Genomic DNA, 144,179 nt, shown 5'->3' on the forward strand with positions numbered 1-144,179 from the left:
GTAGAGTGTCTTCAACGCTATTCTCTAATAGTTTATCTTATAGACATCAACAACATTAACTATACACCTGTTAGTCATCGGCCAATAAGATAAGATACGATAAGATAAGATATGATAATAGTCCCCATAGGGATATTACATAGTTATTAGAAGTTCAAAGTAACAAAAAATAAAATAAATAGAAGCTAAATAAAAATAAACAAAAATTCTACTGTATATTTTACAGATAATATAAAACTATAAAAACACTGTCTAGAAGCAAAAACTACGTATATAAATTGTAAAATTGTTCTTACACTAAAACTAAAGAACTATATAATGTATTTTAAATAAATACAGAACAAGACCATTACTAGTATTGTTATTACCACCACTACAACTAATAATAATAATACATTATTATATTATAATCAATCACGTCGCTTTTTAATAAAGTTTTAAAGGCAGAAGCTGTGACGTCACTTCCGAATATACACGGATCGTAGTAAAAGAATATCTGGTTGTCATGAATTGTAGCTAGCTAGCCACCGACATCTGTCAGCTCACTGTGGTACGAACATCCATGTCAAGACACAAGAAAGGTTCTGGAAGTCGTGTACTACTCGTGTGTACATACCGGCTAACTCCAGCCCGCCTGCCGTCACTGTGACTCGGTGAGTAGCTGCCATATTAGCCAGCTAGCCGCTTTGCTAACGATAGCTGGGGATTTTTCTGCCTGTTAGCTGGTATGAACCTGTACCGCGGCTAGTGACCGTAAACAGAAACACTATCACATCTAACCACGTATTCTTCAACTGTAACGATTAACAACACGTGGCCCACGTTTAACACACGAACCTTAATGTGTAACATTTAAGGTTAACATCGATGGAAAGCGTGTAGCCGCCACTAGCGTACCAGTGTGTACACACACAGCTGTCGGGGTGTGGAATAGGCAGGTGACAGATATACAATGTAAGCAAATAATAACAAACATGGAAAATGATTAGTTAGTTTGCTATGACAAGATGTACTCCCAACAAGATGGACCCAAAACAAATCTACATCAAGGGAAACATAGTCAGGAAGCAGGAAATTGGGATATTAAAACATTCTCTGTATCTCATTATCTGTATCTGTATTTCAACAATTCCCCTCAGGATAATAAAGTTTTATCTTATCTTATCTTTCTAAATTTCACATCTGGTAAGTGGGCAGCTGATGCAGATGTTATCACAACGAACAACAGATTACTATAGAATGAGACCAATTTAACAGTACTTTATCAGGTGGAAATTGTTATGCCACGTTGCCCAAGCAAATCACTCCAGGCCGCGGCACATTAAAAGCATTTAGCAATGAATAAAAATCAAATATGTATTCATAGATATTAACAAAGCAGATGCCAGATACAACATATGAACAAGGTGCGAAAGTGCTGATAAGTACCGACTGGTGAAGTAGAACTTCAGTTAAAGCAGAAGTAAACTTTGTAATACAGCAAATAGAACATGATGAAGAACCAGCTGGTGCAGTATTGAAAAAATATCAATTAATATATTTCTTAAGAATATTGAAGACGTGGTGTGATGTAGATAGCCTTGTACAATGAATTTACGATCACATGCTGATAATATGTTGACGAATAATTTACTCCTCACAGTGGTTCTGATATTGTCAGTAAGGGGCTAATCATGACATCATTGTCACATGACACACGTCATTGATTTCACCTTGTTCATTTAATATGTATGATGTAATTTCTTTGTCTTAAAGGTCCAGCTGTGGCTCGGGGAATAGAGCAGAACCCCTCGGCGCTGTTGGGTACCATTCAAGTCCCAGGGATCTCTGAAACAAGGTACAAAGACCCGAAGTGTCTCCCTCCCCAAACCGAACCTCAGGGTGCTCCTTTTCTATGATAAACACGTCTAACATTTGGACGTGCTGCCTCTCTTCACCATAACCAGGAAATATAAGAAATACTAAAAAAGTATTCACAAGCCGTGTACAGTATTATGTGCTGTGTACTTGCAGAAACAAACTATGAAAATAAAGTATGTTGGTGAACGTGTCTATGAAGTCTTGCTTGCTCTTTGTTCATGTTCTTCTTGTGTCCCGTGTTCCTTCTCTAACAGAAGATGAACGGGCTCTCCATACGTGAGCTATGCTGCCTGTTCTGTTGCCCTCCTTGCCCCAGCCGCATTGCAGCCAAACTGGCCTTCCTCCCGCCAGAGCCCACCTACGCCCTCCTGCCCGACCCAGACGCAGCATCTGGTGGAGCCGTAGCGGCCACTGGGTCCGGCACCGGGGCCAATGCGCCGCCCCTTGGAGCGCCTGGACTTCGCTCAAGGCTGAGCGGCGGTAGTGGAACAGAAAGAGCGAGCGCAGGAGGAGGGGGTGGAGGAGGAGTAGGAGGAGGAGGGGGGGTTGGAGGAGGAGGTGGCAGTGGCGGTAGCGGTAGCGGCGGCAGCGGCGGCAGCGGCAGTAGCAGCAGCGAGGGAAGGTGGAAGCTCCACCTGACGGAGAGGGCTGAGTTCCAATATTCGCAGAGAGAGTTGGACGTGACGGATGTGTTTCTGACCAGGTCTAGCCGAGGGAACCGGGTCGGATGCATGTACATTCGCTGTGCCCCAAATGCCAGGTCTCTCTCTCTCTCGCACGCGCGCGCACGCACACACACACACACACACACACACACACACACACACACACACACACACACACACACACACACACACACACACACACACACACACACACACACACACACACACACACACACACACTGTCCTTTTCTAACATCCTTATTTTGTGGTCTCTCAGGTTCACCGTGTTGTTTTCTCACGGTAACGCAGTGGACCTGGGCCAGATGAGCAGCTTCTACATCGGCTTAGGGACTCGCATCAACTGCAACATCTTCTCCTACGACTACTCAGGTTATGGCGTCAGCACTGGCAAACCCTCTGAGAAGAACCTTTACGCCGACATCGACGCTGCCTGGCACGCCCTACGCTCTCGGTAAACACACACACACACACACACACACACACACACACACACACACACACACACACACACACACACACGGGCCATTATGGCCCCTCTCATACATTTGTATCTGTAGTTATACTATAGATACAAAGGGATTGGAATTTTTTATTCAAAATAAATAAATATTTATGTTTTAAATCACTTGTCCATCTCCTTTTTCTGTTGAGTACTGCTGGAATCAGGTATTGGCTTCCAATTTTATTTGTAAATGCTTTGTAAGGCATAGATAGTCCTCACTTTAGATGAGTAGTAGTATTTTTTAGTATCTGGACTAGTAACTACCTGAGTTGATCATGAATTGCAATATTAGTAAGTGTTAGTAAACATCTATCAACACACTCAATAACCATTACTGCATGTCAACGTCATTACATGTATAAATGCCTGCATATCTAAATAGTCTTTTAATTATTTACTTACACTTTCTAAATGGTCTTACGAACCATTGACAACTCCGCAATAAATGGTCAATCCATAATCTATTAAGTATGAAAATACAATCATTCAACACATTGTAGATTATTTTATTAATCAAGAATCAAACATTTATAGATGTGTTAATGAATTATAAACTAATGAGTATTGTAGGAACAATGCTTAACAAATACTACTACTAAAACTAATGCTTCATAGCGTGTAGTTATTATAAAGTGTTACCGTTATAACAAAGGGAAAACTTCAAACTCTTGTGAAGAGGAGGAAAAACACTGGCATATGTAGACCTACTTTGAAATAAAACACAGAACCATGCAGGTCTATTTGAGTCCTTCACTTATTTCTGGAAAAATAATAAAATAAAACATATAGCTGCAGCCTAATAGCTTTAAAAAGGGTAAACATAGAAATATTCCAGTTTGTATAGAATTATGAGCCTGAACATAAACCACAACTACATCAGCTCAGGCTCTAAAATAAATATTTGTGCTAAATAATAGCTTATTAAATGATAGTGTTCTCACCTGTTTAATGTGATTTCTGTTTCTGAACATCACTGCTAAACTTCTCTATATCGGGGCTGTAAGACGTGACTTTGATCTTCACACAGGACTGCAGGCTGTCATCTGTGAGGCACGAGTGATATTTGGATTTTATATAGTTTCTGCTTGAGAAAACCTGCTCACATAAGTATGTGGATCCAAAGATGGACAAGACTCCAAATGCATACTTCTTCATGTTCATATAAGTGTCAGGAATGTCATTCCATGTTTCAAACACTAAGTTTGACGGGTTTGGGGAGGTTTTCAATATCGCTCCATTTGTGCTCCCGAGTGAGAATAGCCTTCTGATGGGAGACATCTTCAAGATCAGCTGTCTAAACTTGGACACCCATAACTCTTTATCAGCTATGTCGGCCAGTTCAATTTCAAGATGCCATGTTCAGCAGGGTGAGCTGCAGGTGAGCTGCAGGTGAGCTGCAGGTGAGCTGCAGGTGAGCTGCAGGTGAGCTGCAGGTGAGCTGCAGGTGAGCTGCAGGCGGCAGGGAGAGGCCGGTGTGTGACACATATTTTAGTTGACGAAATATTAAACACTTTTTTTTATTCCAGTGTCGCAGTATCACCTCAATCTCCAAAATAAGAGATGTTCCCTTTGAAAGAAAAAAGTAAAATAAAATAAAAAAATAGCCGTTATTTATTTCCATATTATTTTTTTTCAAATCTACAGGGAGCCACTGCAGAGGGGCTGAAGAGCCGCATGGGCTCCAGAGCCGCGGGTTGCCGAGCCCTGGCCTAGAGCAACGTGTGTTTGTTTGTTTGTGTTTGCATCTCACCTTGCAGAATACAAGGTGTTGTGTTGTTTCTGTACTGAGATGTGTGTGTTGCAGGTATGGCATCAGCCCTGAGAACATCATCCTGTATGGACAGAGCATCGGCACAGTGCCAACAGTAGACTTGGCGTCGCGTTTCGAGTGTGCGGCCGTGGTCCTGCACTCCCCTCTCACCTCAGGCATGAGAGTGGCCTTCCCCGACACCAAGAAGACGTACTGTTTCGACGCTTTCCCCAAGTAAGTCTTCTCCCCTGACAGCACACACACACATTTACACATCTATGCGTGAAGCAAACACCAAATTGTTCACCATCCTTGCTTTAATTGTTCGCACCGTTTCCCCCTGCAGCATTGAGAAGGTGTCCAAGATCCCGTCTCCCGTGCTCATTATTCATGGCACAGAGGACGAGGTCATCGACTTCTCCCACGGCCTGGCCCTGTTCGAGCGCTGCCCCAAGGCCGTGGAGCCCCTCTGGGTGGAGGGTGCCGGCCACAACGACATTGAGCTTTACAGCCAGTACCTGGAGAGGCTACGCCGCTTCATCAACCAGGACCTGGCTGCACAGCACGCCTGAAGGAAACAGCCTCCCTCATTACACGAGCCTGCGTGTGTCTGTGTGTGTGTGTGAGTGAGTGTGTGTGAGGACATCTGCATGTTTGCAAAGTATGGATGAGGAATGCACCTAAAAAGGATCTGAGGTGTCAGGTGTGTGTGTCTCGTTTGGGGACAGCAGACATTCGTGTTACTTTTTCAACACTACATACAATCACCCACCCACCACATCATTATTCTGAAAATGAACGTGTTTTTTCAAAATATAGTTTCCTCCCTCCGGATGGTGGAGGCAGATTCACCATCGTCTCTGCTTTAAGTCTTAATATTTTGGAAAGTCACCGATCCCTGCTTAAAATCAGGCGTTTTGGACGTTTTGTCTCTCCAAACAGGACACACAGATTTGACAGAAAAAATGTTTTAAGTGCAACATGTCAGTGAATGTAAGCAAGCCTGGATTTTATCATGGAGTGTGTATTCACATCTCCATGGACCTGTGACACCGGGATTTTGTGTGTGTGTGTGTGTGTGTGTGTGTGTGTGTGTGTGTGTGTGTGTGTGTGTGTGTGTGTGTGTGTGTGTGTGTGTGTGTGTGTGTGTGTGTGTGTGTGTGTGTGTGTGTGTGTGTGTGTGTGTGTGTGTGTGTGTGTGTGTGTGTGTGTGTTGAGATGGACTAAATTGAAGAAATGAAGGACACCCTGACGACTTGGAGGACCTGCGGCGTGGTGGAGGTGTATGGAGCCTAGCAGTCCACCCTCCTGTGGTGTTTTGATGTGTACATATGAAGAATACCTCCGTGACTCGACCACTTCTCTCCCCATAGGACACAGGCTTTTGGTCAAGCATGTGCATACGCTGTTTACCTACAAACAACATCCATCTGACTGCCAGGGCATTTCCTTGTCGTCCAGCCAACACTAACCTACTCGGCGTGGTTTGGGGGTCCAGCTCCTTCAGAGGATCATTTGAAGCGAGCAAAACTGTGTGTGTGTGTGTGTGTGTGTGTGTGTGTGTGTGTGTGTGTGTGTGTGTGTGTGTGTGTGTGTGTGTGTGTGTGTGTGTGTGTGTGTGTGTGTGTGTGTGTGTGTGTGTGTGTGTGTGTGTGTGTGTGTGTGTGTGTGTGTGTGTGTGTGTGTGTGTGTGTGTCCGTCCTGTTTTCCCCTTCCCACGTTGGAAGGACCAAGAAGTGGCCAACGTCCAGGGAATGATTTTGAGTCATTTGTCTTGCTGTCCCTCCTCATCCAGCCTCTTGTTTTCCTGAACGACAGAGCTGACAGGAAGCTTGGATAAATCAGTGACAGTTCATTACTTGATGAAAGGGTTTTGCGTGGGTTGTTTCCGAAAGATGATTTCACGAGTGACATTTCCACGTCACATCTGATCGGCTCTGAATACGGAGCCACAGCCCTTTCTGTTGTTTACTGGTGTATGAAGTTGAAGGCTCGGGGCCCGACTGCACTATTTATTTAAAACAGGTCTTGGAATATGGCGTTGCTTCTGATGAATATCCCCGTCTGATGCTCAATTCTGCGGTTGGATTTAGACGTTCTCGAAGTAGAACTTGGACAAAACAAGTGCTGCCCATGTGTCCAAACCATTCAAGCTGGCATCCGATTGGTTAGGAATCAGATCCGGCCCGCGAGCCAAGCTCTCCGTCCTACAGCACGAGTCGCTCTCCGAGTTTATGTTGTACCATCACCCTGGATGGACAGCCTCCTGTGTAACGCCCACCCTTCCTCTGTTTGATCATTCTTGAGATGAAAACTCCAAATGTGTTTGTTGTTGTGTATGGCCATGGTGTTAGTTCGTTTCAAACCTTGCCGTTGTCGTTATAACCTTATGTGATGTAGATTGGGTGCTAGGAAGAGGACGTAGTAATGCGTAGTAGATGATGTTTAACCTCTGGCCCTCACGTACAGGAGCTCTCTTATGGGTGGCAGCACACTTCATGTCTGACCCAAGCCATACTTGAGCCTCTCACTGTTGGTGTGGTGCAGGTTCCACCACACGCACCTTTGCACATCATATCACACACATACACACACTTTTCAAACACGACATACATAACGCATACATTCGACAACATGCATATGATACATGTACTGTAGTACAGTATATTTACACATTTATATATATCAGATCAAGCATGACAAAAGCAGGTCTTAAGTTCAGCACTATTGTACAAAGCATCCAAAGTGTAATAAGGGTATAAAATGCAAGTTTGTGTGTGTGTTTATAATTATTGACTGTCTTCTACAGGCCAGCATCAATGATACGAGCAACAATCTAAAAGATGACTCACTGTCATCACACTGTGTAGACCCGATCACAAAGTACGAGCGAGCGGTTCTCTGGTCATCAGTAAGCACCACGTTTTCCAGCCCGGCATATAGGAAGCTCCTCAGTTTCAGTGATAGTCGCCGCGTCTCTTTAAAGGGAAAGATGTTATGGAACTGGGACTGATCTGATTGCTCCATTCTGGGAGCACATGTGGGTCTTATTAATCCGCGGTGGGAAGGTAGCCAGAGCCCACTTTCCTCCTGTCTCTCCCACTCTCATCCTGTGCTTTGTGTCTCTGATGTTTAGATAAATGAAAATCCTTCACCATCTTGAACCGGGGATCTGTGTCGTAGCGCTGCCGATGGGAGCGTTATCCCATCTCTCCCTATAAAGACAACGCAGGGCTCAGATTTTCCAAGGCAAGGTGGTGTTATCAGGGAAACCACTGGACCCACCTTTCATGGGGTTTGCTTACAGAAACAAGGTGGAACTTTGCAGTTTTATTGATTCGCCACTAGGGTTAAAATATAGTGTATCCTCTGGTTCTGAATGTGTAATGGGAATTGGGTGGGAATTGGGTGGGAAGGGCGGGAAGGGTGTGAGGGCGGGGCAGGGAGGGGATCAGACCCTTATGCATGTCTATTGTGTTTGCAGAGCAAGTGATGGGGTGAAGTAATCTCTACTATATATTCTATGTGAGGGTGAAGCTGAACTCATGGCATTGGAACAGTGAAGCGCTTTTTAAAAAGAAAACGGGATCCCGCATTTTTTTTATCGCTGATACTAACTGAAGTATCGTCATGAGTTTTTGTGCTATAGAGTTGGAGCGGGTGGGGGGTTGGGTGGGCCTTGAGGGTGGGGTGGGGTGGGGGGGAGGTGATATTAGCGGACTGTTTATATGGTTACTGTACTTACCTATTCTATTCTTTGTATTATGATTTGTAATTTTATGTTGCTTTTTTTGAACTGAGAATATGATGTAATGAAATTAATTCATGGGACTCAATCTTGACCTTTTTATGGACAACAAAATAAAAATCACTTATGTACAAAAATGTGATAGAGATGTTGACGTTTCGTAATTGTGGGTTGGTTGAGTTTGACAAATTCACACACTCTGGACATATCACTGCAAAAAGATGCACAAGATAAACCAAACCTGGACTTGAGCCACACATTTTGCTGACTTGGATATTATCTTAGACTTGCAACTTGACTTTGATACACTGCACAAACCACTGTTGAAATACTTAACAATGAAACAAATATTAATATGGAGGCAGTATCAACAAACCCAATTATGACTAATCAGTAGTAACAATGACCCTGATAAAGACTAATCAGGAGTATCTGACCACTACTCCAGAGAGGTTAAAACCTGGGAATCCCCACCAGTCAGCCAGAACTAAAGCCTTTGGGATGAGATATGAAAGGTCTTCAAGCTTTCAACAACAAGTCCAGTTGCCTAAGATTTACTTTCCTTGTATACCAGGACCTGGATGACTGAGAACCTTCACAGATACATACTGTGGCATTCTAGTAGCTATAGAGATTTTTATGACTCCTAACTTAGATTTGAGACTTGGTGACTTCCAGCACAATGACTTGTTCCTACGTGTACAAAGTAACAAACCGTCTCCTGCAAATCAGTTTAGTGGGGGACACTGCCCTCTGCTGGCTTCTTCCTGCCACTGACATGTAATTAAAAAAGGAAATTTCACAACAATTATTATTTATTTAAAATGAAGTATATATACAAGTGTTTTATATATATATATTTAACAGCTTTTTGACACCAGTTCCATGTTTACACTGGATGTTGTGGTGTGGGTTCAGCAGAAATAAATAGCAGGCTGCCTCCATCTGGTCCAGGGAATCCCATCCAGACATATTGTCCTGATGCTTCTCTGCAAACAGACTCAATGATCCATGTAGCTCACATATGACCCAGGCTAAACATCCCAAAATCAGTGCAGTGCCATTCCGCACCTGCAACCTTCCCCCCAAACAAATTACAGGTTTAATGTTGGGAAGAGTTTTGCCAAAAAATCCTCTATCTGTCTAATGGACTTATGGAATTGGAGTCTTAGTGCTGAGATGCTTTCGGGAGACTGTTTAGATGGGGATCAGGATCATCAGAGAGAGGTGCTTTGCATGGGGTCCTCAGTATTTCTCCATCCCGGTTCCCTGCCACAGGCTACGTTTCTTGGAATCTGCAGAAGAGAAATTAGTGTCAATAGAATCACGGTACACACATTAGATGTTCCTTTAACCTTTATGGGATTTGAGTTGACATTGAATTCACGAAAGGGGGAAAAACTGGCACAAAACATGTTAACATGTTCATGTTACAGGGATTGACTCAAGTGGGAGTGGCTGGGATGTGGTGTGTTGGAATGTAAATCAGATAACAGTTTTAAGTCACATTATTGTTTGCCCACAGTGGGACCAGTAAGACTTCCTTCTATGACTTGATGTCTATTTCTCTGTTGAATGTCTGAGATGTGAGAATGTGTGTGCCACTCACTCTTTGTTTTGAAAGGACAACTCAGACACCCCTCCCAAAGAATTCAACTGCTCCTCTAACGCAATGATCCTCAATCCAATGTATCCAGAGGTCAACAGGAGTAACACCAGCCTACACACACACACACACACACATGATCGATTACTTCTTTGACGCCTTGGCAGTGGCTTTACAGTTCATGAGAATTACATACAACTTAAGAGTTGAACAGACGGTTTGAGATGGAACAACCAGATAGTACAGTTTATCTCTATGGGAACACAATACGCCTGTGAAATCACCCACATAACATGCTTTTTGTTTTCCTGAAAAGCATCCAGCCAATCCAGAAAGACAACATTCCAAAAAGGTATGCAAGGTCCGGACTCAGCGGACACTTTATCAGAAACACCTGTACATCTGCTCATTAATGCACTTCAGTCAACCATGTGGCAGCAGTATTATGCAAATAATGATGCAGACACAGGTCAAGAGCTTCACTCAATGTTGTACATCAAAAGTCAGATTGGGTAAAAATCAGTGGCTTTGGGAGAGTCAAATGCTCCCAGAAAGAAGAAGAAGAAGAAGAGAAGAAAATTATTCATCCAAATGAATGACAGAATAAGTTATTAGTCTAAATAACTGCTGATCTTCTGGGATTTTCCACATACAACAGTCTTTGGACTTCACACAGAATCTTGCGTAAAACAGAATGCATCCAGTGAGCTGCACTCCTGTGGGAGTGGAAAGGAGAAGAGGAGAGCAGCCAGACTGGATGGAGCCGACACGCTACACATATCTAAGAATCCTCAACACGTTGGAATACAGCAGCCACGTCAGGTTCCACTCCTGTCAGCTAAGTTGAACGATCTGTGTATTGCTGCTGACCAAGAGTGTTAAGGCCACAATCAAACCATCTTATAAAGTGGTTCAGAATCAATGTTGAATGTGGGGCTGCCCAGTATTACTGTGGTGTTCCTCATAAAGTCGCTGGCTTAGCACATATTTCATCAACACTTTGGCTTTAACACTTATTCTACTTAAAAGAGCCAAAGGATGTTTTAGTTGAATCAGTCTGGAGAGTCTGTTGGACCTCTCAGACAAGCACTTCTGTCCCAGACTGGCCTCAGCAAGCTTAAGGTTATCAATGCTTAATGAAATGGTTCTCAAACCTGCGCCTCATGACCCACAGCACTGCCTATCTCCCACCCCTGTTCTCCCTGCGGGGTGATGTGGGTCACAAGAAGCATGAATGAAAATCAGCAGGTTAATTAAAGTGTGAGGGCCATGGCTCCTCTTTGGCTCCTCTTGATCCATTCGCATCATCAGGTTTACAAAATAATATCACGTCTGTGTGAACCAAATCAGCTGTGACTAAGAGGATGAGGAGCAACTCACAGTATCACATAGACGTAGAAGAGCATGCTGAGATTCCTGACTTCTCTGAGGAAGAAGAAGGCCATTATCGTCTCAGTCATCCTCCAAATCCACGATACAGCTGATCGACAGAATATCAAATGATTATTATGCAGCAGATTTTGCATAATGACATTTCCCTGTGCATTATGGGTAATATACTTACCTCGCTCTGCCTCGCTGTGATCTTCCTCTATTGTGCTACTTTCAGGTAAGAAATCACTTCCAGGAACTGAAAAGGCACAAATATACATGCTGTAGTAATTTTCCGAAGTTTGTATTTTTTTCCAGCCAATCCAATTATAACTTTTACACTTTTAATGTATATTCACAAAGTTTAAACAGCACCGGTTCTGTTTTACGCTGCAATCAACACATGATACATGTGATTACAGCGTAGCACCAAATTATGCGATAAATACGCGGTAAACTGGGAAATGATGCAGCATCGCAGAAAATTGCGGCATGTTTTTGACTTTGCATAACACCTGCTGGAGGGACTGATTGTTGCGTTCAATGTCAAGCCGTTACACCTCAGCAATAAAAGACTCAATATCATTTTAGAGCCATCTTGTACTGAATGGTGCAATTGAGACAACTGAAGCTGACGCTGGCTGAGTAACTGCAGGTATAAGACACAAACAAAAACAATATAATTCTTTCTTTATAAGCATTCATCTCTATCTATCTTGATCAGAATTCCTCTCACCATCATTTGACAGAGGTGGTAAGCTGACAATGCTGTTCTGTCTGCTGGAACCCAGATCCACACTATCCTCCTGACTGGAATAACTGGAGATCTGTAGAGGACAGGGACGCTCTGTGGTTAAGGTCTGTACATCACAACCGCTGAACTATTACGAGTTTGTAGTGATTTCTCGTCTCTTGGTGGCAGATGAAGCAAGTGGGCCTACCGGTTCATGATCGGACACGTGGGGGCTACTCCTAAAGCTCTTCCCCTTTTTTTCACACAAACACAAGAACATGATTAATATTCCAAATAAAAAATGGCCAGTGGGAAATTATGCAAACACAGATTTACAGCAGCACCTACCTGTGCCTGTGAATAGACCATGAGCAGGACGTTGTAGCACTTCTCACGGTTCCCCAAAGACACAAATGAATACTGTAGGAAGAGGAGGAGAGGAGCAAGAGGATTAGTTCTATACCTGACAAACATGCAATGACTTCCCGTCTGGCACTCCAGTTTGGGGTCTGACCTTCTCTCCATCATTTGTGTGGATGGACAGCATGGACAAAGCCGAGCTGTGCGTCTTCACCGTCCTCACGTTGAACACAGGGACCACCACCTACATGCAGAATTTAATGAACGGTGGAAGTGATGTCATCTCATTCTACATCTAAAATGATTTACCTCTAATGTGAGCTTGGAGAAAAGAGTTCCAGAGTTATTCTGTGTAATGCAACTTGACCTTTTCTAATTGAATTTGGCCTTTATTAGTCATCAAAAAATCTGCACTGGACTGGATGGACACATTTTAAACAGACTCACAGCAAAGACATTTCTGCTAAAAACCTAATTGACTTAACATTCTCACATAATAAAAATTATGGTTAAAAAAATTAATATATATATATTTATATTTCTGGTAAAAGATGTTATAGAAATACATTTATAAATGTCAAAGATTTCCAAAATGTGTCTTCCTCATTAGTAAAGTGCCACAGCTTCACCAAGTGGTGAATTAAATAAATATAAGCAGCGAGACGAGCGACTGGCTGGTCTCATCAGGTTGACTAATGTGAAACAAACTTCAGGCCGATGCAGCTGGTCTGCAGGTTTACCTTGGTGTCTTTGAGGAGAACAGATGAGTGGAAACAAAAATGGTTCTCCGAAACAAACAGTTTTCCATGGTACAGCACTTCCTTCTGCAAGGCACAGGTGAATGCTGGCCACACACATTCACACACAGACACACAATTTAAGGGTGACAGGCATTTCTCTAAAATAATTACAATGAAAATGCCTGAAGTGGCATTTAAACTCCAGATGCCTGTTTGCTGAATCATTTACTAAGATTCTCTCATATTCACTGCAAACTGCAAAACTATAGTAGCAAATTATAGAAGTGAATGCAATGTGCAATCTCCATATCAAACAATCAGTAACAGACTTGTGACTTGAGCTGAACTCACTGTGCAAGAGTTTCTCCTCCTTGGGAATCTCTTCAAACAGTCTGTGGTAGGTTCTGTTGTGCTTCTGTTGGCTCTGCGGGGGGAAGATGGCTGACAGATAAGCAGGAGTCTGATATGAGCAAGTTCATTTTGTCAAAACTGAGGAAAGGTGATGATGTATGTGTGCGGCAGGGAACAGGCAGAAGCAGGTGATGCGTTGGATTTATGAGGAGCACGTACATTTTTAGTGGTAAGGTCATCTGATACGTGGTTCACCTCTGTGATGGTGCTTTCCCTGAGAACACAAGGAGGAAAAATACACCAAGGAAGCAGAAATGGCTTATGGATGTTATCAGGAGTGATGTTTCATTTCCCGACTCTACCTCAGGGTTGTGTCCAGACTGTGACTCAGCTCCTGGATCTCCAGCTGGGCCTCGTTCAGGGTCTGGCTGGGTTTGGATTTCTTGTTGAACCTGCTGCCCCTTCGAGTCCCGACAGATCCTCCTCCCACCGGAGAGCTGTACCCCGCAAACCAGAGGAAGAGATGATACACTTTCATCTAACACACATACACAAACATGCACGCGCGCATACACACACGCCTACACACACACACACACACACACACACACACACACACACACACACACACACACACACAGGGCTCAGTGCGGAAAATGATACAAAATGCAAATGCACACATGAACATCTGCCTTCACAGTCAATGGGATGACAGTAAACATTCTATTATCACCACTCAGATTGTGTCTGTTCAAGCAGGACGGAGACATTAAAACACAAGATGTGAGAAGATCTGTTAAATAACTGCATCAGTGTAGATATAAGCCCTTTTAAAAGCAGTAAATAAAAGTCTTGTTTACCTGTGAATCAGCTTTTCTGATCAATATCAATCTAACAGAGCGCAAACATTGGAAATCTACACTTTGTGAATATCGGCTGTATCGACTCTGGCTGTGCTCGGACTGGCAGCCTATTAGTCCTGTGGTTAGTCTGCAGTTTCTGGGCAACAGTATAGATCTCTGGAGGAATGGTTTCACTTTTATCAACCACCAGCTTAACACAGAAGCACACCGGCGGCACAGCACAGCACAGCACAGCACAGCACAGCACAGCACAGCACAGCACAGCACAGCACAGCACAGCACACACACACACGCAAACAAGCACACACACGCACACACACAGAAAGAGGAAAAAGTGCTGCATACTCACACAGAGCTGTCCAGTGAGAATCTCCTGTTGTTCAAACTCATGCTGGAAAATACACTTAGAAATCAAACATACATGCTCTCACACACCACACACACTTTCAGAGATCCAGTGTATGTCTATGTTATCTGGTGAATGGATCATGTAACACCAGCCGTCATTCAAAGAGTATGTGTATCTTTGCTTTGGCGATCCTGAAAGTAACCCTGGAACAACAAGCGGCTGGAATAGAACAAAAGGTGAGATGGCCTCCTTTTCTTCCGAACCAATCGACATGAAGGATCGGCCTGTTATTGTTTGATGGACCAATAGGATTCCAGAGGCCTCGTAACAATCAATGAGCACAGCAGCAAACACAATGAAGGCAACTTTAGCACCAAATCACTGCTTGGCTACACATGCCAGCAGTTGCTGTGGGTGGCACCCTTGTTTGCCACACACACACACCTAGATATTCACACTGTGTCACACACACATACAGGTATGCAGAGGTGTGACTGCCACAAACGTCTGCTGATACACAACCTGCTCAGCCTGCACAGATACACATCATACAAAGCTGCAGCTGCATGACACAACACGACAGAGAAATGCAGAGTCATCATTTACACATTAAACATACATAACAAACTTTCTGACATTTTGTAAAAGTATCCCTATATATAAATAGCATACAAGGCTCAATAGTTCCTTAAACATTAATTTAAATAACATACACTATACATGTAAATACAAATTTTCCTTAGTTTCTTGAGAGAAGTTGGACATAAACATCGAACAAAAAGTTTAGAAATTTGTGTTTGGTAGATTATTTCTCTGTTGTAACAATGCTTCCTTGCAATACATTTTATACCGTTGGAAAGCCTGCTTAGTTCCCTTTTACAAATGGTTCCCCATTTGTAAGGAACATGCATTTGTGGGATGAGCAGTACAGCTGAGTATGTGGGTTGAGCTCATGAAAAATTTGCCAACTCTTCTCTGCCATTGCCAAACAGCTTATTCTGCTGGTGCTATTCACTAGTTTGGTGTTGTTTGGTGGATTGGATGATTGAAGTCTATCTGTAACAAGGACGAAACAAGACATATTGGCAATAAACCTGAACCCATGAACCTTACCTGGCGTCCAGCTGGTCCTTCTGAGAGCCCAGATAGAGGGAGGGTGGGTCACAGTTCTGTGGGTCTTAAAACCATTTAAACCTTTAACCTTTTAAACCTTGTAAACCTTGTAAACCTTGTAAACCTTAAAACCTTAAAACCTTTTAAACCCTAAAACCATATAAACCTTAAAATCATTTAAACCTTAAAACCTTTGAAACCTTTGAAACCTTTGAAACCTTTGAAACCTTTGTACCTTAAAAAAAAAAACCTTTTGAAACCAAGTCAAGGCTGGTGACCAGCATGAGGAGGAGGTGCCAGGCTGTTCTGGCTGTGTATGGTTCCTCCACACGCTACTGAGGCTCCTGACTGTTTGTTAAATGAAGAAATTGTAAAATTGCCAATATGTCTCGTTTCTTCCTTGTTACTGATAGACTTCAATCATCCAATCCACCTAACAACACCAAACTAGAGTCAATAGCAACAGCAGAATAAGCTGTTTGGCATTGGCATAGAAGATTTGGCAAATTTTTTATGAACGCAACCCACATACTCAGCTGTGCTGCTCATCCCACAAATGCATGTTCCTTACAAATGGGGCACCATTTAAAAGGGGACTAAACAGGCTTTCCAACGGTATAAAATGTATTGCCAAGAAGCAACAGAGAAATAATCTACCAAACACAAATTTCTGAACTTTTTGTTCGATGTTTATTTGTAGCTTACAAATGTATTCTAAAGTTAAAGTATTAAAAGTCTCTCTCTATGCATCTGTAGCTGCCTTTTGACGCTCTCATCTGATTGAAATGGAATAATTGATCATCTTACAAGTTGTCAAATAAGCCCAGTGGGTGAAATTAGTGACAGTTTTTGAAATAGAAGCCCTTTTCTGAGTTTGAATTCACCAAAACTGTAAATGACCTCAAATTAACCTCTTAAAAGAATTCCCATGTTGCCTTTGTTTTCTACACATTTTATAGCGCTGATGGCCCATTTGGAGGATTACTGCCCCACTGGGTCATCTGTCTTGCGTGTATTGTGTTTGTGTGGCCGTCCAACAACCGTTCTTGAGCGTTTGTTGTGAGTAGATTTTCACACTCAAAGCAGATCAAGTGAGTTTGGAGGTAACTGCTGTTACTAAATATATAGCACGTGACACCAGATTTGTAGGATCTATTGTGTGCTGTAGGTGATGTTGGTGTTGGTGAAGTTCAGGGTCACGATCACCTTTCTTTGTCTTTATATCTTGCATGAATTGTGAGAGGTTTTGAGTTACTACACAAACAGGGACAAGCGCTTAGAATCTTCTCTCTACTGAAGGTGTTCAGTTACAGGTGTGTCCCAACGAAGATTGACAAGGAAACAGGAAGGTCACGGAAGAGTTTATTTCCATGTAAACATTAATTCTCTGACGATGGACGACATTTACAACATCCTCATGTCTCCCTCTCCTTCCTGTTCTTACTGGCCTTATACGACTGTGTTAAAACATACACAGTATTTTTCCCCTTGCTGTGAAGCTGTTGCTACCAGGAGAAAGGTCACAGTGAGAAACTATGAGGTTGGAAGAGTTGCGCTGAAAACTCAAACGTGGGCTGACAAGTGACCAAATGCTATGTGGAGCCAAGGAGCCCTGCCCAGTCTCATGTGTACGATTAGATTTTCTGACTCCTGACTTCATGGGTGTGTGCTGCAATGTAACGCAGGGGGGAACATTCCTGGCATCTCTATCTCGTAATCACGAGCACACGTTTCTAAAGATTATCACTGATGCAGGGAGAAGGTGAGAAATACTACAGCTGACAAAACTGCAGATCCTATAATATAACCTACAGCCTGTTGATCTAGTTAAAGGTTTGAACTGATTGCATTTGATTGCTTCGAATGTGATATAAAAATAACCTAAAAGAAATCAGAACATTTCTTGACAAAAAAACAAAGCCTTCCCAGTCACTTTAGCCCCATTCAGTGGCCAAAGAGTGAATAGCACATTTGATAAAGAGGAGACTCAGGCAGCTCATTGTGCTGTATATCCAATCATCCTGCTTTTAATACAAAGTCAAGATACAATATCTACATCCATGGTTTGAAAGAAAGAACAGGTACATAGGTGAGGGGGGGTGGGCGTCATCACAGCTGGCCCTCCTTATATTTCACATGTTTCATGTGTGTGCCGTGTATCTCTCTTGACACGATAATAATTACAAATCCAAGGAATAACATATTTTCATATATGTCACACATTGTCAAGACTTTTATGGACCACAGATACATTTTTATATCAGAATAATTTTAGATTTAAACAATAACTTTGCGTGGAGGAACATGTGTCAAAAATACACACTCGCTACCATGTGCTCTTCTTTGCTGCAAACTAAACCAGTGGTTCCCTATGGGCGGCGCAGAGCTACTGCAGGGGGGGCGCGGCGCGGGATCGGAAGAGGAGCGAAATGAATAAGTACAACCTCAGGTAAATGAATGAGGCTGTACTTCTTCATTTCACTGCAGAAGAATGAGCGTCCAGAGCGCACCCCAGACCGATCAGCCGTCCCGTATTGTTTATATCGTATCTCCCCCCGTCAGACCGATCAGCCATGTTGTTTTGTATCCCCCCTTCCCGCTGATTGGACGGAGGGCGCACGACACACTCTAGAAAAGGGGGGCGTGAAAGAAAAAGTTTGGGAACCACTAAACTAAACATTAACACCTCGCAAGGGATTTTACACCGACTAATCTGCTCTACATAGCTAATTTTCATCATCAGTGTCATCCCTGCGTTACTCTGATCACCACTGCTGTTGCTATGGAGATGGGAGGGGGTACGGGTGGGGGTGGGGCTTGGAGGGGCAGGGCAGGACAGGGCATCACTGTAAACGTAAACTAGATCTGGCTCTAATGTACATGTCTAGCTAGGTAGTCGGACATCAGTAATCAGTATCAAATGGCGCCCGACACAGAGGGCGCGTCGTATAATAAAGCAAATAAAAAAAGCACCAAAAACTGACCATAAAAAATAAACGGTAACAATAGCATAATTTTACATTGGCTTGCCAAATAAACAAGTAAACAACATCTTTATTGGTTATAATTGCTAGATATTGCAAATAAATAAAAACAAAAGTAAAAAGTAACAAAATAGAATAATAAATATCTTATAAAATCATATGAAATAAATATGACAAAGTGAACAATAAGGCTTTCTTTTTGGACGATAAGAACTACATCACATCCACTCCCACGTTATATCTTGTGCTCAGCCGTATAGAACTGTACTGCTTAGGACTCCAATGATAAGACTGTTATGTACAAAATCAGTGAAAATCGCCAAAGATGTCAGCCGACCCTGGAACATTACTGTGCTCTTCAATCACGACACGGGACCAATTTACATCTATATATGTCAAATTGAGAGATATATATATATCGATATTAAGGTGTTGTGCTGTTGTACAGGAGCGGACAGAGGAGGGGGGGGATCCATTGGGTTCAGTTCTGTACGGTATGGTTTAGAATGTTGCAGCTCAGTTTAGATTCGGGGTTGGGTTGTTCAGTGCTGTTATTCTCTTCCATTGTCAGTACGCTTTAGCCTTCACTAATAAAATAAAGTAGCGCAATTCAAGTAGGCAAGCTTGGGAGGAGAATGATGACGAGGGGGTGGAGCTCAAGCACACGATGCAGAAAACTGCACAGGCGGGTGAAAACACAGCGTAAGGCAAAAACAGAAAAGAACACAAACATAGCCCCACATACACACAACAAACAAAAATCGTTTCAGATGTTGCAGAGATGGCCTGTAAATTACGATGGAGAATAAATCAAAGGCTCCATTCCTGTCTTTCAGTGAGCAACAGGTGATATGCGGAGGGGACTGAGATGAAGAGGAGCAGAGCTGGGGGACGAATAAGGCAAGCAAGCTCACGGGTCGAAACGAACGACGCGTTTAACGACAAATCTCGATCTGCCTGGTGGGGGAGGGGGAGTGTGTGACCCTGGTCCTTAAGAAGGCGAAGAAGAGCAACCTCTGCCTCTGCTTCTAGGCCACAGTTTGTGCATGGTGTCTCTTGGCACTGTGCGTGGGGGGGGAGGAGGGAATGAGCGTCCAACATGCATCGCCCGGCGCAGTCCACAGGGCGATGCGTCCACTGACCTTCCAGTGACCTTTGAGTGAACTTGGAGTCGTGTGCTTCAAACTATGAGCTGAAACTACCTGTGGCAGCGGTAGCGACACCTTTGAGATAGACACATAGAAATGTTCACATTTGCACTTTGTAACCCCTTAGGTACACCAAACCAATAGATACAAAGTTGAGGATAAAAAGCCCATTTAGGGTGCAGCAAATATCCAGGCTCTTTGTGTCTTTGTGTTTTTTTTTCTCATTTTGTTTTGTTATTTTATACACATATAGTATCATAATTCCTGTTCAGAAGAACAGATTCATATTGGAGATAGCTGACCACAACACACATGTATTATACGTCCGTCACACTGGAACACTGAGGTAAGTATATGGATTACACATGGAGAGTCTCGGCACCCGGCAGCTCTGATGAGTGCGGGGGGAGGGAGGGGGGAGTGGTGATCTTAGACATAGAGTTCTGTTGTTGTTGTTGTTGTTGTTGTTGTTGCTGTTGTTGCTGTCGCTGTCGCTTTTTGTCCTTGTCTGTGTGGGAGTTCGTCTTTTGAGTGTGTCGCTCCCGGAAATCCTTTGTTTTGTTTGTGGCCTCAGAGCCGAGTTGGATGGAAGGATGGGTTCTCTCTCTCTTCACTTACGTTGCATAGTGGTCAAAGCTACCCAGGTACTCCAGAGCCGCCTGGTAGCAGAACTGGTACTCATCCTGGTGAGAGAAGGAAAATGCATTTACATATTACAAAGAAAACAAACATGTAACATAAAACTCCAGTGTTAAATCTACAATGAATTTCTTTTTAACCTCTGCCTTATCTGTGATAAATACATCTTCCACAATATACACATTTACTATATTATTCCAAAATGATACCAAATATTTGATCCACAGGTATCTGCTACATGTGAAGATACAAACAGCAGTGCAAAGACTTCTATCACATTTTAAACACGCAGTTCATGCTTTTATTCTTGTAAATAACTTATATAGCTGAAAAGGGGGCGGGGCTCTCTGGAAAAGCAAACTTAAACTGTACCAACAACATAAGAGGGAGAGCGGTCACGGTCGGGCGTCAGAGCGACACACACGGGGGCTTTCAGGGTCACTGCTCGTTATCTATTTAAAGCCAGCTCTTAAATCTCTGACCTTATTTTACTGTGCCACACCGTAGCCATGGAAACACTCCCATCTGACTGGTTGTGAAGCAACAACTCAAACATAGCATACATCACAAAGGTAACAAGTGTCGAAGGGTGTGCAGGTAACCACGGCAACAACATATCTGCTTCACTCTCCCTCAGCAGTTATTTAGTGGAAGGTTGATTACACACTGATCAGTGAGTGATACATGACAGACACACAAGTCTGTGTATTACTGAGTACTGTGGTGTCTCATCCAAACTTCTGCTCTTAATGTTTTTATGTTTGAATGTGATACCATTTGGCAAATTTGGCAAAAGATGAAAAATGTTATTATTGTAATCATTATTATTGTTAGTCCATACTGCAGAAGTAAACAGGGTTACTGTGTTATAAATGAATAAATTATGGATTTCAAATATTATTTGAATTTACAATCAATCAATAAAGGTTTAACTTTAGGCAGGAAAAAAGTTAATATGGTAAAACAGCAAGTGAACTATAATAAAATAAAATGCAGTTTTAATTATTTTTGTTTTTGTATTTTCTAGTCTTTATAGACCAGCATGTTACACAATGTTCTGAATTTCCTGCTTGTATGTAAAACATTTTTTTTTAACAGTCTCTATTAGCTAAAAAAATAAATAATTGATTTGCATGTGCATAGCAGCATTGAGCAGCAGCCTAAAGCTACAATGGTCAGCAGGAACACTGGACATTGTGTTTGCGTCTCCTGCTTGTGTTTCCTCCCCTGCATGTTTACCTCAGTCTGCACCATGGCGGGTCTCTGTGTCCGCAGCATTTTGACAGTCTGGAAGATGTCCACCGCTCCTTCATAACGCATCCTCTCCAGAACAATACTCAGAGTGATGAAGACACCTGTCCGTCCCACGCCAGCACTACACGCACGCACGCACGCACGCACCACACACACACACACACACACACACACACACACACACCACAGTTACACACTACAGTTACCGTGTGCACAAGCGCATTAAACTACAGCCAATCTGGCTGCTGACAGCAAGTGCTCACCTGCAGTGAACGCTGATTGGTCCATCCTGGCCAAACTGCTCCTTGGTTTTATGTACTTGGCCTATGAAGTCGATGAAGCCCTCCCCAGACTTGGGCACGCCCTGCTCTGGCCAATCGGTGAACTGGAACTGACGCACTGTCCGAGACTGACCGTCCTGAAGGAGTGAGAACAGCGCAAAAACTACATCAGTGTTCACTAAGAACCTGATGAAAGTCTGACACACATGGAGGCTTTGAGCGCTTGTCATGTGAAATTTCCTCAAGCTGTATGGAGTGAAGACTGAGACACTGCCAGTCCAATATCTTTCCGCCTCCTAATGATTGCTGTTATCTGACTCTGGATCAGCGGCTGTGGTTAACTCCGCGCTGGAACGTCAGTGTGTCTGCCACTGTCAGACACATTGCGAGCAATTATATCTTTTCTCTTCTGCTCAGCCTCTCTGACTCCCCTTTAATGGAGATCAATAGAGCATCTGTCAACGTGGCGTCAGTGCTGGACAGGCTGAACTGGAATTATCTGTGACGGGCACGCACGCACGCACGCACGCACGCACGCACGCACGCACGCACGCACGCACGCACGCACGCACGCACGCACGCACGCACGCACGCGCGCGCGCGCGCACGCACGCACGCGCGCACGCACGCACGCACGCACGCACGCACGCACGCACGCACGCACGCACGCACGCACGCACGCACGCACGCACACCACACTGTCAAAGAAGGCAGGGGGAGACAGCTTGGTTGAATGGAGTAATCTAGGGCAGCGTCAGCGTGTTAGAAGAGGTAACCTGCTTTATAACACACAACCACACATGAACACACACAATTCAATAGGACATGCTTTGCCATCTAACAGCTGATGGATCAGGAATAGAAGACACATATCAGAGAGTGTGATGTTACACCGTCTTCATTACACACATGGACACCACCCACCCTGGCATCTGTGACTTTAAACTCCCTCAGGATGTACTGGGGCATGTTGTACTCGGCCATGGGGTCCACCACAAAGTACTGGTACCTGGCAGAGCGCTCGGCCGGCCAGTACTGGTGACACTTCTCCTGAGGGGACAAAACAGAGACAAGCAGCCGGGCAATGGTGTGTGAATTCATGAACAGAGACAAAAGATTTAATTCATGATGAAGAAGAAGAAGAGGAAGGTGATGAAGTGTGTTTTATTCCTACCCGTCCCATTTCTCTCAGTCTGGTGAGCATGACGACTATAGTGGAGTTGTGCTCCCACAGCATCCTCCAGAAGTCCTCCGTAGTCTCAGCCAATGGACCCTGGGTGGCAATGTAGCCTCTCTGCTGCCTGCACACACACACACACACACACACACACACACACACACACACACACACACACACACACACACACACACACACACACACACACACACACAGTTCCAATTTTCCATCTTTTTCTCTCTCCCTCCCTCTTTTCCATTTTTTTTCCAAGCATTGGACTAAAAAGGTCTCGCGTCAGACTCGAGACATGAAGAAGAGTGACAACATGGGTGGACAAACTCTGTGAATGGCTGAAGCAGCAGAGGAGCATAGAGACAACCAGTGGGGACACGATAAAAATGACATGACCGTCATTGTCAGAGAGACATGACAGGACTTGACAGCTGGAGGCGTTGTAGCGAAAACCTATCAGATACTTTTACTCATCAAGTGACCATAAAAGCGCGAGGTGGGGTCTGGTCAGATGAGTGTATTCAGGATGTAAAGAAACACAGACAGACAGACAGACAGACAGACAGACAGACAGACAGGCGCGCGCGCACACACACACACACACACACACACACACACACACACACACACACACACACACACCTGTATCCATCTATGTAACTGGCATTGATGTAGTCGGAGCCTTCCAGGCCTCTGATTGGCTGCAGACAAACACGCGTGGTCTCATACGGCATGATGTTGACCAGTCGGTTCTTGAATTTGTTGCAAGGCAGGTTGGCCGTGACGAAGCGGGACGTGTGGGCTTTGGTGTTAGCCAGTCGCTGCACAGAGAGAGAGAGAGAGAGAGAGACCGAGAGAGAGAGAGAGAGAGAGAGAGAGAAAGAGAGAGAGACCGAGAGAGAGAGAGAGAGAGGAGAGAGAGGGAGAAGAGAGGGAGGGAGAAGAGAGGGAGAGAGGAGAGAGGAGAGAGAGAGCGAGAGCGAGAGATGATGATGTTACATGCAAGAGAGCAGATTTGGTCTTAACATTTAGTCTTGCATTTTAACATAATGTGACAAAGTGACATAAACCCCCCAAAAACATTGAGACATAAAATTGCTCTGCATGGTACATTTTTTTTTCTATTTTCAAATTACAAGAAAGAAAATACAAATCTTTTGTGGAATTGAAGAATTAATGATTGACGCTCTTTCCAATCTTTACTTTTACTTGGATTACATTTGTCTACTAGTACTTAATAACTTTTCCTGAGGTGCATTTTTTTTATTTTTCTATCAATACATTTATTGAAATAAATGTTTTCCTTCCACAGCTCAGTCTTTGTCTCCGTCTGGTACCTTAAACTCCAGCTCCATGCCGGTGACGTGCTCTCCGCTTTCCACCTTGGACAGCTTTTGCATGTAGGAGTAGAGGCTCCGGGCGGCCACCTCTGTGTTGCCGCAGGCGACAGCCTCCAGCAGGGCCTCGTGGATGAAGCTGTACTGATCCTCTGTCTGCACCATGTAGTTCCTCTGCGAGCGCATCAGGGTCACGTGGCCGTAGATGTCCACGGTGCGCTCGTGTCGAATCCGCTCCAGCATGGCGTCGATGACGATGAAACAGCCAGTTCGACCGACGCCGGCGCTGAGGGATGGAGGAGAAGAAGAAGAAGTGAAGCGTCAGGAGGGATTTTGCATTTGATGTTTGGTTTCAGATAAACACATGTGCACTCGTACCTGCAGTGGGCGATGATAGGTCCGGCATCTGGAGGGTTGCAGGATTTGACCCTGCGGAGGAAGTTGAGGAAGGGGGTGGGATACTCTGGAACGCCGTGATCAGGCCAAGCCGTGAACTGGAACTGACGCACTTCTCGTCGCTCACTGCTGCCGCTCTGGAATCATGGATACAATCATGGAAAAGTTGGAATTCTGCATCCTTACCTAATTAAAGGGATGTTTGACACCAACAGTTTCTGCATATTCATACTGTATATATACACAGTACACGTATACATTCATTCATTTTTATATGATTTGAATACAAATAAGTCAAATTATACCAAACTCCACAGACTTTCATGAATCTACATAATCTGCTGTTTCTGTTTAATGCACCTCTCATCCTGAGAAACGTACTGTTACATTTGGGAGTTACAACTGCCCTAGTTTCTGTAGTTAGTTTGTGTGTGTGTGTGTGTGTGTAAGTAGGCCACGCCGTGATGTTCCTCCACCAGACTTCAGCTAAAGAAACTCTTCTGCTTCCTACAGCGATCAAATCAGCACCTGACACGGGGACTTGGCCTGGTTTAAACACTCCATGAAATCCGGTCTAATCTACTCCGCTCTGTGTGCGACACATGAGCCCCCTCTCTCTCTCTCTCTCTCTCTCTCTCTCTCTCAGAGTAGACACCGTTTTACTCCCGTTAACTTCCAGATATGGCATACAGGCAAAAATCTACCTTATGCAGGGAAAAGGTGCGAACGCAGAAGGTGGCCAACTCCATGGTGTCCAGCAGGGTGACTTGGATCATCCCATACGTCTCGGTGCCGCGGCTCGGCCAGTACTGGTCACACTTTATCTGCAAGGATGAAACATCATCATCACCACTCCAGCCACTGTTTCCATAGTGGACTGTATGACAAGAAGAATACTCTATATCCTCCGTATTTCTTGCCGAGCACAGTGCGACCTCTGCCCCGCTGCTACACTGGGCCGCTCTGTATTTCTGTATACTGGTAACGACACACCAGTGGCTCCACCAGCTGACACAGTGATAAAAACATTTGACAGCGTTGATGTCGGGTCAGCTGTTATAAGGTCATGTTTCCTCACCCGCGACTTCTCCTCCAGGCGTGTCATCATCACGACAGAGGCTGCACGCTGCTCCCACACCATCCGCCAGAAGTCGCCGAACGTTTCCGACAGCGGTCCCTGGGTGGCGATGTAGGCGTTCTGCTTCCTGTAGCCGTCGATGTAGTTGGCGTTGATGTAGTCGGCACCCAGTATACCTGCTTGCAGAGGAAGAGGCCGTAAGGATCTTGTTACATCCTTATCTGCGCAAGTGATGTAACAAATAAACCTTTACATGTGACCTCAAGGGACCTGACGAGCCGCTCTGACAGACAGTGGCGAGGAGACGACACACAAGCAGTTGTTTGTTTGTGCGATTCAGATCCTTTCCAATCTGTCTTGCGTGTCTCGTAGCACTGCCGACTGCGCTCGAACGCGCTCACGCTGTTTGTCACTCTCATGCCACCGCAACCAAATCTATTTGCAATTTCACATTCCATCTTTCGCGCAGATCTCGCTCTCTGCCTCCCACACCTCAAATATACTTAAGGCCCCGGCAAGCTTTAAAAAGATGTAAAAGGAAGGCAAGTGGTGAGAGACGCGCACAGAGAGGAGGTCGGAGATAGTTTATTTAGAGAAAGAAACTGAAAAGATTACACCTCATCCTTTAAAGCAGAATAGAGAGACAAGGCTGTCTGTCTTTCTGTTTTATCCACTGATGCAGTTGAGTGTCAGATGTGTTTCCTCCAGCAGCAGCAGCAGCGAATGAAGCAAAACAAAGGTGAAGCTCTGTACTCTGGCCCCTCGCTGCTGATGGAGGGAGAGGGAGGTAACAGCAGAGGTAGCAGATACAAAGGGAGGAATGTTTGTACACGAACGCCCTGGATCTGTGTGTGTGTGTGTGTTTGTGCCTTGGCTGCTTTATGTGAAGTTTCCTTGAGCATATTACTCACACACATCCCCCCAAAATTCAAAACATTTGCAGCAAGGGAACATTTTCCTCATTGGTTGGAGTTGAACCCAGAACACACACATTCATTATGACGGTAGGTCTTTGTTTTGCTGAACACATTATACAGCTTATTCATGTGCTCTTATAAAATTAAAAAATTAAAACATCCTCATGCATCATCTCTGTGGTATAGCTGATTAACCTATGTGTAGGTGTATGTGTGTGTATCCTAACCTTCTATTGGAGCCAGGATGACTCTGGTGTGGTCGTACGCGATGACATTAGCATAACGATTCTTGGGCTTGTTGACCTCCAGGTTGGAATGTTCCCATGTGAATTGCTGACTGGGGTCGATGGACTGGGAAGAGGCAAGACACCCACCCACCCAACACACACACACACACACACACACACACACACACACACACACACACACACACACACACACACACACACACACACACACACACACACACACACACACACACACACACACACACACATTAACACTGTGTTGCAGAACATTCAGTGGTGCATCTGAGGATAATGGACAAAGAGAGTGCACTGCTGAGCTGTAATATGGACGAGTTATACTGCAATAAATTACAGCGCTGAATTAATAATGAACATATAATGTGTGCAGAGTGGCAGACATGTAAGTAACTCGAGCTTAATGATGCGAAGGTTTAACAGGCTTAACTTCCACAAACAACGGGCACGCTCTTGTGTTGTTTCTCACCTCGTACTCCTGAGAGAGTCTCAGGTTGTCGTTGGCTTTCAGCAGCTCAATGTGCTCGGCCAGCTCGCTGATGGGGATGGGAGGGTGGCTCATCATGCCTAAAATGGCAGGAAAGAGGAAAGAAGAAACTACGGGTCAGGTCAGGGAGGGAGGAAGGTCATGAACCGCCTAGACGTGAGATGGATGAGTGAAATAACTGCTGATCAACGCCACTCATATGCAGAGATGTGAGGATAATTATACAATCAGAGACCATCACATATCGTTAAGGAAGACGGCAAGGCAGAAAATCAATTTTGATCCATGGGTGCAAGGACAAAGTCAGGCTAGTGTTGTTTGTTTGTACATTGTTTTTTTTCCTCTGATAAATTGCTTTCTTTGTAATCAGAGGAGCAACGACTCAGAGAAAACAAACACAGAAAGAAGACTAATTAGGAGGGTTGTACACACATGCCCATGTACACACACGCACACACACTCTTCCTACAATTCTTTCTTCCCCACAGCTGGAGGCAGACAATATAAGCAGCCATTCAAAAGGCAAACTGCTACATCACCAAAGGAAGGAACAAAGCTACGTATATACAATCTAACCTAAACACGATCCATCCAGTCATGCTTGTTTGTGGGGGGGGATTGTTGGTGCAGCATAAAATCCATTTCCTTTGCAAAAGTCATTCTGAACTTATAGAATCCCAAAGAACATCTATCAAATGCAGATTCTGTGGTATTTGGGGGGTTACGGTTTCTACTACAGCCTCTGGGCACTGCGGCTCCCGCTGGTAATCAGGACAGATGCGATCCTGTCACCAGCCAAAACGGGCCTCAGATAGGATCAGCTGGTTTGCCGGAGACAAATTTCATCTTTCCCCGGCATCTCAAGAGCACAAATCTCAGGGGAGGACGAGGAGGCAGAGGAGGGAGCTGCAGGGTCACTGCCATGGCAGAGCGAATAACGCCGCTGATGGAGGAGGAAAGATGAGGAGATATTTTCTTTACTTTTTACTGGGCCTGTTTACAAACAGGCAGCAATCTCGACACTGTTCCACATTGTGAGCCCCCCATTAAGATCCGGCGGGAAAAATGTGTTTGTGATTGCCAGTAAGTGAGTGGAAAAATGAAAAATGGAAGCACAATAGCTCCTTTGTCACGACCCAACCAGCTTTGTCGTTGGCTGTCACTCACTGTAGATGTTACAGAGGGGCGTTTCTTCACTCGGTGAGCTTTTAACGCTGGCAGGCGCAGAGTCAGTTTCCTTTACAGCTGATCACAACCCACAGCTTCCATTTTGATGAGTCCCTTACTTTCCCATCAAACCTGAATCGGAAATTGTAAAGACCTTTCATTTCTGTGTGTGCCTTCAATTCTATCTGTTCCTAGGTGCCACTTCGAGCCAGCATGTGGCACGGGGCAGGAGGAGATGATCAGATTCTGTCACAGCGTTAAGAACAATGACTAAGATTGTACTACCTGGGCAGTTTCTGAGAAAGGCTTGCCGTCTCAGGTACATGCTGGCTTACTGAGCTGTTGGTTGTAATGCAGAGTGTGTTTTAATCTTACCTAGAAATAATATTAGAATTATGAATATTTAATTATCAAGCAATGATTTAGTATAATTTATTATGGGAGTGCAAAGTGTGTGCTTGTGTGTAATTTAGACTACATGCTTCTGTACCGGGAGTCTGGAAATTGATGCGCCTCATCTCCACAGGGTCTGTGGGGTGGTGGGCCATCATCTCTGCATTACTCAAAAGGCTCTTGGTTCCTGGTTCAGAGTCCTTACGCTTGCTGCACAGAAACCAATGAGGTAAATTGGCACATAAATGGAGAGAGAAGCAGAGAGAAGCAGGCTCAGTGCAGGAACATCACTGATGGGGAAGCACCATTCAAGTATATAGAGCATTAAGAGATCTGCTGTTCTAAGGCTTTGTAGAAGTTCTTTGTAGAGTGTTGGGTAATTGTCGTGGGTTAAAACGACCAAAGAGCTTGACATTGGTTTAATCTTACCTGTCAGGCTTGCTGCTTTCAGTGAAACAGGAGCAAGGGAGGAATAATTAGAGGGAGAAAGGGAAGGAAACAGACAGATTGTTAGAGACAAAAATCAATATTGTGCATTAGTATTCAAAAGCCTGATGGCCTGAGCAGATATCACAAGCCTACAGCAGGGACAGACTGTTTGATAGCTGTCTGAGGGAAGAACAACCTTCCAAAGTGGATCAAATCTGATGATTTTAGCATTTTGTGATGAATGTGAAGCAATTCTGATAGCAGAAGCAGATAACACAAACCCAAATGTATTTTATATTTCAATGACAGAACCTGTATCTGGATTCATATCCAAAGCGTCATATTGCTGATTGGCTAAAAGCAGGTGGGACTTTAGCAGCATTTTTCATGCAAGTGAATATCAAAGACTTTCAAGCCAAAATTGAAGGTGAGTCGTGCTTGTACGCACTGACTTATGGGAATTCAGATTTATTACTCCGAGTTGATGTGTCACGATAGCTGTGGCAGATACTGATGGATGCATCTTGATCCAATGAATCAACGAAAAATGGGTTTTGCTTCTACACTTTTAACTGAGGATTTATGAAGCAAGAAGTAAAATGCTTGATAAATGGTCACATGGTGGCGCTATCAGCAACAAATACTAATCACTTGTGTCTTGGCTCATTACTGTACCTAATATTCCTGCAAATTTGACAGAAATATGTTTTGCAGTTGTTCTTTTAAGGCATATCATGCTCACACACAGAAGTGAAGCGAAGGCAAATATCCGCAGTGGCTCCGGCTTTTATCAGCAAAAGCAAACAGGATGATGGACAGGAATTCATTCAATCTCAGTCAAATCTGCTTTGGCATTTACTTTTACTGGCCCCACTGTTTTCTCATGCTTGTAATTTTGCCATTTATTTATTTGATGGATTTCCTCTGTACAACTCACTTTTTGTAAAGGAGGATAGCAATGACGATACAGATGATGAAGACCACAGCCAGGACAGGTCCCACCACCCAGATCAGACCATCACCCGCATCCAGGGGCTGTGGGTCTGAATCCGGGGCAACCACTGGGTCAGTGTACAGGCTGGCCACATACATCTTCTGTAAACAACGCACACATTCAGTACAAAGTGTGCAAACAGCTGCTGATCAGTGTGTGTGACCAAATTCAAATTCATATTCATCTCAAAAGAAGGTTTTACAATGAATGTACTGTATCAAATTAATTTCTTCTTCTTATCTTATATAGAAGATGTATAAGTGCACAAGTGTTTCATTTTTATTATAAGGTGGATAAGGTGTGTTTTATGTGCTGGGAGAATATCCTCTGGGCTAAAACAGTTCTTTATAAAACAATCTAATCAAAAATAACATTGATCCTAATTCAAGTTGTTTATCTACTTCCACTCTCATTCAAATGCACATATAGCGCAGCGCACAAGGCAATATCTCTTCCACTGCCACAGCGGGCACGACCGACTCTTCATTAGCACCGGTGATGGAAATACATGAACATTATTGCCTTTTTGCTTGCACCGCTTTGACTGACGGGGATTTTATTGTTTCAGCCATAAGGTCCATATAGATTACAATGTAAAGTGACAGCCTGAGGCAAGGAAACACAGGCGCTGGCAGAGCAGAGGGTTATAAACATGGAGGGAGGGGCGCAAGGTGACGCGGTAACTGTCGTACCCCGCTTGTGGAGTTGAGCTCAGCCAGGATGAAGAAGACGTACTCCTGCCCCGGCTCCAGAGCTCGGTTCTCAAAGCCCCCGTAGTCCAGCTGGTCTCCCAGGGTGAAGAAGGCGGGCAGGGTGGCTGGTGTGAAACGGGCGGTGATGTACGCCCGACGCAGGTCCACCTGCTTCTGCTGCCGAGAGTCCCGCTGCTTCTGACTGATGTCCTTCAACAGCTGAGGGATGGAGTGATGAAAGAAAGAAAGAAAGAAAGAAAGAAAGAGAGGGAGGAAGGATAGAGGCAGAAACAAGAGAAGTGAGATGTCCCAGCGTCTATGACTAATGCTTAAACACTGATATTTAATGAAAAAAGTTAAGTGTTGCTGGAGGTTCTTAGTGCTGGCAACTGTGTTTATAGGTCTTTTCCTGCTTCAGGTAGAAAAGCTGGCAAGCTCTGGTCATTATTGTGGCTCTCACCTCCTCTAGGTCCATTTCATCCGGGCTCTTAAGGTGTCTAACGCCACCACGGGTTCTCCTCAGTGGAACCACCACCACATAGACGTTCCTGTGGGAGTTGAGGAGGATAAACAACATATTACCGTTAAGAAAAGGTTTCCCTGCTCCAGAATGGCAAGATACAAGATGAAAACATTTGTATCAACATCCCAGACCCTCCAGGTGTTTACTTGATGGGATTCCGAGTCTCTAGCGACGGCAGGATTAGTGTGACGGTGGTCTCTGTCTCGCGCGTGTGGTCAATCTCAGGGCGGTGGATGGTGATTGGCGGGGAGGTCTTGGCGTTGATGCGGTGGCGAAGGCCTCCCATGTTGCCCTCGGGAACGGTGATCTTGAAGTCGTAGTTGGTGTCGGCCTGAAGGTTGGGGATAACTGCCTTCCTCAGACGAGCATCCAACTCCATCTTTTGCCGATTATACTCCACCTGGATGATGGAACCGGGGTCATTGATCATTGATCTAATAATGTGCTATCACTGCACATGTACATGCAACAAGTGAAGGACGTACTGTAAAGCGATAGGGGTTGGTGCTCTCTGGAAACTCCCAAGTCAGAAGAACGCTGGTCTTTGTCGCCAGATTAACTGAAAAATTCCTCGGCACATCTGGGGAACAAACCAAAACAGACAGCGTCAGTGGTAATGAAGCGTTTTGATTCAAATTAAACGTTCCTCTGCTTTCCAATCGCGAAACCTAGAAGTTAGAGAGAAGGACGTGTGAATCAGATATTTTATTGAGAGTGGAGATCTCGATGGTTAGGTAGGATGGGAAAGTGACAAGGAGAGTGGATGTCCACAGGGAGACGTACATAAAACAGACCAGGACAAACAGCAGTAACGTGACGTGCCGTATCTCAGGCGTTCAGTGTGAGCTTGTGTTTGAGTAATAATCCAGCATGTCAGTAAAGGCATCAGAAAGGGTGTCAGGAGGTCTGTCAGATAAGAGGAGCTTACCTGTAGATACAGCACCCGACTGTGTTTTCACTTGCAGACTGAGCACTTACCTCCTCCATTACAGCCTGTGACTTTTACCTGAGGGTTTAGTGAAAAGCAGTGCTCTCGCAGCAAACATCCACTAACAATCATCCTGCTTCCACTGGTGGTGAAGGGAAGGTGATGGAGGTTTTGGTGAGTGAGTAAGTGGAGAACATTGGTGGGGAGTAGTCAGGTTCCCCCCAGAACTAAGCAATTTGCAGCCTGGCCTAAGTGCACCAGTGGTGGTGAAGCTGAACCAGTGCGTAGGAGGTGAAGGCCTGAGGCGAGCCCTACCTGTCTCTAAGGTCAGGGTTGGCAGGGGGGTCTGGCACTGCCTTGGTGAGCTGCACCCTGTAGGCTGTGCTGCGATTGAGGTCCAGGGAGGTGCAGCTGGACTCGCTCGCTGCTGGTACTGTGACCTGGCACTGTGCAGTGGGCAAAGTGGTGAAGCGGGGGGGGGGGGGGGAGGGGACAAAGACAGCAGATGGTTTGGGACCACCATAGCTTTGAGAGCGATGGTGTACTGTAATGACACAGCTGCACTGCTCTGGTGCAGGGTGAGCCAGAGGAACTGGAGAGAGATGCACGTGACATTAACAAAGTCAGTTATTTTAGGTTATCCCAAGGGCTGGTATTCAGGGATTATTATTTCCTCCTGCGCCGCATCTCCATAGCCAGCTCGGCTCTTAGCGGAGAGGACAAAGACGTAGGAGGAGCCAGGGGAGAGGTGACTGACAGTGAAGTTTTTCTGTCAACTTGTGAGAGCCACGATGGCGTGTGAAGAGATATTCTTCGGGCCAAACTGTAGGCGGTAGCCCAGGATTTCCACTCTTGGTAATATGAGCCTGACTCACAGCACCTAAACAAACACTGCAACACCGCTGACGGACCAGATCCTGGATTCAACCAAAGAGGAAAGGGGCGGGGCTGCCACGGCAAACGACAGTGTGGACAGCAGAAAAATCAATGTTGATGAATAAAAAAAAAAGTCATATCATGGAAATCTTGGAGAAGAATTAAAATTGATTTGGTTGTGTATTTGCTGCTGCCTCTGGGTGCAGTTGACTGTGAGATCAATGCCTGAGTGTGTTTCTTGGTAAATCCAGTCCCCTTTGGTGCTGCACGCTGCAACTGAGAGTACAAAGTCTCTGCTTTCAGACATCCCAAAATCATCTCCTGTGGGGGGGAAACACACAGCACCATCAAACACTGCAAACCCATTATTTTCTATATGACACAACACACACTCTGTAGTACATTCATTACATGAGCTATGTCTCAGCCCAGGATAATAATCTTGCAGAGAACCACAAGCTCCAAATCTCCAAAATAATTGGTCAAAGTAAAGACTTCAGTCCAAATCTAAAAAACAAACTACACCGTTGATATAGTGAAATACTATAACAGTAAGTCTTTTTATAGATGTCAACTCCTAAAATGAGCCAAATTATAAGGCAAAACAACCATTTTAAAACACATCTAACACAAATTTATAGTTTCAATGGTTACAGAAGCTAAAATCAAGGAATTAGTTCGAAGTAGTTTTAAAGTCAAATTTCAGCACATACATGTTATACATGTTATTAGCGTTGAGTCCTCCTCTGTTTTTATAACAAGGCACCAAATACAACAACATATTGGCCTATAATAAATGCATAACAGAGACCAGATGTCAAACTTAATGAGGATTTCATATCCCTCTCTAACATTTTGGATGCATTATATTCCGTCTTTTGATATTGGGTTAATAATACAAAAGCGGGTGGGATGTCTGCACTCGCATATTGAGTCGAGTCATCATTCTCCATCTTATCTCACGGCAGAGACAAGAGACAAGAGACACCCCCCACGTGCAGCAGAGACGGAGGAGAGAAGGGAAGAGGAGGAAATGTTAACAATCCCACCCCTGAGACTAAATCAGTTAAAACAACAGCACATAATCATTTATGTTACTTATTAACTTACTTATGTTAGTTATCCAATCCAATCCAATACGCTACTTGGTACGCACGCACGCACGCACGCACGCACGCACGCACGCACGCACGCACGCACGCACGCACGCACGCACGCACGCACGCACGCACGCACGCACACTCACACACTCACACACACACACACACACACACACACACACACACACACACACAGAATTAAGTCACAGACCGTCTAACCAGCAAATAATCAACTAATCAATACTATTTAGGTCTGATCTACAGCTCTCACACACGGCATAAATAGGTTCATCAGTTCTGCAGTGACGGCTGCCGTGATAACGTTGTACAAGCTTCCATTTATTGTAACCCCTCTGGCAGTGTCTACCCCTGTTGGGTGGGGACAGGAAGCCCATTCACCTCCTGGCCCTGACCTCCAGCTCCTGCCTCATACTCAGCTCAGCTCAGCTCATAACCTGTCAATCAGCTATTCTGTCTTTTGGAAGTTACTCCCAGTGAGATGGAGCTGGCACACTCACAGGACACACCCTCAGGTGCGGCTGAGGGCTCTGATTGGACTAGGGGAGGGTAAATAGTGTAGAAGGGGCGAGAATTGGGCAGAGAAGCAAAACATTTGAGGAAAAACACAAATAATGGGATTAGACATGAGGATAAATCAAGGAAACAGTAAGAGAGGAGCATAAACTAAGATGAGACAGATATGACAGGACAAACATGAGCCAGGCAGAAAAGGTGGGAGTGACCACATAACGTCAAAGCGTAATGTAAGGCAAAGAGCCTAATGAAATAAAGCACAGAGGAGCGTATCGACCTGGAGTGGACAACTTAATTATACCCAGGGAGAATGTGCAGCCAATGATTGTATTTTATCTTTCAGCAGTACCTTGTGGCATAAAAAAGATCCAGATTTATGAATGAAAAGCAGATAAAGTCTCTCTTTAAAAAGCAGGGACACAGAGCTTGCTGCACCGGAGCACAGGCAAATGTATAAATTCCACAACACTAGCAGCCCCGGTGGCATACCCTTGAGTCCTAAGGAAACAGAGTGGCTGGAGATTTTCCACCACCAATTCGAATGAGGCCTAAGGCTACACCGCTGGAAAAAAAACCCAAATAACACAGATCTCATGCAGAGGTGAGGGGATTTAAGAGGCAGGCTGAAAAACAGAGAAGGCACTGGAAGTCAGGGCAGGATGATGAATTGTGGACAAGCGCTGGATTAGAAGCAGCTCTTGTTAGGCCAAGATATTTACCGTAACAAACAGGAACACGTCTACATCACCACAGACTGCTTAAATAACACACAAACTGAGAAGTGTGAGTTTGCGTGCCTGTTTAGGGAGTATACAGTGTGGGTGCGTGTGTGTGGGAGTGTAATAGTCATAGCTGACAGGTTCAAGTATCTATCCACTCAGCCATACAGCCACTGTTCTGTTGGCCTCGGGGGACAATCTAGATGTGCACCAAAGCTTGGCGATAACAAAGCGCATATAACCTCCCTGGGAAATGAATTCTGCTGCATGAAATAGTCTGCTTATCTAGCACCTTCTCTCTCCTGCTCACCACTACCACCTCCTCCTATGCACCACCTCGGTCTTTTGTTCTTTTTGAAAGAAAGTGGAGGTAAAGGAAGAGCAGATGAACATATTTAGCACATTCTGTAGACCTTGTCTGATCACTCCATACACCAAAAGACCTCTTTGTAAATACTCACCGCTGCTCTGGAGTGACGCATGCCGCTCACTGCGGCAGGGGGAGCTCTGTACTGCTACAGTTTTATGTATTCTTTTCCTTGCATCATTCTCTCTGCAATATTTTAGTTTTTTGGTTTGCGTCTTAACAACGGATAGGAAATGACAGTAGCAGGAAATTGCAAGGCGCTAATTGGCTCTTTGTGATTGTACAGAAAAGAGAAAAAATGAAACAAGGGAGAGAATCATCGTGTGGATGAAATAGTGAGCGACCAGTACTTACCTGTCAACATTACAGGGCGACTGCAATCCTTTAATGCTCCTCGCCACTGGCTGTGCGCCAAAGAGTGGCAGACAGTTTCGCCCTTTCAAAGACATTAGACACTGATAGAGTGGAAAAAGTGATAGGATGGTGAAGAAAAGGAAGACTGAGACATTAACCGGTGCTCCATCTCCATCTGTCATGATGTTTTGGCTGCGTGAGAAAGCAAGAAGGCCGAACGAGGGAAAAAACGCACACTCAAATATAGATGGATGGATGCGAGCGAGGTTGGACAGATGGGAGATAAATGAGATAGATGGAGGGATGCAGAGATGGTTCGCAGATTTTACCAGGTCAGGAGCAAAGGACAGTGTAGTGTGTCTTCTCTGTGTGTGTGTCTGTGTAGAGGATTAAGTGTTTTCGTGACATTTGTGTACAAGCCTGAAACACAATACAGATGAAATTTGTAGAATATTCCTCTATACTGCTGCGTATGCGAGTGTGTGTGCGTGTAAAAGCATGTGCAGGGAAAAATGGGACGTACTGGCTTGCAATGTCCTCTGAACCAGCTCGTTGGTGAAAGCACCGATTCCTTTGTTGGAGATGGCGGCCAGGGAGAAGGAGTACTCCGTATTAGCTTTCAGACCCTCCACTGTGTAAGCGTTCCTCGGCCCGAAGGTCAGCTTATCCTGCGCCAGACAGAGAGCAGCAGGGGAGTGAAAAGGGAGTAAGGGAAAAAGAGGGGAGAGGCAGTCACCTGGAGACGGAGGTGCTCTGTTGTTTGAAGGCTATCTTGTTAAAAATCCATTATCCAGACAGAGACACAGAGACAGAGACAGAGTGAGAGGTCTTACCAAACTGCCAAATTTGACAGGTTTGTAGAGCAGTTCATAGTTGACAATCCCCTCCTTGGTGTAAGCAGCTTCCCACGTCAGCTCAATGCTGGTGTCCGTCACTTTACCAACTTTAAACTTGCCTGGTTGGCCAGGGACTGAAGGGAAAGGAACAACACACACACACAAACACACACACACACACACACACACACACAGGTAGGACCTTTGAAGATCTTTGTCTTGTGTATTGTTGCTTTGTTATCTGATCATGCAGAAACCTCCACATCTTATTCTCCATGCTACAATGGACATCTACTGTACAACAAATGCAGACAGTCCGTCCATCAATATTCTCCAGTAATGACCTCCTCACCTAATAGATGAGGCGGGCAGCCTGTTGGACTCCTCTTTGACTCCTCTGAGTCAGCATCTTTGCCAGGCTAAATCATTTTACAAGCAAACCATTCTGCCAAGGGTCCCTGTGGTATTTCTCACTTGGCTCAGTAAAAATGATCTTCTTTATGATGGTAGTACTTCCAGGAACACGTACAGTATATGTGCAATATACTTTAGATACCTTAGTTTAAATAGTATATATGTATAATAATAGTATAACATGTATAAACCTGCTGAATAAGGATCATCTTAGCTACACACTGGTGATAGTTATTGATCAAGTACAGAATGTGTAGTCCTTACTGATGCATAATTATTCTTTAGACTTGCACATTCTGCCTTCACATAGGCCTTGCTAAGTTAAGTTTACTGCTGTGTATTGTACGCTATATATTACCTAGATATTGAATACAACAACATTTAGATAATATGTAGGTTTCACAAGCAGCTTAGATAGCTCCTTTATTATTGTATACTGTATGTGACCTTTTGTATTATTAGATCATTTGCCTAGTGTTTGCGTTTTGTCCATCTTAAGGTGCACATGCTTGAACGATGACAAATGTCTTGTCTTGAAAAGATTTTTAAAAGGGAATTAAAGAAAATCCTATATCCTGTATCTCAAAATCCGATTGACTCTACTTTGAAGTCCCACCTATCAACAGAATTCTAAAAAAAAGTCATTACACTGTGAGGCATCCTGCCAATACACAGACAGACACAGTGAAAACACAACCTGCTTCATTATGCTTTCAAGCTCGAGTTAAAGCTCAATATTTTAAGAGCTGCTCACAGTGCACAGACATCCAAATCCAAAAATACCATCACAGACTTCTAAACCATCTTCCCTTTGCTCTGACCATCATAAAAAAAATGTATAGCTGCTGTCAGAGTGACATGAGTAGCGCCATGGGACAGAAAGACATTTTTAGCTATTAATCCATGAAAGCCATGTTTCCTTCTCATAAATCCCCGCGGTTAAGCCCCAGTAGCTGCAGTTTCATTCACTTTGAAGAATTCATATTACTGACAGGTCAAGCTTATTTGCAAAGCATTTCACAGTGGATTGCTTCACACACTTCACTTTAGTCACATACAAACTACTCTGTATTACCCACTCAGAAATGCCACTTTCAGTACAACTACACACATATATTTACTTTCTGTTGCTTTTACTCTCTAACACGAATGCATCAAGTTCATTTGATTGCAACTTTACTCATTATACACACTATATATCCACCACTAACTATGCACACATACTCATTCACCCATGTACGTGTGTACTGACCTCCAGGCATGACTTTGACGTGGACAGGGTCAGAGAAGGGTCCGTCCCCCACAGAGGTGAAGGCTAGGACCTGGATAGTGTAGGTCTCAGAGGTCACCAGGTTCTGAATGGTGGTAATCACGCTGTCCTGTACATTGTGGATCTGCCACTCATTCATAGGCCGGGATGGATCCATGGTGTAATACACACGATAGCCTTTCACCTGCGACGGAAAGGGGGAGGGGAAGAGGAGTTACAGTTGACAAATATAATAACATAATTCAGACAATGGTGATGGGATTGTAAGGTCATCAGTGACCAGGCTGTGTTAAATTCCACTGTACCGCACAGACAGCAATCCATTTTATCTTCTTTCAACACATAACCAACTAGAATTCATCACACGCAAGGTCGCCTTACATGAATTATGATTATTTAAATACTAGTGGGCGGCAGTAGCTCAGTCCATAGGGATTCAGCTTGGGAACCGGAGGGTCGCCGGTTCGAGTCCTGTATAGACTGGTAGCTGGTGAGTTGCCAGTTTGCCTCCAGGGCACTGCCGAGGTGCCCCTGAGCAAGGCGCCGAACCCCCAACTGTGTGTTGGAAGTCGCTTTGGATAAAAGCGTGTGCTAAATGACTTTAGATTAAAAATTTAATTAAAAATTAAATTAGTCCAGATGATCCAGTGATTTGTTGCCTCATTGTTTGTTTGAGGTCATTGTCATAAGGTGAGGTCCTCACATACCTCAAGCTGATACGCATTTGACATTACATTACATTACATTACATTACGATCATTTGGCAGACGCTTTTATCCAAAGCGACTTACATTACATTACAGTACCACCCTTCGCAGAGAGGGGGGAGCAATTGAGGGTTCGGGCCTTGCTCCTCGGCAGGGGCTCGAACCAGCGACCCCCCGGTTCCCAAGCGGAAGCACTACCCACTAAGCCACTGCCTCCCCCCAGTAAACAACCTCTGCTGCCACTTTAACAGTGACAAAACCATTTGCAGCACAATCGTCAGATGTCCCGAGAGTTTAGTGCTTAAGACATAATAACAATATTTACAAATTAATAATTTGTTTATGCTATTGATCCATATGGTCCATATGATCCAACTGCCCCGCCACTGTCCTTAAACACCTCTTCTACAATTCCTGTTATTACTCTATTATTATCTAGTGATGATCATATATCGCCATGCACTTTACAGTGAAGCATGCTTGAGAAAGAAAAGGCCTCCTGAGAGAATGCTTTTAGCTTGGAGAGGACAGGCCAATTACCTTTCCCTCTTTTGAGTAGGAAAATAGCAACACAGTTACAGGAGGGAAATCTCTGCTAAGATACAGTCATTAAAAAGGACATGAACGCCCACACTGCATAAAGCTCCCAGTGTTGAACTTATTTTAGATCTCGCTAATGTTTTGAATAGAAGGAGCAGGATCATTTGCAAATTGCACTTTTTCAAAGCTAACAATCAAAAGTCATAAAGGACAAATGCTCCTTTAAATTTTGAACTTGGGCTGCAAGTGGGACAAAGTTACAGTACAGTATATATCATGACTTTGAACACAATATAAATGTAAAATAGCCCTGCTTGTCCCCACCTGGCCATTCGGCTCCTCTGGTTCCTCCCATCGGACCATCACAGTGTTCTGAGAAATGATGTGGGCCTGGACATTCCGGGGCGGGCTGGCCGGAGCCTGTTCCCCTGTGCGGGCCTCCACACGCATGGACGGGGGGCCCTGGCCGATGCTGTTAAAGGCTGACACTCTGATTTCATATTCAGTATTGGGGTACAGGCCCCCGATGCTGTAGCGGGTGGTGGTGATGCTGTCCACCGTCTCGTACTTGCTGTCTGGGCCTTTGGCGCGATATTGTATTATGTAGTAGGAGACGGGGTCAGGGTTGCCAGAATCCCAGGTGATGGTCACACTGGTGGCAGTGGTTTCTGTGACAATAGGTGTGCCAGGAGGCTTTGGCAAAGCTGGGAGGGTAAGAGGAGATTAGAAAGAAAGAAGAAATGCAAATGAAGAGACACAGTGTTAAAGGGCTTTCACTGCTGGCTGATGGTTCTGGAGGTTCAGTTTGTCTCTTACTCTTGACTAAGACCTGAGCGGTGGCCTCAATGATGCCCAGGCTACTCATGGCCACACAGGTGTAGTTTGCAGACTCCCGAACGCTGTTGAGCTCCAGTACGTTCCTGCCAATCGGCATTTCATCCTCAGGAGTCAGGTCCTCGCTGCCCAATATCCACTTGACATATGGCATGGGCGAACCCACTGCCACACAGGTGATGTTTACGCTCCCTCCTGGCATGATCTCATGGTTGGAGGGGAGGATGGAGAAACGAGGGGGCACGCGGCGCACTGGGAAAGGAGGAGAGTTGGGGTAGAGAGGAGAGGACGGGGGTTTGGGTGGAGGTGGGAAGGAGAAAAGTGGGGAAGAGTGTGAGGAGAAGAAAGGCAGAGGAAGAGAGAGTAGGAGGGGCGAGGAGTAACAAGAGAGAGAGAGAGAGGGAGCAAAGCAGAAAGCAAGACAGAAATTGAGAAAGAAAGTGAAGGCAAGAAAGAGAGGGAGAGTGAGTGAGAGAGATCAGGAGAGAAAGACAGGAGAGGTAACAGGAAGGGGGAGAATGAACTTCAGGGTTTTTACAAAAAATTACAAAGGGATATTTCAGGTTTAGTCCCAATTACTTATGGTACCGAATGATTCCAACAGAAAGACACACATCTTGTGTTGAGAGCTCAACCAATCAGTGAGCTGCCTGTATAAAATAATATAGTGACAAACTCTTGAGTACCACTTCAACCAGGACATGACACCTATAGTCAGTTTCTCTTTTTAATACCAACCTTTGCTGTATTCTGATCCATCTAAGCAGAACAATGTTTTTGTTTGCCTTTGGCCGATTTGCTCCGATTTGCTCCGATTTGCTCCGATTTGCGCTCAATGCTCCAAACACACACTCCAAACTTAAGCGGTAACATCAGTAAGAAACTTTACTTCATTGAGATTTCTCAGTGCCTCCGGGAGTCTCTGGAGTAGATGGTTTCTTTTACAGAGAGTATGCATCATGGATCCAATCAATAGGCTCTGCTATTTGTGTCCCCACAAGAAGAACAAGTAAAGTGGCAAGTTTTATTCAATACTGCATCGGTTGGAGCTCGGCTGACTATATATTAGGCAGCGATGCATCAAGAGACTGAATAGGTCACTTGCATGCCTGGGCGACTCAAGAGGAATAAAATGGTGGAGAAACACAAAGAAGAGAACGGAGAACTAAAGAGTGAGAAGGAGAGAGAGAGAGAGAGAGAGAGAGAGAGAGAGAGGGAGAAGGAGAGTGAGAGAGAGAGTGAGAGAGAAAGCAAGAGAGAGAGCTAGAGAGAGAGAGAGAGAGTGAGAGAGAGAAAGGCAGCTCTGCTTCTCTTCCAGACAATGACAGGCAATGTAGCAAAGGACAGCCACATTGTACAACAAGATACTGTACGATACATAGGATTCATAGCTGATACAGTGTGTAGGCAAATGAATTGGGAATGTCGACAGGAGTGAATCGAGGGTTTAATAGGTGTTGTGGCAATTACGGAGTGATCGTTGGACACACTGAGTAAAGAAACACCAAGACAGCATGAGAGAGACAGGACAGGCGAGAGCAGGTGAGAGGACAAGAGAGAATGTGAGGTAGTATGTGCATGTTAATAAGTTAATAAACTTATGTACATGTGTCTGTCGCTCCTACACATCAGGGTGCAGACAGAATGCAGAGGGAGAAGAGAAAAAAGGTGGGGGGTGGAAGGGAACGGGAGAAGACAGGGAAGTGGGGATAGAGAGAGGATTAGAAGAGGGGTTCGGGGGGGAAGGAGGGAAAAGGGGGGAAGAAGAGAGGAGTGAGGAAGAAGAAAACACATGGATCTATTTAAAAACACAGCTATATCAAGCCCATTCATAAGGTGCTTCAAAACGAAACGGGGGAGAAGGGAGAGAAAATAAGACTATCGGATGTGGAGAGAACAGAGAACAGAAGAGTGGATACCCCAGAGTTACAACATAGGGAACGGAGAGAGAGAGAGAGAGAGAGAGAGAGAGAGAGAGAGACAGAGACAGAGACAGAGACGGAGAGACCGACGCACAAACATCTCTGGATGAAAAGGAGAGAATGTGAGGGAGGGCAGAAACATCATCTATAAACTCAACTAAACACTGTGAGGCTCCTAGGTGTCATAAAATGTCCTTACAAAAGAATGAAGACGTAAAGCATAAAGATGATCTGAGAGTACAGGATTCAAACAGATATAATAAAGTAAAAAGTTACTGGAAATCGATTTTTATTGTAGCATTCAAAACAATGGGATATACAGTGGAAATGGCATGTCTTTTTTGTTATAAAGTACTTTTATTTGAGTAATTATTCTATAATTCTCAAAAAAACCAATGAATAAATAAATGGTGTAGCATAACCTTCACTCCTTAATGAGCAACATCAGAATCTTCATGGGTCACATTCCTCTAATCAAAGAATCTGGAGACAATTGGATATAAGTCAACATGTTTCCATGACTTCAACAAATCCAGTGAATTGGAATACTTGTGTAGAAAACAAAAGAAGCCGAAAGATACCCAGAATTGGATACAGGAACCGAAGACAAGAAAGAGACAAAGAGACAAAAAACAAGTAGATCTGTTAGAACAGACGTGATTAGGCAGGCGTGTCCTCATCTGGGCATGCTGGGGACACACGCGGCATCCATGACAGCGGCATGCACGAGACAAACCACACAGTAGATGCAATGCAACATGACAACAGTCGGTCTTTATATACGTATCAATGCAGCAGAAACAAAGTGAAAAAAAAACAGTTAAGCACATGGATTTGCTTGGTAATATGAACGATGAAGATGAGGATTTAAGATAAGCTCAACAGCACTGCTACAAATGTCTACACCGCAGATAAAAAAGAGTGAACAATCTGCCGGCGAGATGTGGCTGCGTGCTTCACAATAAGGGGGGCGAGCGCCTCACACGGGCTAATCCTTCACACAGAGCCTCCAGCTTTAAAGCTAATCGAGCCGGGCTCTAAGATTCCGTACGTCAGCTTTGGTCTTTATTAGTGCAGCTATCATTAGTCCCCGTCCTCAGCAGGGGGTCTGAAGGCCGCAGGGGCTCGGGAGTCTTTGGCTAAGCGTGACCGGAGTCATTCAGGAGCTGCCGCTGACATTTACACTGCCGCAATCCCGCTGCCCCAAGGACGCAGCCTTCATTAACCACCGCAATAAGAGGAAGTCATTAATACACAGCCTATATCTAAAACTATGGAGGGATGTGATTAATGTAAATGTCAGCTAATAGGGGCATATCGGAGTGTTTGCATGAGATAACAATGGTGGGGAAGGACAACAGATAATACAAGCAAAATGTTATTATGACCAGGATATTAATATTCTGTCTCGCTGCTATGCTTGCAAACACACCGGTGATTGTTTAGTCTGCTGGAAATTGAAGCGGCCTAGAGAGGATGAAGGGAAATGAGGTGAATAAGGTCAAGGTTTTAATTTGAAGGGGCAGAGAAGGCAAAAGGTTACCAGTAGAAGTGTTCATGGGTCTAAAATGTTGACCTAAGACCCTAAGAGTGAACACCAACGCCGAGTCCATCGATTGATGAGCAAAGACTGACAATACATGTAGCAAGAATCAGTGCAAATTCATTTCCACCCTCTCCTCTGGATCCAATAGTCCCATGGACCAAAGCAGCAGCACATGACCCCACCCCGGACCGGGGATTTGGAGGTGGAGCACGACATCATACTAGATGTCACAGCGAGAAGCAAGACGTGACAAGACAGAGAGTTCAACGGGATCACAATCGAAACACGAAGCATATCAATAGGAGAGAACACACACTGTGCCATGCACTTGGTGTCAGTCAGCCTGTTAACACACACACACACACACACACAGACGCACAAAGAGACACACACAAGCAAGGGCGCACACACACACACACACACACACACACATGCTAGACATGCTCCTTTCTCTGTCTCTCTCGCTCCTTCCATGCAAACATCGCCTCTTTTTAATCGTCCAATTCTTGGGTCTCCATGACAACAAGATCATACCATGCAGAAAACATTGATCGAGGGAGTGAAGGCAATACCAAAGGGTTCTGCACACAAGGCCTCACAATGCAGTCAATCCACTCTGACGCGTAGGCAGACCACTTCATTGTAACAGCTTAGTTAAACCACTTCTCTTTATAGTCAAATCGTTCTTTTTTTAAAACTCATCTAGTTGGGTGTCCTGTGATAAGAGATTTGCTCTGCCTCTGTTTCAATAATCGAAGCTTCCTGAAACAAAGGGAGTAACTAAGGAAAAGAAAGAGCACACCAACCTTCTCGAAGCTCTGAGGGATGGAAGGGGGTTGATGCGGAACACAATGACGTGAGGGGGGGAGGGAGAGAGAGAACGGGGAAACACAGAGAGAATAAAAACGGCCAGCGCAAAGCCACACGCTCCACTGCACGACACACGCACACACACACACACACACGCACGCACAACCCCACAGGCACCCTCCCATGCACTCAATCACATCCCACACACACAAACCTCTCTGATATCCCACTTCTTCACATACAAACTAGAACTCAGAATTGTGAACATTGGTGGTGGTCTTTCAACCGTAAGCCAGATACACACACCAGCACCCACAGTCCAGTGGACAGAGTGAATTAACCAGGGAGCATGTGGGTGACACGGTGATCCCTTTAATGTCACTATAATGAGTTTTTTTTTTCTCCATCGTTTAACTTCCAATTCTCTCATTCTTACGCTGCCTCAAGTACAGAAACCACTTATACACAGATCAGTGATGTTTACATGCAGTTAAACCAAGGTGTGTTCCCAATTGTGTATCCAATTAAATTCTGGGAGCTGGCACCCAGGTTTAATTAAGGTGGACTTGTTAAGGGTGATCGTGAACAATACCAAACAACAGGGTAAACATATATCATCGACAATGGATGGGTTAGTAATACTTTTTGCCACAGTAATGGAAAGGAAGTAAATTTGTTCATACCTACACGACTTTGCAGTAGTGAGTTCTTTCTGTGTTTCTGTGTACCCGTTTGTGTGAGGGTGTGTGTGTGTGGGTGTGTGTGTGTTTGTGTTCAGGTCCTACCTCGCACATACAGGTTGGCAGGGGAAGAGTAGCGCACACCTTGAGAGTTGGTGGCCACACACTCATACTTTCCTTGGTCCGTTTCCTCGCTGTTCTCTATCTGCAGCGCTCCTGAAAGAGAGAGAGAGAGCGAGTGAGAGAGAGAGAGAGAGCGAAAGAGCGAGAGGAGAGAGGAGAGAGGAGAGAGAGAGAGAGAGAGAGAGAGAGGTTTACTTAATTTGGTAGACAATGTTTCCGTTCTATCTGCTTTGCCTTTGTCTCTTTGTGCTTCTTTCACATTCTGACCCTGGGGTTTCCTCTCCTCTGTGCTATCATTTCTGAATCCAAGACCTTTTTTTCCTCTTTATTTTTCCCAAGCATTTCCCGAATGAGCCCGGCTCTTATACCACTTGCATTTTTAAAAGAACCTCTGAATTTCCTGCCTAGCTCGACTTCTCCCCGCCTGCTTCTAGCACAAATGGCAGTGCATCCAATATTCAAGAATGAACCTTAAAAGTTTTGGCAGGCAGAAAACAAGTCCCAAAATGACTTCATATAAACTCAGATGGCGCTTTTGTTGTACGGCTTTCCAAGCTCTTCCTCTGCTACAGCTGCCTCCCTGCAAGCCAGTTAATGGATGGCAGATAACTGGCAGCAACTACACACACTCACCCCTACGGCAACAATCTGATGAAGCTCTTAAACTTGTTTCCTTCTTTCACTTGCGTCATTTTTATCCTCCCACCCTGATGAACACTGTGTCCCTTTATGTTCTATACTTACACACACAAGTTGTCACATTTCCTTTTTTAAACTATGGTGTTTTTCCCCGCTAAGGGGCCTTTGAAATACTCGCATTGATTATTTTCTCTGTCGCACACGTCTCGTGCCAAACAGACATTGACACGGAGCCTAAGGAGGAAGCACAAAAGCATGGCTAAGGAAACCAACATGTAACAACTCCAACCCACACACACTGCACACACACACACAGGGTAAGGCACACACACATGCACACGAGTGTAGATAAACACAAGTAGAGTGGATGACAAAAAAACAGCTTCTTTAAATCAAATACAGAGCACATTCATCTGACATGCTGCAGATCTTCTGTGAGTCGACCTGTGTCGAGAGAAAATAACAGGGCTCTGCGTTAAAACAGGAAATAAAGGAATTTCTCTAAATCGTACTTATATTCAGGTTCACACGTTGTAGATGTTGTGTTGTCCTAATAGCTTTCACTGCATTTTCCTCATGAAGGATAAGCCCAAGTAAGGTGTTTGGAGGGACTATAGTGTATAGTGTGTATGTGAGTGTGTTTCTTCTAACAACATCATAGCTATATGTGTATGTATGTACATGTTTATGTGTCCATGTATGAGGCAAAAGCCGTCATCTGCTTGCGTCTGTCTTCTGCAGGAACATGAAAGGCAAAAAGCTTGTGCTTCCTTCTATCTCGCTCTCTTGATCGCGCTCTTTGTTGCCGTCTCTCGGTTCCCCGCGGTAGAGAGCAAAGTTTGGAGATAAACAGGAATAAATTATCTGCTCTGCTAACACAACAACAGGACCATGAGAGAATGATAGAGCAGAGGAGAAATGGAGCTGGACAGGTTGAGCTATGCAAACATGAGCTCCTCTGACATCTGGGAGCAGCTCATATGGCTGACCATCAGCACACCTTTAGAAACCACAACTGAAACCTTATTTTATTCAAAACATGGCATTATCACGCATGGAAGAAGACAGGTTTACATGCACAGATGTTTCTAGAGGTCCTCTTAGCTGCCTAGATGGGCAGCTAAGAGGAGAGGCAGTGGAAAAGCAGGAGGAAAGCAGCAAAAAGGGAAAGTGGAGGACTTGTTAGCAAGTCTGGAAGCTGCTGACAGGCCCAGAACGAGATGTGACTTCAGTAAATCGAGCTGCCGTGAAGCAGGGGATGGTGTATTATGTCTGCTGGGCAAAGAACCGGCTGATCAGATAACAACAGATACTGGTAAGTGGATAGCTTTGCACGAATATTGAAGCAGATCACCTGGAGTCCAGTTGCCAACGTGGTTACAAATGAGCTTTTACTTCGGAGAATATGCACCGACTACCAACCAGCCTCCCCCTAGAGCTAATCAGGCAATGTATGTATTTACCATTACATACCATGGTTCATCCAAATGGCCATGACAAGTATGTAAGAGAGAGATCCAATATATTCCATGAGGAATATAGTCTAAAAGTATATAACATATATACAGTATTAACATTTTTAATTTCTGATTGAAGATATTACAAATGTGGGACGTAGAATGAGGAAGTGATGAGAACCAGCAGTGAAATCAAACACTATAAATATCACAATCGTTAAATCAATGACATTTTTAGTTTACAGTCCCCATTATTACAAAAAAAGAGTTATTATTAGTAATTATTAATTAGTTGATGTTTCAGGGTAGCTTGGGTCACGACTGCTTATGAGGGATGTAATGTAGTCACCGCCACTAAGTTAGGAACTGAACAAATCCAGGAATAAAAACATGTTTATGGTGTGATATCAGCTGTTATGTTAATATTTTTTGTCAGTTTCTTTGCAAAAAACAGCCATATATAGTTTATACCGTCATAGTTTATCAATAGGGTTAGTTAATTTTGTGAAATTTTATGACAAATAAAGCTGTTGTAGTCTTATTACTATTATCATTTCCCGTAGTTTCCCACATTTACTATTAGAACAAATTTTGTTTGGGCTTGGCAGGTGTATGAGCGCTAATGAGATCCTACAACGGTTTCCAATTTAGTCTCATGTATAAGTGGCCTAAACCATGACTACAAGCATAACCCATAACCCTCCATCAGATCACACAGGTCTGAGCTGAGACAGGTCCATTCATTACCCAGCAGTCAACCTGAGGGTCCATATTGTGTGCCATCTGTTAAGGGTGCAGGTCTACCAAGTGCTTAAGGTAAACTTTGCAGATCTTAGTCCCTAACGTCAGAGGGAGATGGATGGCTTGTCTAGACCGGTGCAGCAGATGGGCGTGGAAAAAAACAGAATTACACAGAGGTTGAGGTATACACATGTCCAGGAAAGTTCAGATCTATACTGCACCATATGTTCCTACCCTCAGGAAACCCACGGTGTGCGTAGAGTCGGCGTGCCTTGCCGTGCACGCACGCGTGGGATTCACGGCCTCTGTTTGTACAGTTACCTGCCGTGAGGAGACATCATAGATGATGGATACTTATGTAAGGGCCGTGACATGGTTAGAGTTATCTTTGTGGGAGTTAAATGCAGTGCTCTTCAATCTCATTTCTCACCCTGACCCATAAGAGCCATAAAAATACTTTTTGAGGATTCAACAGAGAGAAAAGGAGAGGTGGGGAGAATACAATATTTGTGGCCCTAAACAGTTCAATGGCCGAGGTCCAAAGACACCTGGCAGCCACCCATAATCAGGAGCACTGCTGGAAAGGTGGCCCCATTACACAGGTCTTAAAGGAGTGTGGAGTGTTTCATCTATAACACATCTAAGTGCTATTCTGTTCATTGCTCAGGTGAAATCAATTTCCTCCAATTTGTTTCATTAGAGTATCTGTTCATTATACATTTTGCTGTAAAGCTTTGCAATGCTTTTAGTAATAGTAGTAATAGCGATAAGAGTGTTGCCTGACTGGTGTTGCTCTGTATCATATCATTCAAAAGTTTAAGACAAGATCTGTTACATAATTTACTTTCTCTTCTCTGACGTGTGTGTATCTGGATACATTTCCATGTGTGTGCGTGGGCAAATATGAATATTAATAATACTGTTTAGAATTTTTTTAAAGCTCAAACAGCAGATGGAAACAGTACTGTTTTACATAAATGGTCTTATTTCACTTCTCCAAGGCAAATGAAATCTTTCCGCAACCAATGACGAGGTGGCAGAAAGCATTTCATTACTACACGGCTCCAGATGGCTTATTGCCAGTGAACATTTATACCTCGAGAACTTTAAACTCCTCCTCCTCTGCTCTACACAATTATAGCCCTGATTTTCTCACTCACCCCTTGGTCTTGGATATCACTGTCAAAAGACGCAGCATGGGAGACACACAGGTGTATCACAAGAGATATCTAGTAGTCTAAATATGTCGACACATCAGAGTCCAAATCCAGCTGTGTTTTGAAGGCTGTCATGACGGCAAAAGACAAGACGCAGAGGACAAACACGGGGAGGTGTCACAACACCTGCAACAAGCAGCTCCATTGTCCACGTTACGTCTCAAATTATGCAAATCTCTGTCATCTCTTATCCACAACACCTCACCTCTGTTTAACAGAGAACACGCTGCCCCAGCAGGTCACACTTCACCCTTTCTGCCCTTTAGTTAATATTTTGCACTTTAACTACTGTGTTTTTATTTATTATTTTATTTACTACTGTGTGTGTTTTTATTACTAGTGTGTTTTACTGTGACCTGTAATGCTGCGACGACAGACCAATTTCTATCTATCTATCTATCTATCTATCTATCTATCTATCTATCTATCTATCTATCTCAGATCTCGTACTCTGTGCCCCCGCCCCCCTAATCAATTAGTCGCTTGTTTTGCAAAAGATAGCAAGGTGAGCCATTACAAAGGCAGAAAGTCGTGCGTGAACAACAGTGCAGTATTTGAATTCATGCAGCAGCAAAGCCCCCACATGCTCACTGCAGAGGATTCTCCACAGGGGCATTTACACGGTGACAAGTCCTTATATCATAACGACTCGTATCCGCTTTCATACAGCAGATTACAGGAACTGATGCCATGAACGGTTGCCGGCTCCTGGACACCAATGAGGCTACTTCAACCTTGTAATGCCACAGTGCTCAATGCTCAAAAAATGTGCTCTTTCCACTCATCCTCTCATCCTTCTTCCTGTAGCGATGACACTCCTCCTCAGTCCGTAAGTACAAGCTTCCCTCCTCCCTCCTCGTCTCAAACTGTCCCTTGCAATGTGATCTCACATTTGCATTAGAAGAGGCTGCCCGCCGCTCATTTCACAAAGTTTCAGATTTAGTCTGGTAACTGAGCGGGAGCAGGGTCGGTTAAATGTCAACAAACTTCCTTCATCTTTTAAAGGTTAGATGACTCTGCGGTCTGTATGATTGTCAAATGGACCTTAAAACAGAATTATAATTATTTCAAGGAATATCTCAGCATACAATCCTAATTGACCTAACTGCAATAAAAAGTATATTAGATCTGACAAGTCTTTGCAATTTATGTGTGTTTTGACATTCATATATTACATTGGAAACAGATCCCTACCTTTAAGCGCCAACCTTTCAGAAGAGCATTTTTGGCTTCAATTGGGTTTCTTTGTGTTTTTTGTGTGACTTTTAAAAGGTTTTACATCCCCAAAAGAGCTGCATCCCTATAAACCTGGATTGTGCCATGTAATCCCTCAATCCTAATTAAAACCTGACAGGCGGGGGGTCAGGGATTTGAACTGATAGTGACGCTAATCTTTGGATTCATTTGTCAACTCATCCAGTCGTACCTGAGCGGAGCTGTTTGATGCGACCCTGGCTCGAGCTGGGGTCAATGGGCAGAAAGTCTTTGAACCAAGAGATCTCCGGGTCGGGGATCCCGCTGGCTGCGCACAACATGGTGGCGGTCCTGGTGCGCTCCACCACCTTCAGCTGGGGGCCCATGTCTATGCTGGGGAAGCCAAATGGCAGCAGATCCTCTGGAGAAAAGGAAAAGGAGAGGAAATAATTGAAACCTGAAATTACACCACAAAAAAAAAGAGGAAGTGAGAGATTGATAGAGTGGTGAGGTGAGGAGAAGAGAGAGGAGGCAGTGAGGCAACCTGGGTAATGCTCATAAAAAAAAATCCATTACATGTTATATTAACAGGTGAGGGGGGTTTGCGGTATTGCAAAGCAGAAACGCTGCTTTATCCGACCTGGCCATGCACCATTTCCTTCATCGGTCGTGCAACTTAGGAAGCGCTTACACACGCTGGGATGTGAGAGCTACTGTTTCCCCCCCATTAACATCTGCAGGCTCGTGAAAGTGGAGATACTGGCAAAGACAGTTGTGGCACTTTATCCTCCTGCGTCTACGCTGTGTGCTCCTTCCCGTGGCTCGCTAATCATCATATGTTCTTGGAGGCGGGAAGGAGCACAGCTAGGTTTAGTGTGCGTCTGACAAACCATTTCTAAAAGGAGTATAAACATACCGCCCAGTCAGCAGGAGTTACACTTAACGACACACACACACACACACACACACACACACACACACACACACACACACACACACACACACACACACACACACACACACACACACACACACACACACACACACACACACACACACACACACACACGTCTAAACACTCCCGCACGGTCCGCTCCAATAACCCCGGAGCAGCACAGGTGTTTGGTGACAGTGGCAGCAAACTGTGTTTTTTTTTTTCCTCAGTGCGTCCTGAGAGTGTTATGTGTTGGTAATGATTCTCGTCTAATAACTATGCAGAAGGCCGCGCAAGCACAGCAGCAGCAATTAGAAGCAGGGATCAAGAGGAGGGGCAGGGCAGAGAGGGTAATAAGGACTTGTTAGCCGTAATTGTTTAAATGTAGCAACGATTAGAGAGGCCGATCTGGGATGTGTCCGCCCGCATCTGGATATGTCCGATTACGTTGGCGGTCGTGGTTGCAGGTGTGTGTCGGTGATGCAGATGTTTGATTCTGAGGCCGGAGGCGAGATTTTGGGGTTTGAGATGCAGGTGTCGACGTCCTTGTTCACAGGGAAACGGAGGCGTGAGTGTACAAGCACAGCTGTCGTCTATTTTGGTCACACGCACACCGGACGCGTGAATGCTTCCACTATTGACTGAGTAGCTCAGTCACAAGAGTCCAGATGGCCAGACATGTAATAAAGCATCCATCAGCCCTCCTCCCTGCTTCCTCCTTTCCTTCCCTTTTTCAACCACCTATCCCTCGCTCACACATACACACAGACACCTCCCACATACCTGGAACTATAATTATATTCCCCCATTCTTATAGAGGAGAAGCAATTACAGAGATGACAACTTACTTAGCTAATAAATCCAACCCACAGGAAGCTCTCATGTGTCAAGAACTACAAGACCCACGAAAACACAGCTATCTGGAGCCCGGCATCACTGACAAATTTCAGAGCGTTTCGTGCCAAACGCAGACACAGACCGTGTCGATGTCAACTGTCTGTGTGTTTTTCCTCTGTTCTCCTCCTCCGGGCTTCCTGCTACCGGACCGCGTGACAGACACGTACCATCTGTTTCCACGCACTCTGCAGCGGGGCAGAGAGCCCAAGCTGCCACAGAATCTATCGCACTCTCTTTTCTGCGGAGATCGGCATCGGAGAGTCTCTGTCAGACGGGGTTGTGAGGCTGATGCAGGAAGCACGGCAGAGAGGAGGAGGAAGAGAGGAAGGGGGTTGAGGAGAGGAGAAATTAAATAAGGGAGGGTGAAGAGTTTGAAAGTAAAGCTCAGCAAACTAAAGCTGGCAGCAATGTGAAGGCCCGGGCTCAGCCAAACCTTAATCCCCGGGCTCAGCTGGTGATCAGGCGGCCGAGCCCCTGCTTTGAGTCAGCTACCTAGGAGACATATAAGGACCACGCTGACCCGCCCAACCTCCAATCCTGCCAGCCTTTCCCCACCGCTCCCGGCTGATCAATACTAATGACCCACCTGAATGGAGGCAGGTGATATGCTCGTTGATGGAACAGAGCGAATAAGAAAGGAGGGAGAGTGGGAGATCGATAGGCGGGTCAGGAGGTGAGCTCCCCCGAGGTTAGGAATATGTTGGAACTACATCTGCTCCCCTCTCCCCTCCCCCAACCCCACGCCTCTCTGGAGAGGGTTCAGATGGTCTTTTTATCACCCCTCTGGCTATCACTACATGGACTCCTTGGCTGTTAATAAGAGTATGCCATTGCGGCAGACTTGAAGCATGTGTGTGTGTGTGTGTGTGTGTGCGCGTGTGTGGGCATTCATAAGAGATGGCTCTATATTCCAGTCAGGTCTTTATCAAAGCTGCAGATATGTATAGTGCAGATGGACCTTGGAATGAATCATTGGAAAGAAGTGAGCAGAGATGACAGACAGACAGGTAAGACAGACAGACAGGTAGATGGATGGAGGTACACTGCAGAAAGGATCACCAAATGAATCATTAATGGAATACAAACACTGGTCTGAAAAAAACTCAACTGCTTATTTTTCATCTCTTGGTTAAATTGATAGGACAGCCTGTGGAAAATGTGCTATGTATGTCAACACTGTCGACAGCATGTGAGGGAACATTGGCATGGACCAGATAGCACTGTTCCCTGGTGTGTGTGTGTGTGTGTGTGTGTGTGTGTGTGTGTGTGTGTGTGTGTGTGTGTGTGTGTGTGTGTGTGTGTGTGTGTGTGTGTGTGTGTGTGTGTGTGTGTGTGTGTGTGTGAGAGGTTGGGTGCGTGCATTTTGGCCAGGATTTGTTTAGAGAAGGGGAACAGGCCTGGTGCTGAAAATCAGGCACAGCCAAGCAGATCTGGGCAAATATGCAACTCAAGTGCACGTGAACACACAAACAAACACACATGCACACATGCACACACACACACACACACACACACACACACACATACACAGTGAGTACATAATACATATGCTGCAAACAAACAAACAATATTTCAGTCAACAGCATTTCCATTTCCCACAAATAGGTTTGAGCACGGTGTGTGTGTGTGTGTGTGTGTGTGTGTGTGTCCCCACACACACACACACTTCCCTACAGGCAATCATCATTTGTCCCGATGCTTATTCATCTCTGGGTCCATTTCAGTGGGGAATGGCTGTTTGTATGAAAGTAGCCCGAATAAAGGCAGATCTCATGGAGGCTGATTCAGAATTAATCTGCGGCTGCTCGGCAACTCTTTAGAGGCTCCAATACGTTCACTCGTATAGACTGTGGGAGACTGAAGGGGGAGCACTTTAAATGCTAATGGCCCTTTATGATAATGGCTCACAATGCGAAGCCGAATCAGACATCATAGATCAATCGCACCAAAATCCACTTGTGCACACCGTTCTGAGCCCACTGAGCCCCACCGACCCGACAGCCAGACGGTGTGCTGATCCCTACACACACACACACACACATACACACACAACTCACACATAATGTAGAAGACAGACAAGCAAAAGCAAAGGGCAAAAGATTGATCTGACACAGAAAGAGAGACATGGTAAAGATAAGGTTGTGTGTGTGTGTTTGTCTGTGTGTGCCTGAGTTGGTTCTCCTCTCTCGGACTGTAATCCTCATGTAACCTCAATTGTTTTTAGACCTAAATGCTGCTTGAGGCTTGCCAGTGCAGCCGCCGCCTGAGGGGAATCACTGATCTGACTCTCCCTCTCGCTTGGATGAAGGCTGTACAACATCTCTCCTCCCATCTTCTCTCTCGTTCCCTCTTTCCCTCCCGTTCCCTTGCATCCCATTCTCCCAAAATGGGGACACGGGGAGGTGGGTATAATCAGGATTACGCTACACAGCACACACACAAAACACACGTGCACGCACATGCGCACAGTCGTAAACAAAGAAACCCATTGGCGTGTATTGGCAGTACACAATAAAGAATGAGACGCGAGCACACATGCGCGCACACACGTGTAGACACTGCTGCAGTCATGAGAATCTCTCGGCCCGAAGAGGTTTTCTAACATGCAGAGCTGCAGATATTCACATCCACAGAAAAAAGCAGTTTGGGTGGAAGGGAGCGGGGGGAGGGTGGGGCGGATGGCGACAGGGTGGGTCTGCAGACAGGCTGTAAAAATGCAAGGGGAGGAGAAACGCGAGAGTGAGGATAGATGGCGAGGGGCAGCCAGGATAGATGGTGGAGAAAATGAAAGAATGAATAAAACAAGAGAGAATAAATTAGAAACGGCTATAGCTACGGGCCAGAGAGGACAGTGGCGGGGGATCAGGGCCAGGGAGGAGGAGAAGGTAACTGGAAAGGTGACGTGTGATAATGATGGTAAAGGCGTAGAACGCAAACCTTTCGCTGGCCATAACCCTACCCTTCCTCTATCCATTAGGCAGCCTCCACAGGAGCAGGCCCACATCCTGTCGCCAGCCACAAGCCCACAACGCCGCTCATAGACGCCATTAGAGTCGGTCAACCATTATGGAAAATTACAAGATGCGGCAAAGAGGGTGGAAGGACTCTTTAGCGGAGGATGTAAATGGGTTCGTTTGGTAATGGAAATCATTTCTTCAACGTTTTCACAACACCGACCCAAAGTCAACTTCTTCAGTCATTGATCCACTTCACTATCCAAAATGCTTTCGGTGATTTTGTTTCTTCCTTTAATCGACACGACAATGAACAAACAATATGCATAGAACCTTTATTTTCTTGTCTCACCCTGCATTCCAATTTGTTATTTCCCATGCTTTGCCTTTAACATGTTTCATATTCATTGGTTGTTCAAATACTTATGTCCCCAGCTTTTAAATGAATTCCACAATCGCAGAAAAACAACAAGCTGGAGGGACTGAATTTAACAGCATTGATGGAGGATAATCTGTCATTAAGATGTGGTGTGATGTGTTTTTTTGGCAACGCAATGTGAAATAGACGGAGGCACTAAATAATAATAGCTCACAAATCGTTTCTGCATCAGCTGATTACAGAGAATCAGAGACTGCGTGATTTGATTGTCACAGAGGACATGGGACGTCATAGTACACAGATCTCTGAAAAGAGAACAAAAACCACACACACACACACACACACACACACACACACACACACACACACACACACACACACACACACACACACACACACACACACACACACACACACACACACACACACACACACACACACACACACACACACACATGCCCTCTAGGTGTAGCTTCAGCGGTAAAGTGCTGCAAGATTGCCGCCATGTGTGCAGAGATGATGGTCTTGTAACAGATGGACAGGAGTCGATTCCCTGGGCTACTCGCCTTCTGCTTACCACACAGCCCCTGCCAACTCAACTTTCATCATCCATCTCCTTCTCCTCTACAACCCCCCCCCCCCACCTCCTTCACCGCTCCTCTTCCCATTTCATCTGTTGTTTCATCCCTGTGTTGTTACTCGGCTTACCTTACACCCCTCTGCCGCTCTGCAGCTCACTGCTCTTCCGTATCTCCTCTCCCTCACCCCCTCTGCCCCTCTGTCCCTCCCCCCTCCTGGCAGAAATGAGTTGTCTGCCAAAGTGAGGCCTAATCCCCTGATTTCTCTCCATGCTGCCATCCTTCTATTCTGTGAGCCTTTCCTGCTGTGCTGGGCAGAAGGCCAGTGCCCAGAACTTCAGTTCTTAGCACTACATTAGATAAGTTTCCCTCCAAGGAGATGGTTTATATTAGATTAACACCCTCGTACATGGCCAAGACGCACTGATTAGAAGATGAGCTGAGGCTCTGTTAGGTTGCACGATAGGTAGCCAAATGGTGTTTTGTCTCACTAAGAAGGACGGTAAAAAAGAAACATTTCATCATGGAGTTTGGGTGTGGCCAGGTTGCTTTGTCACATCCACATCTGACAGCTCAGGGAACGCGGGACAACGGTTGAGGTGTGTGTTTTTGCATTTGTGTCCGTGAGTGGGCAAGGGAGGAGCACCCAAGCGGAAAAGGACAGAGACGGAAAGTGTGCAGCAGTATGGCTCAGGAAGTAAAAGACGTACACACTCTTCTTCTTTGTGTGTCTTACCTCTGATTATGGCCAGTTTTGCCGTGACGGACACTTCTCCCTCGCTGTTGCGGGCCACACACTCGTATATGTTCTCGTCTCTTGGTGCTCTGAGAGGTTGGATCCTCAGCACAGCTCCTGCACCGTCGTCAAACTCGATTGTCTGCAGGGCCACATAACCAAGAATATACAGTTAGATCAGAACACATAGACTCTATGTGTTCTGATCTAACTGTATGATCAGTTTTATTGTAGTGGTTTATTGTAATCCATCTATTACAATAAACCACTACAATCAAACTGAGCATTGTTTGTCAACTTGTTTGCTATGCTTGATTTAACCAAAAACGTAATAGCTTTTACAATGCCATGGTTTTTTCTGTTATCTGAAATAAAGTAGCAATATAGGCTATAGCAGCAGTCAGGGTCTTCCAAAATAAAGCCTTTCCTTGTACTATAAAACAACACACAAACAAACAGATGCACAGATAGAATTCAGATTAATTGATGTCAAAAGTAAATTACCTTTACATAAATAAAACCAATCTTGGCAATAGTAACTCATTTGACTGCTGAGGTTAAATTTCAAGTGCATGCACAGCTGCATTTCAGGAGGTCCATCAAAATCAATTTACGTTTAGATTCTGGACTACTGTAAAAACTACTGTAGTTTAGATCAATTCTGTCGCTATGTTGCATTGCTTTGCTCCTGAGTACTAAGAAAAATGTGCTCTGATTTGCTACAATCATGACAGCTCATCAGTGGTGTTTGGAGCCATTCAAGACACAAACCTGATGGAAAACGTCCTTTCTTAGGAGCAAAGTTGAAATAGTTTCAACTGACAAAGGAACTTTATTGAAAATACTTCCGGAACCAACGGCCATGGCAACAGCATCCCTGTAGGCACGTCTTGCTCATGGGCACTTCTTCAGAGTAGGTATTAACCAGCATTGGGGCTTGAATCTGAACCCTTGAAATGTGGCAACTTTGAGCATTAGGCCACATTACTGCATCAATATACACACAGACCTCCAAAGTAACAGGGATGTAAACATATTAACAGCACTTTGGATTAGCCTGTCTGATGGCATATTGCTCAGGGTGATAACAGTGATATGTGCATTTAATATTAAAGAAAGAATACATGATATCTACAAATATTGGAGATTCTAATCTCATTCTAATGTTGTTTTATTGGGGATAAACGCTGTGGGGTTAGGATAGAAGCATGCACACTGGATACAACACAACTGTACTAATGCATTGACCTAAAAAGAGTAATGTAGAAGTATAGTATATCTTCATTAATTGTATTTCTCATGCAGCCACAAAAGCACACTGGACATTGAGCACTGTGACAACCACCTCGATACGTTGAGAGTTGACCTTCTTGCCCTTCTTGTTCCAGTACACGACAGGTTTAGGGATGCCAGTGGCCTGGCACACGAACGACGCCACGCCCCCCGACACACCGATCTGGTCGGTGGGAATCTTGGTGAACTTTGGAGGAGCTGTGGGAGAAAGCAGGGAGGGGGAGGGGGGATGTCAAACGCCGGAATGAAAACTGACACCCCAGAAGGCTCAGAGGACGTCAAACCAATCCATCAATCACATCGACCCGACATCGATTCCAACGCAAACAACCCAAGAACCAGTAATAAGTAAGCCCCGCCCTCTCCTGACCACATCCTCTTGTGTCAGTGATTAGTCTGGCTGACTCGTTGTGATGGCTGCGTGTTGTGCTTACTTCCTGGGTATCATCTAGAGGACACACTGAAGGACTTCCTGTGGGTCATAAATAAAAGATGGGGCTGGCCCTCAGAGGAACACACACACACACACACACACACACACACACACACACACACACACACACACACACACACACACACACACACACACACACACACACACACACACACACACACACACACACACACACACACACACACACACACACACACAGGGCAGACTACCGTAGTAGTAATGCATGCAGCAGAGCTATCATGACACCCAAAGGTTTCACAGAACTGTTGGCTGCTATCTCACAGCACATTATTTCTTTATTAAAAGCATTAATAGCAGAGTGGCCATTTTGTGACTCTATACCCTTTTTCCACTTTAAACACAATTCCACTAACACAAAAACAGTAATCATCCAGTATTTCCCTGTTTCTATACCTATACTCAGTGGGCACTTAATTAGATATCCTATATAATCGTATGTAACAGCCTGGCTATACATCCCATCCCTGTGAAGCTGATAACCTTCAGTTTTTGGTGCCAGAGAGGCGTTTCATGCAACCCACTTCTCATTGTTGGAGTCAAAGTTAAAGGTGCTGTCATATGAAACTGCATTGTACTGAAATAATATGCCCCTCACATGCATGTGATTGGATTGAGCGCACGTGGGATGAGGGCATGCAGCATTTACCCTCTACAGCGGAATAAAAAATGAGCTGGCAGGACTGAGTCTATAGTTTTCACAGTGGCTGAGTCTGATCAATCTTGTGGCTTCATGCACCACCTCCATTGCTAGTCTGTGGCTTGTTGCCATGGTGCCCATCTTAACTCTTCCTCATCTACACTTCCATCCATCAGGATGACCCTCACCATAGCAACCTAGATCCCTCCTCCCACTCCCCTCTGTGTTTAGGTGGGCGAGGTCCTGCTGTGTTGGTTCGAAGACCGAACAGGAACCACGAAAAACACACATCATGCACTCGCTGGGGTATTTGCACATCTTCCTACTCGTGCGCAGGACACACAGACGAGTCCTCACCTCTGCAGCTATGGCTTCACAAAAATGTGAATAGCACGATGTAAAGATTTCACTTCTGTGTCTGCTGCACTGAATTGTGCATCTAAACTTTAAACGACGCTGATAGGAATAGAGTAGTTTCATTTTATGCCGGTCATAATCCTCCAGATGAAAGAAGCCAAAAGCTGGAGATGGTGCATTAGATTACATTCAGTCATATCCCAGCCTTTTTGATGAAGACTACTATATTTCTTGTAGTATTATAGTGTACAAAGTATTAGGTAATGTGCTCTTTACTTATTTTACTATTTAACTAATACTATACCTTTCATAGCTTACATTTCTGTCTTTCCACATATCACTCACAATTTCCCTTCACATTCCCTGTAATTCTTGGAGTTCCCTGTAGTTCCCATATCAGCTGTACTACCGATGCATTCAGTCTTTCCTGATCTTAGTGAGATGAGAGAGTGCGAGTGTCTGGTGTCTGTTGGACTGAATCCTCTTTAAGTTCACTTTTACAGAGCTCCTTTACTTTCTCTGTTCGTAACCTGCTAGCAGCCGGAAAGTCCCGTGAAAAGTAGCCGTGTGCAAGACAGACGCAAACGAGACAAACACACACTTCATCATGAAAATAGTAAATTTGGTGCCTTTTCTTTGGGCTATTTTCCGCGGTCATTGTCAAATCCTGCGTGCACTTGCTTGCCTGCAAACATCGCCTCATGTTACGGTGTCACCGACGTAAACAAACTTGACAGCAGCGTCTTTTGTTGGACTGACAGCTAATTGGCTTGTAATAATTTTGTGACGGCAAGGGGACGGGATGTCTGTGAATTTGATTGGATGGAAAAACAGGTGTACCAAGTGAGGTTGTGTTGTCAAATGTATGTATTCTTTGAATCTTTAGCGAGCTACTCAGGAACGGATGGCGAGCTACTGATAGCTCGCGAGCGACGTGTTGGAGACCACTGCTATAGGTTAATGAACGAGTTCCTTCCAAAATAAGCTCCAAGCCCACGAGCTGCAACACCGATCACAGCGCTGTTCTGTCCCTGGATGGACGCAAATACAAAACAGACTAATGAGGAGCTCCGTCTCTTTAATTGTAGGTTTGACTACTTCTGCCTTCTCTAAATGAATCACCTGTAGGCTGTAATCATGAGAAAAGTGCTGAGAAGCTACCGTGACAGGGAGCAGCAGGTGGTGTAATAGTAGAGTCAGCATCTCCATGTGAGCTCACAACCATGTGTACCTGTTTGCCACACAGCGCTTTGTTGTAATTCGTCGTGTTTGGAAAAGCTCTACATGCGAAAAATTGAATTATTCATTCTCAAAGGAAAGAATATATCATCTAAAGTCATAGATGCCAAAGAGACATTATGCTTGCATTCATCTTTTTCAGTATAATGGTGGTGACCTGATGCTGCCCAAACAGGTGATGACTGACCCACTTGAGAGTCAATATACACTGAAAGAAATTCATTTTTACTGTCTTTTGGCCCGAATAACCTGTGTCAGATTTTCTCTCTTTACAAGCTCTGAGGTCCAGACTGAATTAAGGCAGAAACAAATAAGAACACAACTCTGCCTTGAAAATCTGTGTGAAATGTGTCTTTGTTTATTGTTCTGTCATTATAGTTTATATCTGGGCAGTTAGTTTTTGTTAAAATGACTATTTTTTTTTCTTTATCGAGACAGCTGGGGAGACATGGGAGATAAGACTTTCTTTATGGCTGGATCTGCTCTGCGGGGATATACAGTAGGTGGCTCCTGAGGCAGAGATCATAAATCCAACTAGCTACTGAGTCGAGTCGTCGACCTCTTCACTGAATATAAAAATATTTCAGGTATGACATCAGTTGTAAAAATGAACACAAGAAGGCTAAAAAAATTTCAAAAATAGACTTTTCCATTTGCAAGAGCAATCATCACCAACATGTGTACACTGACAAAAACACATCTAGGAGAATGTTTTCAATGACTGTGTGCCTTTCTTTATGTGTGTGAGTGTGTGTGTGTGTGTGTGTGTGTGTGTGTGTGTGTTTAGTGACTACTGAGGCAGGAAATCTCTGGAATTGTTGTAATCGAGGAGATGATGAGGCACATGCTGATGGGCCCTCCCAACATTTCAGACCACTTTAAGGCCACAGCCCAGACGTGTACAGACGTGCATCCACACATACACGTATATATTCTCACACAAACTGTAATTTCACACTAATGTATGGAAATACAAACCACCTGTTGGTCAATAAGGAGACAGAAAGGAACAGACAGAGGAGACGTACCTGGGGCTCCGCAGATGACGCTCAAAGGTCCGGATAGCAGGAGAATCAGAGGAAGCAGCAGACAGAGGGGAGAGGTGCTGAAGCAGCACCCCAGAAAAGGCCTCCTGGACTGGGCTTCGACTCCACCCGGCCTGGGCAGAGGCATGGTGCCGCCGCGGATTGGTCAAAGACGATAGACACGGGTATGGCGTCACTTAACAGAGGTAGGCACTCTGCAGGACACAAGAAAAACATGGAGGTCAGTTGGAAACTTCAGTGAATCATACAGTGAAGAAAGTTAAAAGAAAGTCACGCTAATGCAGGATTAGGTCTTTTTATTTCTCTAGTCCACTTCTGATTTAGGATTAGCGGCTCATACCAACCGCCTCTGACTGGTACTAATACCAGAACAATGGAACTGATGCTCAACAACTATGACAAGAAACAGACTGAAATGATTTTTTGGCGAGCTGCTTCTGCGTTAATAAGTCTCCTTCTCCAAAGAAGCGTGAAATGAGTCGCAATGATACATTTTGAAGGGTTTTTGTTTCATTCCAATAATTCCATTCCACTTTATGTTTGGCCTAATTCCCTCTTAGTGTTCTGGTGCCATGTGAAGTGTTGAAATATTACAGACGGTGAGCTACAAAAATGGAAAACACTCCGAAACCATTATTTTATAAGATGTTCTCTTAGTGTTGATCCCTCCCTCTCTCTTTCTTTTGCTCTTCTTGATCGCCCAGACACAAACACACACTCATATCTGAAGGTCTGAGCATAATCCAGCACTGTCTGCTCGCAGAGATTTAGACAAGCCTCGCAGAAGCTCCCTGTCTGGGAGTCAATAACGTCTCAGTCCCCATCAAGCTGACCCACACGCTCCCACCACCCTACAGCCCACGTGTCAGATGCAGACACAGGTGGGGAGGCGAAGGAGAGGGGAGTCTTTATCAAGCTGTCGACTATCACACACATTGCACAGGATAACATATGGTCTCGAGGGGGGAGGACTTGAAGCTTAAGGATGCACAGACGAACGCAAAGTCAGAAACATTTGTGCTGATGCTTTACTAAATGAAACAGGCATTTCCAGTGACTTCCATTTTAATAGAATCCACTAAAGACTTATTGAGCTAATGACCTGCTCATACACATTACCGTCTGCCAGTTCCAACACTAAAAATAGATAATCTCAAAACATGGCTGCCTATCTGATATCGGCTCTTTCTCTCGCTGCGCTCTGCCCGCACCTTATCTAACGCTGTGTAATAGGCGGCGAATAGAAAAGCTTTCAGCGCCCTCCTTTTCAATTCAACAACGTGATAAGAAAAATCAGATCAGTGCTCATTCAGGCACCATTGGCAGCATGTTAAGTAAATTCTCCTCTTACTGAAACTCAATTTGTGATGGTTAATCTAACTAGGGATGCTGCTCTGCATGGAGCCACACGGCCACTGAAACATTAGGCACTCCTCCCATGTTCCACTGTCTGCCTCCTCTGTGCTCTGCTGGGATTATTTATAAACTTCTGTGACATGACTCTAACTCTCTCCGTCATTCTCAGTTCATCCCTTCCTCCCCCGTCACCTTTCACCTGGTGACAAAGCCCTCTCTCTCCCTTCTCATCTTCTCCCTAATCCTTAATCTTACCCTCGTCTCACGGCTGTCGCCATATTTCTAAAATCTCCCCTTCTCAAATCTCCTTTGCCTCCTTCACCCCTTGTGGATGTCACCTCCTCTGTGGCACCCTTATCATTAGTTGTTCCCTTGCTCGATCCTCTCTGACTCCTGCTCGTATCCCAAAAATCCTCTCCCTCTCCTCCCCAGCCGCCCCGCTGGCTACTCCAGCTGTTGTGTCAGTCCATGGATACGGTTCAAACACAAAGGGCTTAGAGCTTCGTCCAGCTGCGGATGATGAGGTAGCGACACAAAACAGACACGCACACACAGATTCAGCAGGAGGACGGACCGGTCTGGGCATGGGCATGTCTTTGCTTGTACGGTTCCTAATGTGGCCTACACCTCTTCTACTGCATAGAAATCAACCTTTCTTTTGATAGAAGCAGAATTCAATGCTGTGAGGAATGTGCCATATTTTGTTATTGCCACATTTTGTATGATTGAAGCCTCCCCACAGCCTCTACAGCGCCCTCACAGATATCATACCACGCTCTCACCGATCATCTGGCTCAGCATCCAGTGGATCAGCAGCACACACAAGGCGAGAGCCTGCAGGGGTCGGTCCTATTACCTTTGCAGCGTGACAACACAGATGGTCAGCCAGACAGAGAGATTGATGGGGATACATGTGCTATTTATTGCGGGGAGGCAGATAATGACGGCAGCTCAGGTGGTGAAATGCACACCGGTTATTGTGCTCCATCAGGCTGATGAAATAACATTGTTTAGGTGGCATCCAACCTCTCTGGCCCCACTGGGACTCCAGGAAAATTACATGTTTTGTTTTTCATACCTCATCCCCACCACCCTGCTCCGTCTCCTCCCCCTCCTCCTACCCACGATGCCTTTCACCACAACTGGGTTGAGATAGTCTCACAAGGCCTGTCTCCATGACAACGATCCACTGGCTCTCATTGAAGGACTAGATCTGTTTCCTGCGGCACCATGCTAGCTGGGATATTGCGTGCCTGATAGGGAGCTTGTGTTCTTTTTTGTTGCGTTGCATTAACTTGGTTCAGTTGTTGTAAGCAAACACTGTGTGTGGTACTTGGAGAAAAAATACAACAATGATCATTGTGGTATCACCAATTAACTAAGTCTTGCTATGAATCATCATTGCTGCGTGTGTCAGTTTGGAGAGGAAAAGTGCGTGTGTGTGTGTTTGTTTGTTTGTTTTTGGAACAGGGACGATGTAATGCAGCAATACAGGGAGGAGCTGGGACGGATATTACCTCAATTTTTTATGACCCCGAACCCCGTAGGCAAATGACACTCACAAATGGATGCACACACCCACAGGGCCACACACACGCACACACCCACAGGGCCACACACACGCACACACCCACAGGGCCACACACACGCACACACCCACCGGGCCACACACACACAGACACACACACACACACAATCCCATATTACCATGGCAGATGGCAAAGCATCATGGGGGAGATTGGCACTCACTCTCTCACACTTTCCCTCGCTCTCTTAAACACATAGCCCACAGACACACACACACACACACACACACACACACACACACACACACACACACACACACACACACACACACACACACACACACACACACACACACACACACACACACACACACACACACACACACACACACACACACACACACGTCGAGGATCAGACAAGCGCAGGATGAAGCATGAAGTACTGCAGGCATGAGCCGCACCACCTTGGTTACATTTTTAGCAGTGGGGAAAAAAACATATCTGAGCTTTCTCTCGACAAGAGAACACACCTGTCACTCAAATGAAGCAATTCATAGCCGTGAATGTCAATGAAGCACCAGACGAGTATGTGTTAAGAAGACGAGGCTTTACAAAACCTTTGGAATGTAGACAATTTATGCCCCACAAAGTAAAGCATTCCCAAGTCGCAATCACAAGCCATTTTTAAAGCAGCAAATTAAGGCTTTCTCCCACCTAAACCAGGGGGTTATAAATATCATATCATTGTTAAATTTATTTAATATCATTGTCAATCAAATTAAAATAATCAAATTACCATTAAAATGATTGCTGATTAAGGGCTTAAACATTTCATGATCTGAACAAGGTTTGTTGTCTCACAATAATGAGGCAAATGATAAAAAAAAAACACTAAATTACTGTGAGAGAATATTTGATGGTGAAGCTGAATTGTTACTGGGAAGAAATGAAGAAATTTAAAGAGAGTGCAGAATAACGCATTTCATTCTTTATCGATCAACTCTACGTTTTGAGTTTCTCCTCTTCACTTTGACCACGTTTGTGCTCCTCTGTGTGAAGACGCCATCACAGCCTTTTACCATGGCGCACAGCATCAGCACATCAATGAAATTACACACTCGCGCCTGTCAATATTTCCAACCGGTGCCCATTAAATAACATCTGATGTGCTTTGCGACCATACTTCATCGTTGAGACAACAAATGGATTTGTGATTGTGCAATGATGAGGACAAAGAGAGATGAATGACCAGTCTTTTCCATGCCGAATAACAACCTTATAAAACAACCAAAGAAAGTCCCCGTTTGACCTCAATCTCCACAAGAGTAAAACAAAGCCCAACACACACACACATCTTAAAAGGGCTCCAAGGTCAGACAGACTACACTGCCCATAATGTATGCTTCTCGTCTTTGGGTGAGCCCAGTGGCCAGCAGATGGACCAGCTTTCATTAAGCAGGAAGTGTATATCAAATGGTGTAAAAAGAACATATAGTGCAGATTATCACAGAGGAAACACTTTAAACGTGTTTATAGGTTAAGTGAAGCCGGTCTGGATACAGGAAGTTCACATGAGACGTTCAGGAATAAACTGAGTAAATCGAATTGGGTGGAAGTTTATGGAGCGTTATAGTATTAGATATGATATCATGAATATTAATTACCATAACATTAAATTACTGTTCAATCAAATTTGATTAAACACTCCCTTAATGAATCTCTAATGTCGTGTTGGTTTGATGAACTTATGCTTATGTGATAACTGATTTAAGGGGAATGGTAACTAAAACTGTAACTAACACAAAAATCGCGCGTGTGTGTGCGTGTGTGTTTGAATGCATCTGTGTTTGAATGTGTGTGACTTCTACAAAAGCTGCTGCTCCAGGTCTCTCAGAGGAACTTAGACTGCCAACCTATTTCATTATTCCATTACTGTGTTAAGTTTAATTTTCTACTCAAATCTCATGGTGAGATTAATGGAAGTTTACAGCATTGGAGTTCTCACACCCAGCAAAAGCTACCATTTTGTGTTAAGAAAAACGTTTTATATTTCAAATATATTTTTATGGCATGTTAATTAAAACTTAATATGTATAATATATTATATAATAATGTCATAATATGTTTGATTGCCGTGTAGTTTAAGGCCTCAGTTGTTTCAGCTGTTCTAAAAGTCCAAATTAAAATGAGCTAAAATAAATATTATTGAGGTCACCAAAAAATAAATAATAAAACAGAAAAAAAATCATAAATCTCCACAGAAACGGAAACCAAAACATTTTTAAAATTAAAAATAAAAACTAAAACAAAGAAATACTTATATTCTTACCACTGTCTCCATAAGATTATATAACCAACCAACAAAACATAAGCAGAATGGGTGACAGCGGAATATCGAGGGTTAAACGTCCACGTACACACACCTACGCAAGCAAACCGGGCTTGAGAAGACATATTTCCTTATTTCTATAGTGACCTCACTCCGTTGCCTCGTCTACCGTCTTCAGAGGCAGCCAATCTTCTGTGCAAGACGCAGGCTGATAGCTGAGTCCTTGTCAACTCACCTTCCAATTAGCATATCTGAGGCTGGCACAGAGCAAGAGTGGCTCACATACTCTACATACTAATGTAAACTCAAGTTATGCACTCACATGTGTGTCCCTAATTGTTAAACAGCAGTGACATATGAGAGAGGAAGCAGTGTGTAAATGAACTGATTACAGGGACAATTGTAAGATAGAGAGCTGATTCTTTCCATCGATACAAGACAAAAAAGTAAAGGAGTGTATTGTATATACATGTGTAAACTGTCAAATGTAGTTAGTTATATCTGTCCATCTATCCATCTACCTTTCTATTATTCACCATCATTCTGCAGTAAAAATGAGTGATTAAATACCAGGCACACACACATGCACACACACACCTCCTGCCAGACAAGAGACACCGGAGCCAATTAGTGAGTTTCTACAGGAGCAGGCATAAGACTCCCTGACAACAGTGAACACCTTCATCCTCCTGGACGTCACTGTCATCGTCCTGGCCATCATCATATTTCAGCTGCCATTCATTATTGATACGTGCCGACCATCTTTCCCATCCCCGCTTTCAACTGTTTTGAAAAACACACACATCAGTCATTGGACGAAGTAATGTTGCGGTGAAGCAGTTTAGAAAGGCTTATTGATATGTTTGTCCTGAGAGTGATAGGCCTGACAAACACCATGTGCTATTTTAATAAACTTACATTGATTGATGGCTCATATACAATGATCCAGCGGTGATGTCATTAACGTGCGCTCTGCAGTCACTTTGAATTGGATTCATCCATTTTTTGATTTGCAGGATGAATCTATGTTATGTCGAGTTATGTGGAGAGTGTGGCTGACATTCCAACACAGCGCAGCAGTCGTGCGTGGCTGTTGGCTGTTGTTCACCTGGGGCCCATACAATCTAGAACCATGGCTTTACTCATTTTGTTCCCATAAAATATCTCCCCGTCCTTTGGGAGGTGCTTATTAATTTTCTGGAGAGCTGCTGTTGTGTTTACCCAGAATCCACTTCTCTCCTGTGTATTGGTGCTGCCATGATATCACCTGTCTGGTTTGGTCATGTGATCCGCTCTCCACTGAGAGCTCATTATCTATCAGCTGCAACGCCGCGCAGCAACAACCCTGAGATCATCCATAGACAATGTTAACACGCTGCTTATACTTTAATGTGTTTGTATTTAGTTGATGGAACAAAACATAGACAATCTGCTCAACTATCACCACAATCACTGCAGCTAATTTCCAAGGCTGTTCATGTTCCTGAATTCATTCTATTTACTTGCTACACAGACAACAGGCCTTAGCAGTTGTGTCACTAACCAGCCATTGCACGACTTCCTGATGGAGATGAGATTTGTGATGCAAAATGAATTTCTCCTTGAGGGCCGATAAAGTGGTGAATAGAATTGAAAACTGGAGCAATGGGGTAGAAAAACTGCATTTGTCCTCTGTCGCATTGCTGAGTGTGTGTATCGGTAAGTGAGCGATGAAACGCCTGTCATGGGGAAAACAGAATTGAGCACAATTGTTTCCGAGCAATGATTAGCCACTTCTGATTTCCCCCATCACATAGATGTTACATCTAACCTTCTCCCTGCACTGTGGAGAATACAACAATCATAAAAACAAATGAATTTGGGCAACGTGTTGACTAGGCCCTGACATAAACACAAATTACATACACAGTCTATATTCATCTTCTGGTTCTCACATTTTGCATCTGTGATTATGTAAAATGGAAATTAGCTTCCTGGAGCTCTTTTCTTTTCCTCCATAACGGTTCAGATCTTTTAGTAAAGCGTAACTGTTTTGCTGATGCAAAATCAAAGGTAGTTTGTCATTAACTTTCAATAAATTTTACATACAGAGATGGCACACATGGTGGCCTAAAAAGAAGATGTACCAGGGCTATGTGTGTGTGTAGGAAAGGATAGGGCTTCATTCAGGCAACATCCTGATCTGTGCAACAATCCACATATTACTTCAAGAAACTATTGCATCACAGATATCTATGCATAAATATTCAAGTTTGAATAGATTCGCCCCATCAAATAATGCCACTGACCCATTACAAATACCCTATTTTATGTTTTGGAAAATGTCAAAAATATTTACGCCGTCTGTCTCTTACAAAATCATGAATCTCGCTCTCTATGCAGACACAAAAAGGCAATTCTTAAAGAGAAGCTTTTTGCGTGAAGAGTGGAAAATACTCCTAAGGGCTTGTCAGATGCTTGAAGCAAGGTGAATAGAACATTGGAGTGTATGCCTTTTAAGTGTATGCTTTTCACGTAAATCGTAACAACATTTCCTCCTCCATTCTGATTCGGCACTTTGTCTTCTGCGCCGTCATCCATCTTTCCAGTCAGCCATTCCCTCCTAATGACACCTGTCAGTCACGGATGTAACTGTCAAACTCAGTTAATGGGTTCCTTTCCTCTTCCTGTGATTGGATAATGAGCTGTACATCAACACATTGGGCCACTTGCAGCTCAACTGCCAACACAATAAACAGGTTTTAAAAAAAAAAACTATTCCTCATCAGTGAAGAAGAAGATGAAGTGAAAAGAATGGCAGTGAAATCTCTTTCAATAGAGGCTAATTAGAGAGAGCAGGGTTGAGCAGAGGACAAGGAGGAAGCAGCAATGGGGAAATGATGCCCTCCTTTACATAAGAGAGGGGGTGGGGGTTGAAAAGAGAGGTGAAGATGTCTTCAGATGTGGCAGCTACTAAAGACACAAGGTGGAGAGGAGAGGAGAGGAGAGGAGAGGAGAAGAGAGGAGGAGAAGAGAGGAGGCAGTGGAGGAGTGTGCATTATTCATCCCTGCTGACACATCACAAACTCCGATTCATCTGGAGAAGGGCATCAGTCAAGTCACAACACATCTCTTGGCTTTCACTCATATGCACATGCACACACACCACGCACAGAAACACAGAGGCATAAAGGCACCCTTGGAAATTACTTCCCTGTTGCAAATTAGAGATTTATGCACCAAAACGGGCCTGGCTAAGTGCAGAGAGATGCTACCAGAGACTCAAATTAGTCTTTTGGAGACAAAGAAGAAGAGTTTCTGTCTGATGCATGTTGCTTGTTAGAAAAAAGCCAATGCAAATGATCTGCCTAGATCTATGCAAAGTATGGTTAATACCCAGCTGAGGAGGAGATCAGTGAGTCAACTCCCAGAATAAATTATAAACCAATTTACAATTATGTTAAAATATGTGCAGATGTGCGTCCAAGTCCAAACACAAATGTAATCTGTGCTTGTGCATGTTGGTTGGTGGAGCCACTGGATAACAAGAAGAAGCTGAGCAGACTAAAGCTCACTGCACGGAAGCAAGTGAAAAGGTCAATTAATATCAATACTTCAACAACAACAAAGTTTCTGTCTGCTGGTAATACCAATGCTGGCAAAATCAAAGAAAGTCTCCTTCCTTCAAGCTGACAGGCACAACAAAGGTAAGGGGGTAGGGTAGAGTACACAGTTTCCGTCGAACTCTATGGTTGGGCGGAACATGCAACAGAACAGAGAAGCAGAGAGAGGAGCAGATAGGTTAATGTTGCTGCAGGGATCCGGCAGAAAGACTTCAATGAGGCCTTTGACGTGAAACCACAGCTGCTTCGCTGGGAGCTGGCGTCATCTAGCAATTTCGAGTCTAGATGGATCTTCCGGTTCTTATCTGCTTAGAAAGAGCAGGGAATAGTCGAGGCCTATGGTTGAACCCTGCGGAAAGCTATTTAAAAGGAATACATGCCATCAGTGATTTCATAAGCTGGTAGCTATACTGCTCCTAATAGTGCACAGATGAATACCTGTGGGGCTGTGCATCTATGGAGCAGCAAATCTGATCCCTATCTCAAACCACAGATAGGGAAATGGAAGGAGGGATTTGCCTGTAGAATTATCCAGCTCCCACATTATGATTATGATTGGAAATATACACCCCATACATCTTTCACGAATGTGGAGTTGCTTGTGTATTTTTTCCGTTAGGCAGGGAAAAGAGCTGAAATTGCCTCGTGCTCTACAAAACAGAGTAATCCATGTGTAAAAACTACTTATTAAAATAATTAGGGATGTGGAAATGGTGTGGAACATTAACCAGCAAATGCAAAGGTGCCCAGAAGAAAATTTCCCATCTGTGTGTGTATGGATGGAGACTTGCCACAGATTCACCATGACAGTGTAATTTTCTACTTCACACAGGGGCCACACACAGTAAAAAATACAGAAAAAACCTAAATAGGCAATTGGAGAGCACATGATTAAATCCCAAACAAGCAATAGCCCTTGGAAATGTGTCAGGATGAATCAATGTGTCATTAAATTACACTCTGCCTGCACGGTTGAGTGACTGCGTTAACAGCAAATCCTACCGCGTATAATTATAGACATATGAAGGGTCTATGAACGACGAGACATTGCCTCTATGTGCAGATGGGCTTGTGTTAAGCAATGCAGGGGGAGCAGCAGATGCTTAGGAAAGCCACTCTATTGTCTGGAAAATTGTCTGGAAAATTCTCCACCTAGTGTAAAAACCACTAATCTACAGATAAGACACGCATGTAGATTGACCGAGAAGACAGACCTACAGTTATGCTATGTGACAGGAAAAGTACACACAATGACATCGCCTTTATTTACTACAGCATCAGTGGAATGTTAGAGGACTTTACCTCTTGGATGCTGTACCCTCCTCTATGCAAGACGTGGCACGGAAATAAAAGCAGCCACTAAACAATTTTGACATTATCAAAGAACTAAAGGAGGCCATCTTAATGTAAGAATAACCACACTTGCAGACTACATTAACATTGCATTATATGTATTCTGAAAAAAGACAGTTTTAATGAGTGCATGAGGAACAAAGGCTTTGCCAATCTGCTGGGGTCCCTCATGCTGCCCAGCCAACAATAAGGAGGAGGAGGAGGAGGGGTGGGGGGCGCACTTATAGCGCTGTTGCCAACCAGCCTGGTGTGTGTGTGTGTGTGTGTGTGTGTGTGTGTGTGTGTGTGTGTGTGTGTGTGTGTGTGTGTGTGTGTGTGTGTGTGTGTGTGTGTGTGTGCACTCACACACACACACACACGGAGCTGCTCTCCACGCACCAAGTCACAAGTGACGCGAGAGAAATAACATCAGAAGTCTCCGGTCTCAAAACGGTGAAATTTCATCCCGGCGATACGCTTGCATCGATTTCCTAAAGCTCTATTCGACATGTGAACACAGAGCATCGGGGTGCGGTGCACGGCTACAAATACACTTCTCTGTGCGTGTGCGTGTGTGTGTGTGTGTGAGTGGGATGGTGGTTACCTTGGTAGGAAGTGCTCCGTCTTCTTTACCGTCGGGGAGATTCATGTGGGAGGTTTTGCAGCTGGAAACGGAGAGGATGGAGGTAATCCAGCGGCACCACAAAGCTCTGCCCTTTATGGAGGATGCACGCACGCATCGCCGGTGTATCCGACCGTCCTGGCGCCTCCTCGGTACCGCAGCGGGTCGCGGCTGCTCCTCAGCCCTTTTGTCGGGAAAGCATAGCTGTCCGAGCGGCCTCGGTTACTGCTGGTTGATGTCACTGATCCTCCCTGCCTTCCTCCTCCTAAATGCCCTCCTCTTTCTCTCCCTCACCCCCTCCTCCCCCCTCCCATCTCTATCTCTCTCTCACACACCGGAGCCCTCCCCCCCTCTGCTTACACATGACGTGATGCAGTCTAGATCTCCAATAGCAACCGTATCCCACCATCACCCCCGTGTACCCCCATCACTCCCCCCCAGTACAGACCCACAGAAGCCCCCCGCGCCTCATCCTACTCTGGCTGGACTGCTGACTGATGCAGAAGGGCGGCTGCTGAGGCAGGTTAGCTGTCCTCTGCATTGGCGGCTGTTTATTTCTCCCCCACTACTGAGGCCTCCAGGGGCCAGAATGAAGATAAGCACCTTGAAACCCTGTAAATTATCATAATATAGCTCTCCAATTATAGCGGCTGGCAGAAATGTGGAACTAGAGGCGTTTCAGGCCCCACAGGGAAGAAATCCCAGGTAAAATTAGCAGTGGATGCATTAGAAAATATAGCTATTGGGAAAATACAGGTCTCCATGGAATACTATGGAAATAAACTGGTTTCATACGAGGTTAAGTAAATTACAAAATTGATGATAAGGCCGACTTATTGTTTAGCCTCGTATAGACTGATTACACTTACACTCAATTTAAAGGTTTTAAGAAATTAATATTAAAGATTTACCTTTTATTCATGAAAAAACATAATATTAAACAGTATACAGCAAAACCTCCGCAAGGACAGTGGTGGTGTTGGTGCCTGACTGGAAAAAAACTATATTCTAACCTTTTTGCTGACCCCCAAACTGTTTAGTGGCGTCAGCAACTCCGCCATCCTACATTTGTTTGTCCAGATATATTACGAATGCATATTTGCATCATTGATTCATACAACACTGTACCTTGTTCTCTCTCACAGCATCTGTTCAGTCAGAAAGAGGGCAAAAGAACAATGGTGATGAAGATGAGTCCATCGCAACTCTTTAAAGGATCAATTAGTACGCATAATGCATTGAAGACATTTTTGCATGCAAATGTCTAGTTTGCTTTATAGATGAAATACGAGTATTTTGTGTTGTATGACATCATATCTATTGTTTTACTGCAGTGTTTAACAAAGCTCACCTATAAATGATGATTTCTTCCTCTTGAATTTATTTGAGGGCGATGGCAGGGTCCATTCATGAGTGCTGAACTGTGGTGAGGGGGCGGGCTGACCTTTGTTTACCAATCAGTCACTGATTTGGCCTATAATAGACAAAGGCCACATTCAGCAAACATTCTGCTGGATTTTCCTTGTTACTAGTGACACCTAGTGGTTAATTATTCTAATGTGAATTGAAACGTCTGAGGTTGGTTGCACCCCCCAAAATAATTTTGATCTCATGATACTAAAAGTTACCAATGAAATCATTACACATAGTTTCATAGGTTAAGCACTTCCTAGTAGTGCTCTGCCTCCGTGTCTCTTCGCGATTGGAGACCTGTTGTAATTCTCTGTCTCACACACATGCTCCAGCACAAACTGCCTGTCCTTTGTTCTGTGACACCAAAGAACCTGTCTCCCATGTGAATATGTTGAACTATGTTGTAATGCCATGTGAACACAGACGCTTGGCATCCACAGACGGGTCAGAACACGTCTGCAAAACAGATGTGACACACTTGTTTTAAAAATAACAGTGGCATAAACGTAAGATGTCAGGTTAGGGTAACTGTCTGATGATATCATTCTTTAAAACTGATTTCATTTCTGCTTGCTTAGAATAATACAGTACCTGTTGTCTGTGTACTGTCTCAGCCAGCCACCCCATGACCTGCCTGAGTGTAGCTTTACAGGAGTCCCATTTTCAGAGCTGATGCTATGGCAAAAGATCCCTAAAATTAGCGTGTGTGTGCGCGTAAGTGTCCCTGTCTCCAACACTGCCCTGCAGCAGTGACGTTAATTGCACTATTTATACTTTAAGAGTGCCAGACTCAGAAAGATCAAATTTCTGTTATGCTTTATTTCCCTGAAGTTAATGTGACAGCAGAGGATAGCCCATGTTTGGAATGAAGATATGAATGAAGTAGGCACTGATTCAAATACTTAGAATAAATCCAATTTAAATGTTACTCAGCTCAAGTAAGAACAGTTCATATTTACACAAATCTTTAAAAATGTCTTTCATTATCAAAATAGATCAACTTTATGGCTCTTTCTGCACTGGTTGGCTTGTAGGGATTTTATGTGCCACTACCTCACACATTCAAGCAATCTAAATATAAGGATGCACATAATTCCACAGATGTAAGCCAAAGATGTCACATAGCAGCCCAGCATGTCAACCCAAGCCACACTAACCAGAGAGCGTAGAGTTGTTCAGATACTTTAAGCATCGTCAAACATTTTGCAAAGGTGGAATGTTTTTTTTTAACCATAACTAAAACACAATGAGCGTGTTGTGATATTGAATTTTATTCAAGTATCGCCAACACACGTTTGTTCTCAAGTTATTGTCAGTTAAATGAAACAGCTGAGAAAGAGAAAGGCAATTAGAGTCCATAACCTGAATATATTTAGGATTTAGAACCTCTCAAGGCGCATTCAACTTGGTGGTGCTTTGCACAGGCATAAAACAAGATAAACAAAAGATACATCAGTGAAAAGAGTAAGATGCAGGAATTGCCAGATAGCCATTGGTTTCATTAGTGTGAACTGCATCTGAGGTTAAAAGGGGAAATCCGCTCCAAATTTAACACAATGGGCTGTTGATTTCTGCTTTTTTCTAAGGATATTTACAGCTGACGCAAATCTCTGAAACGTTTGTTAGACAGCAAATTGAGTCTTGGTGGTCACAGTACCTTGGAGGATCATGCAAAGATGCGTGCATGTTCTTGTTCAACATTACTTATTGGGACATACGCAAAAGGTTTTAGTTCACAAAGTCATTTGGTTCAAATTCATCATCCACGGAGCAGCCCAGTGTTTTTGTAACATCCGTTTGTGCTGATTTTTGCCTCTGACTGAGCTCTCACAATGCATAGGTTACAACTTAGTGTGTGCGGACTGAAGAGTCTGGTCAATATCTTGTTAGTCAGAGGGACAATAATCAGCCTTAGTTTCTTTCTCGTTATGTAATGCAGGCTGTCAAAACATTCACAGTTATAAATATCAAGCAACTGCCACAGATCTTCACAAACTGAAAACTTAATGGCCCAAAGTTAGGCAATGTTTCGGCTCATGGTTGGGAAGATAAGTTAGTTGCTTTTCATTTTACCAGCAGCTCACAATCTGAAACAGGACAAAGCCCAACAGTTTACATTTGGCACAGTTGGTTCAGAAGAAGCAGAGTAGATGGTTAACTTAAACAATTTCAAAAGAGCTATTTCAAGCAAATAAAATTGAATAGTTAAGTTTGTTCAAACAGACTCAGATGGTTCCGCAAAGCAAAAGATCAACCAAATAACCTGCCATGTTCACCCTTCATTTTCATGCAGGTTCCTGTCTTAGATACTAAAACCATTCACACAGTCCAGCCACACTAGCGTCACACTGTCAAAGTAACTGTTTTACTGGGAGCGGGAAAAAAGGAAAAATGATATCAAATTGAGGTTTGTCCAGTTTTAAATACCAATCAACATCTACCGTTACTTCCAAAGTGTCTCAACATCAGATTAAAGTGATAAACGACCAGATCTCAGACTCAGAATTCAGTCTGGAGACTTGAAGGCCAGATTTACTAAACATGACGCAAATGACCTATACCGTCCACACGGCAAATTTCTACAGCGCCGCGTATTTTCAATTTAGCAGCATATTTACTAAGAATGATTATGTAAATGAGTACAGATGCAATAAGTTAATTTGCCGCAACGGTGACCAGCCATGATAAATCAGTTGTAGCGAGCCACATGCACACATTTTCATTCTCTTCTCCCATTTTTTGCAGCTTCACATCAGCACATCCTTAAAGGCATGTGCATCAACACAAACATGCACATTTTATGAATTGACTTTCCTCAAATTTTACAACCAAAAACACCCAATGCATCATGTAATGTTAGTAAATATTGACAAACGGTACTTTTCTTGTTACGGTCTATAAAAGCCGCTGCTTAACGTTTAGTAAATCTGGCCCTTGGTGGTTCTTTCTGCGGGGTGGCAAGGTAAGAGCTGCAACGGGAACAGAAACCAACTGGAAGCGGTTGGTGAGGCAAATGATATGGAGGAGGACGGGTAGAGTTGATAATTGATGGGAACAACAGGGGGTGAAGTACAGGGATGTCTAGTCCGAAGACAAAGGTGGAGGTCAGTGCAGCTCAATGAAAGCCTCCATCTCCTCAGAGATGAGTCCTCTGTAGGGAAGTCTGTGCCTTTCAACTGCACGAGCTGCCAGGCACTGAAGGGTGACGTAGTTCAGTGGGTAGAGAGCCGGATGCCCGCTGCTTTGCTCATCCAAAAGCTCGTAGGCTGTCTTCCTCTGTGCATTTGTAGCATCAAAGTGAGCCCCAGATTTCACAAGTAATGCCATAATCTCTGGACCACCGTTGATAGCGGCAATGTGCAGTGGAGTGTTGTTGTCACAGTCACGCGAATCCACATCTGCACCACACTCCAGGAGCAGAGATGCGACAGCCTGAGAGGGGAAGCGACCCACAGGGTAGCGGCCCACGGATGTAGTTTCTTTGTCCACAGCCATGTGGAGAGGGGTGAAGCCACTTCGGCCTCGAGGGTTCAGCTTCAGCAGACGATACACCATGTGTTTCTTCTGATGCTCCTGCTCTGGGCTACACTCTAGTTTCTCCAGCAGAAAGATGAGGTGGAGGATGATGGAAAGGGCCTTGGTGAACTGAGGGGCTTCTGGAGGGTTGTCTCTCTGTGCCACAGCTCTCTCTACCTCCCTCACACTTTTCCCCAGCACCGTCATCAGATCATGGAAGGTGATGCGAGTTGACAGGGTGCCCTTGGCCCTGTCTTGCAGGACAAACGAGAATAGCTCTGCAAAGGACAAAAAACTGGATGCTGTCATGGGACTGAGGGGGTCCAGGTTGCTCTGTTGCATATCTAAGGCATACTTCCACAGGCTGATGCAACGTTCAAAGTTGCCAGAGTCAGCATAAACAGCCCCCCGGTAGCGGATGTAGTAAGAGGTGTCTGGGTGGGACGGCCCCAGGATGCGCTCACGAACCAGCAAAGCCTGCATCCTCATTTCGTCGGGGTCTGTGATCAGAGACTCCAGTTCCTCTGCAGTGCTCACCTCCTGGGCACAACCATAGGCGGGTATAGGGGGGCCAGGTGGAGGCTTAGCCAGAGGACCCAGCTTTTCCCCTGGTTGTCTCAGCTCCATTGCTCTTCTCCAGTACCTCATGGCCCCCAGGAGATCCCGCTTTTTATCCACAAAAGTAGCCCCAAGAAGTTCAAGAGCATCAACCCGTTCCTCTCTAGAGGTGCGAGGCTGGTGGGCAAGGTACTCCACGATGTTGGTGTGGCCCGTTACACTGGCAGCAAGGAGAGGGGTCATTCCATATCCATCCCTCTCCATGCGGGCGTTACACTTCAACAGCATCTTCATGATGTCCAGACTGCCTGACTCGGCACAGTCGTGAAGGGCGGTGTTTCCCTTCACACTCTTGCGGTTGACATCAGCACCACGGTCCAGGAGGAACTTGGCTATCTCTCTGTGGCCCTTATAGCAGGAGATCATAAGGCAGGTGTGGCCGTGGCGGTTGGCCACCTCCATATCGGCTCTGTGCTCCACCAGGTACCGGACGATCTCCAGGTGTCCATCAAAGCAGGCGGCTCGGAGGGGCGTTGAGTTGGTTAAGGTAGCGTTGTTGACAGACGCACCGTGTTTCAGTAGCGTTTTAACTACTGGGAGGTGACCGGCAGCCGAAGCCGCCCACAGCGGCGGAGCCCCTTCGATCGTCTCGCCGTCAAAGTTCACGGATCCTCCGAGTTCAACATTTGCTTTACAGTGTTCCAGGAGGTAATCTACTACCTCTAAGTGTCCGTATCGAGAGGCAACGAGCAGCGGCGTCCCTCCCTGTGTTTTCTCCTCAGCTAAAGCTTCTAGCTCCTCGGGAGTTTTGTTGCTCAGCAACTTCTGGATAAGTTTCAGCTTACCATCTCTGGCCGCGTTGAAAACTGCCGTCGTTATATCCATTTCAAAGCCTCTGTGCGGTTGTGCTGGGTACCAACTCCATAACCACAGCTAGTGAAAAAAAGCAGGCGACATAGTTTTATAAAACAGCGAGGAGGAGTCTTAGTTTACACTTAGTTTCTAGCTCACATCTTTCTGCCATTTTGAGGGTGCTGTCAAGATGGCGTTTGTGTTGTTTGACAGGTCTATGTTTACGATTTCACCAAAGCGTCGTGGGAGATGTAGTTTTTGAGAGATGAATACTGTTGCGTTCATATTGTGTGAAACTGTATTTCCCACAATGCAAATGGTGACTGGCCTGCCAGCTGATGGGTTCGTTTGTTATATTTCCTTGGACAAACAGGGCGCACCCCGGCGGTGGAATTAGATGATGTCCGTCGAGTGGAGTAGTGTGGATTCTTTTCTGTGGCAACAAACCAAATACAACTTCTGAGTAGTTTCAATGACATTTGTGAATGATGTCGCTACGATATGGACACGCTTCAATACACCATTAAAAAAATCAAATAAAGCTAGTGTAGAAGTTATGATAATGGCTCAATAATAATAACTTTAACTCGGTGATCCTGAACACAAGGCACTTTCAAGGAAATGTACCCCATTAAACAAATAATACATTTCGCCAATGTATTATTTACATCAGTTATATTGTAATATAATGTATGTATACTATTCGTCCAACAAATTCATTCATTCATTTGTCTATTCATATTCTGTTCCCTAAAATATATACTGGGCATATTTTCAGCAAAATCATTCATTCTGTTGTTGATAATTATATCACACTGTTTGAAAGAGTTATGGTAGATGTTTTTATGACACGTTACTTCATCTGTTGCCCTGATTGTTTAACATTGTATGCATGTAAGTTTTATATGCTATGTAGGAAAACATAGCGTGTTTAACTGAACTGTGGGGGAAATCCTAAAATGTTTAATTGATAACCATTAAAGATTTAACAAGATAGGTGTTTTGCTAAATCCTATTGCTATTTAACGTGCACTTTTCTACAATCCTGATGTAGGTGAAATGTTTTAACAAAGATGCATATGTACATTTTCACTTATTACAGCCTTTTCCTCTCCAGTATTGCGAAAGTGGACGTTTTTTATCCTCAAAAATGATTGTGTCCCATAAGGGTGCTTTTTGTGATTGTAAACGCAATAACAGTGACTTTACCAGAAAATGGAGCTACATGTGGCTGAGAGTGTTGTTTCTCTTCAGAGTTATGGAGATCATTCTCCAGTGATCAAGGGAAGGAGGAGAGATGTGACAGACACACAGAACATTAAAGAATGCCCCCCAAAATACATTTGAAGCTTTAAATTATACATTATGTAGCCTATAGGCTAGGGAGTGTAATTTTGCTATTTCACCAGTAGAGGAGGCATACATCCACACTTGGATAACATCACCTAATTTGAAACCTGACTCATAGTATGCAGACAGATGTTCAAGAGTAGGAGGGTAAATTATTATGATTGCCTACCTTTGTCACACAATCATAATTAAGCCAGACTCTACCTCCTGCCATTCTTAATGAGCATCCAAATCTCACAAGAAAACAAATGTCAGTGTTTTTAAGTTTAACAGGGAGTTTTCCCTCAACAGAGACAACATTTTGTGCAGTGCACAAATGACACCTACTGCATGCTTGTTTCTGAGGGCCCAAAATGAGAAACACGGAACGCTTTGGGGAGAAAAGAAGAGGGTTTATTCTTATCCTATATCCTGCTTATGATCCCAAGGAGTTATGGAAAACTGACAGACACAGCTATAAACTTTAAAAAAGGAACACTGAGTGTTAATCATTTTTATTCATAATTTCAAATGCCACAGTCATATTTCAAATACCTCAATGAACAATGAAAAGTTATTTCCAAAATATAAATTTATTTTGGTACACCAAGGCATCTTTCATTTAAACACAATACTTATGTTCAAAAACTCACATATTACAGCATTGTTACAAAAGATGACATCTAATACTTAATCCAGATAATCACTTATCACCATTTTTATGACATTGAGCTACAGCACAATGATCAGCAGAGAAGACAATACACATGTACCTCAATACTAGGAGATAATACACAAACAAGGACCACAGCTCCAATAATTCACATTGCATTGTAAGGATGCCAATTGTAGTGGGTTCGTTCAGTTCAATCTCAGATAATGGGCTTAGAAATGAAGAAATTAGTGTCCTCTGGTGTGTGCAACATGTAGCTCCCTTGTCATTACCATTCTTTGATATGTCCACTATTTATGAGACTGGCGGAAAAAAGGTATGCAAAAAAGCAAGGACCGTCTAAATGCAATGCGGATTTATTCTATTAAAGTCAGGACTTTGAGGAGCCTGTGAGGAGCTCACTAAGCAGCACCTCCCTCTCGCCCAACAGCGTGTCTCTCTTCAGACTGGTTCCTTTGTTCACTACCTTTATCTTCATAGCCAGACTCTTTACTTGTGACTGGGTCAGTGCATCAAAAAAGAAGTCCTCATTGAATACTGGATTCTTGCTATTCTTAATGATGGTGCTTCTCTGTTTCTGTTTCTTGCCGGGGTTCAGGTACAGTGACACACAACAGTTGATGGTTTTGACGTCTGTCTTCCTGTCAAAGAGGTCCTCAGCCGCCAACACACGGACACGCAGCCGAGAGGCCTCTGCGTCGTAGTGAGTGCTCAGCCTCAGAGTCCCCCCTTTGTGCAGAATGACAGTGTGCTCACGCTGCACTAGGTCAGACATGCGGCTTTTAGATCCACGGAAGGCAGGTGAAGGAGGGCAACGCAGGTGCCGGCGCTGCAAGTTGGGGCTGGTGTCGGCTGAGCTGCATTCATCAGTAGAGAGAGAACTGTGGCGTGCCAGAGAGCGCTTGGCACGAGTTACCTTGAAAGAGAAAATAGAACCATCGTATACACATACAGAAAAGAGGAATAAGGTCAATATTTTGTGAAAAAAACATCCATTTAATACACTGATATCACTTTGTAAGTATCAATCAATGCAGAAACAACCTCACCTTGGCTTGTGTCTCCTTCGTGATGGAGCGGAGGAGAGAAGCAGAGCGGGACAGGAGAGGGGAGTTAAAAGGGGAGGATTCCGCTGAGGAACAGGTGTCACTCTCGCCACCACTGAAGTAACGGTAGGGGTTGGGGTCAGAAGGGGCCAGATGAGTTCCCCCTTGACGCCTCTGGGAGTTAGGGGAGGTAAGAGGACTGCCGGGGTCGCTATGAAAAAGGCTCTCCTTGCGTCGAGTATGGGGGGACTCCATCAGTGTAGAGAAGCCATATGAGGTCTGGGCCTTGGGGACATATGGTAAAGACATTGCAGTTTGTGACTGGGGGTCTGCATTGGTGTTGACATCTCCCTCAGCCCTGTCTGAAGAGGACGTGGAGCTCGGCTCATCGGCACTCTCTATCTGGATGATGTGACGATTGGCTGACTTCTGGAGATTTCGGGTTTCTCCTGACAGACGGGAAAACAGACGTGGACTGCAGGGGTTCTTGCTGCTCCGAGCCCTGGGGCTTTGGCTACAGATGGCATGATCGGAGGATGATGGTCGCAAGGTGGACTGCAGAGGTTCTGAGGCAAGAGACTCAGGTTCTGGAGGGCAGCAAATAAGTTTTGGAGGGATAAAGAAATCAGGGATTTTGTCTGGAGTGAGGACATTGGCATAAACAGAAACAGGAATGGCTTCTGTTGTCTGCGAGGTCTGAGACTGTGAGCCACTGCTGTCCACAGAACTTCGGAGCTTCTCCAGAAGCCACATGTCCACTCAAATGTCTCAGCTCACCGTTTCCCTGTAAAAACACAATGCCATTCACACACACGAAGTCAGAGGAGACATTTCATCATAGCAAGTAATTCCCAAATCTATCCAAAGCCAACAAAATGTCAAGAATCCCACGTTTTTGCTTAAATTGATTAAATATGACCTGATTTCATAACAATCAACAACAATCCACATACTACTCCTCGGTCCAATGAATATAATCCCAAACCAATTAACCCTAAGGGAAAATAAATAATACAAATAAGATATATATACAATGTTCATATTACAGTCGTCGAGTCTTCGCGTGTCTCCAAAAGGGAACTTAAATGAAAAATGCACAAAAAAGCGTAAAAGAGAGAAAACAATCCGATTTATCGCTCAAACTCCACCTAAGCGCACTTGCACCACCGTGTCAAAGTAAACGTAAAGGTAAACGTTTCTCTAAAGTACAAATGTCTAACTTTAAGACGATGGGATGTCAATTACGCAACAAAATGACAACAACAACAACGAGCGACGAACGCGACCGCAAACAACGACACAGTAACGACAGCGATGGTGCGCGGCGATCGAGTCCACATACGTATACGGTATGTACCTGTTGACTGGTTAAACTCTTCTTCGACAATGTTGTTCTCCGCCGTGCGCTCGCCTGCAGCCTCTCCAATCCAAGCGCTCCGTGCGTAAAAGGGTCCTTACCGTCAGATCAGAGTCCAAGTGTGCGACGGAGAGGAGAGTGAGTGAGCCGAGCACCCCTGCTTTATGTGACGGGGTCCGCGACTTCTGAGCCAATGAGAAGGTTCTGACACCTTCCCATGAAAATTTGGCAAAAATATCTTTGTTTCCTGCGTAGATACGGAAGAAGTCTAGTTTTCTTTAATGCTTCCGATTTCACACGGTGCTCTCCTGTCTAACGCCTCATTTACTTCTACAGAGAAGGTCACTGTTGTTTCATTGTGCACCCACTTGAGATGCACCGATTGTCACATACATTATTCTGGGCTATAGAGGAGTTTCCCCCACACTTATACACATATATAGGCGCATTGGATGCTATGGATTTCCCGTTGGCAAAGTGATAATAATGTGAGATGAGAAATGCTGAGCTCGCATCACTTTCTGAACTCATTAAGCAATGGCAGCAGTGTGCGCGCACACACACACACACACACACACACACACACACACACACACACACACACACACACACACACACACACACACACACACACACACACACACACACACACAAAACTGTTAAATTACAGTTAAAGTGAAATGGTTGGATACATTATTTAGAGATTATATCTGTGTCTTATCTGGACCAGCTCCTGTTTTGAGAACACCAGTGAATGCATTCAACCCACAGTTCTGTGGGGAGGTTCTGTCGGCATACAAGCAGCCATCTCGTAGGAGTGATTTGGACCAGTGTATGTTCTGCAGGGTATTACAAATGCATGGCCACAGGACTGGTCGCACTCTGGAGAAACCTTGTTGTTCCCAATATGTATAATTCAAAGTTCCCACCTAGAAGAACATCGGAAGGGTTAAAATCAGGGAACACACTCTTCCTCTGTCTGTAAACCATAGGATTGTGTTACGAAATCATTACTCTAAAGTTACTCTGGTTGTAGGAACACCAAAGCCTGAATGTAAAGAGTTCAAATTATAGATTTAAATTATTTTTCCTGTTTGTTTATCCATGTGAGAGTTAAATTGGCAATTATCTGTTCACATTTGTACAGCCACAAACACATCATGACTGAGCTGTTAACCCTGTACCTCTGATGATCACTCGGGCAAAGATGCCTGATCAATACTGGCACACAACCTGATGAACCAGCTTCCTCATTTAGGTGTAGTTACATTCATTCTTCATATATCAGCTTGGAACACTGAAAAAATCACCCTTACTTGATCTCACACTTGCAAAACTTGTAGGTGCCCAATTGCACAACTTCCGGTGACAAACACACTTCTCTGATTGCAGGTCACCACACTCCCCAACATCAAACTTGGCTGATTCTGATTCTTTGTCCCTTTGGGTCCAGTGTATCTTTCACTCTGTTGCTGCAGTGGAACATGATGTGACATTGTGAACAGAAAGTCTTTTTTTTTACCCTCATCTAGTCTAATGATTGTTAATGAAAAATATGCTCACTGTTGATTTCTTTTATGCAAAAAAATATCTGTGTCAAGTGGAAACAGGCTGCCAGCGAATTTTACAAACAGCATACGGTCAGACAGACCTTGTTTCACATTAATTTTCGCTCTGGCCTTTTTATTTATGCGCTTGTCCATAAGCATATTCCTCTCCCTCCAGCCGCAGAGTTACAAGGTAGATGTGTTTTGTTATGATAGTTTGTCAATTATGAGTCACAAGAATAGTGGTTAAAAATACATTACTTTTCAGGTTAAAATGAAACAGAAGCAAGAACTTACATTTTCCTTACAAAGAAAAGCATTTCCCCAAAAAACTAAAAATATGTGTACTGCTCTCAATCCGCAAATGTTTCATGTGATAGATTTGCAATGACAAACCTGCTTGTGAATTTGCACATCAGTATCAATAATATATGCAATGTATAATCAGTAATAATCTTTGCTATACCCAGAGTATATAACCCTGAGGATAGTGTGCATGAATACATTTTTCAATGAAGCCAATCACAATACATACTGCTTTTCTGTTGGATTTCAGATTATGACAACAGATACAGACAACAGATGTTCATGACAACAGATAATAAGAGCTGAAGGCTGCTGCATTGAATAATGTGCACAAAAATAACTCACAAAGTGAACTTTGCCGCTTTCTGTGATACTAATCTTGATAATAGAATTTATTTGTTAACTACCACGCATTTCAGTATCATCCTAACATTCTCTACTGCATCAACACTTTCATACACATAAAGACAAATAAAGTCACCACACACACATGTTCATAGAAGTTGCACACACACACACACTAAATTTAAGATTACCAAAGATATTGTGTTGATTCTAAATTGTTTGATGTAGTGACAGCTGGACTCTGTAGGCTTTGTGTCAATTTTAATTGGCCAAAGGCTAGTGTGTTTATAATGAGGTCTCTGTATGGATTCCACACTTTTCTGAGACTCCCACACCCACTCCAGCCCAGCCCCCATACTTCTCACAGCCTGCAGAATCAAGCACAACATTTCTCACTCCATTTAATACTACAGCACTGACTACCTATAAAGGCACACACAGACACAAACATCACTTCATCTAACTAGCAGCTGATCCATACAGTCACCGATCATTGTTAACTAATCACCAATCACGTTTTACACTTGGAATTAGAATTCTCATTCATAGTGCAAGCTCATCAATAATGTCTGTGGTAACAAGCAGTGCATTGCTCATTTTGATCTAAATTCTTTTCATGCTACGAGTTGTTTTGAGTGGTGGGTAATACTCTTAATACAATGACACTTAGTGCCTTTTGCAAGAGATGATGAACAATTATTGAAAGGTTTACTTTATAATGTTCATTTTTGCTCTGCTGCAGCTGCAGCTGTTGCAGATCCCTGTTGCAGCTCCCTGTCTATTTGATTGGAAAGTTTCCCAATTGAGTAAATTGATCCCTTAAGTGTGCAGCTATGTGAGCAGGTGGAAATTTCTAAATGCCAAGGGAACAAGCTTCAGTCCTTTCCTCTTCATCTCCTTTAACATTAGAGCTTCCCAACCTACAGATTTTGCAGGATCTTTGGTATAAAAATGTGTACAAATTGTACAAATTGTACAATCCAACAGAACCTCCCCTTATTACATGCTCTGATACATTTGGCTTGAATTGAATTGAAAGGAAAGGGAAGATCACTAAGTAATATATTAAACCAAATGATGTCACTTAATTTTTATATTTAATTTAAGTATAATTTATGATGGTTCATTTATGATTTGTTATAGTCCTTTGATTACTTTGTTAGATATTTGGCTGCCCAAACAGATAGATTTGGTTAGGGTGAACCTTTGTAATGATATGTTGAATGTGTAAAACCCAGAAGTCCCGCCGTTGGTCCAACGACGGCAGCCAATAGTAGCGGCGCAGGCGTGTCGAATCTCCAAACTCGGCAATGTGATATTATTCTTATTGTTGTTTAATGTTTTAGTTTATCTGACTCCATAAGATAATAAGATGATATTTGTGTCTAGTGATAATTTAGTTTCTGATTGGTTGATTCTGTTTAATAGATCGCCAATTCTCTGTTTAGAATGAGAAGTTTCGTTTCTGATCAGTATATTAGTTCGGGAATTCGGGGTTAACCTAGTATCAATCATCCATTTGTAATGAGGCAGAAGCTGGATTGTTCGTTCAAACAGGGCATACTCATATCGCTCAAAGACTGCTACCGGCGGGGTTATAAGCGCCCTTATGGCATGTTTGGGAGTGGTTCGGACTAATGTTGAGTGGCGTGACACACCTGTCAATTCAGAGACATGCGGTGTCATACTCTACATGTATGTTTAACAGGCAATACCTTTAGACCAACTAAATATCATTCCTTCTAATTCTTTTTCTTTTTCATCAATTTATTTAACATTTGAACGTTTGAAAGTCTTGTAATTAAACAAATATCACTAGTCATTAACACTTGAATTCCCATCAGAAAGTATACCAGAATCCAAATATACTTTTTGTCTATGTCACGAAGCAACGAGCAGTTAACGCAGCATTGCGACGCGGGTTGTCCCTTTAATGGAATCAACCTTAAATGTCTAACACGCAACTGTGTGCAAACACACAGTGTACGGGGGTGGGAGTCCCTACTTACTGGGATTCTCCTAGAAATGTTCCTTGGATTGACTTAAATAGAGAGTGGGCATGATGTCATCAGATTTCTATGTGCCTTTTGAAGTTACTGTTTGTCTTGCCCTGGCTCTGGTCCCCTGCCGTGTGAGGACCAGACCCCCTTCCTCCTGTGTTGATCTGAGATGTTTTCATCTAACATCTGTGTTACACAACAACAATACAAACTTATTAGCACTTATGTGTTAATCAGTGATCTAAAAACGAGACCGTAGACATTCTAGCAGCAAAGAATAATTTTCTCCATTTGGCTCTAAATATTGTGGTGTTGACATTGTCCTGTATCGAACTTAGGTCGCCCTTTTTGTCACCTTTGTGTGACTAGTGCCCCCAATGGTGATGGCCACAAGCTGTCTCAGTCCTATGAATTACACACAGACATGTTGGAGCCAGTATGCTGATTCAAGCTGTAAAGTATGTTGACCTCTAACCTCTTCATTTCATTCATCTATATTTTCACTTTACATATGTTACACTGTTCTTTAAGCCAGTGGTTCCCAAACTTTTTCTTTCGCACCCCCCTTTTATAGATCAGGGGTGGTTCCCTACTTTGGGAACCAAAGTAGGGAAGCCTTTTAAGAATAATGATTATTTCTACCTAATGTCAGATTTCGTCTAGTGTGAATTCATTTGATTTTGCTGTCTTTTCCCCAGAACTGCTCACAATAAGATATTCTCATGCCAACAAAGTTAGGGAAAACACAGTTGTTAATTAAGATAAAAGAACATTGAGCAGATGTCATATCCAGATACCAGCATTCTTTAAAGTGTGTTAGTGTAAAGAAATGTGTCTGAAATCACTGAGTGGTTTTTTGTGTGAAGAGCAATGTTCTTTTCAACATAAGCAGGCGTCCCTATTATGAAAGCAAAATTTCATACGCTAAAACACCCACTTGCACACCCACTGTTTGGCTCGAGTCTTAAGCATGATACTGTTATGTGTCACAGGCGTTCTGCATAAGCCGTGTTCTCTTCTTACTGCTGCATTGTTTGTTATTACAGCTAAAATTTACTTTAACGAACATAATGTACATATTGCCCATAGAATCTTTTGTGGAAATCGTGTCATTCTTTCTTCCTCTAACAATAGATGACTCGGAATTCTACTCATGACTCATGGTTTTCATTTAGTAGTGATGATGTTTTGTTGTTTATTTGTGTAAAATGAGCAAACAGTATAGAACAGCGTAGAATTTCTGTAGAATGCTTTATTTGTAGACATTTTAGTTTTTGAGGGATTAAAGACGGATTATAAAAATATGGCATTTTGATTTTGAGCATATTTAGTGGACAGACTAGTTTTAGATGGTATACTGACATTTAAGTAGAAGCAAAAATGCAAATTAACAATATGTTCTTATTTTAGGCTGATTGAAATAGATAAAAATCATAAAGTTGACCTTTTCTGTTCAATTATGTTATTTGATTTGCAATGACGATTCCCTTTTGGAATGTAAAGTTGTGCTTTCGTTCACTGCTACTGCTAAGTCACTGCATCAGTGAGCATATGGTGCCTTCAAATGCTATCAGAATACGAGAAAACCTCCTTGAATTTGGGATGAAAAGAAATGAGTCCCTTTATTTAACAAGTTGATAGCAACCAACTTTACCTGAGCTGACAAAATAGCAAGGGAGGACGGTTTTTCTGCCAATAAATCTATAGCTGAATATCATCACTGAACCTCCAAACAGAACTGTGACTAAATTTGTCTTAAAGTGACATTTAAATTTGGTATTTTCACACACGCTCACCAGGTATAGCTTCATTACACAACTACCTCTGACATTAACTAGTGACTATTTGGATTGAAATGTGAGGCATGAAGTCATAGAGCTGTTGTTGTCTTGTCAATAACCTCTTACAAAAGGGCAGGGTAATATGAGGACATGGTAGGTAGACAGGTAGGCAGAATTGTCATCATCAGTCAATGCTATGTGGTTTGATTTCATAGATCTTACAAGCAAAAAGGAAGAGGAGAAAACGGCTCTATCAGGCCGCTGTAGCTTAATTTTGTATTGTGCTCCAAATAGGAACAAACAAATCGACGTACTACCCGAGTCTGTGATGAAGGTTGACCTTATCTGAGAAACAGCCCCTGGTGTTATGGGTAATAAATGTCAAGTGAAATGTCCTGGGGATTATGACTTGGTGTGATCATCAAATCTGGCTTTTTTTAAGCCGCACAAATAAACATTCTATATCTCACTCAGCATTTCACCCAGAACTTCTTACACTGAACAGGACAAATTCCTTGTAAGTGAAAACTTACTTGGCAATAAAGCTCTTCTGATTGTGATTCTGATTATGGCAAAGACAAACTGCAGTTGTGTCTGCCAAAGTCAATGTGTTGACACTGTGGTCAGTTGGTGGGTTTGTTAGCAGGATTACTCCGAAAAAATAATTTTTTGCTAGTTTGGATAGCACCATCATTTGTGCGAAGCTATAACATTACTGTCCAAACCAGAAGCTATATTTTACAATGTATAATATAAAGAGCAATGCATATTATATTGTTATTATATGCATATGATACATATTAAAGACAAAAAGGGTTCTGTATTAATCATTCTCATAGATTCTCATAGATTAAGTCGGCTGAGATGAGAGGATGCTACTTACTTTAGTCATGTTAATACAGGATGATTAGATTGATTTTGGAACAAATGCACACACCTCCTCACAAAGTATCACAAAGTATCAATTGCCAATTGATCATAAAGTATCAATTGGCATGAACTTCTGTCTGCTGTTGTACCGATATCAGTTTAGGGCTTTGAGACCACCAACCCATCTGGTTAGGGGCCGGTGGGCACCAAGGTAAACAAACACCAAGCACACAGCTGCAGAGAGAGTAGCCTCAGTGTTGGTCTTAAGAGTTGTGGTGATAAATTTGTCTGAGGATTATTGTATATACAAACTAGCAGTCATGAGTGAAGGTAGAACAATTTTTTTTAAAGATGGAGACAGATGGAGAGGGGGTGAAGAGAGGAAAAGATGGAGTATGCATCAAGCAAAGGGTTGACCTATACCATCTGCAAAACAATTGGGATGGTCTACAGAAGTACAAAAACAAACCGGAAGAGTAGAACAGAGAAAATCCCGTCACTTTGAAATGTGTAACTATGTAACATTAAGCACAGTCAACAAGCAAGGGATTGTGTGTATGTGCTCGTAAGTGTATGAACATGAGCCAATTCTAGAAAGCATCAAGTGTGAAAAATGTGGGTTTGTGCTGCTTACACATCACGAGTGGTGAATTGTAAGATAGCTGATGGTGTTTTCAGTGCTCCGAAGGAGGAGAGCTGACCCCCAAACCAGGGCCAATGAATGTTACATCACCAACAAGCTCCATTAGCTTTGATTGTATCTAGTCACTAGGTACAATCAAAGCTATAACTATTAAGCCTGTTAGCTGCGACCATAACATTTGAAGGAGCATAGACTGTATGTGGTACAATTTTACACACTTTTTGTGTTGTGTCACTATTCTACACAGCTTTCTACCTTCTCCTCCATCATTTGTAGCTGCTACTAGTGTCACATTCCTTTAGCTACATCCAAACTGTAAGCTGCTAATGTTGCTTCTTAACGTAACGCTCAGCTTATATTACAAGCAACTGCTGAAGTCTCATAATACAATCACATTTTGGCACAAATCATGATGCAATTTACAGTTCCTCCTCCTCCAGCGTAACACACACGGTAGAGTTCTTCCCTTATTGGCTGTGATTCCGAAAGGTCGTCGGCAGATGAATCAAAGCTGTATTTGTTTGATCGTAATGCTGTCATCAGGTTGTGAGACAGAAATGGAGATGTAAGGAGCAGCTTTAATGTGGACACAAAGCTAACTTTCACATTGTAATGTGCAAAGAATGAACTCGTCACAGTCACAGCTGGGCACAAGCCACCAAAAACTCTGTAAACTGAGTCACTCAGATGTTTGCCTCTGTCTTAACCTCTTTATCAGAATCAGAATCAGAATCAGAATTGCTTTATTTGCCAATTAAGTTTACACTTAAGAGGAATTTGCTGTGGTTCTGGGTGCGAACGTATAACATATAGAAAAAGACAACAGAAAACCACATATAAAACAATATAAAACAACATGTACAAACAGCAGCTCGGTGAATACTTAAATTAAAAACACACTAAATTAAATAAGTTAACTAAATGAATGCTTCAGTCAAAGTTAGTTAGCTATCCACTAAGGCAGGATATCAGCACAGGAAGTCAAGCAAGACCCGAAAACCTATGAATATGTATCCTGATTGAAAGTCCAGTTTGACTCTAAATCCCTTAATAAAGTTTAGTTAAGACATACTGAGTCACCTCTCTGATGTGCAAAACAATATGTAGTGCAAATTAATATATGTCCCCTATTTTTGATTCTTCTTAAATGTGAGAAGTTTTATCTTACAGACAGACTTTGGTTACTCGAATAGTGTGTGTGTGTGTGTGTGTGTGTGTGTGTGTGTGTGTGTGTGTGTGTGTGTGTGTGTGTGTGTGTGTTTGTTTGTTTGTTGTCTCCATCCCATGTGATTGCTTGGCATTTTGACAAGTTTCTGACAATCAGTGTCAACAACAGAATGACGAATCCTTACACAATGTGCTGGCAAAGAACAACGAGTAAGTTTGATCAAGAGGGGACAACCTACCAAATGGTTTTACGTAGATTTCCGAGAAGGTGACAAATACAACAGCTTGAGTTCATCATCAATACATTAGAGGATTATGTCATGACAGACAGGGACACACTCAAGACAAGAGAGGCATGATTAGTTCCACAATCAACAGATGTCAATACCTCTACTACTGAATGTAAGCTGGACTATTTTCTCTTCCTGTTCATCATTCCATATTTCCTCTCCTGTTATACAGTACAGTGTCTTGAAAGGCACAAACAATTACATCTTATTAAGACTATTATTATCAGTACCCCTTTAAATGACTTAAAAAGGCAATTTTGACTTCTTCATCTCATATAACCCATTATGCAGCTGTACAGAGTGCATCTCTTCATGTATATACACAGCACATATGTAATTAATTGAAATGAGGTCCTTATATAGTCTAGTACATAGTGAGCAATTATCGTGACTGTTATGAGGGGAACATGTAGCTGACTCATTGCTTTGCTTCACCACAACATGCATGTGATGGAGTTTATTTAGTTAAATTCCATCCATTCCAAAAAAAGAGTTAAGGTTACCCGTGTTTACAAGATGTTTGATATGATTTTCCCATATAAAAATACATATACATTAGAGTCCGGCGAAAAAGGAAAAAAATGTCTGTGAGGAAACGCCTGATCAATCTGAAAACACACAGAGTGGTTGACATGTTGAGCTGAGACACATGAAACATCAAAGGACAGGCATGAGGAGACAGGAGGTGAAAGGATGTGCAGAATATAACATGTAATCAAGGGCATACTTGACTTAGCCCTACTGTTTGCCTGGCTGTGATGCTTTGACTGGGTTGGTAGCTCACTCGTTATGCACTGACTCATTCACAGTAAATTTGTCATCATTTGTACATGAATCACCACTGCAGTAGCATTCTTTCTGATTAAAAATAGCCTCCGCATGTGGTATTTGACCAGCATTGCCCCTGCTATCTCGTTAACCATGTTACATATTAAAGCGCTTGCCTTTGCCCATTGTATTTGTTGGAACACCCAAGGGTGCTCACACTGGCATCCCAGTGGTGAGGGTGTCTGAAATGGAGGCGGAGAGACAATAGCAGGCCACCACATACCACCATAGTGCCTGAGTTTATTTATATGGTTAACACTCCCACAACGTACAGTTGGAGGCTTGTCGGCGAGCTGATTACAGGTGCCAAGAAACTTCTTAACAGCAGTGACTGGTATCACTGGCAAAGGAGCTCACTGTTTAACCCTACATCATAGAAGAAAATGATCTGATATGTAATTTTTGTCGCTGTTGTGGTCAATGTTATGAGTCAGTAAAAGATGCTACAATTGGAAAAATCATTCCACGTGGCTCCCTCAAAAAGATGCTTAAACAATGCCAACACGTATGTAAACATTTTCTCATGCACATATCTATTCATCCACATGCTCATTGGGATATTTAACCCTGAGAACAAGGGTGGGAGTTTCTTCGTCTTGTTGCTAAAGCAACAGAAAATGAAATGTCATGTCCGTGCAGCCTCCTTAAATGAAACAGAGGAGAGGAAACAAAATCACATTTTCTTTCATTTTCACAGAATCTATTCTGTACGTTTGACTCTGACATCCCCACCTGTCACATACATAGGTGCAGCTGTCCACAAGTATGATGGGATGTCAAATGTGGACATATTGAGAAGAATGACGGATGAAAAAAGCATTGTTGTATCTGACTACACAGCACAGGCCCCATTTCAGTACATCTCTTTGTACACCTTTCCAAATAATTATCTCATCAATCACGGTTTATTTATAACATGGTAAATGTATTCCTCCTCACTTGGTTATAGTTCCTAGCTGGAGGACTGTGGTAATTACTCATTTCTCATGGTTGACTGAGTCTATTCGTTTGGGATTGTCCGTGTGTCATAGGAATAGACGAATGGCGAAGTCTTGACCAAACCGACCGGCTGAATAATTATTGTTGGCATAAAATCTTTAATATCTTACATTATCTGTCTCTCTGTTGACAGTGATTGGTCCTATAGCAGAGATGGAAAGGTGGGATGCAATTTACTCAAATGGAGATGTTTGAACTGCAGCCTGATTAGATGTTTCCTTCTTATATGTGAAGAAAATACTACAGCATCTCAATAAAACTTTAAAATATTCATTACAAATATCCTTCTTGTTATAATTGTATTATGTTTTTTTGTCTAATCACAAACATCACCTTTATAGCTCTTACAAATCATTTATTCAACCATCAACTTAATCAACATAATTTATGCCAACAGAATAACATTTTAAATGATTGAAGATCTGTTGAACTTAAAACATAAAATAGACAACACTGAAAGAATGTGATGAATGAAAATAAAACAAAGGTAAAAACCCTACTTTACTACAGAATTTGGACTTTTTGGTTGCATTTGACTGTTTTACGCTTCAGTTACGCACGCACGCACGCACGCACGCCCGCCCGCACGCACGCCCGCCCGCACGCACGCACGCACGCACGCACGCACGCATCACCACCCTGTACCACTAAGGGCTGTTTCAGAGCCGGTGTGTTAAGTTGCCTCGTATAAGCTTTTGTTTAAAAGTGTAGTTGCTGTAATATTAGATGCATGGTGAAAGATTAGCCACTGAAACATTTCAGCTTCCTACGTCTAAAATATATTCAAGCTAAGAAATGAAATCCCAGCATGATAACACAGTGTCAGAGCATAATACAACCTGAGGAAATACAAATGCAAGTTCACACATACAGATTTGCTTCAATGCACAGACACAGATACACACACATGCGCACACACACACACACTAGTTACGCATGGATCACAGCAGGGACCTGGTGGCAATTCCACACACAAAGGCTAATTGAGCTTTGCCCCGTGTGTGTGTGTGTGTTTGCTGCTTGTGCGTGAGAGAGGAGGTAACCATAATGGAGGAAACATCAACCAATTTGCTCAGAGGAAAGACAAGGCACACAGCAGGGTGCAGGCCGCCGGGAGAGAAGGAACGGTGGAGCCGAGAGCGAGCGGAGTGAGCAAAAGAGATAAATAAAATAAGGCAAGCAAGGGAAGAAATAGATGAGTGACACCTGCAGGGTTGGTGTGGCTGCGTGGCAGCAGGTGGACAAACGTCTCTCAACTTTCCCTTTGTGATATTGCCAATGCTCTCATCTCAGCCCTTAGGAGAGGAGATCCAGAGCAGAGGTGTGGTGTTGTGATACACAGCAGCACATCACACAACAAATCGTCTGAAATTCTACAAATTCTACACATAATATTTCCAACTGAGCCACTTTGTTTAGCTTTTGTCTGAATGACTGACGTCCTCTCACTCGCTATGTGAACCAACAAAACCTAGTGACTGCGAATGATATCAATACTATACTCTCAACAATGGTTTTGTGTTTTGTGGTAGGAATATGTCCCAGTCCACTACAAAACCGTTCTTGAGAGGCAATATTCATTCCTTCATAAACAAATTGAAGTAGCACCAGTTGCTCTCACCCTACACTTCTGCTTCCATGTTGGTTTATTTTTGTCAATGAGAGAGCCTAAAGACCAGGGGTGTCAAACTCGTTTTAGTTCGGGGCCAGATTCAGCCCAATTTAAACTCAAGTGGGCCGGATTAGTGAAGTCATAGCATGATAACCTATAAATGGACAACTCCAAGTTTTCCCTTTGTTTTAGTGCAAAGAGGTACCAGTTCATATTGCAAATGTTTACTTTTATTTAACTATCTTTTTAGAAATCAGTGAGAAATGATAATAGATAAGAGAAGTAAAAGGCAAAATGTTCAAAGACATTTCCAGAACACACACGCTGCATTTACTGAAAAGTACCAAGCTGGAAATGAACGTAAAAGAGCGATTTGATTTGGATTTGGACACTGCTGTGGAAAGCTGGGGAGAGCAAATCGAAACAAGAACATCAATTTGAGAAAATTGTAAGGCACAGAAAGCTGTTGACAGACGGAGATAACATGAAACAATCATTTACTAAAATATCCTAGAATCTATCCTCGGAAAATCCCCTTTGTGAAACGCTGATCAAACGCTGATGTGGAAACGCTGCATTTTAATGGCGGGATGCCGTCACTTCGCGGATCACAAAATCAACATGCCTTGTGGGAAATGTAGTTTATGGACAGTGTCGTAGACGTTATTTTGCTCTCGCGGGCCACATTAAATGACATGGCAGGCCGGATTCGGCCCTTGAGTTTGATCAGACCTGATCTAGCATTAGTGCCAAGCCTTCCTGTGGCTTTACCGTAGTCAGCAATTAGGATCAGTCTCTTGTTTGGTTCATTCCATATGATTAAGAACGGCTGTAAAAGACGCACTATGGCAGAACCTTTACACGTTGGATAAAAAGTGGAGAAAGCTTCCACGAACACAATGGTGAGATGATTACTTGTACAGGTTTTGAGTTCAGACGTGACTGTGATCACCGAGAGGTGATGGCTGTTAGATATTGGTTCATGACGGCTTCCGTGAATATGCCTGTCACCGCCGTGTACAGACGCAGCAGATGTTCATCTCCCATCAATTCCTTGCATTTGTCAAAATGTCAGTGAAGATTCCTTGTTCATTTTGTCATCCCACACAACATGTCCTGTGATAAGAAATAACGGCGGCAGACTGTGTTTTTTTTTTACCCTTATGGATTAGTTGTTACTGGTTCACAAAGTAGATCCACATCATAATATGTCTTAAATGAATTGCGGTTCTTCTCTCTTGATTTATTTCTCTGAATATTTTAACATGTATGCCCTGTCACGATTCCATGTTTGCACAACAGCTGTTATGAAATAGTTTCACTGATTTAATCTTTCAGGATTTACGTCAAGGCTCTGATTTGGCCACTTAAGATTTGTTCACAGGCTGTTCAGGTTTATGGCTGTGCGCTCATTCGATTTGACTACAAATTACAGCCCCCTGCAACTGCAAGACAATCTGAGATTCTCCTCAAGATATTTACCCATATTTAGATGTACATGTATTATTTTTAACCACTTATTCAAGTCCTGTCAACACCCCTCTTTCCCAGAACCATGCTGTCACCTCATTGCCTCACAGTGGGGGGTCCTGGTAATGCTTAATGAGCTGTGCCCAGTTTCTCCCAGACATAGCTCTTTGCATTACAATTCGATTCTGCCTTTTTGCCAACTCAAGCATGTGGTTGCTGAGGGCTCCCTAACAGTCAATGTATTTATGAACATTAAAGAACTGCTGTACTGACTGCCACAGCTAATTGTCTCTTTAGTGGCTCTCAGCTTCTTCTTCTTCTCATTGCTTGGTTGCGTGGTTGCTCAGTACCTTCAGATGATGAAGTTGGCAATTCCATTTCTTCCCATATTCGCTTTTAAAACCTTTCACCAGTGTATCATTATATAGTGCAGCATCAACTCTGCTTGTCCCCTGTGAGCCTGGTGAGAGATGGATGAGATAATGTGGGAGCAATTTGAGTTAGTCCAGTCCATGATCACATACAAGGCCTCAAAGGGCTTTACAAGTCCACACAGCAAAGGTCATCATGCAGCTCAAGCACTCAAAGAAGACAAGAAAACGTGAAAAAAAATTGATCAAACTTCAGCTGAAGAGAGAGACCAAAATCTCCTCATAACAGGAGACATAAGGCAGGCAGCAGGCAATTTACTGGGAAATAATAACATAATGTATTACTATGACTATACAATACCATGAATGCCATTATTCAGTAAAAGCATCTTAAAACAGGACACACAAATATTAGAAGAAGTGGTCCACAGCTGCAAGGAGGACATGAGAGGCGTGATTTGAATAACACTGAAAGCAGTTCAGTTCTCCTCTGTTCTGAGTTCAATTTATATGAGCAACTCAAAAATGCATGACTGTGGCCCCGGCTGATGTTAATGATAGTTTGTTCGTCTTTCATCAAAATCGCCAACTATTAACCAGAGTTTCATGATATAACATATAAAGCCAGGGCACAGAGAATGTAACACAATTTATTCCTTATTATATTTGGCGGGCACGCCTCAGATAGGCTGAGTTGCATATTAATATGCAGGATAATATTTCAAGCAATACCGTGACTTGCCGTGAGCTCTATGGTGATACATAGACTTGTTTTGTAGCATGTTTGTATCAGCACAATACTACTCTGAAGGTCTACATACATGGCATGCCTGCTTGCCCTTTCTTATGCTCACTGGAAGAAGATGGAGGAGTAAGGAGGCTGATCTGGACCACTGAGATTCACTCATGAGAAACAGACTGTTGCCTTGCCAACCAAGCCCCTCGGAATGAAAGAGTTAAAATGTAAGCAATTCACTGCCAATGCAAATATAGGTTGCCACCTGTTTTTATTACCTCCTTTGTTGCATATTCTAAAACACAAAAGGATGTGTTGTAGCAGCAAGGTGCTCAAATCAGTAGCGCCTTCTAATTTGATTATTTGTGTGAGAATATGCTAATGACAACACCACTGATTCTCCACGCATGTAGCTCGGATATGAGAGTGAAATTATGTCATAGGTTGCACATGACAGATATTGAATTGCCATAGCTGATACATCACTAGATCAGTGCGCTTGACAGACAGACATAAATTCATTTAAATCATGTGTTCATATGGAGCACACATGCAAGCCTTTTAACTCATAAACTATGATATGCATTGTGCACATCTAGTGAAGTGAGATTCTTATTATATTGGTCTTATCGTGATTGGTCACTTATAAGACACATTGTTTACAGCTCGAAATGCAAGAAATGCTCACATGAAATGAGTATAGTTAGTTACATTCACCAACTGATTCCCCACATGTCAAATCCATGCAATGCCAAATTGAACTTTGCCTTCAAAAACCACTCATGTTTGCTTTATAATCAACTTGTATTCTTTCTCTAACTTTATATCTCTGGTTGTTTCAACAGAAATATGGCAAAGGCACGAAATCGACTTGTTGCTTAGGAACAGTGAGAAATAACCCTAACTTTTCTGATCTTATCTCCCATGGTGCGCATAACTTTGTGTGTGTGTGTGTGTGTGTGTGTGTGTGTGTGTGTGTGTGTGCGGGGGGTGGGGGGAGATGTTCAGATTTAATGGGGATTGTTTCTAGGCAACAAGTTCAGTCATTTTCTTTTAAATATCAAATTTGTTCTCCATTCATCATGGCCAGCCTTTCATGAATAGCATTTTTGATCATTTAGGTCAGAGTAACATTGTGTCCCGACGGCTATTTCCAAATAATGAGGTCGCAGGAAATAAGTAAAAAAAAAAATATTTATTTTTTTTTGCCAGTCAGCTGTTATCACAAATGAAAAAAGGATTGTTTTGACATTATTGTCACTGTGTTCATTCGATTTCACTTTCATGGCCTTATTTTGGGATCCCAGAGGGTGTCTGTTAAAATAGCTAAAATTAATAGTCCTTTAATTACCTCAATTAACACTCTGCCCCATATCCTTTAATAGGGATAATGATGAGGGTATAGAGTCCAACCCATTGATAATCCATAAACCTTTGCCCTGCCTCATGTGACCATTGTAAATGTCATACATCAAGCCTCCCTCCTGTCAGATTGCATGCTGGGTGAGGTAGTTCAGAAAAACGCAGATAGCTGCTTGATGGTTTTCTTACCCAAAAAAACTGTGAAGCTTCTATGTGCAGATAGAAAACTTCACAGCGTTGATAGAAAAACTTGATGGTGTAAGGATTATATTCTGATTTAATTTAGTCAAGTATGCAGTTTGCCAGCCAAGTTTGTGTACAGCTGGCTTGAATGGCTGTGAAGTGGAGCTCGCTTTTAATGAGTGGCAAATCAAAACCCAATTGGCAGCTGGTTACTTAATCACAGCCAGTGACTAGTACCTCAGTAAACAAACAAAATATGACAAAATAAACATTTCTTCATCTGCTTTTCAAGAGACATGGCTGTTAGGATGACACATGCTGTGGTTTATGTTTGAAAACCAACCTGTGATCCTATTCTCTATCCTATCCTCAACACAATGAAATCTACAGTAGATTTGAGAGTGTGCATGTGGCAGTATTTCCTCTCTGATAATGTGTCGGAATATGTGCATTTGTGTGTGTGGTTTTATTGTAGTTGAATGGACAGTTCTGCATTCTGACAACACAAACAGGAGCCATGTGCAGCATTACTCTGCTGCTATTTCTTCATTTGGTAGAGATCTCCTTGTTTCTTTTGTTTCATTTAACATTTATGATGAAACATTCATTAAAATCTCACAGAATGTTTCAGGATATTGACAAGCCAACAAACCCATTTTCAGTCACTTAGCAGGAGACTAAGCTACAATTTGTTTGAGCTCAGTTGCGAAATCTATCACAGTAGGGCATCCGTTACTAGCAGGAATAATGTATACCTGACTGAACACTTTCCATCTCATCCTTTGACACACACACCAGGTGTAATGAGTGCACTTTCACTAAATTAAATCTAGATAGATTGAGCCCCAACGAGTCTGAGAGAGATCTTTATTCTAGAATAATACAATTACGCAAAAATAGAATCTGGGTCAATTAAATCAATCAATAAAGCTGCAGGAACCATAGAGATTGTCATTATCACAACAAGGATGTATTCACTGGTATCTGGTTTCAGAGAATAATTGTCATAAAATGAGAGATACATTACATTTGTTATTTGCATAGCAATACTAAGATGAATCTAAAATAAAAATAAAAACTATAATTAACAAGAAATTTTTTGTTTCTGTACCCGATAACATTATTGTGAGTCCTTTGTGTGTTATGTTCCATTCCATTAACCCATTTCAATGGAAAATACATCCAATTAGGAGGCAGAATGCTGTTTCATGGGGACTTTAACTGTGCCTCCGGTCTGACGTCAGAATCCCGAGAGATATTTCAAAGCAGTGCTCCAGAATAAGGACATAAATTAAAGTGAAGCAAAGTGGCCTGATTTCTACCATGAACACGTGTCTCTGTTATATTTTTGAGAAAAGGTATGCATAAGAGAAAGGCTTTACAACTAAGAATATTAAGAAACCTCAAATATGCTGAAGTAGGCTGTGTAAGTGCTACATTCAGATTTTGCAGATTCATCTATGCATAAGGTATATCCATAATAACTAGAATTAAAAAATGTCAGTGTGAGATTTAATTGATCTGTCTATAAAGTTGATATCCTGTGCATGAAACTGCCTCCAGTCTGAGAGTCTTGTATCAAATAAATAATGCATCAAATAAAATGAATGTTATAATTCGGTGGCGCCCTCTGTTGGAAAAATGGTGAAACTACAGTTGACATAAATGTGGCGCACAGAAACTAGCCGCTTTGAAACTCGTTCACTCACTGATCACCTCAAGTTCTGCAGAGTGACATCGGGTTTTCTCATCCTTGTTCCAAGTACATAGTTTGTAGAAGCTATATTGTATTATATTTACTTCATATTATTTAAGACAAAAAAATCAAACATTTATACATAAAATGTTCTGATGCACAAGGCTAAGGTTGGTCACTGCATCAAGATATGGGCAATATTAGTAGTATAAGTGTAATGCTGTTTTGTGTCTATATAATGCCATTATAGTTAGTTTCGATTTTTAGATAAAGAGACTACAGTGAATGAAGACATAATGTAAAATGTCACTCTTGACTAGAGCAGTTTTGTGTGTTTACCCCATTAATGATTAATTAATTATGTGCATGACACCTGATATCTGCTGTGTATTGAGTATGCAGGTAGATAACACTCTGTTACATGTTTACACACATGTCGAGGCAAGATGGCAACGTCATATTCCCCCAACAAATCCTTTGTATAATCCCCAGTGAGCACATTGATGACATACCCCAGCTGCCATGGAAACGTCGAGTAATGATGGAAAATCATCTCCTCTCTTTTGTTTGTTTATTTAAGGATAAACGCCTCAAAATCCCAACTACCCCCAACAGAATGAAAAGGTACTTACCAAAGTCTGTTGGTGGCAAGAATGAGTCTGAGTCTGCATTGGTCAGCAAAAGCACAAGCAGCAAGAATGACAGTCTTAACTTAGCCCCTTTTGCCAGAATGTTACACTAATGCAGTATTTGTGTATTTCAAATACAAATTTGGAAATTATCTTAATTTCAGTATCATTAGTATCAAGTGTCAAAGCCAATGCAGCCTAAAGGGGGGGCACAAGCCAGTGCCTTCCTTGTGCCGGTCCCAAGCCCGGAAAAATACAGAGGGAATGTGTCAGGAAGGGCATCCGACATAAAACCTATGCCAAAAAAATCAATGATGCAAGTTAATCTGATTTCCATACCGGATCGGTTGAGGCCCGGGTTAACAACGACCACCAACAGGGCTGTTAACCTGCAGGGCGCTGATGGAAACTGGGCTACTGTGGGGCGAAAAAGGAGGAGAGGAGGAAGGCGTGTTCATAAGCAGAGAGAGATGAGGAAAGTTAAGAGGCTAGGACTGAGAGTAGGGACTTTGAATCTGGGGACTATGACAGGAAAAGCTAGAGAGTTGGTTGACATGATGCAGAGGAGGAAGGTGGATATACTGTGTGTCCAGGAGACCAGATGGAAAGGAAGCAAGGCCAGGAGCCTAGGAGCAGGATTTAAGCTGTTCTATCATAGTGCTGATGGGAAGAGGAATGGGGTAGGAGTTATCTTGAAAGAGGAGTTTGTTAGGAATGTTCTGGAGGTGAAAAGAGTGTCAGATAGAGATATGTTGTCAGTGGTTATGCCCCACAGGTAGGATGTGAGTTAGAAGAGAAGGAGAAATTCTGGAGTGAGTTGGATGAAGTAATGCAGAGTGTCCCCAGAGGTGAGAGAGTGATGATTGGAGCAGACTTCAATGGACATGTTGGTGCAGGCAACAGAGGTGATGACGACGTGATGGGCAGGTTTGGTATCCAGGTCAGCAATGCAGAGGGACAGATGGTGGTAGACTTTGCAAAAAGGATGGAAATGGCTGTAGTGAATACTTTCTTCCAGAAGAGGCAGGAACAAAGGGTCACCTAAATTATAGGAGTGGAGGTAGGAGCACACAGGTTGACTACATCTTGTGTAGACGATGTAATCTGAAGGGGATTAGTGACTGCAAAGTAGTAGTAGGGGAGAGTGTAGCCAGACAGCATAGGATGGTCGTGTGTAGGATGACCCTGGTGCTGAAGAAGATGAAGAGGACAAAGGCAGAGCAGAGGTCAAAGTGGTGGAAGCAGAAAAAGGAAGAGTGTTGTGTGGCTTTCAGGGAGGAGCTGAGACAGGCTCTGGGTGGCCAGGAGGTGCTTCCAGATGACTGGACAACTACAGTGAATGTGATCAGGGAGACGGGCAGGAGAGTACTTGGTGTCATCTGGGAGGATGGTAGACAAGGAGACTTGGTGGTGGAATGAAGAAATACAGGAGTGTATACAGAGAAAGAGGTTAGCTCAGAAGAAGTGGGACACTGAGGGGACGGAAGTACAGGGAAATGCAGCGTAAGGTGAAGGGAGGGGGGAAAGGCCAAACAAAGGGCATACGATGACCTGTAAGCTAGGTTGGACGGTACAGAGGGAGAGACTGATCTGTACAGATTGGCGAAGCAGAGAGACAGAGAAATATTAATCTGATGTTCACTCAGAGATCATAACTGGAGTTTGACTCTTCACACGGGGTGAAGCGTCTTCAAAACAGGTCATGCAAATTAAATCCACTAAATGTTTAGTTTCTGGTTTAAGAATGATGCTGCTATAATAGAACAACATTCCATTTACATTACATTACATTACGGTCATTTAGCAGACGCTTTTATCCAAAGCGACTTCCAATAAGTGTGTTCAACAAAGGTAGATAAAAGAACAACAGAGCATTAGAGCCACTGTTTGGTAGAAAGGATGGAAGGATATGCAGCAAGTTAGGGTGGTGAAGGATAAAGAGGGAAATGTATTGACAGGAGCCAGAAGTGTGATAGGAAGATGGAAAGAGTACTTTGAAGAGTTGATGAATGAGGAAAAAGAGAGAGAACGAAGAGGTGACCGTTGTGGACCACGAAGTACCAAAGATTAGTAAAGGTGAAGGGCATTGAAGAGGATGAAGAGTGGAAAGGCAGTTGGTCCTCATGATATACCTGTGGAGGTATGGAAGTGTCTGGGAGAGGTGGCACTAGAGTTTTTGACCCCGTTGTTCAACAAGATCTTATAGAGCGAGAGGATACCTGAGGAATGGATGCGAAGTGTGATGGTGTCGATCTTTAAGAACAAGGGAGACATGCAGAGTTTATTCCCCTGTAGTTGCTATGGCAACTACAGGGGAATAAATGTGCAGGGGAACAGGGGAAGTTGATGTGCCATACAATTAAGCTGTGGGAAAGAGTAATAGAAACTAGGCTACGGACAGAAGTGAGCATTTGTGAACAGCAATATGGCTTCATGCCAAGAAAGAGTCCCACAGATGCAGTATTCGCTTTGAGGATGTTGATGGAAAAGTACAGAGAAACACAGAGGGAGCTTCAATGTGTCTTTGTAGATCTCGAAAAAGCTTGTGATAGGGTACCAAGAGAGGAACTGTGGTACTGTATGAGGAAGACTGGAGTGGTAGAGAAGTTTGTTAGAGTGGTACATGTATGAGAGCTGCAAGACAGTGGTGAGGTGTGCCGTAGGTGTGACAGAGGAGTGCAACGTGGAGGTGGGACTACATCAAAGATAAGCCATGAGCCCCTTCTTGTTTGCTGTGGTGATGGACAGACTGACAGATGAAGTCACACAGGAATCTCCATGGACCATGATGTTTGCAGATGACATTGTGATCTGTAGTGAGAGCAGGGAGCAGGTGGAGGAACATCTGGAGAGGTGGAGGTATGCACCGGAAAGAAGAGGGATGAAGGTTAGCCGCAGTAAGACAGATTACATGTGTGTGAATGAGAGGGACACAAGTGGAACAGTGAGGTTACAGGGAGAAAAGATAAAGAAGGTGAAGGATTTTAAGTACTTAGGGTCGACAGTTTAGAGCAGGGGTGTAAAACTCAAATACTCAGTGGGCCAAAATAAAAAACTGGGACTCAGCCGCAGGCCAGACTCCATATCTATTGAAAAATTGACTACAATTGTGTATGTTTTCTCTTCTCTCCAGATTTATAATGATTAACTTTTTCATATGGAAACATACTTAAGTTTAGCTTAAACAGTAAGTCTGGAACAAGCACAGCTTAATATTATAAACACATGAGAAATAGATTTTCAATGAAGAGATACATCAGTGGCATTCGTTTCTTATTTCATCTAAATAAATAAAAGAAAACAATTATTTTGCCTCTCTTTATCTGTAACCTTTCAAGTTCATTTTCAATGGAAACCTTTTTTTCACATAACAACAGAACAACCCAAATAAAATAATAATTTCCCTCAATGAAAATCCAACAATTCAACTATTCTAGGTCAGGCAAGACAAAAGTGCATAAAGAAAGGCTCAGTTTGCTAAACTCTGATTTACTCTGATGCACATAGATATGTGCTGACGAACATAGACAGCATTTAAAGCAGCTTGGGGACAGAGTTGGGGAATTGTGTCTGGGATGAAACGAGGGAACAGAGTCATACTTTGACTTGAGGGTGTCACTACACTGGAGTTCAATAAGCTCCATTTGGAGGTTGGTTGATGCACGTTCCACGTCAAATGCAAACGGATTACTAGGCACTCCAAACCTACATTTCTGGGCTTCAAAGTCGGCAAATCGCCGGGTAAACTCTGCGCTGAGTACGTAGAGTTTTTCAGCAAACTGTGCACTTGGCAACACGAAGGTAGAGATCTGCTCTTTCATGGTTTTGCGGCACGGAAAATAGCCCAAGTTTCCTTGCAGCGTCCTAATCTCCCACAGGCACAATTTAGTTTTGAAGAGCCCTCACCGCAGTGTACATGTCTGTGATGACGCGGTCCCGCCCCTGAAGCTGCAGGTTGAGCAAATCGAGATGGCTCGTGATGTCACAGAGAACGCGGGCCAGCTCAAGCAGACATTTGACATTATCTCGCGGGCCAAATATAATTACACTGCGGGCCACATTTGGCCCGCGGGCCTGAGTTTGACACCCCAGGTCTAGAGCAAAAAAAAAGAGAAAAGAGGTGAATAAACGTGTGCAAGCAAAGTGTCAGGAGTGTGACAAAAGAGTATCAGCAAGAATGAAAGCAAAGGTGTACAAGACAATGGTGAGACCAGCGATGTTGCATGGTTTGGAGACAGTGGCACAGGGGAAGGGACAGGAGGCAGAGTTAGGGGTAGCAGAAATGAAAATGTTCAGGTTCTCTTTGGGAGTGACAAGGATGGATAGGATCAGGGATGAGTGCATAAGAGGGACGACACATGTTAGATGTTTCGGAGATAAAGTCAGAGAGGCCGGACTGAGATGGTTTGGACATGTACAGAGGAGGGATAGTGAATTTATTGGTAAAAGGATGCTAAGGTGGGAAGGCCTAGAGGAAGACCAAAGAGGAGATATATGGATGTAGTGAAGGAGGATATGAGGTTAGTTGGTGTAAGAGAAGAGGATGGAGAGGATAGGGGTGGATGGAGACGGATGACTTGCTGTGGCGACCCCTGAAGGGAGCAGCCTAAAGGAAAAGAAGAAGAAGTATCAAGTGTCAAAGCCAACAAATGTCAATGTACCTGGAGGTGGGTGAACCTGAACTTCAACGTTGTTGTTGTAGTTGTGTATTTAAAAAACCCCAAAGGAATACAGTATCAAAATAAAAGGAAAGGTTCGGAAAATATACATCAAAAACTCGTCGTATTTATCAAGCATTTTTAAGCGTTTTCTAGTGTTGCGCAATAAAATGACCTCACTGGGCGGGGCTTAACTCAACCTATCTGCCGTGATGCGTATGGTCATGAGGTTCTGCAAACCGACAGTGCTACTACTCGGCTTAGTGGGAAGCGGAGGATTCAAGAGAACCATGGTGAGTCTGTACCGAATGCACGTATATTTACACTTATTGAAATTAACGTGTCTACCGCTATAAAAACCACTATCGACATCGAGGTCAAGTTTAGGCATTCTATTTTTAAAACAAAGTTGACTGTGCAACCCGAAAATGGGTCCGATGTCGAGATAGCTAATATTAGCTTAGCGTGATTGGTCATGTTTCAGCAGCAGCTCTTCAGCAAAGATGAGAAAGGAAGTGAAACTTGTTTCTCTGTCGGTTCACCCCGTCATTTCAGTGATTTCAGACACAGTCTCAAATTACGAACAGCAATATTTAATGGCCGACATTCGTCTTTCTGAAAGAGTGACTTCAATGATTAGCAAGCTGTGGTGCGATGTTGGCATTTTGTAATGAATGAATAAAATACACAATCCGTGGTTATCACTTTTGGTCAGGTCCGATCGGGATCAGGGAAACTATGACTTAAAATTCTCGCTATAATATATCAGGTTTGTTGTGTAACATAATCTGTATCATTCTCATCCTGTGTGTGACCTTTGACTTGCCTACATGGACTTGACCCTTGAGCTTCTCGTGGTGATTGTTACAGTACATCTTCATTCACACCCTGTCTCTTTTTCTATATGTATGCAGTGTGCTCAGGTGGGAGACTGGCAGAGCGCCAAATCGATCTACGATTTCTCTGCCAAAGATATTGATGGCAATGAGGTTTCTCTTGAGAAGTACAGGTATGACAACATACTAGACACACACTTAGTGTCTGGATACATGGTTTACCAATTAGGTGGTTCCTACTGATAACAGGATCAAGTTCCAGTCAAGGGAAACATTAACGCTGCAGCATACAGTGATTATGTTGTAAGTGGTCAATCAAATGTTTAGCTAAGGTGATTAGGTGAAGAAATCTTGGGCTTCAAACTTACTACGCACTAGTTTGGGAAAAGGTTATTTCCTGTTTCAGCATGATCAAGCAATCTTCATAAAGGCACAACTCCCAAGTTCAGTGTGGAAGAACTTGAGTGCCTTGATCTGATCACCACTAATGCTCTTAAGTCTTAATTCAAGAAAATCACTGTGTGTTACAAAATCTAAATAGAAGCAGATGGGGGAACTGAGTCCATATTATGTGTAAGATGTTCACAATGTCACATATTAAGTCCCTAAACTGAAAATAACCATGAATTCATCAGTATGCTTCAAATATTCTCTCTGTTATGAATAATTGGTGCCACATCAAAGTGTGTTATGGCACAAACAACAATAATGAGTGGAACATTTTTGATTTATGTTGGATTTGTGGAATAATAGTTAAGAAAATAGTTTGCTTAGTTAAACCTGCATTTATTTTCTCTGCCAGAGGTTTTGTGTGCATCATCACAAATGTGGCCTCTAAATGAGGAAAGACTGGCGTAAACTACACTCAGCTAGCGGGAATGCACGCCTCCTACGCTGACAAAGGTTTACGCATCCTGGGCTTCCCATGCAACCAGTTTGGAGGGCAGGTAAGTGATTTCTGATGATAACACAGGAAGGTTTGTGTAAAGGTTCACTGCAGCAAACAAAGGATGCCAATTATTTACGCAGATCGATTTAGCATTAATCTACTTAAACTAAATTTTTATTGACAATACAATCAGTAAGATTGTGCTTCAGTTAAAATTCTGCTGTTCCATTTGTATTAGGAAGTGAAGGACAGGACAGGCTGTGGCACATGTGTGTTTGAGTTTACAGTTTTTAATCACACCAGATGATCTAAATCTTTAAACTGCATTAGTCTGCATTGGTGCATTTCCAGACCAGTATTTGTTGTATCTGCATGTTCCAGGAGCCAGGCACTGATGCAGAGATCAAAGTCTTTGCACAGAATTACAAAGCAGAGTTTGACCTCTTCAGTAAGATTGATGTGAATGGAGACAATGCTAACCCTCTCTGGAAGTGGATGAAGGCGCAGCCCAAAGGCAAGGGCACTCTGGGAAAGTAAGTTGGTGACCTTGCATTTTGAAAAAAATGTCTGATATTTCTTCGAGTCTGCAGAATAACAGCTGTGTTTTCTTTACCTGTCAGCTTTTAAAGAACTGCACATATTGGTCTTACTCATGACAGTTGCAGTGTTGCATTGCTATGATTGTGTAAACTTGAGCATGTATTTTCTGTCATTGACATCCTGTTCAGTTTCTTTACCTGGTAGTTATAGAGCACTCATTCTTCACATTTGTAAGCATGGCTACATCTCAGCAAACAGAGTATCAGTCTGATACCTCTCTCTCCCCTTCTGCTTGTAGTACTATGAGCAAATGCATTATGAAAACATAAACACAGCATGGTGATTTTCCATTACATTTACTGTTCAGAAACAGCATTTGATGTAAATTAAATGACAAGGTAATTGAAGTCTCAGTAAGAAAAGTACAGATTCTTGTGACAGTTTGCTTCTCTTTCCACAGTAACATTAAATGGAACTTTACAAAGGTAATCTTTTTAATGTACGCAATTCCTACTTCATTAAAATGTCAGATTTGTTCTGATGATTATCCCGCTATGACCACATGACGAATGTGCTAAACGTTTGATGTATTATTCCCCAACAGTTTCTAATAAATAAAGAGGGACACGTGGTGAAGCGATATGGTCCAATGGATGACCCTGTGGTACGTGCTGTGACATTCTTTTTATGATGGTTCTCATCAGAAATGTTGCTATTTACCAAGCATGATGTTTTCAGAATAAAACTGATGTTTTGTTGTGACCAATTACTGTAATAAAAACTACCTGGAAATATGTTGGTAGGTTAGTAGCCTTCCTCCTCAGATCCTGTACATCATGCTCCATCTTCTTTCTCTCTGCAGGTGGTGGAGAAGGACCTGCCCTCATACCTGTAATCCCACCGTTTCCTATGTGTGTGTTTGACTCCTGACCTCTCCTATGAGCTCTGGGGTATTGGTGGGTGTGTCTGGAACAATGACGGCCTGTCTGTAAAACCCTGCATTGGGAAAGGCAGACCTGATGTTTCCCCAGCGTGCAGCAAACCTCCAGCACGCACCCACACACAACCCTGCTTGAACATAGGAGAACATCAACATAATTAGACCTTCACTGGGCAAAGCAGACCCTTCACATGTCTGGGTCAAACTCCAAAGCATCATTCCTTTTTTGTCATCTGGTCCCATTGTAGTGTTGTGTCAATTTTTGATCATGTGTGAACACCCATAGATGCCATAGGTTACTCATCTGTATTGCTACTGATAGCAGTATTTGCACTCCGCTTGGCTAAGGATTAATTCTCCTCTTTAAGGTTTTCATTTTTTTTAATTGAAGAAAAATGGCTTCACTGTGGATTTGTCATCATCACACCTATTTAATTAAAACTAGCTTTGTTCATTCTAACTGCTGGCTAAGAAGCGTTTGTTTTGCCTGTTTTTTAATTTAAATGTGACACATTGATTATTATGGAGATTTTTGCAGCTTTGAACCAAATATGTCCCTTTCAAATTTAAGACAAAATACAGATGGTGTTGGCTTAATAGTATTCTGATAACGACCCTAATGCAGATGTGCTGAGTGACAGTAAAACAAGTGTTGTAAAATTAGACAATTCTCCTTTAACCATAATGTTGTATGTATTGTCGGAACTAAATTTCCTTGGTAGAAAATTTAGAGATTTATAGGCAATGTTATCTTAATAAAAGGAAAATTTGATGATCGAGACAAATGGCTAGTAGCCTTATAAAAAGCCAAAAAAAAGCGCAATAAAATACTGGGAGAATAGTACCACTGATAATCATATTTAACTATGTAATATGAATCAACAGATTTTTGTCCTCCAGCCAATGAGTCTGACGCTGTAGTATCCGTGCGTGCGTCAAGATGACGCAGCGCAGCGGCGGAGACGAGCAGCTCTACGGGCGCAGAGCTCCACTGAGCCGCTCCGACACACACAAACACAGACGCGCAGCGTTGAAACGTGGACGTTCGCCGTTATGTAGCTTCCATCTCTGACCATCACCGTTTACAGACGTAATGTGAAGATTTACTAACCGGAATCAAGCGTGTGCCGCCGCATCCTTATCTCACTGACGTGCGTCGACGGCGGGGAGCGGGAGATGGAGGGGAGACCGAGCGAGGCAGCGGGGGACGGCCTCAGTCTCCAGCTGGACCTAGGGGACACCGGTGCGTATGTATGTCCGTGTTAAGACGTGGTAACGTTTAAATTGTCGTTTAAAGCCATTTGTCAGGAACAGCAGGTGTACCAGGACAGGAAGAAGAAATAAAAAACAATTATTAATACTGGGAAAATGTAGCAAACGTGTTTATTTTTGATACAAGTGATGCGTTTGCGAAAATAAACCACTTAACTAATCCAGATACAGAGGTGGAATCCGAGATGTGTAAATGAATAATACATGGCTGGATTAGATATCAACAGTGTCAAGATTCAAGTCACCTCTGCTATGTTGTGAGTGTACAGTAAGTGTGCTAAGAGTGTCACTGCAATGCAAGATGCCCATTGAATATGTGCACAACAGCTGAGCCCCCCAAAAGCGAGGAAGACTGTGGGGCAGTGGGGAACAGTAGCGTCTGACCAGAGTGTGTGTGTGTGTGTGTATACCAAGACACCTGCACACATTGGGTTGCCCACTAACCCCCTGTAGCACACTGTACTCCACATACCAAAGGAGCACATGCTGCCATATACTGTATATGCATGTGTCTGTGTACTGTGCACTCTCCAACCTTCAACTCTTCATAAATCTCTCCGCTTCCCTCTTCCCTGCTAACTCTTGAGTGCCTTATGTAATCTGATATGGAATTATAACATAAGCCAGAAATGAAGCCACGGTGGGTATCAGCATTTCAAACCATCATGATGTCACGGCAACTATAAGACTTTCACTACCATCATATTTATGTTCAGGGCAATGCAGTGCCATCATCCTTTCTAAACAGCAGCATTGGCAGAATGCTTTAGGTTTTGATGATTATGTGCGTTCCTCATATACATGTGCAAATTTCACCGGCAGGGTTCATGGGAATGTTTATTAATTCCTCTGCCTCATTTAATAGGATTGTCATTGTGAAGCACTCTTCTGTTTAGTCACACATTAATGTCACAACAACCGGCCGCCATTTTCCCAACTGACTGAGGAGAGATTTAATCCTCTTTATACACACACACACACGCACACACACACACAAACACAAACACAAACATCGGCCTCCAGACATGCTTCCTTTTAACGCTGACACTTGTTTAATTTACGCTTTCTTATAATGACCAGTTCATTTAATTGAAGTGTTTTAACTCTAACACAGTCACATAGATGTTCAAAACAACAATTTAGGTAGCCTGTTTGGATGAAGTAATCAGAAATACTAAAGTGTCACTGTAGCACCTCTAATGACTAAATACTGTACATGCAGTAATAGTGACGGTGTAGTGCTGTTGCTTGCAGCTCAGTGGCACACCATTATCGCCTGACCCTAATCCCTCAGGGACTGTCTCATTGTTCTCATTGTAATCTGCAGGTTACAGGTGCGAGTGCTCTATCTGTGACCCAAAAGACACAGAAAAACAATGATTTTCTTACGTTTGACAGCAATGTAAGCATGCTGCATCCACCAGTCTGCATCCTCAACATGTGTTTACTTAAAATGTTAATATTTATGTATTGATATTACATTTAGAACTACTGTTGGAATGAAAGGAAAAGGAGAAACTGCAGTTGTCCATATGTCGTATACTGTATATGTATTTCCCAAAGAATAAGTAAAAATTAGATTTGATAGGGAGTGATGGACAAAAATACTTTTGTACCTAAATTGCGGTACTCTGTTGTGGTACACCTTAGTGACAACATCTGCTATATGTCGTACTTGAATGTGTCTTAAAGGTAATCCTCGCTCTGCCTCTGGTCTCATCCTTAATCTTCACTCTCAGATGACCTGACAGTAGCTATGATCACACGCCGTCTGGTAATGTGCAACCATTCGTATCGTTTACCTCTTCCTCTCTCACTTCCCGTGCCTCCCCCCTCTGCAGCTTTCTAATCCTGTTTTACATGCACAGACGCGTCATGCAAACAACGTCCCAGCAGTGTCCTACACGCCTGCGGGAAAGATTCTTCCTAATCCCCGTTTGTGATTGGCTGACGATGTACTCCTCCGGCATAGGCCCAATGACAGCGCTGAGATTAGAGGAAGTCAATCCAATAGAGTTTTGTTCGCTCCAAACAAATCTCACAGCCTCAGGAACAGAAATCACTGACTGCTGCTCACAGCATCACAACTGATGAATTTGAGATTTTGGTTTCCCTCTGGAATTTTGGATATATTTGTTTTTCTCCTTCTGTCTTCTATCAAACAGTAGTTACAGAACTGGGTGAGTGACAATTTAGATTGACGAAGTGGTACGGTATGTGTGCATCATGTTGCTTTATAGCCAGTGCAGAGGGAAAAGTGGGAAGGAAATCTGTGATCTCACTAATGAATGGAAACAAAAGTGTTCTCTCAAATGCTCATGTCAATGTTTCTCAAACTTGTCCTCCTTTCATTCTTTCTACAGATCCAGCCAAGAGGTCTCAGATTACAGAGGTGAGAAGTTTGTACGGCTCATGATACACCTGCATCTCTCTGTGTCTCTCTCCACCTCACTAACCTCAGATTTGTACCTACTTCACACAATTTTTACGTTTCTCGTCTCTGTGATGACAGATGCCGTCCCCATTCGGAGCAGGTCCAGCCCATGAGAAAAAGATTGGTCACAGGAGAGTCGACGCCTCAGGAGAGACAACATACAAGAAGGTAAGCTTTTCTCTTTTCTCTTTCTATTATGTACTTAATATGCAAGCCATGTATACAAGGCTTGTATGTCCTTATAGATCCATCTTGCACTTTCCATGCACATCTCACTCATTTTGTCTCCTCTGCACTCCCTCTCCAGACCACCTCCTCTGCCTTGAAAGGAGCCATCCAGCTGGGCATTGGATATACTGTTGGGAACCTCAGCTCCAAGCCTGAGAGAGATGTTCTCATGCAGGATTTCTACGTGGTCGAAAGCATTTTCTTCCCCAGGTATGTTTGTATCTTTAAAGAGGACTGTAAAAAATCTACATGCTGTCATTCTAATGGCATTTTTTAATGTAAATCCACATTTTTGGGAGTAGAAAGAAAAGCCTGTCCTTTGGGGTTTGTGGTTATATCCTATTGGGAAAGACTTAAACCATACAAGGACTTTATCTACTGAAGATCAGTACTGAACAGTAGCGATCAGAGTAGTGGTATACAGATTTTCAAAGGCATTAGTTGTACCACAGAATAAGTTTGGAAAACGTGGCATCATCACTACATCCCTTCACAGTTTGTGATGGGACAAAGACGAGTATAAAATCACCTTAAATAAGCTGCTACAGTACTACTAGTAGGAACTGATTGATCCGACCATGTTTGAACATGTCTTGTAGTCCAATTCGTCCAAAGCTGATGCGTAGCTCTTAAATATATGTTTCCTTACATCTGGTACCGGAGCTCTAGTTAGGATAGAGGGGAGAATAAAAGCTCCGAACATCAAGAGATTTTAGTACAAAGCCTGCAATGCACTGTGAGAAAGCTGAAGATGGATCCAAATTTCACCTACAAACATGATGATCAAAAGCCTGTATGGAAATCGCATAAGGAATATGAGCCAGTGGAAGACATCATGAATGGTGAATAGAGGGACATGTCAATTGTGTGTGTCTCTCTTCCTCTCTCTTAATTTGTTTTGCTGTTGGTCTTATCTCGCTCCATCCAGTGAGGGTAGCAACCTCACTCCAGCCCACCATTACCCAGACTTCAGGTTTAAAACCTACGCCCCTGTGGCCTTCCGCTACTTCAGAGAGCTGTTTGGGATCCGACCAGACGACTACCTGGTGAGACATTTGTGATGAGATGCATTGAGAGTATCTTGGTGTCTTATGAAGCGCTTTAATAATCTTTACATCTAGCTAGCCTATCATTGTCTTCAGCAAAGTTGACATATGTGGCGTTCTAATGCACACACACACATACACACAAAGAAATGCAAACCCAGGACACACAACGTGCTCAGCTCCACGTTTGAGCTCACGTTCCTCCTGTGCCTGATGGAGATTAGCAGACTAAAGCCTTCTTTTTAAAACTCCAAGTCATGGCTCCAGTCTCAGTCTCTCAGTGGTCTCAGCACTGTGTGTTTGTGTCGATGTGTGTGTGTGTGTGTGTGTGTGTGTGTGTGTGTGTGTGTGTGTGTGTGTGTGCGCGTGTGCAACATACCCGCAGGCTGCACACACATTATTTAGCACCAGCATAAGTGCTAAATAGTGGTTTAGTAGTTGAGGCAGTAGTCGAGTGGGTAGAGCTTCCGCTTAAGAACCGGGGGGTTGCCGGTTCGAGTCCCTGCCGAGGTGCCCCTGAGCAAGGCACCGAACCCTCAATTGCTCCCCCCTCTGCGAAGGGTGGTAATATAATGTAATGTAAGTCGCTTTGGATAAAAGCGTCTGCCAAAATGATCGTAATGTAATGTAATGAAACAATCACTTACGGTTTCAAGTTTATAACATCACTCGAGTTATTCACACTACAGAGGGAAAATGTAATCATGCACAAGTTGCACCTCTTATTCTGGATGTGTAAATTCATATTTGCCTCCCACACACACCATGTCTGCTTTCATCCAGCAGTGTATATACAGTAATCGCACATTAAGAGAAAGCTTTCCCTTTTTGCTGTTGATGGATGACATCATCAAGTGTTTAACGCAGGGGTCAGGAACCTATGGCTCTTTCGATGACGGCATATGGCTTGCGGCTCTTTGCCGGCTGACGTGCGGCTCCCCCCTGTCTGACGGACTGATCGTAGTGCAAACTGTGAAGCAAATAGTTCTTCAACATGAAAATTTATGATTTTCCGTCCTATTTTTAAATGTAATTCTGTCTTCTCCCCTGTGTCTCCGTCTAGTATTCTCTATGTAATGAGCCTCTGATTGAATTGACCAATCCGGGGGCCAGTGGCTCCATATTCTACGTCACCCGTGATGACGAGTTCATCATCAAAACCGTCCTGCACAAGGAGGCCGAGTTCCTACAGAAGCTCCTTCCGGGATACTACATGGTGAGTCAAGCCAGGAAGTGATGGTTCCATCACGGTTATATAGCATCTACAGAATGTGATGTAGTGTGGCTAGTTTGGATAATGGAACCTCCTATCTGCCTTGTGGGTGTGTCTGAGTGTATGAGCACATGCTTTATGCTGTCTCGCACCCACCCCCCGGTGCCCAGGTTAAGCACTCATTAGTGTGTTAAGCATGTAAGCAGCAGGGACACACGCGCAGGCTTAGGTGTGTGAAGATCACACTGTCTGGCAGGTGAACAGTAGCAAGACACTGATTGTTTACTTTGTTTCCGTCCATCTTTGTCCCCCCCCCCCTCTCATAGAACTTGAACCAGAATCCCCGGACATTGCTGCCTAAATTCTTCGGCCTCTACTGCGTCCAGTGCGGGGGCAAGAATATCAGGGTCGTCGTGATGAATAACGTTCTGCCACGAGCCGTACGCATGCACCTCAAGTTTGACCTAAAGGGCTCCACGTACAAGAGGAGAGCGTCCAAAAAAGAGAGGGAGAAGACCAGGCCCACTTTTAAGGACCTGGACTTCCTAAACGACGTTCCTGAAGGCATCACGCTGGACCAGGACACATATTGTGCCCTCGTCAAAACTCTGCAGAGAGACTGTCTGGTGAGGAAGAGAGGAGGGTGAAACAAAAACGTGCTCAGTCAACTGTGGTGTAAATTTGACTTGTCCTGAAATATGTCCTGAAATTCCCCTATGTCCTTCCTGGCAGGTTCTGGAAAGTTTTAAAATCATGGACTACAGTTTGCTGCTCGGAGTCCACAACAAAACCCAAGCACTGAAAGAACAGCAGTCCCAAGGTTCACCAGCAGGGGGTGACGAAAAGAAGCCTGCAGCCCAGAGATCCTTGTATTCCTCTGCCATGGAGTCCATACAGGGAGGCTCCACATGCAGGGACGTGCTGGACCACGACGACACGTAAGGGGCAGATTTACCACGGAGGCCTTTGTGGACATATCCACACACAAAGTCGTAACAGCACCCTTTCTTTCTGTCTGCAGCATGGGTGGTATCCCAGCGGTGGGGGGGAAAGGAGAGCGCCTCCTGCTGTTCATTGGAATCATTGATATCCTACAATCCTACAGGTAGGTGTCACTAAACCGAACCATCTTTAATTATTTTCTTTGTTAAACTATTACACACAAAACTAATGTGTACTGCTTATATCAACTCCACATTCAGGGTGGGTGTGTAGCCACCGAACCAAAGCTCGCTTGACAAATATGAGCCACAGCAACAAATGAAATGAGTGGAACTGAATAATTCATTTGTCTTGTCTGACAGAATGATTAAGAAACTGGAGCACTCGTGGAAGTCCCTCATCCACGACGGGGTGAGTAGTGCTTTACACAACCATTAAAGCCGCCTCGCGTCTCATCAAAGCCAACCTTGTTAAGGCAAATCAAAAGTCTCATCATAACGCTGCGATCATTCTGTACAGCTGCACTCAAAGTGTTAAATGCAATGATTTGTGACACGTCTGCTGAATAACTCAAAGCATCAACCAAAATGTCTTTTCTTGCATGCCCTGCTCTTACATTTCATAAGTGTCTTGTTTTCTCATGAACCTCATGTTATTTTTGTCCCCCCCCCCCCACACAACTCCACCTCCACAGGACACAGTGTCAGTTCACAGACCTGGTTTCTATGCTGAGAGGTTTTACAAGTTCTGTAGCTCCATCGTCTTCAAGAAGAGCTGCTGTAGGTTTACATATACAGGTTATAATCTAAAATCACACCATGGGGGGGATTGAGGGATATACTGTATACAATAAAGAGTGTGCAAGTAAACGCTCCACTCCACTCCTTATACAGCGCTGCGGTCATCTCCGTCTAAGAGGGGACGGGGAGCTCTCTCCTTGTCGAAGAGCAACGCCGGAGCGGGCTTGGCGTCTGGCCGGCGTCCCTCGGCGGGCGACGAGAGGCAGGAAATCCTGGACAACTTGGAGAACTTGAGAGGAGCTCGCAGCTGCATCGTGCTGGAAGATGGCGGTGAGACGTTTTTTTCAACTTTATTACCTATAACCAACTGAATATTCAGCCCCCCCCTGGAAAATCGCTGTCCCCCCAGTGGCCCCCCCACCGGTCACTTGACCTTCCATCACTCACACTATCGCGCACTTGCCGTTGCCGGCGAACTCACCGTTGCCGGCACACTCACTGGTGCCGGCGCATTCAGCGTTGTCGGCGCAATCGCCGCGGCACACTCGCCAATGGTGGGTGTGCTGGCAATGGTGGGTGCACCTGGGCCCCCCCAGGACAAATTTCTGCAGGCACTGGGAATAATGACACACTCTTCTCATTTCATTGACAGTAAATGATGAGGACAATTTACAATTTTCACTTTAAATTGAATGGGAAAATATTTAATGGGCCCTGTGAGGAAATTGTAATTTTACAGCTGAAAAATCCATAACCATGTATATACTGTATATCAGTAAAGCTTAATGTAATGTGAATATAGCAGTTAACAATGCGGCTGCAATAGAGAGGAGCATCCTGCTTATTGTGAAGTCCTCCATCTTCCATTTCATTGCAAGTTGTGCCAAAGCAAAGGTGTTGTTTTCTGTCCACGTTCCACACTCATTAGCGATAACAGACGAACAGAATGTGTTAATGTCAAGAGGAACTTGTTCTCGCCGGGGCGAAACTTTTCAGATGTGCAACAAATGAATAGCGCAGAATGTGGCTAGTATGGTCGCAGAGCAGAAGAAGAAGCTGGGCCGGGTAATAAATTACTCTTACCTCGTATCCCAGGTTCCTGAGAGCAACTTGGGGATACCAGGTGATATCAATGATTTACATGGCAGCTCTAACAGATGGTAAAAACACGCTGGCTTACAGTCACTAGGTAAGAACCAGCTGGAAAAGGTGAACAATTCCAAAGGGAGCAAGGCAGTTTAAATGCCAGAATTGCACCGCTGCATTAAAATAGCAGGCAGATTAGCCAGACGGGCAGAAGCAGATAAGTCAGTGTTCAGAAATTACAGCCAAAGTCAGCAGATGTCCAGCTGATCCAGCCAAGGTGGGTAATGAGGTTCAGAATTATAAAAAAGGCAGGGAAGGAATCAGATGGATGAAGATGGCCCCAACAATACCACCTTAAATTTAGCTTCTTCCTGTCTGTGTGAGCTTCAGTGCGTTTCTCTGATATTTGATGTGTGATTATCAGGCAAAGAGCGTCCGTGCACTCCTCCCTCACTGGAAGACGCCACCACAGCATCCATCGCCACCACCCTCTCCTCCAACAACTCCTTACCTTCGTCACCCTTCGACACACCGGAACACCCGCGCTACAGGAGGCAGATGCTCTCCCCAAGCGAGGCCAGGTGAGAATGACCGTATGTATGTGTGTGTGTGTGTGTGTGTGTGTGTGTGTGTGTATGTGTGCATCTCATCTCTGTGGTTAACGGTGCGGTGTTGTGTACTTCCAGGTCTCAAAAAGAGGTGGTGGAGATCCATGAGGAAAGGCAGGAGACGATAATGGTGGAGGCAGAGCTCAGGTACTCACACACACAAATCTGCGCACACACACAAGCATAGAGTATTAGGCTGTGTATGTGTTATGAGAGTCTTTTTGTCTTCTTACAGTGAAATCCCACAGAGCACGGAGCTCACGCAGGTGACAGCCGTGACCTCGTCGAGCCATCTTCCCTCCGCCACTCAGCCCCTCTTCCCTCCTTCAGCCATCTCTCCACCGTCTCCTCATTCCTCCTCCACCCTTCCGTCCTCCTCCGTCCCCGCACCTTCTTGCCGAACGTCCTCCACCCTGGATTCATCTCCCCATCGGTCCACCCAGGCCCCTCCCTCGACGACGCAGCGACCCTCCACGCCTCCTCCCTCGAAGACTTCCACCCCGCCTCCTTCCTCTGTATTCACCCCGATCAGCCCGGCCCCTCCTGCTCCTTCTCCTCACTCCTCAGCCGCTCTCAGCCCCTCTCACCGACTGCCCTCCACCCCTCCGTCCTCGCTGCCCCCGAGCCACCAGGCGCCCCAGCAAGTGCCACATGGTCCGCGCAATCAGCTGTCAGTGTCCAGCAGCCACAACTCTCTGGACGGCGAGGTGCAGGTCTCTGACATCTACTTTGTAAGTCCTTGTGCCGACACGCGGCCCATATAAACATCAGCGCTGACTTTGGAGTAAAGATGATGTTTCCTTTCTCCCTCTTTTTGTTTGGTGTACTGGGTCTCCCACAGTGGCCCAGTCAGGACAGCGTGGTAGAGTTATGATGGTGAGAGTGTATGTGTGTGTTGGGAGTGTGCACGCATTATGAGGTTCCGCCCACCAAAAACACGCTTTCTTGAAAGAACAAAGCACGAGGCTGCCACTATCATACCATCATGCTTTTGATTGTACCAGAAACTCCTCGCGTCCCTGTCACATCATGGTGTCACTCACACACACTTACACTCCACACATCTCCTATATTATCATTTTTGTATGTTGTGTATTCATCCTTCGTTTCCTTCTTCTTTCCTTCCTCTGCTGATGTGTCTCTTAAATCATCTCACACCATCTATCGTCTTTCTTTTCTGACACAAACTTTATCTCCATCCATGTGCTTTTGTTTGTTTGTATGTGTGTGTGTCATCAGTACGCAGATGGCAGATATTGGGTATATTCTCCAGTTCTCGGCCGACGTAAGCTAAACTCTAGCTCGAGCTGCAATGTAAGTGACTGCTGAGGTAGTTAGTTTGGACTTATTTGTGATGCTAGGAGATGCTCCCACCTTCCATTGCGTTGCTGGTAACTGCACTGTCGGGACTGATCCAAGCTCATGGGCCTTTAGAAGTGTTTTGTTTTAGTGCTCATCCAAGTGCAATTGCAAATTCAGCTGCTGAAGGGCCATTGGTGTATGCGTTTAAGCCCAGCATGCATCTGGGCAAAGTTTGAGGTTTCTGGACCTGCACTTGTATAGACACAGTGATGTTTGTGTTGGGTTATGTGCTTTTAGATCCGACATCCCTCAGAAAGTGTGTGATCTGTAGTTCCTGTAGGTCTAATTCCATTTTAGAGATGAGAAGCTGGTTAGCGTGGTGAGATCATGGCTCACAACTTTGTCTTTATTAAAGCTGCACTAGAAATGAACTTTATGTGAATCGAACCCATCTTAACCTAAAGTTCCCACAGCAGAAGATATTTGCATGTTTCTTTGTCTTCAATAGAGATTCATCCTGTTTTTGGGTTAGGGCTCAGTTTCCTCCAAATTAAGAAGTTCTTAATTACCCTGCTGCGTGCGATCGATTGCCGTATAAAGACCCTCAGCATGTAAAGTTGCAAAGTGCAGCTTTAAATCATTCGGTTTGAGGAGATCTCCCTCCATGCTCCTCTCTCATGTTCTCCTCTCCTCCTTCCTGCCGCGGCTTCCCTCCACTGACGACTTTGGGCAACAGCAGACTCAGGAGGATCGGGGCTGGGTGTACTCTCCTCTGCACTACGGCGAGTCCAGGAGGGGCTCAGATGGGGAGAGCGAGACAGTAAGAACACGTTTCATTCAGGCTTTTTGGATCGCAGAGTTTTGCATTCATTCCTCATTTTGAACCTCTCTCTGTTTTTCGATAGTAACCTGCAGTGGAGCCTCAACTCGCACTGTGGTGCTTTATGCAGCCACTGGGAGACGCCACGACAATGTGATGACGCTCTTTACGAGGTTGCATGTGGAAGCTTCGCTGACTAAAGCAAACAAACACACATGCAGGTTCAAACGTAAACATATAAAATACAGGAACACTAATTTCTTTGTCTGAATAGAAAGCAGGACACACAGATCACACACAATCAGCTGAGGCGCAAGCATATTTAGCATGTAAGTAACATGTTGCTCTGGCTATGCAATATGGATACACAGATGATTTCCCTCCTCAACTCGTGCTTAAGTTCTTTATTTATTGTTTCATGAACTTTTCAAAGAGGGGCTTGCATCACCACACAGTAATTTCATTTATAGCACTTAATAAATGTACAGTTTGTTTTTAATCAGATGTTTTGTTATTTTCATTTTTTGTTATAATCATAATGTTTTCTTGTGATGTGTGTGTATGCACAGTCTTCCCTGTGTGATGTTTGTCCACTTAAGATCTGAAAATGACTGCTTGTGTTTTAAATGCCTTATTTAATCACTCAGTTTCAATTGTTTTTTTTATATTTAACTTACACACAATCATGTAAGAAAATGACCCCAATAGAGATTTACATATATTTTAATTGACTAAGTACCAAATCTTTGACGCGGAGTAAAAACAATAGATGAGCCATGCATTTTTGTACAATGTTTCAGGATTCAGAAAAAATGAAGAGAAAGGAAAAAAGAAGCTAATAATCTTTTCCAAAGTGTAGATATACTGTGCGTGTGCGTGCGCTTCAGCACGAGCATGTTAGTCTTTGTGCCCATATGCGTCTGTGTATGTGAGTGTTGGCATGCTCGTGAACGTGCGATTGGATGATATGTAAATACAGCGAAATCTCCGTGTCCAGCCTATTTGTCAAATTGTCAAACGTGTAAATTTGTTGTTATGAGCCACCAGCTATAAGCATGTCAGCTGAGTGAGAAAAATTAAACACAGACATTCCAGACGGCACTGGGACAATCACAAATAATCAGAATAACCAAGCTGAACCAGGTAATCACCACTCTGAGTGAGAGAACAAAGCCACTAATGCACATCAGCATCTGCTGTAACAGTTTCCTTCCATGTATGGCGATGCTTGTTTTAAGATAAGACAAGATGAAAGTTTATCATCCCGAGGGAAATTACTGTGTACCAGCTAAAAACAACATGCACCATCATGAAGACTTCCTCTGTTGTCGTCATGATGCACCATCATAAAGACTTCCTCTGTTGTAACATGTGATTGTAATACCTGTGAGTCTGTTGAAGGTTACACAGCCTGTGTGCAGGCAACAGTCTTTGTAGCTCCTCACTGTGGGAAAAACAAAATAAAGATTATATTGTGTAAAAAACTGAAGTGTAAAATGCATTTGCATTATTCGCCCACTAGGTGGCATCAGATTATTTCAGATGTATTTTCCATACTTGCAATATCTTGATTGGACACTGTTGCGCAATGTTTTGGCTTACAAGAGAATTCCAGCTTCTTGAGTGGACAGTAAAATCATCTTTATGCCATATATGAGCTTTCTGCAGGCCTCTATTCATTTCATGATGTCCTTTATAAGACAATGCTCAAGCTCATCAAATGCTTATATGGCAACTACCTCATCCTTCAATGTCACATTTTAACACAGTTATCATTATATATGAGCTCTATGATTTTACTGAGACAGATCATATTTTCTTTATTATTTTCTTGGCAAGCTTTGGTGCTAAAATAAACCATCAGACGGATCAATCAATCCTATCAAGCGAGTTGGAATTGTGGTTGACTATATGCAGTAAAACGGCCTTTTTCTCTCTCTTGTTCTCTTTCTTTCTCTCACACACACACCTAGAGGGAGAGAGCGAAGCTGTAAGTTATGTACAATTAGAAATTTGTGAAAACATACAGTGTCCAGATGGCCACCAGAAGTTATTATACTACAGAGTACAGTGTGTGCTCACCATGCTTCTTTGGGTGCTTGTACATTGTGCTGTGTGTGTGTGTGTGTGTGTGTGCCCGCGTGTGCGTGCGTGCGTGTGTGTGTGTGTAAGTCCGAGTTGCGAATGTCACTCAGGACGACAAGTCAGCCATGTCGGGCCATGATGGAATGTGTGATACACAAGGATCAGCAGACACCTGCCCGATTGTCAAGGAAAAAAAAGTTGTCCGCCTCCTAACCACCCACCTGCCCACCCCCACCTCCGCACGCACGCACGCACGCACGCACGCACGCATAAATTTCTTCTTCAGCTCAAGTTGCAGCCAAAGTTGAACAAATTATGAAGCACAGACACAGATCAGGGTGTAACTGTGGTTCAATGGTGGGAAATGTGCAGTGAGAGCGAGTAGGACCTGACCATGCCTGGGGTTCTTCCTCCTGCTCTGGTTTCCTCCCACAATCCAAAGCAACCTCAGGTCAGATGACTCCAATTTACTCTGAGGTATGTCAGTCTGACTTTGTCTTATCTGTATTCGTCCTGCAGCGCAGTAGGTACGCTATCTTCTGCTTCATGTACGTACAATGCATGCTGGGAAAGCCTCAGCCACCTGTGACTCAATTGGGAGGAATATCATAATGATTAACAGAAAACAAAGCTGAATATAAAGTGAACAAGGGGAGATACAGACAGTCATTCTAAAATTCCTCTTTCAAAAGGATTTTAAGTGTTTTAAGTGAAGTAAGATTGTGATGCGCCGGCATCTGTATCTGGGGTGAAATGTGCTGTCACAATGCTGAGCTTTCATCAGCAGAAACAAATGCCTTTGTTCCTTCAAAGGAGAGAGGGGAGAAAGCTAGAACAAACAGCAAGTGTGTGTGTGTGTGTGTGTGTGTGTGTGTGTGTGTGTGTGTGTGTGTGTGTGTGTACATGTAACCACATGTGTGTGTGTACGTGTGTGTGTGTACGTGAAAAGGAGAAAGAGAGGGAAAGGGGAGGGAGAGAGCGCGGAGAGAGATCAAAGGAGAGGGTATGTTTTTGAAACAACTTGTGTGGGATGTGAAGGCTCACCTACCCAGAATGCCTTGCCTCTCTCCTTACAGCCCACTCAGGTTTTTAGGAGCATCCCTTCTCTTTCCAGCCAACGTATGATGATGTTACCTCTTCACCAGCCATCTCCAGCTATACTCAGAGCGTCTTGAAAACAGTGACACGGTGTGAACCTGCAGTCAATCTCTGATCTGTGATGCACACTGCAACATGCGTCTCCCACACACACGCCAGCTCCGAGCGCTAATCAAATAGTCCACAACATATCAGCACATCTCACCATAGTAGAGATTTCACTGGATCAGATAGTGAAGAGATCGAAGATTCTGTTTTTAACTCCGCGTGAGAAGCTGGAAACAGATGCCCGTGCGTCCACACACACACACACACACACACACACACACACACACACACACACACACACACACACACACACACACAGGACACGGTGCCCTCTCACACACAGATAAAAAGCCGTGAAAGTCTATGTGTTGCTCTGTGAGTGTCTTAAGGCAGTGTTTATCTTTGGCAGGCTGGAGAAAACAAAGCCATTGATTTCTAATCCTAATCCCCTTCCACCGCTCCTCTCCTATTGATCAACTATCCATCCTTAATGAGATAGAGGAATGGAGGGATGGAGGGCTGATGAAGGACGGAACTTTCCTTGCCATCCCTGCCCCCTTCTTCTCTCCCTCTACCTGTTTCTCTTCAATCTCTCTCTCTGTGCTTGCGGGGATTTGACGACTCTGATTCTCTGCGGAGGAGCAGAAAATGATGGCTTTGGTTGTAGTTTGTCAGGCCTGGAGGCTTTCATGATGCTCTGTGTACTGCAAGCCTTAATATTGAAATTGGATGACATGGATGAATGCGCACGGGCACCTGCGTACACAGAATGTGGATTGGGTTTCAATATAAACAGCAGTAATGGTTGTTCTCTCTGTGCAGCCGCTCTCTGTGTGTCAGTGCTGTTCACTGATAATGACCCATTTCCCCCTCTGCTGTGCTCGTGCAGGAACTAAGAGTCATTCCCTTGTCTAGCTGATTGTAGCGAAAATTATTTTCAAGCTGTAGAGTTACACGATTCCCTCTGGTTGGTACTTGCTTGTAATGGTTGTGTGTGTGTGTGTGTGTGTGCTCGTCGCTCTGCGTCGGCCTCGGTTCGGAGCTCATTTGATTTGAAGTGAACTCTGTCACAATTGCCAGCAGAGATTCCTGGACAGCTTCAGGGGTTAAATTGCCTTGAAGCAGCAAAGTTAAAGCTTGCCTGTATTTTAAGCTTGTTATTTTTGCTTATAGCTCTTTACAAACCCATTGCTTCACTCTAAATCTATACCAAATTCCAGCCTTCAGACCCAGTGGCTCATATTTTACAGAAGGTTCTACTGAATATGGGGTCATTTTCTGTGAGTTGGTGTTGTTAACTATTCAGGAAGGCTAAAATGAGTTTTATGAGGCATATATTTACTTAAACAAAACCTGATATTATAAATTAATTTAAAACAATTTATCAATTCAATCCGGTTTATTTATTATTACGTGACAGCGCCCCCAGTTTGGTTGTGGTCGTTTTATGACATTACAACCTCTGGAATGCTAGTAAATTTACAATTTTTACTCGATATTTTGAGAGTTATGGCTGAGAGAATCATATGGTGGCATGTGAAATTTTAAATGTGGCAGAAAGCTGAAGTCATGTCTGGGCTCTGGCCGGCTGCTGTGTGGTTGTGTGAAACTAAGCATTGGTTAGCTTTCTGTGCCATGCTGCTAGCCGTGTTGCTATTGTGAAATGTCACTTTTATGGCTATTTTATGTTGTTTTTGTGTTGTCATAGCATGGAAAGAGTGCTGCTAAATGGTAACATGGGGGTTTAACTTTATTTTCATTCATAAGGTAATTTAGTTTTCATCTCATGAAAAAATTAGATTAAAAAAATTAATCTCATGTTGAAGCTGTCTAGAACGATTGTTAGCTTTGCTGTGTTTCTGTGATGGGTTTATAAAGAGTCTCTGGTGAGGAAAAAAATGTTCTCCGTATTCTCACCCTCCTGCCTGGTAGTTAATGTCATTGTTTGGTCCATCTCCTGTTTACAGGAGTGCCTTTTTCAAGGGCAGTGGCATTGGTGTTTCAATGGTGGGGGAAACCCACACACAGCAAAAAAACACATGTAAACAAACCCTGGACCTTCTTGACTGACCCCTAAACTTGGTCCGACACAATTGCACATACCAAGCAGGATTGCAAGGAGGTGAGGTTGGTTTGGAAAGAACTGCTGATGAAGATGAAGATTCAAAGAGGCAATTTGTGTTGTTTGCAGTGGCGCCGCGGACCTGGAAAATCGCTGGCCCCCCCAGTGGCCCCCCCACCCGGCACTTGACGTTCCATCACTCACACTATCGCGCAATTTCCAATGCCGGCGCACTCACCGGTGCCAGCGCACTCACCAGTGCACCCGCCACGAAAATCACGGACAGCCGGATGGCCTGGGGGAAGAAGCTGTGTTTGAGTCTGAGATAGATGCCTTGCACGAGGGGAGGTTGGAGCCAATGATGCGCTCTGCTCTCTTTACCACCCTCTGGAAGGCCTTGCGGTCCTCAGCAGAGCAGCTGCCATACCAAGCAGTAATGCAGCCGGAGAGGATGCTCTCGACGGTACACCTGTAGAAGTTGGTGAGAGTTTTAGTAGACATGCCAAACTTCTTGAAACGTCTCCTCAGGAAGTATAGGCACTTCTGGGCAGTTTTCACTGCCGTGACAGAATATTTAGACCAGGTGAGATCGTCGCTGATGTGTACACCGAGGAATTTAAAATGGGAAACTCTCTCCATTATAGCCCCATTGATGTGAATAGGGGCGTGCCCCTCCTGCCGTTTCCTGCAGTACACAATCATCTCCTTTGTCTTGCCGACATTGAGAGAGAGGTTGTTTTCCTGGCACCAGGTTGCCAAGGCACGGACCTCCTCTCTGGCGGTCTCATCGTTTTTGGAGATGAGACCCAGGACGGTGTTGTCATCAGCAAATTTTATGATGACATTGGAGCTTCGTGTGGCCACACAGTCATGTGTGAACAGGGCGTATAGCAGGGGGCTAAGAACGCAGCCTTGGGGGGCTCCAGTGCCCAGGGTCAGTTCGGAGGAGGTGAGGTTACCCATTCTCACCACTTGGGGCCTGCCCGTCAGGAAGTCCAGGATCCATTTGCAATGGGAGTTGTTAAGACCCAGGATCTTGAGCTTGGGGACTAGCTTGGCGGGCACAATTGTGTTGAATGCTGAGCTGTAGTCTACAAACAACATCCTCACATACCTTATCCAGGTAGGAGAGGACGGTGTGCACAGTCAGGGCGATGGCGTTGACGGTGGATCGGTTTCGCTGGTAGGCGAATTGAAGGGGGTCAAGGGTGTCTGGAAGGGTGGAACAGATGTGGGTTCTGACTAGCCGTTCGAAGCACTTCATGATGGTGGATGTCAGTGCTACAGGGCGGTAGTCGATCAGGCAGGAGGTGGAGGGTTACTTTCTGTAACTCTGATGGCAACTTTCAGACAACCTGAAATTCTTCTTCTGTGGTTCCAGCAGTAACAAATGACGAGTGCAGAAAGATACAAGTGGGCGGCAGCATAGAACTTCCACACAGAAATTAAATTAAATCAAGCCTTACAGGACAAAAACATTGCTTCTGTTGCAAAACTTTGGGAATGGTCAAATTGGATGGTTTTGGATAAAATGCACGTCACTGCAAAAGAAATAGCACCCTGGGGTGTTTCTCCCTAAGTCTGTGATAATGGCTCCAGCAGAAGTCTTTAATAGCAGGCTAATGTGTGTCAGATGCTACCTATCCAGCAGCAGCAGCAGCAGCAGGAGAGAGAAGCAGGACACGAGCGACCGGCCAGCATAATGAGGGGGACATGGCCTGCCAACTTGGGCAGCTGCTGTTCTATAGAGGAACCAGAGCTGTGTGTGTGAGTGTGTGTGTGTGTGTGTGTCCTTTGGTCCCATAAACAGATTATAGAAGTACAGCATGCATGCACAGACACACACACATATGCAGAAACATGTACACCCACACAAGCACAAACATGCACACACATACAAACAGCTTCATCAGGGTTGCCGTGGGAATGCCTCTGGCATTATGTCAGTCATTGAGGTGATTCCTTTAATCCTGAGACAAATCTAGACTGTGTGTGAGTGAGTAAACCCCCGATCTCAACACATTCACTTACGGCTGGCCGCACAGCATAGACGCCCTGCTGCCACTCCCACATGGATGAGCCGGCAGGATTAGTTAGCTCTATAACCGCCCTAATCTGGGGACAAAAACCCACAATCGCCTCCCGCTGAGACACAGAGACAGAAAGACTCAATTTGATCTGTCCTCCTCAATACAACAAGAGTGTCTTTTAGGGTTAAAACTACAGCTGCTCAGTCGAGCGATGGCCCATGTGGGTTTAGGCCTAAACGGTGTACTTTCTTTCCCTACGATCGATGTGGTTCCTTTATCCGACTACAGAATGGCAACAGGCAGCGCTCTGTGGCAGCGCTGCAGACGGGGAAGCGTTTTCCATTTGTGACATTAAGTCTAGGTAGATCCACCAAAGGTCTCCAAATGTAACGAATGTTGGTCTTTGCTGAGTGGATTGTAAAAGCAGCGAGATGGAGCACTTACAGAAATTCAGTTGCAGTATCAACACTCATAAAGACTTATTGTGTGTTTGTGTGTGTGTGTGTGTGTGTGTGTGTGTGTGTGTGTGTGTGAGTAAGTGTGCGTAACTTTATCAGAGGACGTGTACCACAGCTTATCCTGAGTATTCAGTTACAAGTTAGCACTAAAATCTACCTGCGAAATATAGTATCAGCGTCCACACCTCTATGCTAATTGTGAGTGTTTGATTGTTTGACAGAGGGTTCCTGTTTAATTTCCCCCAGCACAGCAAACTCTTGAACCCCTCTTTCTCTCCCCCTCTTCCCTCTCCCTCTCTCTCCCTCCTTCCCTCAGTCTATCTTTTTTTCTCATCTTTCTGCCTCATTAACCACCATCAGCATTTTGCCTGCTTTGTGTGATTTGGTTAGAGTTGGATTGGAGAGAGAGAGAGTGAGAGAGGGAGACAGGGGGTGTATTGTGTGTATACCAATTGTTCACGTGTGTGTGTGTGTGTGTGTGTGTGTGTGTGTGTGTGTGTGTGTGTGTGTACTTAGATACGTATGTATATAACTCTCATTAGAGATTCTGCAGAATTCAGATCAGGTTCTCTCCTCCTTTATGTTTCAAAGGTGTCATCCAATCAACTCCCCAGAGAGGGTGTGTTTCTATACTGTGTGAATATGTGTGTGTTTGTGTGTGGTTAGTGTACTCAGAGACAGATGTTTGCTGATTTGACAAGTTTGCTCTGCCAACTCAGCCCAATTCAGCTGACAAAAACATAGTGGCTCACAGGCGCCAATGGTCACAGCTCTCCTCCTTATATTCTCTCCTCTTACCTTATGCTTCTTCTCTCATTGCTCTCCTCCACAGACACACACACACACACAAAGACACACACACACACACACACACACACACACACACACACACACACACACACACACACACACACACACACACACACAAACACACACACACAGGAACTCAATTCCACCAGATTATGCCACATTAATTGTGGCATAATCTGGTGGGGCTCTTGTTGTTTCAAGCACAACACATTAAATTTCGTTTATTGCTGTAGGGGAGTTCTATTCAATACATGAAAACCACTGTAGAAAGGTTTTGGCTGAATGAAACTCCTCCTACGTTAACACATTAATTGTATGTTTTTATACATTCATATTTCACGCTTCTATTCACACAGCAGTACAGAGAGTAAACATGACCTGGAAAGTGACCACCATGATGTCATTGAGGTCACATCAAGTAGCTTGTGTGGCTATCAGCTCTCCACAAGAGCATCAAATCATATTTAATGTATCAAATCAGAAAAGTCCGCCTTTAAAGCTTTCACCCTCTCCACATGACAGTTTCCTGTTTACATTAGATGCATCAAAATAGACCTTTTCCATGTGGTGTCGTGTGTCATGTCCAAATCGCAGAAATAGCTGAGAACTCGTGCTGCGTTTGGGTGGTATGGCAAAATTTACGACGTGGAGATTGCAATCGAAACAGCGGCCACTGAAGTCGTATATAAAGGTCATAAACTCTGGAGCTCTTGGCGCTACACGAGTTTATCTGTGGTGACGTATAACGTAACCTTTTTACCTTATGGACAAGGGAGGAAATGGCGACGATTAATAATGAATACATGAAATACAGTGAAATCATATCTACCACTTTACCATTTAGTATATAGAATGTTTAGATAAACACACACAGCTTTAGTCTCAGCCGTGTTTGGGAAGGAAGGAAGAGGCTGTATGTAATTCAAAAATGACACATACAACTTCCTTACAACGATGACGCTCATAAGGCTTGTTGTTGTGACACACGTAAGTTACACAATCGCACATGATTGCACCATTTCCCACATCAGCACTGTGTCACAGTCTACATGCAGGTCAAAACTTGAATTCTAATGCGATCGAGATGATACATTTATGATCGTTTAAGTCAGTGGTCTCCAACCTTTTTGCCTCTAAGAGCTACTATGACAAAATAAAATTGTCCATGAGCTACTCATGTTTTACATCATTAGTAAAATTTGTCCACATGGCTGATTCTCCACCCAAACCAGCCGAATAAGCGGCTTTTGTGTGAACATTTAGTTTTTTTACATTTATTTACATTTTCCAGTGTCAAGCTCACACTAATGAATTCACATCATAGTAATCCCATAGAAAACAAAACAATCTTATTACTGATTTTACTAATACTATACCTTTCATATTTCACATTTTCTGTCAGTCCACATATCACTACTAGTTTAAGTGTTCTAATGTGTAAACGATTAGATTGAAATAAAGCTCATTTGCAATAGCCTTGAGTAACAGATCTTTATTTTGCAATTGGCATGTAAACATTATACTTGGCAGTGTGTCCCAGTGTGTATTTGGAGAATAGCAGAATCCATTATTTCTGTCAATGTAAACATGTTGGTTGTGTGTAAAAACAAAAATGATTCTCACACACTGATGTATTTTGGAATTTATTGTAATGCAACATGGCAATCATTACAATTTCTCCTCAGTGTTACTATTTTACAATTTACATACTAGATAAAAAAAAGACCATAAATAAATGAAATGTTCAGCTAATTCTTAACGTTTTAAAAAGAGACAATGCATCAGACACAGATGGACAACATTCTAAATGTCTATATCTACATGTCTAAATTCAACAGACACGAGAACAATAATTCATATAATTAAAAATAGAAAATAACATTAAAAATACAAGCAAATCATACAGTGTGTTAGTATGATGTTCTAAAATTAAACTACTAAGAGCTTGGAATGATACATTCTGTCTGGCTCCTGCCACTCGCACTACAAACTTTGCATATTCAGAATATTCAAAGTGGGTGATGACTCGACAAGAGAGATTCCACGTTATGTGCATTCACATTATGCACAGCTCACACACGTCCACACACACCCGCACACGCACAGACATATGAACAAACACAAAAACATTTTATTCAAGTCAAGCCCAAAGCAGCAAATGAAAACATTGGAAGCCATTCTGCTTATACACAGGCTTACATGTCAGCTTTCACAAAACAGATAATAAAATCATGGAAAATGGAGATGATCACAGGATGAGGCTGCAGCCCAAGCTTCCAGGAGCTCAAACTATCGATAGCCACCTCCAGAAAATCTCCACGGATAGAAGTTTACAAAAAGTGCTGCTGTTCTCTCTCCTTTTCTCTGTTTGTATCCTGCTCCTTGTAGATCTGCTTGTGAAAAGTCTTTCTAAAGTGCATGGATGAGGTAAATGAAACTCTTCCCCAGTCACAGCTCTGCCTCCGCTCAGACTGGAACCATTCTGTGATCCATGTGCTGCATGTGGGACAACATTTCCTGTTGCACACTCGCAGTTATTATGTCCTGGTGTGACAGCGTGATTATTCCGAGTCTGTCCATCTCCCTGTGGGGACAGAGACAAAGATTTATGTTCTAGCTCTTGCAGGCGCTATTTTCATATTGATCTGTAAAAATAACATTAAGAGGAAGAAGCTTTAATCACAGCGGCTCTCAGAATGACTTTTCAAGCTCCAGCAAAGTGTTTTGTTGACAATCTGAAAACCCAGCAGTCGTCCTCATAAACGACTTTATTTATGCTCAACAAAGAAATAACAATAGTGAAGCTTTTGTTACATTTTATAAATGCCAGTAGATTGCAAAGTGTCTGCCAATCATTCATTATTAAACAGCATATCTGACATTTTCATGTATGCGTGTCATTGATTCACGCCTTAAATGTGATAACCGCCAGCACCATTTTCATCTGTACTGCAGTCAAGGTGAAAACACAACTTAACAGGATTCTCTCATCTGCTGAATAAACATTACTCACTTCCTCATCAGCTTATGAGAGGAAATAGATCAGGTGAGGAAATGCCCCATCATGCAGGTTTTCGGATGATGAAGCGTTTATATGCTTTGGTAAATCAACTTACGATCACATAATGTAGATGTGAAAATGGTGTTTGAGTGAGTGTTGAAACATTTTTGGCACTGGGTGCAGTTTTACTCACTGGTGTGTGAGAGCCAGTAGGCTGTCCAGGCTGGTGTATCCTGCAGCTGTCAGCGTATCTCTGTACCTCTCCAACCCGATGGACTGCAGCCACTCGCACACCGTCCACTCCGGCACACACACCTCTGGCAACACTGACACACCTACCAGTGAGCCCACCCCTGACTCCAACATAGCGCTGGGTGCAGGTCTGGGTGGATGGGAGAGAGAGAGGGACAAAGCAAATATTAGAGCTGGACGCAGCACGCTGCAAATGGAACGCAGTGACGTGCTTGTGCACGTCTGCGCACGTACCTGTCCCCTCCCGTGCGGCGCAGAGTCCCGGGGTTGCGGATGAGTTTATCCAGCATGTTAAGTATCTGGCTGAAGGTGGGCCTGTCTGTCCTCTCTCTCTCCCAGCAGTCCAACATGAGCTGGTGCAGCACCACAGGACAGTCCATCGGTGCAGGCAGACGGTAGCCCTCCTCTATGGCTTTAATCACCTAAGGCAGGATTCATATTGTCATTACTTCCTCAAAACTGGATCCTGCTCTCTTCAAACGAGTTTCCTGTAACTTCTCGTACTAAACAAATAGAGAACCAGCGGGGTCACACAATCAACAACGCTTGTGTTTGATTGCGAGCGATCTCCACGCACCACCGCCTCGCCGTAACAAAGGACTATGGTGACTTTGATTTTCACCTGACTGTAACAAAAGGATGCGCAGCGCAGCATGTACTAAATTGCACCGGCGAGAGGGAAAAAAAGAAAAAAAAACATGGTAGACGCTGAACTCGGAGGAGAGGACGTCTCCAGAGAGCGGCTCAATGTCTGACAATATGCAAGCGCCGCAGATGGAATCAATCATGTTTGTAAATTTCCATATGTCTAAAATGTCTCGCAGCCCCAGTCAGACTGTCTCTTTGACCCACTCAAACTTAACAAGCTTTGATGAAGCCGAGTGAAGGCAAACTTGCTCTAAATTAGGATTTCTGTCTTGCATGTCATAAGTTGTTCAGAACAACAAAATCAGTTGGAGTGCGCTCGCCCTTAAGGATCACACACTAAGCAATGGTTTCCAGAAAATACTTATGACGTGTTGAAATAGTGTTGATAAGTGAGGCAGTTTATTTCATGGAATTAAATCGGTTTGGTTGACCACGAAATTATCACACACATAAATCTGCTACATTCCGTTAACTATCATTATACTGGACATCTGTGATGTGGTTGTCAGTGTATTCAGTAATGTCTGTTTGAAACATTAAAGCTTAGGAAAACTTTTGTTTTGAGAACCTGGAAAAGATTATCACATTTGTTTTTATGGATCCTTGATATGAGACAGCTGTTCTCTATCTCTCTCCTGGGGGCCGTTCATTGCTGAAATCTGGTTTAACCATATTTTATAACTACATATTTGGATGGAAAAGCTAAGATTTATTACATAAACTCTCAGATCTAAGTTGTTTGTTTGGTTTCATGTTTCATCTACAATATGCAGTTTGGTTTCGTTTCTTTCGATCCTTTTTGTCAATAGTGCTCCTGCAGGACCTACAGGACCTCAAATCAGGAGAGTGAAATTGATCAAGCGGCGGCGCAGATGACATAAGGACTGGTTAAACACACCTGAATTAGCCGATGAGGAGGGTGTAGAGGGGGAGAGACAAAACATGCAGTGCTGTGGGTCCCCAGTGGGAAGCTAAAGCTCCAGCGACAAAATTGTTGCGTGAAATATGAGCATAACTCGTAAGAATACGGCCAGAGCTAATTCCATCGAGGTGTAGCTAAAAATCACAGAAATCCCCATTAATATCTGAGAATAATCCCTCATATGAACCTGCCTCAGTTTTTCATTTTCACAAGCTTAACACTGCTATTGGAGGACATTGATATGGTGACAGAATTCATCTCACATCCTGGTTGTTCATGTCCCAGTAGGGCCTCTCTCCGTATGACACCACCTCCCACATGACGATGCCGTAACTCCACACGTCACTGGCTGAGGTGAACTTCCTGTACGTTATGGCCTCTGGCGCGGTCCATCGGATGGGAATCTTGCCTCCGGGGGAAAGATAAGTCGCAGCAGCCTCCTGAGGGAGAAGCAACACGGAATATCAGCTGCTGTCATTCGTTTCCCCACAGCTAGATGATGATATTTCTACACGCAGCACTCGTGTCTTACTCTTGCGGTGTACGCAGCTTCCGGATCATCCTCCAGAACCCGACTCAGACCGAAGTCGGACACTTTGCACACCAGGTTGCTGTTGACCAGGATGTTCCGAGCTGCCAGGTCTCTGTGGACGTAGTTCATGTCTGACAGGTACTTCATGCCCGAGGCGATGCCGCGCAGCATGCCGACCAGCTGGATCACCGTGAACTGGCCATCGTGTTTCTGGACACATGCAGAGAATCACGTTATGGTGCTATTAGCGGCTATGAATGAGTGCAAATATGCTCAGCGTTGGATTGTCCTCCTGCGTTTTATCTGGGATTTATGATACTGTATATTCAGTGCACAGAGACAAAGGCTGATTCCTCAATAGATTTTACCCTTCAGAAATCAAACAAAGACAGCATATGAAAAATAAAGGTACCCTCAGGAAAGCGTCCAGAGATCCATTTTCCATGTATTCTGTGATGATCATCAGTGGTCTACCTAAACACACAAGAGTCCAAAATGTGAGGCCAAAATTCCAGTTCTTCAAAACTTCCGTACTACAAAATTGAAGCGGTGGCCTGCAACTCACATCGAGTGACCACGCCCTCCAGCCTGATGATGTTGGGATGGTCAAACTGTCCCATGATGGAGGCCTCGGACAGGAAGTCTCTCCTCTGCTTGTCTGAGTATCCTGCTTTCAGGCTCTTGATGGCCACGTAGATCTCCCTCTTTCCCTGGACGCGCAGTCGTCCGCTGCACACCTCCCCAAACTCTCCTACACAGCGTGGTGCAGTGATGTCAGTGCCAAAGCAAATGTGTGACCGTGGGTTTGTGTGTTTTACGCCGACGCCAGGCTTACCCATGCCAATAACCCTTTCGATGTGAATGCTGCTGACGTCAATCTCTTTCGCAAACTCATGGATGGCCTGGTCGGGGTCCTCGTAGGTGAACGGGTCCACATAGATTTTCACTCCTGTTGGTGGGGGAGAGGAGATGAAATGAGTGGGGAGGAGGAGGAGGAGGAGGAGGGGGAGGAGATGCAGAGGAGGAGGGTGAGAGTCTTACACAACATACTGTGAGAAGGCCGCGTATAGAGTAAGAAATATCCAAGTATGTGTGCGTATTTAATGTGTGTGGGCGGGTGGAGGGAGAGACGGATCGCACCGTCCACCTGACTGTACATTGTCTGAGGGTGGCGCAGCACATCCTACCTGGGTTGAGGTGTTTCTCCTCCTCTGATTCCTGCTTGGTTTTGCTGTACTTGCCGCTCCTGAAAACACAGACGGAGAGATGCAGACGGTTACAAACGGACCTGTCACACCCTCTACACGCGTTATTGTTGGGATCTTTACAGTCAAGTGTACCGATAAAAGCGCACGTGTGTGTGATTTTATGCGGCGCAGTTTTTTATTCATTGGGGCGTTTCAGCATTTGCCGCAATAGAAAGAGATGTGAGGGAGAACACAGGGCGACGGGCTGCATGGCACCAACACATGAAAGCGTTTAAGGCAGTGGAGGGGGAGGGGCAGAGCCTGAGGTAGCGTCAGATAAAAGGTGTTTTCCATCAGACAAAGAAACTGTCAAAAACACCTTTGTGGAAGAGCAGGTGTGTGTGTGTGTGTGTGTGTGTGTGTATGAGCGGAAGCTGACACACAAGCTGTGTTCCTGAAGAGACAGTAATGACAAGTCAGGGACAAAGGGATTATGGCTGTCTCCACTCTAATCCCCTTTAAAAGCTTCAGGTAACACACATTATTTAGCTACATAATAGCATGGGAACTTTGCATGTGTGTGTGTGTGTGTGTGTGTGTTTGTGTGTGAGCTCGTGTGTGTGTGTTTGCGCATAACACCTTAATCAAGAGCAGTCGGCAAGGATAGAAGGAGCACACACACTGTAACTGTATTACTGATGTTCTGCTATAGGAAAGTGATATAGCATGTAGTACATGTGTGTGCATGTCTGTATGGATGCTTCTATCTCTGTGTGTTTGTGTGTGTGCGTGCGTTGGCCTCCTTTGTTGCAATGTTAATAACACCGTGCCAGTTTATTGAGCTGTGAAGCTTCACCAAACCAAAAAGCCAATCGACAAATCATCATGAGACTGTTATCTAAATATATCACCACATATTGTCACTGTGAGTCCTTTGTAACTTACCTCACTTTATATATGTTGAGTTATACACTTAAAAAGGATTTATGTAAAATGAATTTAAAATACATTTTAATCATTCATTTATAGATTTGTAACATTTCAGGGTTTTGTAACATTTAAACAGTTTCCTGTTTCCCTCAGCATTATTTGATTGACTTCTCTTTCCACTGGTAAAATAGTTTAACAAGTATTTTGTATGTGTGCGTGTGTGTGTGTGTACCTTCGGCTAATGATGAAGACAGCTGCAGATATCAGCAGTAAAACTCCGACCCCGCTGACAGACAGCAGCAGGATGGCAGAATTAACTCCATCTCCAATCAGAGGGAAGGGATCTAACAGGGGACACATACAGGACAGAGACATTAAGTCACCAAATTAGAACCTTCTACAGCACAAAGCATTGGACACACAGGCGGTGTATTTTTAGAATACCTGAGTTGGTGGAGAATTCAAAGGGGGCACTGAACTCTCCATAGCCAGCAGCTGTGCGCGCACGCACATGAAACACGTACACAGTGAGTGGGTTCAGACCTGCGACATCCACACTCCGAGAGAACGTCCTCATTATACGGTAGGACCTCTCTCTTTGATCCTGATAGCATCAGACAAAACAAGAATCCTTTCAGCGCCTGACTGCAAGTCCATCTTCATCATCCGTGAAATACAAACAGTTTGCCGATATGCGGTATTGGCATTCTGGACAGATGCCTGTACTGCATTAACCTGAGGACACCTCACCTTCTCGTAGAACTTGACCTCGTATTCCAAAATGACCCCATTGGGTCGATCTGGCTGTTGCCACAACAGCGACAGGCTCTGCCGGGTGACATCAGTGGCCTGGATGGACGAGACCGGAGAGGGAACTGGGAGGAAGAGAGGGTAACAATCACACTGTTACAATGCTGAGCGATGACATGATTACAGCCTCAATAGACCTGGCCGGTGCCTCCATCGGAGCGTGTTTGTCAACAATCCCATTGACCTGCTACACCTGAGACCTGACCTACATCTCATTCCTTCCTACTCCACAGGGACAACTCTCATTCTCTGCTCTCTCTCTCTCCTCTTACATCCCCCAGTTTTCTGTCCCTTTAACACACTTTGTCCTCTTTTATGGCTGTTAATATGATATTGTGCCATATGGCGGAGCAGGTTGGACGTGACGCATCCCAGACACACTCTCACGCTGTGTGCACGCAGCTACTTTATTTCCCGAGGGCACCTGGATGCAAGCAGGTGTGCCTCTTTCTAACTGCCACCGTAAAGACTTAAAGCAATGACAGTTGAGATGTAACAGCATGCGGACAAAGCACAGAGCTCAGACTAATGGAGAGCATGTGTGAGGAACGCCACACACTGGCTGAGCTCCTCAGAACTAAAATGAAACACGCCGTAAAGTTTGGCTGCTTTCTCAAAACACTTCATCAAGCCGGCTGACACAGGAGAAATCCCACTCGCTGTTATTCTGGGATGGCACGTTATTTCTCTGTTGTATCCACTTTCCCTCAACCTGTTCTATTTCTACTTCAACCCCTGATTTACATTCACAAGAACGCTTTCTGACAGACCCTCGCGCACACCCGAGTGCTTAATTCAGCCGCTGATTTTCGCTGTGGGAAGACAGACTAATAACTATGGCAACCACGAAGAGCAGGAGAGCTTCCAGTCAAGAGAAAGCAACAGCGTCACAGGGTGTTAAAGCTGCGGTCAGTGGAGAAGCTGCTATCTCTGACTGCCTCTTCTATTATATTCATTTTAAATACATTGTACAATGTATTGTGTCAAATCATAATAATGTTCTTCTGCTTTTCAATGTCAAATGCAAACAAACATGAAACAGGTTCATGCACTGTAAAATATTGGAAAATTCATCTGAAAGGAATTTTTGGAATGTAAGATACATCATAGTTTTCCTGTGCATTTAGCTTTTTAAAGTTGGAAGTAAGTTTCGGATGCACGCAGCTGCTTTAAATTGTTTTTGCTAATCAGATGTCAGGACTGCGCGTCGGCCCAGGCTGAGTTTGACTGACATCCCTGCTGACTCTCTCTCGCTGATTGATAGCTCTGCTGTACCGCCGTAATGATTCAAACCTTGCCAACCACGGAGCTCAAGAAATCGAGAAAGCTCCTGAGTTCCGACTGAAAAGCGTTCCGTGGCCTCTGCTGGGAAAAACACGGAAAATCGCTCAATCCATCAACCCTGAGCGTCAGATGGTTGAAGGAATAAGACATTCTTGGAAAAGTTTACTATATAAACTACAAAGATACAAATCAGTACATTTTATCGACCACAAAACAGAGCAAAGATAAATCTGTTTCTAGTCATCGTGTTGCATCAGTCAGATGCTTTTGTTTCTGACTGGGAATTCCAAAGGGAATGACTGCTGCATTGCATTTTTCCATGTCAGAGGTTTTCAGAGTTCGGAGCACAATGGATTGCAGAGTAATTCCAGCAAACTTCTATTATAGCTCCACCTACTTTCAACCTGAGCAGAGGTCTCACTAGAATAAATGAAAACACCTGTGATGTGTGTGTGTGTGTGTGTGTGTGTGTGTGTGTGTGTGCGCCTGCGTGTGTAACCTGCAAGTATTAGACACTGATCCTGGCTTTCTTTTTGCATGAGTGCTGAATGTTGTCTGCTGTGTTGTTTTAACTGTTGGCCCGCATGTGTTCAGTAACAGTTAGTGTTGTGTTTGGCCCGTTTAGGGACAGCAGCTATAAGCAGACAAACACAAATGTTGCTTCTCACCAGCTTGGTTGGTGGTGACTGTGACAGACGCACTCTGAGACGCCCCTGCGCCGCTGACGAGGGAGACCCCGTTCCTTGCGTGGACAATGAAGGTGTAGTGCGCGTGAGCCCTCAGCTCGCTAACGACCACCCTGGTGGTCCTCAGGGTGGTCTGGCCGGGGGAGAAGAGCACGTCTTGCCCGCAGGGCAGGCAGAGCTGCGAGCCGGAGCCAGCGCCCAGTCTGGCGTAATCCCTGGGCACCGGTCTGCTCTGGAAGACGCTTCTCTCCGGCTGTAATCCGGATCCCACGATCCCTTGGTCTGCCTGCATCCCCAGGCCGGTGTGCTGCGCCTCAGCCTGGGAGAGGCTGCGATTCCTGGACAGGGGTTTACCGCCAAACAGGCTGTGGCTCCCCGTGGGACAGATGAGACAGTCCAGGCTGTAACTGATGTCGGCCCGCCCTCCCAGCCGGCGAGGGGGCCTCCACTCCAGGACCACCGAGGTCTCGTTCACCACAGAGATCAGTTGCTGCGGGGCCGATGGCGGCTCTAAGGAGGCGACAGGAAGGAAGAACAAGGCAACCGAATTTACACTTTATATACAGGACGAATGCAGCGGGATGGACAGAAAGTATTGGGGTGTTGGCACAGGTTGAAATGTACACATCTGGCATGAGGATGAAAACCATACTGCTCAGAGACGTTTTTAATGGCATGGATGTTTTCTTCTGTGGTATTTCTTTTTCTGTGCATATGTTATGCGTGTCTGTTTTCATTTTTCCCAGGCCAAGGAAACCATGTGCTGTATATAGGCATGATTAAGTTTACGACACAAAGACCAAGGTCTCCCAGTCTGTTACACAGGACCTACTCAGAGCGAGACGGAGGGCGGGGAACGAGGGGGCGAGGGAGTAAGGGCATTTATTCACTCCTCAATGTGTTTCGTTATCAAACCCAGACAGGACATAGATGGTGGCTTAGTCATAAGTCATGGCATCAGAAATAACAGGGGTGGCATTCAGTCAAGTTTGTGTCTCTCTCTGTTTGGTGGAGATAGAAGCACCCGGGAACAATGGCTGCACTTCTCTGGCTTCTATTTGCAAACAATGCACACCAACATTGTGCATGTCTTGACTTGTGCATTGGCTCCCTGTGCATGTGCGTGTGTGTACGCGCTCTTACGGGTGCAGGCCATGGACGGAGGGTCGGTGTCAGAGCGGAAGTATCCGGAATGGCACTCGCAGATTTTGGCCCCGTCCCTGGGCGAGTGGCTCTGCGGGGGACATTTGGTGCATCCTCCTTCTGAAGACTGGGCTTTGTAGAAACCCACAGCACAGGCTACAGAGAGAGAGAGAGAGAGAGAGAGAGAGAGAGAGAGGGGGAGAGAGAGAGAGAGAGAGAGGGAGAGAGAGTGAGAGACAGAGAGAGAGAGAGTTAGAGAAAGAGAGAGAGAGAGAGACAGAGAGAGAGCACTTTGACTTTTAAAGGTTTGATTTTGATCTCTTGGATAGAAAAGAGGAAAACTACCCTGGAATCACATTTTTCACACCCACACACAAAAGGAGAAACACTAATGCTGAATGCATCAAAGCTCCACACACACAATTATAATTTACATTCAAATATGTCAAAGAAGAGAAGCCGAGAGAGAGAGACGGGCAGTAGAAGGAGGAAACCCTCTCTGTATACCAACGAATGCACACATTGAAAGAGCGACAATACAATAAATCAGTGCGTAATTATACCGCTTGACGTCGACTTGCGAAGCGAGAGAGGTGGCAGAGCAACGCTGCTTAGGCCTGTTTCTTCTCGCTAATTTCAGAGGGAAATCCTTCATTTGTTTCCCCCGCAATCATTTTCTACCACCTCCTCTTTCATCATCACATCCTATTCATTCTCCTTCCCCAATCCCATCATCTTTCCCGGTTTGCTCCTTTTC

The 144,179-nt window shown here is 43.8% G+C and overlaps 8 protein-coding genes across 8 annotated transcripts in view; 3 read left to right on the top strand and 5 right to left on the bottom strand.

Annotated features, from left to right (window-relative positions):
• The first annotated feature begins 462 nt into the window (after positions 1 to 462).
• LOC142994205 (alpha/beta hydrolase domain-containing protein 17A-like) lies at positions 463 to 8,196 on the top strand. Its single transcript, XM_076144938.1, has 6 exons — positions 463 to 653; positions 1,756 to 1,837; positions 2,115 to 2,620; positions 2,803 to 2,997; positions 4,853 to 5,032; positions 5,145 to 8,196. The coding sequence occupies exons 3-6, from the start codon at positions 2,118 to 2,120 to the stop codon at positions 5,368 to 5,370; spliced, it is 1,104 nt and encodes a 367-aa protein (XP_076001053.1). The 5' UTR covers positions 463 to 653; positions 1,756 to 1,837; positions 2,115 to 2,117; the 3' UTR covers positions 5,371 to 8,196.
• Positions 8,197 to 9,343: 1,147 nt separating this feature from the next.
• On the bottom strand, positions 9,344 to 15,250 carry LOC142994320 (GRAM domain-containing protein 2A-like). The gene is made up of 13 exons (XM_076145099.1): positions 14,920 to 15,250; positions 14,070 to 14,204; positions 13,927 to 13,981; positions 13,708 to 13,780; positions 13,357 to 13,460; positions 12,771 to 12,860; positions 12,605 to 12,676; positions 12,465 to 12,509; positions 12,260 to 12,350; positions 11,717 to 11,782; positions 11,533 to 11,632; positions 10,156 to 10,266; positions 9,344 to 9,841 (listed from the first exon to the last, which is right to left on the bottom strand). The coding sequence occupies exons 1-13, from the start codon at positions 14,958 to 14,960 to the stop codon at positions 9,826 to 9,828; spliced, it is 999 nt and encodes a 332-aa protein (XP_076001214.1). The 5' UTR covers positions 14,961 to 15,250; the 3' UTR covers positions 9,344 to 9,825.
• A 3,978-nt stretch (positions 15,251 to 19,228) lies between these two features.
• On the bottom strand, positions 19,229 to 74,518 carry ptprsb (protein tyrosine phosphatase receptor type Sb). Its single transcript, XM_076145019.1, has 30 exons — positions 74,286 to 74,518; positions 63,519 to 63,730; positions 59,835 to 59,980; positions 58,490 to 58,631; positions 52,244 to 52,432; positions 46,746 to 46,856; positions 41,665 to 41,934; positions 41,173 to 41,552; positions 39,584 to 39,785; positions 37,915 to 38,051; positions 37,605 to 37,749; positions 32,689 to 32,783; positions 32,350 to 32,603; positions 32,141 to 32,228; positions 31,681 to 31,899; positions 30,932 to 31,089; positions 29,995 to 30,009; positions 29,663 to 29,775; positions 27,988 to 28,085; positions 27,483 to 27,606; positions 26,339 to 26,514; positions 25,965 to 26,084; positions 25,243 to 25,397; positions 24,865 to 25,150; positions 24,170 to 24,348; positions 23,513 to 23,639; positions 23,263 to 23,388; positions 22,321 to 22,475; positions 22,043 to 22,178; positions 19,229 to 20,847 (listed from the first exon to the last, which is right to left on the bottom strand). Exons 2-30 carry the CDS (start codon positions 63,661 to 63,663, stop codon positions 20,779 to 20,781), a joined length of 4,560 nt encoding a protein of 1,519 aa, XP_076001134.1. The 5' UTR covers positions 63,664 to 63,730; positions 74,286 to 74,518; the 3' UTR covers positions 19,229 to 20,778.
• A 2,451-nt stretch (positions 74,519 to 76,969) lies between these two features.
• Positions 76,970 to 80,847, bottom strand: fem1a (fem-1 homolog a). Its single transcript, XM_076144918.1, has one exon. It carries the CDS (start codon positions 80,673 to 80,675, stop codon positions 78,822 to 78,824), a length of 1,854 nt encoding a protein of 617 aa, XP_076001033.1. The 5' UTR covers positions 80,676 to 80,847; the 3' UTR covers positions 76,970 to 78,821.
• Positions 80,848 to 83,014: 2,167 nt separating this feature from the next.
• On the bottom strand, positions 83,015 to 84,443 carry LOC142994108 (C2 calcium-dependent domain-containing protein 4C-like). Its single transcript, XM_076144779.1, has 2 exons — positions 83,694 to 84,443; positions 83,015 to 83,560 (listed from the first exon to the last, which is right to left on the bottom strand). The coding sequence occupies exons 1-2, from the start codon at positions 84,441 to 84,443 to the stop codon at positions 83,015 to 83,017; spliced, it is 1,296 nt and encodes a 431-aa protein (XP_076000894.1).
• Positions 84,444 to 108,732: 24,289 nt separating this feature from the next.
• LOC142994310 (phospholipid hydroperoxide glutathione peroxidase-like) lies at positions 108,733 to 112,205 on the top strand. Its single transcript, XM_076145083.1, has 7 exons — positions 108,733 to 108,833; positions 109,455 to 109,549; positions 110,179 to 110,323; positions 110,647 to 110,798; positions 111,266 to 111,290; positions 111,410 to 111,469; positions 111,668 to 112,205. Exons 1-7 carry the CDS (start codon positions 108,753 to 108,755, stop codon positions 111,698 to 111,700), a joined length of 591 nt encoding a protein of 196 aa, XP_076001198.1. The 5' UTR covers positions 108,733 to 108,752; the 3' UTR covers positions 111,701 to 112,205.
• A 480-nt stretch (positions 112,206 to 112,685) lies between these two features.
• LOC142994109 (phosphatidylinositol 4-phosphate 5-kinase type-1 gamma-like) lies at positions 112,686 to 123,636 on the top strand. Its single transcript, XM_076144781.1, has 19 exons — positions 112,686 to 112,723; positions 112,867 to 112,988; positions 115,381 to 115,409; positions 115,530 to 115,619; positions 115,759 to 115,889; positions 116,608 to 116,725; positions 117,789 to 117,941; positions 118,265 to 118,564; positions 118,671 to 118,876; positions 118,960 to 119,043; positions 119,243 to 119,291; positions 119,575 to 119,659; positions 119,774 to 119,950; positions 121,131 to 121,287; positions 121,393 to 121,461; positions 121,550 to 122,045; positions 122,554 to 122,628; positions 123,353 to 123,436; positions 123,532 to 123,636. Exons 1-19 carry the CDS (start codon positions 112,686 to 112,688, stop codon positions 123,634 to 123,636), a joined length of 2,568 nt encoding a protein of 855 aa, XP_076000896.1.
• A 9,946-nt stretch (positions 123,637 to 133,582) lies between these two features.
• The window catches only part of LOC142994272 (ephrin type-A receptor 4-A-like), a 20,182-nt gene continuing 9,585 nt past the window's right edge, over positions 133,583 to 144,179 (bottom strand). Inside the window, exons 6-19 of the mRNA XM_076145020.1 lie at positions 143,423 to 143,578; positions 142,262 to 142,789; positions 140,250 to 140,374; positions 139,944 to 140,103; positions 139,732 to 139,843; positions 138,570 to 138,628; positions 138,218 to 138,331; positions 137,948 to 138,133; positions 137,795 to 137,856; positions 137,383 to 137,592; positions 137,114 to 137,290; positions 135,515 to 135,702; positions 135,222 to 135,410; positions 133,583 to 134,611 (exon numbers count right to left, since the gene is read on the bottom strand). Of these exons, the coding sequence (XP_076001135.1) occupies positions 134,494 to 134,611; positions 135,222 to 135,410; positions 135,515 to 135,702; positions 137,114 to 137,290; positions 137,383 to 137,592; positions 137,795 to 137,856; positions 137,948 to 138,133; positions 138,218 to 138,331; positions 138,570 to 138,628; positions 139,732 to 139,843; positions 139,944 to 140,103; positions 140,250 to 140,374; positions 142,262 to 142,789; positions 143,423 to 143,578 (2,384 nt within the window). The 3' untranslated portion in view covers positions 133,583 to 134,493. The remainder of the gene's footprint in view (positions 134,612 to 135,221; positions 135,411 to 135,514; positions 135,703 to 137,113; positions 137,291 to 137,382; positions 137,593 to 137,794; positions 137,857 to 137,947; positions 138,134 to 138,217; positions 138,332 to 138,569; positions 138,629 to 139,731; positions 139,844 to 139,943; positions 140,104 to 140,249; positions 140,375 to 142,261; positions 142,790 to 143,422; positions 143,579 to 144,179) is intronic.

The sequence above is a fragment of the Genypterus blacodes genome, unplaced genomic scaffold (genome assembly GCF_046128005.1).
Source record: "Genypterus blacodes isolate CSIRO-AG114 ecotype Tasmania unplaced genomic scaffold, CSIRO-AGI_Gbla_v1 ptg000029l_1, whole genome shotgun sequence".
Lineage (NCBI taxonomy): Eukaryota > Metazoa > Chordata > Actinopteri > Ophidiiformes > Ophidiidae > Genypterus > Genypterus blacodes.

Coding starts and splice junctions, on each gene's coding strand:
- LOC142994205 (XM_076144938.1), top strand. CDS start 2,118: ATGAACGGGCTCTCCATACGTGAGCTATGCTGCCTGTTCTGTTGCCCT. Junction 2,998..4,852: donor TGGCACGCCCTACGCTCTCG/GTAAACACACAC, acceptor TGTGTGTTGCAG/GTATGGCATCAGCCCTGAGA. Junction 5,033..5,144: donor TGTTTCGACGCTTTCCCCAA/GTAAGTCTTCTC, acceptor TTCCCCCTGCAG/CATTGAGAAGGTGTCCAAGA.
- LOC142994320 (XM_076145099.1), bottom strand. CDS start 14,960: ATGAGTTTGAACAACAGGAGATTCTCACTGGACAGCTCTGT. Junction 13,982..14,069: donor AGTCTGGACACAACCCTGAG/GTAGAGTCGGGA, acceptor TTGTGTTCTCAG/GGAAAGCACCATCACAGAGG. Junction 10,267..11,532: donor TTCTACGTCTATGTGATACT/GTGAGTTGCTCC, acceptor GTGTGTGTGTAG/GCTGGTGTTACTCCTGTTGA.
- ptprsb (XM_076145019.1), bottom strand. CDS start 63,663: ATGCCTCTGCCCAGGCCGGGTGGAGTCGAAGCCCAGTCCAGGAGGCCT. Junction 58,632..59,834: donor TCAACTCTCAACGTATCGAG/GTGGTTGTCACA, acceptor GTGGCCCTGCAG/ACAATCGAGTTTGACGACGG. Junction 26,515..27,482: donor CATCCTGGCTCCAATAGAAG/GTTAGGATACAC, acceptor CTCTGCAAGCAG/GTATACTGGGTGCCGACTAC.
- fem1a (XM_076144918.1), bottom strand. CDS start 80,675: ATGGATATAACGACGGCAGTTTTCAACGCGGCCAGAGATGGTAAGCTG.
- LOC142994108 (XM_076144779.1), bottom strand. CDS start 84,443: ATGTGGCTTCTGGAGAAGCTCCGAAGTTCTGTGGACAGCAGTGGCTCA. Junction 83,561..83,693: donor CGAAGGAGACACAAGCCAAG/GTGAGGTTGTTT, acceptor TTCTCTTTCAAG/GTAACTCGTGCCAAGCGCTC.
- LOC142994109 (XM_076144781.1), top strand. CDS start 112,686: ATGACGCAGCGCAGCGGCGGAGACGAGCAGCTCTACGG. Junction 115,410..115,529: donor AGAGGTCTCAGATTACAGAG/GTGAGAAGTTTG, acceptor CTGTGATGACAG/ATGCCGTCCCCATTCGGAGC. Junction 123,437..123,531: donor CAGATGGGGAGAGCGAGACA/GTAAGAACACGT, acceptor AGTAACCTGCAG/TGGAGCCTCAACTCGCACTG.